The sequence below is a fragment of the Esox lucius genome, chromosome 6, assembly GCF_011004845.1.
Source record: "Esox lucius isolate fEsoLuc1 chromosome 6, fEsoLuc1.pri, whole genome shotgun sequence".
Classification (NCBI taxonomy): Eukaryota; Metazoa; Chordata; class Actinopteri; order Esociformes; family Esocidae; genus Esox; species Esox lucius.
In genome coordinates, this window is record NC_047574.1 from 13,123,969 (window position 1) to 13,268,147 (window position 144,179).

Below are 144,179 nucleotides of genomic sequence, written 5' to 3' on the forward strand. Positions count from 1 at the left end.
TAAACATTTCACACTGGCACGGAAACCTTACTGTCTCCACCAGCACTTCAACGTAGTTCACCAGGAAAACAACATCGTCAGTGTGTAATAGCGTTGCAGGCCAATGGTCTGGCCCAAATCCCAGCGGACGCATGTGTTTCCTTTGCCCAACCAGTTTTAGTTGCTATCGAGAATCGAAAATTGTATTTAACTATTGTTTTAAGTTAATATCAATGACATTCTATTTAAGACAATTGATGTAGTCTCAATAGTCTCAATGAAACGAATGCTTTAGATTTGCCTAGGAAATGTTTTCTAAACATAGTGACCACAACAATGATAAACACCCTCAAAAACAGTAGCTCATTATGATGGGTGGATGAGTGACAGAATACATTAGAAATACGTTTCGTGTTCTCGTAAGCAGAAAGTGGACCAGAGTGTGTAGACTACACAGTAAATGTGCGTAATGAGATTAATTCCAGGGGGCTTGGTGTTTGTCAGGAGGAGGGGCGACTGATCACTCCCCCGTTGAAGCTGCGTAGAATGAGTCGCAGAATGATGGGGACCGCTGTGCACAAAAGGCGCTATAAAAACGTGGAAATTACAATACCTCACGTGAGGGAATTTACTGTAATGAGTGGAAGTGGCAGACGCGATACCGGTAGTCGTGGGCATTAATGTAAGTATTGTTAAACTGTCTAATTTTGTTCGATCATAGTTGCACAGTTACATACTCTGTGACTTGCAGAAACACTTCGAATATAGGCCTACATGTCGTTAAATCACTTAAAAAACGTATTGTGTGGGCCCGGTTGATGTATGTAGCCTGTACTGTAGGCCATTACATACGAGAACATGAGAGGTCAGTTTGTTTAAATTCTGCTCTTAGAATTTAATTTTATGTACACAAGCTGTAAATTTGCAAAACATGTTTTTGTTTGAAGGGGTTCTTAGATGTCATGAATGTACCCCCTTTCTCAGTTTTGTTCCAAAAGTAGGCCGTATAACATCTAAAAAAAAAAGTTGAAAAAGGTACTTTACATACAAAATACAACCTCCTTTGTGGGTGTAGCACACAATGTCTGTATGTAAATCATGTCCCTTCCCTTAAAAGTGTTTTAATGTGAGACAGGCACAAGTCCATTGATGAGGGGGAAGTTATTAGGGATGGTGTTAACGGTCAAATGATTTAAGCCTACTTCTCTGTGGTAAACCTATACCTCAACATGACTTGCAGTTACAGAATATACAGTATATAATGCATTATACTGCAGAACATAATATAAGTTGACCATCATTAAAAGCCTCAAATCTGTTTATTTTTTTAATAACCTTTTTACATTTCCTTCACCTGAGTGGGATAGTTGTTATGCCTCTGAAGACAGAGATGAAGTTGTGTCACCAACATGCATTAAACTGGTTTGATCTGGTCAATCGGGAAACCATCCCAATAGGTTGAAAGGCTTGAAGAGTGGCAGTGTCGTGCCAGCTAACTGCACGGTGACTTTACTGAGTCACATGGAAAAGCTACCAGTATACAAAGGAAGCCAATTGAATGGCAGTAGTTCACTGTTTACAAGACTCCACTCTCCCTCTATGTTTTTTGCTTTAAGGTAATCTATGACATTTCAGTAATTTCAAAGATTACTTGAATTACAGTTCATCACATCGTCTATAGAAAAGTCATGATAATCACCAAACTTAAAACCTCCTAAAAAAAGGAGTGCTGGTAGAGGAAAAACAAGCTACAGGTGAGATCCAACTTGGCCGAAAATCTATCTTCTCCAGCAGGTGATGATACATTTATTTATTCATTTATTGCCAACAAAATCAGTGTATTTTCCATTGTGGTCAATGTTTAATTTGGTCTCCATAAAAGTTAAGTGTTTGTTAGCTACATCAGGCTTTTTTAAGTTTAGTAATGCTTATGTTGTTACACATGCATTGATAAATAGAGCACAAATGGCATTCCGACAGAGATGTACCTGTTGAAATTAGATGTGTATGCATATTTGCAAGGCTAGTCTAAGATCTCACTCCAAGATGGAGGTAACTTTTTATGGTTTTGTTTAAGTTTGTTAATTGAAATGAACAGATCATGTTGACCCTGTTCATTCAGACAAATTTGAATTTAACGAATCTCCATGAAACATGGTTACAATAATAGTTTTGAAAGCATGGTCAATCCTAAGGCTAGAGAAGAGGGAAACGTGAGACTCACTTTTTTTCAAATAGCATGAAGTTGTGTTGTTTGTTTGTCACACTGGAGGACAGCACTCAGGAAAGGAGAATCCTGGCCTTTGTTTGATTTTGCACACTGTGTCTCCGTGCAAGGTTCCGCATCAACAATAAGTCTTTTCACCCTACTGGGATTGGGGTAGCCCATGATGGAACAGTTGTTTTTCAACTGTCTTCTGAAGATGCTGATGAAGCTACAGCTATAAAATAAAGATTTGTATTGTATGTAGAATTCAAGATCAGAAGTGATTTACTCCAAATGTGTTGGTCTTATTCTGTGGTTGTAAATGATACAGTTTATTTTCATGATTGTGTTCTTAAAGTCAAATTAAGCCATTAATGCCATATACAAATCTGGTCATTAAACATGGATCCATTAAAGTACTGTGACCAAGCATCTGTTGGCAGATGTGTATGGTACAAAGTTACTACTAAGATGTGATATCAGACAGTTTTAAAACAATGTAAATGCTCTCTGTTTTTACAGTGTTTTCAAGTGAACAGCCTCTCCCAATCTTTGTGCGGTCATAGAAGAAAAGAAGAAATTGTATGGAGTGAAGCTGTGATTGGTGCTCTTCCTGGAGGACCCGTACAGTATTTACACTACATCAAGGCCCGGGAGGCAGCCCCAAAGGAGAAGATAGTGAATGAGAGTCGAGCGGCACCGAGGTGGCACAGAGGGTATGGCTCTGGTGGGAAAGAGCCCCCGGGGGGCATCAGTAGCCCCTCCTGATGGGGACTGGGGATGGATGATTGTCGCTGGCTGCTTTCTAGCCACCATCTGCACCCGTGCTGTCACTAGGTGAGTCTTTAGAGTTTGTGTGTTTGTCGGGAGGGTCCGGTGGTCCTCCAAGAATACCCTCCTCACGTGGCTTGTCTTTGACGTGATAGGGCTTCTGGATGTCTTTTCCCCTCTCTGGCCGCTTTACAGGGTATTTGCCAGGTATGTGTTTTGCCCTGACAGCTGCTGCAGTAGACAGGCTCCCATGGTGGGGATTGTTTCGTGTGAAGATAGCTTGGGGATATTACAGTGTGTGCTTGTCATTGTTATCCAACCGAAAGTAAATCAGATGTCCTGTCCTGATTGTTGTTATCCCCTTATCGGGTCCATTCATGTCAGGCTGCATCATGTATTCGTTATGATCTAACAATATCTCCTTTTAATAAGTGCTTTGGCAAGTGGCCATGTTGTGATGAGTGAATCACTGGATTAGTTTAGCCTTTTGCCAGCTCGAGTTACAAAAGGCATGCTTTTAAATCAGACACACAGACAGTCAAAACAAGTTTGGTGCCTGTTCAGTGTTTGTTAGATATTGTTGAGTCCTTAGTTTTAGAAAGTATGGTTTGTGCATAAAAACGGCACTTGTCATGTAAGGGCTATTGTGAAGTTACAAGACTGCATGGATTCTGCATCAAAAAAAGTTGTCCAAAAAATATTACCGGCTTGTAAAATGCTATGTTTTATGACGGTGCTACTGAGTAGGTAGGTGATTTCTGCTTTCCTCAGCATTTGACTGTTCCTTATTCTCCAGGTTGCTTAAGAGAGAATTAAAATTCCACTTTCCACGTGCTTTGGTCACATGCTATAAGCTTTCGCTGTGTAAAAAAAGCCATATAAAAACCCAGACGTTATACAATTTAAAACACTCAAGCAAGAACATTTATATAGCCTACTTAGATTATACATTTACTTTAAGTGTTGGGATTTTTTTTATTTTCTAATATGTGATCTCTACATGTGATCACTATACAGTACCCTCTGAATTATTGGTACCCAAAGAAAATATGAAAAAAAAGGCTGTGATTTTTTAAAATTGTAATCACAAATGTATTTATTTTTCTAAAATATGCGTGCCACAATTATTGGCACCCCTAGAAAATCTTATGAACAATATACTGATTAACATATACTTTATGTTTATACAAGTCTTTGGGAATATATATTGTAAAATATGAATATATATTGTATAATCATTTTGTAAAATTTTCACTTAATTTAAGGTTAGATTCATATTCTTTTTTTTGTGTAAAATCAAGCTGATAAACAACAATAATTGTTTTCCAAGCAAACATTTTTTTGCTCATACAGAGTGTGGCAATAATTGTGCTGGGTACATGTTATCTCAGTGTGTACATCTCGTTGTATCTCTGTATCTCTCTAGTGTGTTCTATTATCCCATGTGTGTTTCAGAACAGGACAGATATTGTCTGTTATCAGACTATAATATATGTGACACTCTGGCAGCAGAGCAAAGGCCCACAAAAGGACAGGAAGCTGAGCAGAGACTGTTGCTGAGTTACAATGTGACCTACAAGGTGGCTCTTTAGTTTTCTTCTGAAACAGCAGAATGTTTGAATTGTCTAGGAGGAACCTAATGACCTATCTGTGTTCTTGTTATCTGTACAAGGTATAGCTGCGTGGACTAAATGTGTTTGTGTGTGTGTGTGTGTGTGTGTGACAAGTGTGACTGTGTGAGTGAATGTGGCCATTGAGAGTGTGTAGGTGAATGGGAATTTGTGTATGAGTGAGCAATCAATCAATCAAATTTATTTACAGAGCCCTTTTTACATCAGCAGTTGTTACAAAGTGCTTTTACAAAACACCCGGCCTTACGGGACAAGTCATGGTGCAGAACTATTGGCAAATAGTTTTAAGAGTCCGATGGTCTGCGAGATGAAGCATTCATCTGTCTTTCTGTCTAGCTTGTGATACTCCGTTACCGTCTTTGTCTGCTAGATGGTAGCATTGCAACCAGCACTTGGCTCAGGTGGATGAGTTCCATGATCATTTTTGTTTTGTTGTTTACTCCAGATGCCTCCATAAAAGGTTTACCGTCTGGCTGTTCTGTAGAGTTCTGTAGCATGTGTTCCGATTCCTTAAACCAGCACAGTAAAGTCAGTGATGAAACCTTACATGGTTGTTTCTTCTTTTATTTCTAGATGTGTGTCAATCTTCTTTGTGGAGTTCCAGGTGCATTTTGGTCAAGACTACTCTGGCACAGCCTGGATCCACTCATTGGCTGACTGCACCACTTTCCTCTTTGGTGAGAGAGTCAACGATGTCTAGGAGATTTCTTTATCAACAACAGGGATGCACCAATATATCGGATGATAATTGGTATTGGCCAAATGTTTTAAAATGGCTGATTATTTCAGACCGTTTGTGTTTTCGTCAGAATAAGCGTTTTGTTATTATTTATTCTCTGCAGCAGTTCTGTTGATTGTCTAATACTTTAATTACAAAATGTACTGTTTACCCAAGCATTGTATAATGTAAACTTACAGAAAAAGAATGTGTATTTCTTTTGTCATCTAATTTATAATTATTCTATTCAGTGCATGTTTTTTTTATATATATATTTTTTGAGTTATTGAAATATAACTATTGTTTTATTTGCATTAGTTGAAATTAGAAGTATCATCAGCATCATCAATTGCAATTTATAACATGTACAATCTCATACAAGGATTTGTCTGAAAAATTTTGTTGATACTTTTAAATACTTTTAAAACGATTAAATCGTTTTTTGCTCCCATCAATCTACATACAATACCCCATAAAGTATTCTGAATTTATTTGCTGTGACACTCGTAATTGAGCTCATGTTTATCCTGTTTCCATTTGTCATCCTTAAGATGTTCTTGATTGTAGTCCATCATGGTAAATTCAGTTTATTGGACATGATTTTGAAACACACACCTATTTATAAGGTCCCACAGTTGACAATGCATGTCAGAGCAAAAACCAAGCCATGAGGATGAAGGAAATGTCCATTGAGCTCAGAGACAGGATTGTGTCAAGGCACAGATCTGGGGAAAGGGCACTAAAAAAATATCTGCAGTATTGAAGATCCCCAAGAAGACAGTGGTGTTCATAATTCATCATGTTTGGAACCATCAACACTCTTTTTAGAGCTGGCTGCCTGGCCAAACTGAACAATCGGGATAGAGGGACCTTGGTCAGTGACGTGACCAAAAACCTGATGATCACTCTGACAAAGATCAAGAGTTCCTGTGTGGAGATTGGAGAACCATCCAGGAAGACAACCATCTCTGCAGCACTCCACCAATTAGATGGAATAAAATGCATGTGACAGCCTGCTTGAAGTTTGTCAAAAGGCACTTAAGACCACGAGAAACAAGATTCTCCAGAGTAATGAAACTCTGCACTCTTTGGACAAACAACACACCTGGAGGAAACCAGTCATCGCTCAACACCTGGCCAATACCATCTTTTGGTGAAATATTGGAGTGGCAGCATAATGCTGTGGGGATGTTTTTCAGTGGCAAGGCCTGAGAAAGTAGTCAGGATCAAGGGAAAGAGGAACAGAGCAAAGTCCAGACAGATCCTTGATGAAAACCTGGTATTCATTTCTCTGGGGTGAAGGTTCACCTTCCAACATGACAACAACCATAAGCACACAGCCAAGACCACACTTTGGGACAAGTCTGTTAATTTCCTTTAGTGGCCTAGTGAGTGCGGACTTGAACCCAATCGAACATCTCTGGAGAAACCTAAACATGTCTGGAGCGTTTCACATCCAATCTAGCAGAGCTTGAGAGGATCTGCAGTGAAGAATAGGAGAAACTCCCCAAAAACAGGTTTGCCAAGCTTGTAGCATCATACCCAAGAAGACTTATGGCTGTAATCGCTGCCAAAGGTGCTTCAACAAAGTACTGAATGAAGGGCTGTGAATAAATATGTTATATTTCTGTTTTTCTTTTTAATAATCTAGCAAAAATGTGTAAAAACCTGAAAAAATATATATTTTGGGGGACCTTTCAGTTTTTTGCTCTTTGGTGTTTTAGACTGGATATATGTATAATACATCCACTGCTACAAGTTTTAGAGTGAATTGTGTGCCAACTACAGTACATCCATTGAAAATGATCAGTACCACCTTCTTTGTTGATGTGAGGCCAACTAATTCAAATTGGTTTTTTCAAATATTTTTTCAGCTCCTCTTGGCAGTTTCATTGGGAACCATCTTTCTACCAGGGCCACAGTGATCATTGGGGGTGTCCTGTCCTCTACAGGCCTAATCCTTAGCTCCTTCGCCACCAGCCTGGAATACCTCTACCTCACGCTGGGGGTCCTCACAGGTAAGCCCCTGTATCATTACATTGCTTTAATTATATAAGTTCTCTGTTTAGAATTCACAGTGGGATTCAAGCACCAAATGTATGAATTCCTTATTTACAAATTACAAACGTCAGTTTGAGACAGGAAGACTGGCAGAAGTGTTGCACACTCGAGCTGAGTAAAAGCACCACTCACCCGGATTCTACCAAGTATTACTTTTCTTCTTTGTTGAAGGATAGAACTCTTCATTCTCTTCAACACAACTAGCTGAAACATCGGACTTTGGACCTTTTCTTGTGGTTTCACGAGTACTAGCAAAAACCTTTATTATTTCTTACCCTCTTCCATCTAGTTTCCACCACACGCTATTGGAAGTTGCTGCCCACTAAACATAGAATGTGGCCTCTGCAATGGCCAATACATTCCCCTGACCCAAATCCTGTAGAAAACCAGGGGGGTCCACAAGCTGGAAAGAGCTTTGTCAGGTTGGAAAGAGCTGCTTAATCCCTTATTCCTACATCCCCTCTGTGATGATGAAAGGTGGGACCCAGTGGGGTGGGCTCGGTCTTTGAAAGGTTGGAGGTCCATCATAACACACATTTTTAACTAGATATCAAATCTGTCAACCTTGGTGAACATAAAGCAGCTGAAGTCAAATGAAAAGTTATGGCAGATCCTGCAAGCACCTTTGAATAATTTCCCACAGAACTATTTGAAAAAGAAATGGGTCCTGCAAAGCAAGTGAGGTTCTGACTCTGGCTTTGGTAGAGATCGGAATTTTACACGAGATATGGAAGGAAATCAGGCTGGGTCATGCTTTTTCAATTTCAGTCTTGGGGAGGATTTAAATGACCCTCCCTTGGGGAGGGTCGATACATTTTTTAATTAAATTATTTTATTACATTTATTTTTATAGTAGATTCAGTTTCAGTAGCCTATCTGTCAGACTTTAGAAACTGACGTATTGACTGGCGGAACAAACCTAATTTCTATATCAACTTTATATTGGCTATTTGATCAGTTCCTCTTTGTGCATGGCATATCCAGATCTTAGATATAGCGCAATTCATAGGGGGAAAAAGGCAACAAAAATTGCTAAAAAACAACAACCCTCAATGCATCGCAGAATTACGGTAAGGACTGAAATCGTTAACTTAAGTTCTCTACTCAAGAATTTACAAGTTTCTGTTCACTCTAAATTGTCTTTAGATATTCAATGGACTTTTAGAGTCGAGGGGAGATGTTCCATTGGGGAAAGAAGTAAGCAGAACGAATCATGTGTTGGAGGAGTTGCTGCTACCGAATGTAGAGAACAGTCCTTGTGGATGGTGAGACTATCAATATGTCTACGAGTTTTGCTCCTTTTTCCAACGTTGTGTAGTAATGGAGTGGTTTCAAAATTGCATGTTGAACGCCGATTATGGAATTCAAATACGTTGCTGCCATCAAATTCAAAACGTGCCTGTATTTTTAACATTTCTCAGTTTCAACATTTAAAATATGTTGTCTTTGTACAATTTTCTCTTATATACACAGATAAATGATTTGCACATAATTGCATGCTGTTTTTATTTGAATTTTAGACAGCGTCCCAACTTTTTTGGAAACAGGGTTTTAATATACAGACAATTATTAGGGACACTGCTTGTTCCCAACAATGGCACCATGTCAATGAAAAACATATTGCTTCGCATAGTGGAAAAGGTCGACAAAGAACAGGACAAGAGAACAGAAGAGTCACATCTCCATGCAGAAATTGTACATCAGGTCACTGACTTTACTGTAAATAAATACTGTTGGAAGGTCGCCACAGCCTTGCTCTGCGCAGACAAATCACACTCAGAACAGGTTCAGCTAGGCCTAAATCCTACCCGTGCTGAAAAGGGTTAGGTGATCTGGAAGGCTAGTAGCATGGAGGCCAGCTAAACTGCAGCTGAAGACATTGTGACCCAGAGGTAGGGAGTTCATTCTCAGCCCAAACCCAAACACGACTGGCTTGGGCCTTAAATTCTAATATTGTTGTTGGGCTAGGCTCGGGAATTAAAAAAATTATAATTAACGAAAAAAAAAAAAAAAAAAACTATAATATGGGTTTGAATTTTTAGGCAGGATGAAATCTTCAGCTTTGAATATGTTCTGCGTTTTAAATACATTATATAGCTAATATATAGATAATCTAATATTTACAGTTTTATTGGGTCAGTTGTTTGTACAGTAGGCCTATATGTGAAAATATATTTTGCTTAGGGGATGGTCAACCATTTTCATATTTTCAGGGGGCTTTATCCCCCAGATAACCCATGTCATAAAAGAACGACCAGTCCCTAAGTATAAACCTAATCGTAATGCTGAGGTGATGTTTCACACAGGACACGCTCACTTGGGTGAACCAATCACTAAGTTTCACAAAGATGATGCACATCTGGCGGAATTCCTGTTTCTGCGCTTTCATTATGCTTTTAGATTTTACACCCAAGACCATTTAAGTGACAGCCTGTGATACACCAGGCCGATAGTGCATTTAAAGACAAACTCAGCATTATGTAAAATAATACAATGGACTAAGTGCTAGCGTACATTCAATCTGATCATCATCTTGTTTGTGACATTACATTTTTCACTCTCCTTAAAGACATCTGCTGTGCATCATGATCTAGGCTACTTTTATAATTAGTGTTGAGAAGCAGGGAGTTGCCCATCTCTTTTGCTGTCCTTTCCTCTCCTCCAAACAAAAAGTCAACACATCAAGCAAACACATAAGCAAAAATGCTGTATGAGGAGTTTGGAGGAGAGGCAAGGACAGCAAAAGGGATGGACTTCTCCCTGTTATGAACATTCATATTAACCGTTTAAATGTCTGATGTGCGGTTAGAACATCCATACTAACCACAGATTCTGTGCCATTGCTTACAATATACCACTGCGAAAGTTGAAGGAACATTTAAAAAGAACTCAAGGTAATTAAAATAACCCTGGCTCTGTCCACTTCCCATTTTTTAAACACAAGCGAGTGAACCATGCTTGGTCATTGGTTGAGGGCAGGACATGGTTTATATACATGTTAAGGGTGCACCCCATTCTTCCTGTCTTTCTTCAACAAATGTTTGCCATTCCTTACTTCAGACTTATGTAATTAGGAGCTTGAATCCCACTATGAAAAGTTCATGCATACTGTCAGAGAACAAGGGTTATGTAATAAGGGCAGCTTTTTGATAACATAACTGAATCTGATTGTCGTGACTCTGTCCCATGCTCTCTCCTCCAAGGGTTAGGATTTGCCCTCAGCTACACCCCAGCGGTGGCCATGGTTGGGTCCTATTTCAACGAGAGGAAAGCACTAGCCTATGGGATTGCGATGTCTGGGAGTGGGATTGGGACCTTCATTTTAGCACCTGCTGTGCAGCTCCTGATTGAACACTATTCATGGAGAGGGGCCTTGCTGATTCTGGGAGGGTTTGTGTCCAACCTGTGTGTCTGTGGGGCCCTCATGAGGCCCCTGGTACCTAAGAGGGGAAGTCAGAAGCTGCACAAGCTTGAGAGTGGATATGCTATGAAACCTTTGGATGCCAAGCTAGCAGAGTTGCAGCTAATTAATGGGAAGGTAATGGATGCAACACTTCCAGGATTAAGATCACTGGACCCCAAGACAGATTTGACGCTTAAAACAACTAAACTTACCGAAACGAAAAAAACTGAAGTGAAACTAGCAGAGGCACTCCTTGCAAATGTACAACTGGCTGATTCAAGGCTAGCAGACATGACGATAGTTGAGGGCATGGTTGTGAACGTAAATAACATGCTAACAGAGACAATTCTTGAAGAGATTACACTTACTGATCAAACACTTGCCAACAGGAAACTAAAGGAAATTAAACTATTGGAGAACCTTGTCATCCATAGCCAGCTAGCTGATGTTAAGACTTTGGACACAAAGGTTGCCGATGCCAAACTAGCAGATAAGAAGTTGACAGATGCTAAGATTCTGTCTGGCCGGGTGACTCCTGAGCCAATTGGTTCCCTGGCAATGGAGTTCAGATTCCTTCTGATGCCCGACTTCATGCTGCTGTCTGTGTCTTTCCTGTTCCTGGCATATGGCTGTAGTGTGCCTTTTGTCTACCTGGTGCCCTACGCTCTAAGTGTGGGGGTGGACCACCAGCAGGCTGCCTTCGTCATGTCCATCCTGGGTGTCACCGGAATAGTGGGAAACATCACCTTCGGCTGGCTCACTGACCGGAAGTAAGTCACATATTGAACAGTTTGGCTTTTTTAAATATGCACCACGCTTTCAGCTATATGTTTTATTAGGCTCGTCACGTACCGCGTGGGCCACGTTCTGCGGTGTTTAATACGGTTCAGGCTGAATTCTCATATTCTAGGTGTCTGAAGGAGTACCGGAAAGTGAGCTTCATGTTTGCTGTTGGTATGGAGGGTCTGTCCTGCCTCCTGATTCCTATGCTGCACTCCTTCGCCCTGCTGGTGCCCTTCTCCATGCTGTATGGGTATTTTGACGGCGCCTACTCTGCCCTCATACCAGTGGTGACGTCTGACTTGGTGGGCTCGTCATACCTCTCCTCAGCCCTGGGTGTGGTCAACTTCCTGCACGCTATTCCCTATCTGGTTAGCCCGCCAGTAGGAGGTGAGAAGATGAATTAATACTCACACACAGACACTACATGCACATGTGTCAGTATCGATGGACATAAGCTAAGTATCGCATTGTCTTGATTCTGAACGGGGTATCATGATTTCAACAGGCCCCCGTTTGATCAGCTGACATTTATAATCGTCTATAAGCATCACTGGCCAAAGCACTGGCGTCCGAGTGAATGTACAGTTTCAGTCACCACTGAGTCATCAATATATTGTTAATAATAAAGCTATCTTAGCTAGGTAGTCAGCTACTCAAATGTGTCATGACGTGTACCGAATGAAATAACCTTTCGTAAATAAGGTTAGACATGCAGAAAGGGTGTGTGTGGTCTATTAAATCATGTGAAATCTTCTGTCTGTGAAATCATATTAGTAACTTGCAATTCTGCTTGTAATACCTGCTACTAGGCAGCAGGGGCCCCCCACTCCCCATTGGGCCCTTCCCAATTGTGTGGGTACTGCTGTGGGAATAAAATATGAAATACCGGCCTCACTCTATTTCTTCACTCTCTGCTTTCAGGCTGGTTGGTGGACTGGACTGGTGACTATACTGCTGCATTCTTCCTCAGTGGATTCTCTCTAATGTCCAGCCCATTTATCCTGGCTACGGGTTTACTAATCCGTCGGTGCTGTAGGACACGGGCATACGCCACTAGCGCTGTCAATGCTAAATGTGCCTCCTTGAATAATGGCCAAATGGATCCGCCAACATATAAGGCAGCACATGATGAACCAAAGCCAGCAGGGAGTGTCCCTGCATGTTAAGACATTTATGTAAGCAATTTTATGTAGTGAGTGGACTTTTTTTGTAATACCAAAGTATTGAAGGAAACAAAATAATGAGGGTCCAGGTGAAACAAAATAAAGTTTCTGGAAAGGTGGAAAGATCCTGTAACACCATAAACGTAAAGTTTCCCTCATTGTTTTTTTCCCAAAAAAGGTTTATCAAGAATTTATGGCTCTGAAGAATAACATGTCAGTACTGTTTGTTCGTTATGTTGAAGATGAGCTGTTGTTCCGATGATTATGACTACATTATACATGCAACGTAACACCACAGTTATGCAATAATAAGAGATGTTTACAGACATATTTTTGTATGACATTAGATTGCACTAAAAACCACTGAAGAGAAGCTATTGGTGCTGTGACTGGATGATTGTGATGTTGTGATGTGATGTTGTACACCAGAGGTCTCAAACCGGTTCCCCGGAGGGCCGGGTGTCTGCAGGTTTTCGCTCTCACCATGTACTTAACTGACTAATTAGGTCACTAATTGGATCGTTTCTACCCCCACCTGGTTGTTTAGGTCTGAACTGGGAACCAATTTAAAGGAAAACCCAAAAACCTGCAGACACATGTCCCTCCGTGGAACCGGTTTGAGACCTCTGTTGTACAAAGATCAGTGGGTGCCTTACAAACCTGCACTGTGAAATGCCTACTTGTTGTTTTAAATCTACACAAGGCAACACTAAACATGACCTAGTGTGATCCAGTGGTCTAGATGCTGCTCATCTACTATTGTAGCATGGGTTAAATTATGGCCCTCTTTAGAAGAATCTGTCTCCTCTATCTTCACTCGATCTTTAAAAATAATACATCTTTCCCCACAAAGGATACAGTGCCCCCTTTGGTAAATCAGTGTCAAAGGTGGTGAAACATTAAACCATCATTTTTCTTATCAGGTATAATGGTTTAAAAAAAAATCCTGGCCTTAAGAAGGATGAAGAGAAAACCCTGTCACACGGAGCGACCTTGAACTTATGAATATGAATCCTATTTTAAAGATCGATTAACAGGGGGATTCTATTCACGGACAGGGAAAGGAACACGGTTGGACAGTAATACTCGCAGCAGAGTTTGCTTAATGCAGGTTTGTATTGTGTGGTTTTGCTCTATGCAACTATTGGCCTAATTTAAAATGTATACATTAAAAAGTTTTATTAAATTATTAAAAGTTTAATTAATTGGCAGATTAAAGGGGCACTTGCATTGATTGATGTTTCATGACTGTTATTGTTAACAAGGTCATGACTTGGAAGTCGGATAAAAAAATTGCTTTTAGAAATACACCCCATTATCATAAAATCTAAATTATTTATACAAATATGAAAATAAAGCATAGGAAATACAATGCATTCTTTTAAAATGCCCAATGTATTACATATTTCTACATTATTGTTGAAAATGCAATTATGAAATAGTTTTAGAAATAAAATGTTGATATACCTAGAACTTTTCAAAAGCATGCTATATTTAAATATTTCATTTTTTTCATTCATTTTGAGTTGTTTGAGCCTTCACCTCACACTACCAGTGAACATACCTTTATTATGAAGCTAGTAACAGTACTTACCTTATCTTTATTTTGAAATCTGAAGGAAAACCCGTAGTTGGTGCTTAGCAACTGCTGAAAGCGTCTGCTATAGCAAGGAAGCTAGAATGAACAATGCTGTGGTATAACCTTGTTGGTGCTAGTAAGCTGGTCTTGCTAATTATTCCTTAATCTTTTAATTACAAACAAACAAAAGCAACGCCTAGATGCCACCAAAAAGAAAAGGGCCTTTGCAAACAGTGCAAAGAGAGACGGATGATCTAAAAAAACAAGTGAGAGATGTTCTAGCTAACTAGCTAGCCTGCCAACTTGACTATGTGCATTGCGTGGGCTTTTGAAAATGCTTTCAGCCTCCGGTCTGCTTGGAGAGTTATTGTCTTGGGCGACGGTCCATCATACGTGTGATATTTCTGTTTTTCTAGGTTGACAGTCTGATAAATGCTACACGGCAGCCGAGTGGGTCAGAACGCACGGAGGAGGCATTTCAAAGGTAAAGCTAGCTACTGTACTGAAACATTACGTTTCAATATTAAACGTTTTTTAATATTTTTTTGTTAGATAGCTACTGTAATGTTTCATTTAATTCACATTCTTACAGTACCAGTAATGTAATTAATCATGCCATGCACAGCTATCTAGCAAGTGCCTACGCTTTAGGCTATGTAATTTCGTTATTTTAATTATTTTACTGGGAATTTTCGAGCAGGTCGCTAGTGCAAGTGTCGTTGGATGTAAAACATTTTTTTAGAGTGACCATGGTTCTAACACAGTGCCAAGATTCAAATTCAGACAAAATTCTCAGGTTTAAATCCGCCCCACCTTTTACAGTCGGAGTTGAATAAACTTTGCCGCATACTTAAAGTTGCAATATGGAGTGAACTAGCTAACTCAAAACGCACTTTCCCCTCATCAGATGTATACTGCTACAGAACTCAGTGGAGGAGACAACCAGGAAGCTAAAGACATTAACCAAAGTATATATCATTTTAATACCTACATTATCTTTGTATAAAAAAGTTCAAGATTGTCACAACTTAGTCTTTTGAATACTGCTCCATTCGATTCTTGTAGATAATGCACACATTTTAATTTTGTTCCTCACCAAAGGCAGCTGAGCCAGCCCCTGTGGGGAATTATGACCAGAGGAAGATGGAGGAGGAGAGGCGTCTAATTCGGATTAGGGAACAGCTTCTTGCCCTAGCCCTGGAGCTCTCGCCGCCACAGAAGCAAGAGGGAGGGTGAGGACCACAGTGATATTGTTTTAAATAAAAAAAAACTTTTTTTTTTGTGTGCATATATACAGTGGGTAGAACAAGTATTTGAAACACTGCCGATTTTGCAGGTTTTCCTACTTACAAAGCATGTAGAGGTCTGTAATTTTTATCATGGGTACACTTCAACTGTGAGAGACAGAATCAAAAATCCAGAAAATCACATTATGATTTTTAAATAATTAATTAGCATTTTATTGCATGACATAAGTATTTGATCACCTACCAACCAGTAAGAATTCCTGTTAGTTTTTCTTTAAGAAGCCCTCCTGTGCTCCACTCATTACCTGTATTAACTGCACAATTTTTTAACTAGCAACCTCTCCACAATGTTTGCCAATGATCATCTGGATGATCCAGAGGAGGAATGGGAGAAACTCATGTGGTCTGATGAGACAAACATTTTGCTTTTTTGGTCTAAACTGCACTCGCCATTTTGGGAGGAAGAAGAAGGATGAGTACAACCCCAAGAACACCATCCCAACCATGAAGCATGGAGGTGGAAACATCATTCTCTGGCGATGCTTTTCTGCAAAGGGGACAGGACAACTGCACCGTATTGAGGGGAGTATGGATGGGGCCATGTATCGTGAGATCTTGGCCAACAACCTCCTTGCCTCAGTAATAGCATTGAAGATGGGTCATGGCTGGGTCTTCCAGCATGACAATGACCTGAAACACACAGCCAGGGCAACTAAGGAGTGGCTCCGTAAGAATCATCTCAAGGTCCTGGAGTGGCCTAGCCAGTCTCCAGACCCGAACCCAATAAAAAAATCTTTGGAGGGAGCTGAAAATCTGTATTGCCCAGCGACAGCCCCGAAGACTGAAGGATCTGGAGAAGGTCTGTATGGAGGAGTGGGCCACAATCCCTGCTGCAGTGTGTGCAAACTTGGTCAAGAACTACAGGAAACGTATGATCTCTGTAATTGCAAATAAAGGTTTCTGTACCAAATATTAAGTTCTGCTTTTCTGATGTATCAAATACTTATGTCATGCAATAAAATGCTAATTAATTACTTAAAAATCATACAATGTGATTTTCTGGATTTTTGAACAGTTGAAGAGTACCTATGATTAAAAATTACAGACTTCTAGTGTATCAAATACTTGTATTGTATCCTGATCCATAAAGTGTGAACAGTGTTATAAGTCAGGTACAGCTGCGTCATCGGCAAGGTAATTTAAACCTTGCTGTGGCAACCGTAGACTGTTCTGGCAAAGGGCTGCCTGGTCCACCCTTTGTGCTGCAGAGATCCTAGGTTGTAGGCCCTTGCAAGGTCAATCATGGTTTTTGGCTCAGAAATGAGTTATTCTCCAGTGTGTGTGTGCCCAAAACGTACTGATGGAACAGGCAGTGTTCTATGAAGCAGAACGGCTTGGCGAGATGTGCGTCAGAGAACAAGTATCTTGAAGTTAAACCTTAAACCTGCTGTGGAATTGTTGCAAAGAGACATATTGCCTGTCGTGAAATGAGAGGATAGAATTGATGATAATATGGGTAAAAAATTCTAAACCCATTTGAAGCAGGTACTTTGTGGTGGCAGATCTCTGACAGAACCTGAGTAAGCACTACACTGGATTTCCTTCTGTTGGTACCGTTGTTACCGAAGAACTGTTTATTAGATGCAGACAGGCTTTTCTGTCTTTAACTTGCCCAGTATCTTCTTAGTGTTTATCATGTTTCTTCTAGTATTTAAGCTCACAAGACCATTACATTTGAGAAACACAATAAAGTCTTGTTAATTATAATTGTATTCATGTTGATTTATTTACATGGTGTTTTTACAAGCAGATATATTGCTCAGATGAATAGCTTTAAATATTTGCTCAGATGGTCTAAGACCTGACAGTCTTCAAAGTGGAAAACTACCTGGCCATTTTTCCATAGGTCCTCCTCCACTAAGGAAGACGAAGAGGAAGAAGACAGTGAGGAGATAGAGACAAGTGATGAGGATATTATAGAAGACAATGACGATGAGGAAGATGTTGACGCAAAGTTCACAGAACGGATCCCAGATTCTGGCACTGACACTTTTATGGTTATCAGTACTTTTAAAGGGGAGCAGGAAGGAGATCTTACTATTCAGGTGAAAATACTGCTCAAATTAACGGACTAGTTTCCAATGGTCATATCCTAATTTCTACTGTCAGTGGGGTTTCACAATGATCTTTGTTTCATATTTTAGACGGGTGAAGTCCTGATGATTCTCAGTAAGAATAAGGATGGCTGGTGGCTCGCCCAGGACTCTAAGGGCAATAAGGGACTAGTCCCCAAAACCTACTTGAAGGTAACAATTTGTTTTGATTATTTCATGTTAATTGATGTCCTGTAATTCTAGTAACAACAACAAATCTTTTCAGATATATTCAGAACAAGACAAAGAGGATGATGATGATGAGGAGGAAGAGGAGGAGACAGAAGTGTCAGAGAATGAGAATGAAGAGCTTGATGATTCCAAAAGAAAGTCATGGTAAAGTGGAAATGTTCACAGAGCTGTTGCTTATCAGTCACTCTTGCCAATGATTATGAATCCTGATTGCTAGTCAATCTATTTTAGTTTTTTTAATAAATGATTGACAGAATGCAATGATGACACTTTTTGTGTTTTTTTACACAATGACCTTTACAATGAATATCGCCTGCCACTGACAGTTCAAACTGGGAAAGTGTGAAGAGTGCAATCACAGAGGTAAGAAGTTTGCTGTGGACCAGTTCAACTAGATTCTTTAACATAATCTACAATGTGCGTAGGAGCAGTTTTTCAGTCAGAAGTATATACCATGTTTTATTTTACCTGGTAATGTTTGCAGCAGCATGTTGATGTAGCTAACACATGGATGCACTGTGCACGGCTGTATGTCATTATTTTCAGATGGATGCCACTAATATTCTGTCTGCCATGGGTGCCATTCCTGCCGGTTTCAGGCCATCTACCCTCTCTAAACTACTAGATGAAGGTGAGTCTCAGAATCTAGGCCTGGCTGGTCTCACACAGGCAGGACTTTCTGATGGCACAGGAAGACTCTTCTTATCCACAAAAAGGGACAGTTGTGTGAACATATGACTCTCTTGAAGACTGTGGAGGATTGGAGGTCTTAATTATATGCCTACGTTCTTAACACTCTGGGCTACTCACTTCTAAGATGTCCCAGTCCCATCAGATGTGCATAAAAAGACATTGTCTGTAGTTGGTTTACTAACAGGCTGACAGCGTGTATGTTTTCATAAGGGTGTATGGTGTGTGGATTTTACAGGGATCTCCTACAGAGGAAGTCACTTCATCCAGCCAGAGTTGAGCCAATCCAAACTGTCCTTCAAAGATTTGTTCCTGGACCCAGACACTGGAAAAGTAAGAATTCTCAGTGAAATTCCATTTAATTCCTAAAACTGTTTTTGAATACTCATTCTGGAAAAATATATTTATGAAAAATATTTTAATATGTACATTAAAAAGTATGTGTGAAAAAATCAATTTCAAACTGTGTTTAGTGTTGTGTCTATTGTGGCCAGGAGAGGGCAACATTAGGCCAGACAATGGAAGTTCTGACAAACAATGATAAACACGTTAGTTGTAACATTTTGGCATATATTAGAAAAATAATATGTAAGCCTAAGTGCTTACAATATGGTCAATAGGCTGTAAAGAAAAGTACTGTAAACATAAAATCAAAATGCAATTGTCTAACAAACTTAGAATTCAGTCATTGCCCAACATAGTCTGGCCTCATCTTCTAGTTACCAAATTAACTTTGTGTATTTGTTTTTTTCACCGAAACATATGCTCTTGCTCAGTGCCAAGTGCTGCTTGTTCTGTATTTACAAAATGTCCTGCGGTGGAAAATAGTATTCCGTAAGATGTTTGGCAACGGACTCAATCTGTTTTGATATTGGTGTACAATGTGGTTTTGTCTCCTATGACTCTATCCACTGCCCTGACACCAAATCATTTCGAGGTTCCACGAAAGTCACCAGACTTTCAGATGTAGATGTGTACTGCTGCTGTTTTACCCTGCGTAATTGAAACCAAGCAGCCATTGGCACTGTTTGCACTTCCATAGACACCATCACAGCTGTGTTAATGTAGGCTCACTGACCAAAAACAGGATTTGCGCTTTCAGTCGTATTAACCAATGCCATATTAACTGATGCGAGTAGAATGAACAATGTTAGCCCAACCAGGTTGTCTAATCAACATCGAAAGCCTTAAGAATTGCAATAATAAAGCAGGCTTATTTAGAAGAGGTACACACAAAATCTCACGGTCAGATGCAAGTTCTAATATGTAATTATTGCTTTTTGCATTTGAATAGCCATTTTCTTATAATTATCAAAACAATGTATATTAGAATATAATTTGAATATTAAATATTCATTTCAATATTAGGTCAACTCTGTTATGGTCAACTTGTGAATGACCCACCACACATACATCAGCTTTTTGCATAATTCATTTCGTGGACAGATGAAATGGTGAGGATCGGTCAAGTCTCACAGGATTATGGAGCTGCAGAATTTTACTAATTACCACAAATTTGAAAATCTAAGCACCGCCTTTCCAATTCTGTTTTGTCCAAATAATCAATGTAGAAAACCCAAAAACATGACCTAATGCAGTTTATATAGTGGGGAGAACAAGTATTTGATACACTGCCGATTTGGCAGGTTTTCCCACTTACAAAGCATGTAGAAGTCTGTCATTTTTTTCATAGGTACTCTTCAACAGAATCTAAAACAAAAATCCAGAATATCACATTGTATGATTTTTAAATAATTAATTTGCATTTTATTGCATGACATAAGTATTTGATCACCTACAAACCATTAAGAATTACAGCTCTCTCAGACCTGTTAGATTTTCTTTAAGAAGCTCTCCTGTTCTCCACTCATTACCTGTATAAACTGCACCCGTTTGAACTCGTTACCTGTATCAAAGACACCTGTCCACACACTCAATCACAGACTCCAACCTCTCCACGTCATGGATTAAAATCCTGCAGCGCACGCAAGGTCCCCCTGCTCAAGCCAGCGCATGTCCAGGCACGTCTGAAGCTCTGTTTTTGTCTCATCAGACCTCATGACCTTCTCCCATTCCTCCTCTGGATCATCCAGATGGTCATTGGCAAACTTCAGATTTTAATCCATGACAGCGTAGTGTGTTACTAATGGTTTTCTTTAAGACTGTGGTCCCAGATCTCTTCAGGTCATTGACCAGGTCCTGCCATGTAGTTCTGGGCTGATCCCTCACCTTCCTCATGATCATTGATGCCTCACAAGGTAAGATCTTGCATGGAGCCTCAGACCGAGGGAGATTGACCGTCATCTTGAACTTCTTCCATTTTCTAATAATTGCGCCAACAGTTGTTGCCTTCTCACCAAGCTGCTTGCCTATTGTCCTGTAGCACATCCCAGCCTTTTGCAGGTCTACAATTTTATCCCTGATGTCCTTACACAGCTCTCTGGTCTTGGCCATTGTGGAGAGGTTGGAATCTGTTTGATTGTGTGGACAGGTGTCTTTTATACAGGTAACGAGTTCAAACGGGTGCAGTTAATACAGGTAATGAGTGGAGAACAGGAGGGCTTCTTAAAGAAAAACTAACAGGTCTGTGAGAGATGGAATTCTTACTGGTTGGTAGGTGATCAAATACTCATGTCATGCAATAAAATGCAAATTAATTATTTAAAAATCATACAATGTGATTTTCTGGATTTTTGTTTTAGATTCCATCTCTCACAGTTGAAGAGTACTTATGATAAAAATTACAGACCTCTGCATATTTTGTTAGTAGGAAAACCTGCAAAATCGGCAGTGTATCAAATACTTGTTCTCCTCACTGTATTAACCGCAGTCATGTTTTCTACATTGATTATTTGGACAAAACAGAATTGGGAAGGAAGGGCATAGATTTTCAAATTTGTGCTAATTAGTAAAAAAAAAAAAAATGCCCCTGATAAAGACAGTTGAAGGGAGGGGTTTGGCCAAGGGTTTCCTTTTGTGAGGTAGGAAATGTTGCTTCTTCTTATTAAACAAAGCTAATCACATATGTTAAGGACACACCCCCTAGAAATAAGCAAGAAAAAAGAAAATCGCAAGGAGTTTTACTTTTAGGTAACCAATATTACTTTTAGAACGCTGTCAGTTATTGTGTGTGTTGACTGATTCGATCAGGGCTTTTACATGGTCACGTAGGGTGTGTGTGTGTGTGTGAATAGCATGTGTATGTTGGACGTAACTCACGAGCCTCTCCTCCCATGTAGGTTCGCCAGCGGGCAGTGAGGACATCTCTCACTCTGACCTTGTGGAGCTGCAAGAGTATCCCCACCCCAGGGGTCGGAGTTCAAGTCCTCAGTCGGCACATACGTCTTTGTGCCTTTGATGGAGCTAAGGTACAACACCTACTCTGCCTTGATATACCATAAGGCCTTTTGGATTCAATTTTGTGTTTCTATACTCTCTCCTTTTTGTCCAGCTACTTCCTTCTTTCAATGTACCATGTGCTTTCTGTACTCTACTGTTCTCTACTGCTATCCACTGGAGGACAGTAGCAAATCCTGTTGTCAACATTACTCAGTCACTGAGGGTCAATTGGTTTCTGGTCTCTTTTCAGGTCCTGAGTAACATCCACACAGTCCGAGCCACTTGCAATTCAAACAATGTCAAGACATGGTCCTTTTCTCCACGGGTACTAGATTTATTGTGATGTTGCTTAACTCAGAAACGGTTGACCAGCCAGACATACTGTACATACGTATCTCTAGAAAGCTGAAATGTACGTTTAAATGCTTGTTTGGTTGGTTCTATCTCCAGATGATTGGGATTCTACCCAGCCTTTTGGACGGGAACTGTTTCCTGAGGTGCAGCTCGGATTCCCCTGAACTCGGCATATTATTTGAACTTGGTGTGGCATACATTCGAAATGTAAGTATTTCTTTAACCATAATGGACGAAGAGCTCTTAAGTCGGCTGCAATGTTTTCTCTCATTGAGTGTACAAGCCTTTTTTTTTTTTATGAAACTCTCTTTGGTTTAAAGCATTATCCCCATAATTATTTAAGGATGCTATGTTTACATGTTGACATAATTGAACTATTGATCTCCAGTCTACAGGTGAGAGAGGGGACTTGAGCTGTGGCTGGGCCTTCCTGAAACTGTTTGACGCCAACGGAGCACCTGTCCCATACAAGTACAGTGTTACTCCATTGCTAGCATCGCGCTAAAATGACTCACTGTGCGATGCTCTTATCAGTCAAGGCAAATGTCCTAGAATATTTAATTAACAGGTAGTAATTATAATTTTTCGTGTTTGGCTGTGTTTCTATCTGTAGGACCTACGAATTGCTTGTGCGTGGAGGCACACCATATGAGAATGATGTAGAGTTGGATCCGTCTATAACCAGAGGAGGTATAAACCAAAGTGCATGTTCATTTCCTGTTCATCAAGTTGTATTCAGCTGAAGGTTGTTACTAATGTGGTTTGGAATAGGAATTCCCGAGCTTCTCATCAATCTCTCTTGTCTTAGGCACAGGCACAGGAACAAGTATGATCCAGCAGATGATGTTGTCCAGGAAACTCCCTAAACTTGTCCTCAAATTGAAATCGCCAAAGGCTCGCACAAGGTCACAACTAAGGTAAGTATTAATAGTGCACCTAATGTCGCATTGACGCTCTTAGCTTTTTTTTATTTGGTTGTACTGTAGCTAATCTCCCTCCCTGCTCTGTCAGTGTTCTTCCAGACACTCTAGTGGGCAGCCTCTCCACTATACCCTTGCTGGTTCTGCACAGACAGCTGCTAGCAGATGTTCTGCTTATGGACAGGGCTACCATGCAGAATGCAGGTAAGACACATGGCCAAAATGATTGTTACACTTGATAAAGATGAGCAAAAAAACATTTAACATTATTTATCTAAGTATGCTAATAATTTAGCATGGCTGTAATAATGGTGAATCCTCTTACACTGCAGGTAGACCTGTAAAGTAATGTGAAAAAGTAACTGCATACCCTGGATTATTATATGTGTATATTTTGTAAACATATTTAGACACAAGGATTATTTTTGATAAATTCATAACCCTAATCCTACATTCGTTCATAGGGTTAGGTAAGGTAACCCAATTTGAAGAATTACAAAAGAAAACATTTAACTTTCAACTGAAGAATCAATGGAAATTCTATTTCCTTTGAAACTGTGTCTGGTTTGGTCTTAAACATATGGGTTAGTGGTAACAGGTCATGCCATGATCAGACCAGTGACAATCTACATAGGACTGGTCGTCCCACCAAGTCCAGCCTAAGAGCTGACCAAAAGATGTACATAAAAGTCTCTTAAGAACCGCAGGGTAACATCAAAGGCTCTACAGGCATCTTTTGCCACTATCAAACTGTGTCAACATGAGTCAACTGTCAGAGACTGCTGACACTTGGCCTACATCGGAGTTCATGAAAGAAGAAGCCTCTGTTCAAGACACGGCTAATTTTTGCCAGACACCACCTGGGTCAAGACCAAAGCTACTGTACAACCGCATGGCTTAAAAAAAGTGTAGGGTTATGGCTAACCCAGATTTCAATCCTATTCAAATGCTGTGGGGAGATTGAGGACGGCCGTATATGCAAGAAAGCCATTGTACATGACACAGTTGAAGCTGTGCTGCAAAGAAGAGTGGACAGATGTTTTTCCCAGTCAGTACAAGAAACTGATAGACAGTTCTTCCTCTGTCTAGTGTCTGTGTTCTTTTGCCCATCTCAATCTTTTCTTATTATTGTCCAGTCTGAGATATGGCAAATGGCTTTTTTTTGCTTTGAACTATTTACTATTTTAATATATTTAGACACATGGGTTTTTGCAATAAATTCCAACCACATTCATTGATAAAGTTAAATGAAATTGCATTGAACTATTGTGGGTCAGAGAGAGCGGGTCTGAGAGAGCATTTGAGACGAGCGTATGAGAGGCAGTCATTAAGTAATTCCTGATTTAACCTTGTTTAGGGAAATCAGATGAGCTAGTTCAGGGCTGCAACAACAATTTGGAACATCTGCCGGTCCCTGAGGACAGTTTTGATAACCACTATTGTAATGATTTCCATTTATTGCCACAATGACATACAGATCATTATAATTTTATTCCTGCCAAAACATGTGTTAACCGCTGTGGTTGAAAATGTTTTCAAAATCTGTGTATAAGCCAAGGTTTATAAACGTGAAATTACGGTACTTGCGAAATGTGGTTTGGCATTTTCTTGCTGAAATAAGCAAGGCCTTCCCTGAAAAAGACATTTGGATGGCAGCATGTTGCTCCAAAACATGTGTATATTGTTCAGCATTTATGGTGCCTTCACAGATGTGCACGTCACCCATGCAATGTGCACTAATGCACCCCCATACCATCATGGATGCTGGCTTTTGAACTGTGCACTGATAACAAGCCGGATGGTCCCTCTCCTCTTTAGCCCGGAGGATGCGGCATCCATGATTCCCAAAAATAATATACAATTTTCATTCGTCAGACCACAGGGTGAACCCCTCCCAATCTTTACTTCTGAAAGATTCATTCTCTCTAGAATGCTCTTTTTATACCCAGTAATGTTACTGACCTGTTGCTAATTAACCTAATCATTTGTGAGATGTTTTTTCTTTTAGAAAATTTCCAGTCTTTTGTTGCCTTTGTCCCAGCTTTTTTTAAACATGTTGCTGGCATCAAATTCAGAGTGGGCATATCTTTTTCAAGAAACAATTACAGTTCTCAGTTTCAACATTTGATATGTTGTCTTTGTACCATTTTCTATTGAATATAGGGTTTAAATGATTGGCACATCATTGCATTCTGTTTTTCTTTACATTTTACACAGCGTCCCAACTTTTCTGGAAACCGGGTTGTAAAATAAAAACTGCATATGCTAAAAAAACACCTGAAACTAAGCTATAACGGCAGTACTAATAAAAATATAAATCTAAGTTACTATCATGAATAGTTACTGTTTAGTTCAGTTTGCAAGAACGTTGAGTTATCCTACAGGATGTGACTTGGGAATTAGGCTTACACATCCCAGAGGAAACATTCTTTCAACCCAGACTACTCATTGCTTCCTATTACTTACTGTCGCAAGTATAGGAGTAATATACAGTGGGGAGAACAAGTATTTGATAGACTGCAGATTTTGCACACACTGCAGCAGGGATTTTGGCCCACTCCTCCATACAGACCTTCTCCAGATCCTTCAGGTTTCGGGGCTGTCGCTGGGCAATACGGACTTTCAGCTCCCTCCAAAGACTTTCAGCTCCACTCCAGGACCTTGAGATGCTTCTTACGGAGCCACTCCTTGGTTGCCCTTGCTGTGTGTTTCGGGTCGTTGTCATGCTGGAAGACCCAGCCACAACCCATCTTCAATGCTCTTACTGAGGGAAGGAGGTTGTTGGCCAAGATCTCGCGATACATGGCCCCATCCATCCTCCCCTCAATACGGTGCAGTTGTCCTGTCCCCTTTGCAGAAAAGCATCCCCAAAGAATGATGTTTCCACCTCCATGCTTCACGGTTGGGATGGTGTTCTTGGGGTTGTAATCATCCTTCTTCTTCCTCCAAACACAGCGAGTGGAGTTTAGACCAAAAAGCTCTATTTTTGTCTCATCAGACCACATGACCTTCTCCCATTCCTCCTCTGGATCATCCAGATGGTCATTGGCAAACTTCAGACGTGCCTGGACATGCGCTGGCTTGAGCAGGGGGACCTTGCGTGCGCTGCAGGCTTTTAATCCATGACGGCGTAGTGTGTTACAAATGGTTTCCCAGCTCTCTTCAGGTCATTGACCAAGTCCTGCCGTGTAGTTCTGGGCTGATCCCTCACCTTCTTCGTGATCATTGATGCCCCACAAGGTGAGATCTTGCATGGAGCCCCAGACCGAGGGAGATTGACCATCATCTTGAACTTCTTGCATTATCTAATAATTGCGCCAACAGTTGTTTCCTTCTGACCAAGCTGCTTGCCTATTGTCCTGTAGCCCATTCCAGCCTTGTGCAGGTCTACAATTTTATCCCTGATGTCCTTACACAGCTTTCTGGTCTTGGCCATTGTGGAGAGGTTGGAGTCTGTTTGATTGAGTGTGTGGACAGGTGTCTTTGATACAGGTAGCAAGTTCAAACAGGTGCAGTTAATACAGGTAATGAGTGGAGAACAGGAGGGCTTCTTAAAGAAAATCTAACAGGTCGGTGAGAGACGGAATTCTTACTGGTTGGTAGGTGATCAAATACTTAGGTCATGCAATAAAATGCTAATTAATTATAAAAAAAATCATACAATGTGATTTTCTGGATTTTTGTTTTAGATTCCATCTCTCATAGTTGAAGTGTACCTATGATAAAAATTACAGACCTCTACATGCTTTGTAAGTAGGAAAACCTGCTAAATCGAAAGTGTATCAAATACTTGTTCTCCCCACTGTATGTGAGTCACAGGCATTTCACAACTTCACAAACATGTTGGAACCCAAATTCCCAACACCCAGGACAGCCTGGGTGAATAGGCTTATCCCATCAAAAATGAATCTGGCCAAGATTCTACAAGATGTCAAAGTTGACAGTGTGTGTGGGCAGATGGAGCAATCGAGGCCTGACGGCGTCCTTCCTGGGCATCTCACCCTATTTCTACCACCCTCCATCGGGAAGGGCATGCCATTCCTTGCTAAACCGCTGAAGCTTTTACGCATTACAAATGTTTTTTTTCTTCTAATCATAACCCAAACCTTAATCCAAACCTTTCCTCCAGTGCTGTGTTACCTATCCTTAACCAAACCTTAAAATGCATTTATAACATATTGTAGTGACCTTGGTAAGGACATTACTAATCTCTCCAAATCAGGTAGCCTTGTATGGAGCAGTAAGTAGGACGCCCGTCTGCGGAGCTCAACGTCGCTGGTTTGATGTTTTGTGTAAATTCGTAATAGAGGATAAGTTTTAGTAGCGTTCGTAACATATGAAACGTTTTCGTAGGGTTCATAACATTTGATACGTTTGTCTATCATATGTTACGTTTTACCCAATTCGTAATATATTATAGCTTTTGGTAGTGCATTGTGATGCAACCTAACGTAACATAACATATCATGGGAAATCGGGTGCCATAGATTTTGTATAATAGTTTACGTATTCTAATGAGACCAGGTTGCAGCATACGATGCCAAACAATCAGAGGAGGATGACGTTAAAAATCTTTGTTATGCAATTTAGAATAAGGCTTCTGTTATCTGTCCTGTTTACCATACATGTGGTAGCATAAGTGATTGTGAATCAATGTCACATCTTTTGGTGCAAATGAAAGTGACAACAGGTACACTGGAGAGGCCTAGCAAGACAACCCCCAAAAAGGGAATGGTTTTGCAGGTTGTGGCCACAGACAATTGCTCTCTCCTTATCCTTCCTGACTGATTCTTCTCTAGTTTTGCATTTTGTTAGTAGGCATTAACCCAGCAGCAGTACCAGTATCTGCTCCTTTATGCGAGGAGGAACAGGAGGAGCATTGATAGAACCCTACAAAATGACCTCCAGCGGGCTACTGGTGTGCATGTTTCTGACCAAACTGTCGCTTCTTGTAGTTGTTTGTCAGTCTCTCACATTTCTGCGGAAGTGTGTTAACCTACTCTTCCATGCAGAACTTCAAAAACGTTGAATGTATAGCTTTTCAGCCATTATGATGAAGAGTTGCTTGAACATTTTATATTGTCTTGTTTCAGGACCCAGGTGTGCTTTAGATTCAGTTCATGAGCAAATTGTTTGACATTCATTAAGCAGAATTTCTGGTTCTTTCAAGCAAGCAAGTTTATTTATATAGCAAAATTAATACATACAAGCTATTTAATGTGCTTTACAATGAAAATAAAAATAAAAAAATGCAGGGGGACTGTAAATAATCTTCAACACCCCGGTATCTCAATCCCCACGTTCCAGCATTCATTGATGGGAAGTTTTAACAGTCCTTTAGCAGCAACACATCCTCGTGAAATCCCATTATTAACACCATTGTTGACCTTTGATATGGGGTTTGTGGAATGTAATGCTTGGATTTCGCCAAACATAACAAAGATCAATGTTTGTTTTGTAGCAAGTTGATTACACAGATTAGGCTAAACCCACACCAAGATGGCCATTAAGAGATGGGGTGTGTTCATTCTGCCAAAGAAAGTAGGATAAGTTATGCGACGTTTTGTCAAATTGTTTACTCCAAACACATTTCAAAGTGACGTAAATGATGAGTTCAATTAAATTCTGCAAACAGAAGTTACACTTTTTGTAATCTGAATAGTGCTGTCTATTACAACTGGAGTGTAGATGGCAAGGTTTATTCTTCCAACCCTTTTTTTTTTTGGACCAACTGAATTCACTCCTGAAAAGGGATGGGCTACTTCAAGAGATCTGCTTTTGTGTATTTGTGACACTTAAAATGTAAATTGTAAATGTGTGTATGTTTTTAAATGGCAGATGTTTGTGAGAGGTTTGGGAGGCACTGACGGAGGAGGATAGGGAGTGAAAAGCCTGTATACACAGTATGTGTGTAGTCTGATCAGTAATGTTGGACAGGTTAAAACCCTGTGTCAGTAATGATGGACATGTTAATGCCCTGTGTCAGTAATGATGGACAGGTTAAAGCACTGTGTCAGTAATGATGGACAGGTTAAAGCACTGTGTCAGTAATGATGGACAGGTTAAAGCCCTGTGTCAGCAATGATGGACATGTTAATGCCCTGTGTCAGCAATGATGGACAGGTTAAAGCCCTGTGTCAGTAATGATGGACAGGTTAAAGCCCTGTGTCAGTAATGATGGACAGGTTAAAGCCCTGTGTCAGTAATGATGGACAGTTTAAAGCCCTGTGTCAGTGATGATGGACAGGTTAAAGCCCTGTGTCAGCGATGATGGACAGGTTAAAGCCCTGTGTCAGCGATGATGGACAGGTTAAAGCCCTGTGTCAGTAATGATGGACAGGTTAAAGCCCTGTGTCAGCAATGATGGACATGTTAATGCCCTGTGTCAGCAATAATGGACAGGTTAAAGCCCTGTGTCAGTAATGATGGACAGGTTAAAGCCCTGTGTCAGTAATGATGGACAGGTTAAAGCCCTGTGTCAGTGATGATGGACAGGTTAAAGCCCTGTGTCAGTGATGATGGACAGGTTAAAGCCCTGTGTCAGTGATGATGGACAGGTTAAAGCCCTGTGTCAGTGATGATGGACAGGTTAAAGCCCTGTGTCAGTAATGATGGACAGGTTAAAGCCCTGTGTCAGTAATGATGGACAGGTTAAAGCCCTGTGTTTAATGTTCGCCTACTGAAACATTGCCAGCATTCATTGCTGTGTGACCTTTGTGTTGTAACTGGTAAAAAAAAAAAAAAACAACATCTGAATGTATGTACATTATATCACAAAGTATTACATAATGTTGATTTTGGAAAAAGTTAGATTTTTTTGAATCATCTTTTAGCTGTCTACAAATGTATATTTATATTTTGTATTAACCCCCATTGCTATGAGAAATAAGCTGGGGTTCAGCCAACTGCCTTCAAAAGTCACATCACTAGTTGAATTTAATCCACCTGTGTGAATGTAAAGTGTCACATGATCTCAGATTAAATGCATAAGTATGGCAGAGAGCCTAACCAAATAAGCACACCAAGACAACAAAGCGGATTTCAAAACAGGTTTAAAAAAAGTACAGGATGACAAGTATGGAAAAACACAAGACAGGGTTGGGCTTTTAAAAATATCTCAAACATTGATCATCTGATGGAGCCCACTTCAATCCATTCTGTTCAAAAATAAAAGAGAAAGAATATGGCTCAAACACATCTCTGCCTAAAGCAGGACTTCAAAAACTAAGCGACTGGATGAGTAGGTCTGTAGCCAGTGAAGACTCTGAGGCCAATGTTAACACTCTATGAGCACTATGACCAAGATCAGAAGAAACTGAAACTTTCCCAATGTCAACAATTATCTGGCTGCTCCACAAAACTGGGTTATTTGAAAGAGTGGCATGGAGAAAATAGCTGAAAATAAGTCACATCAAGTCATGTTTGGATTCTGCTATAATGCATATGGAAAACAACAGTTGTACAAAGCCATGTGAACACCATATAGAGGGTTATACATGGTAGTGTGTTATGGGGATGCTTCTCATCGTCAGCGACGGGGAAACGTCTGGATTGAGGGCAAATTGGAAAACCTGCATCAGTTTGGAAAACCTGCACTGTTATGGTTTGAAAACTAAAAACTGAGTGTTCAACCAAGGTCCAGTCAAAGCCCCGACCTCCAATTGAGAATCTTTGTCAAGACGTCTAAGTTGCTGTTAACCAACATTGCCTATCATTGCCTAACATTGAGCAACTTTGTCAAAAATAATAACCAAACATTTCAGGAAGCATATACGAGTAGCTGATAGTTGCCTCTGTAATTGCTGCCAAAGGTGGCTCTGAAAATGTTTGACCTGGGGGTGTGTAGCTGCTTAACCAAGCAACACATTTGTTTTTCTTTCGGCCAATGTGAACATTCCGGGGTTAAACAGAGAGGTTTCTGTTGTTCTCATGATCTAGGAACATCCACTTCTAATGAAACGTACATTCACATTGTAATTGTTAATGCTCAGATTCCACAATGGCATCTCCAGACTCTTTCACGTCTGTCACATGCTCATAACCCTTTTCCCAAACTCAACCTGTAAGCCTACACAAGCATTTTAAAATGTCAGGACTTGCAAACATGTTAGGTTTACTATACTTGTGGCGACACCAAAAACCTAAATTAAACATAACTCCCAACCCTGTGCAAAAAATAAAATGTTCACCATAGATACTAGCAACATGTTCACACACAGCTCCACTTTCATGGAGATTTGGTTCCTTTCTTTTAACCCAATTCTTCAAATTGGACAGGTGCTACCATAAATCAGATGCTATAACCACCAGGCCACCTGCTGTCAATACTTTATGATGTAATCTTCCACATAGAACAGGAAGAAGGTCATCAGATTGGTGTAGGTTGTGTGTCGCCTGTGTGGATAATCAGATACAGAGAACATCAAACAGGCTTTTCTAGAATAGTACAGTGCCATATGCGTTGAAATAGCTGTTCTTCACTAATGAGGAATGCTTTAGTTTGTGTTTTACAGTGTCATTTCTTCATAATAGATTTGATCTGTAGTCCTCTGCTGGCAACCTTTCCAGAGATTGTGGATCAGTCAGACCTGCTGGATGCCCTGAGGGTAAGTCATCATTGTTTCCAGGAAATAGTGTGTCTTTTGAAGACCGATTGGTTAGCTGCTGTATTGTCTAATATGTTGAATCATCACATCATTGATGATTTTGCTGAACTACTCTCTGTTATATCTGTTGAATATAACTTCTTTATTATAACGGGATTTTAACATCCACATAGATAATATGGACAATAATGGCAAGTAACTTTTTGCACTACTTGACACTTTTGATCTCACTCAACATGTGAAAGAGTGTACGCACCCTCGAGGCCGTTTTCTTTTTCATTTCCTCTGACATGGTTAAAAACATGGCCCTGTCTGATCATTTGTGTATCTTTTTTGAATCACTGATCACCCCGGATGTTCAAGTAAACTCTGTTTCTGTTTAGAAAAGGTTCATGAATTAGAATACCAATACTCAGTTTATGGAGGCCATAGCTATCTTTCGTATAATAAGTGCAGAGTCAGTTGATGTACTCCTGGATCATTTTAACACCAAAATATTGAATTTCATGGATCGTGTTACACCGGTAAAAAAAACGAAACTATGAGCAAATAGAAAACAACACGCAGAACCACCATGATGGTAAGCGCCCTGAAAAGAGAATTTAGGAAAGCGAAACATTTAGGAATTTAGGAAAGCGAAAAACTAAACTTTAATTCCACAATGACATCTCTAAACAAAGCCTTTGTTGCTTCAACTTACACAGGGCAAGACAGCAACATTTATCGGGAGTGATCCACAAGAATATCAACAATACCCCGCACAGTATTTGTCAAGGTCGACAAGCTTACAAACCCCCTAAAGCAGATCGCATCAGAACTCATGTCCACTGTGTAATGTAATGGATTTGCATGTTCTTTAGTGAAAAAAAAACAAAATATTAGACGGACCATCAGAACTACACAGTTTAACAAGGACACTGTACCGTCATTATGACCACCAAGACATAACTGTGTTATTATTTCGCAATTAAATACAATTGTGTTGCGTTTATAATTTTGTTCAGTGTAGCTTCATTTTGGTCTCGTCACTCCAAATTACAGTGTGCCAGAAGTTGTGAGGCGTGTCAAGGTGTTGTCGGGCATATTGTAACCAGGCTTTTTACTGGCATTGGCACAGTTTCTGGCAACTCGGCCATGCAGCTCATTTTCGTTCAAGTATAGTCATATTGTGCTCCTTGAAACAACCATACCGTCTTTTTCCAGAGCAGCCTGTATTTCTCCTGAGATTACCTGTGGGTTTTTCTTTGTATCCCAAACAATTCTTCAAGCAGTTTTGGCTGAAATATTTCTTGATACCTTGGCTTGGTATCAAGAGATCCCCAAATTCTCGGTACTGACTGGCATTTGCAAGGCTTTTGATATCTTTCTATATCCTTTCCCATCTTTATGAAGTTCCATCACCTTGTTAGGCAGGTTTTTTCTGCTCCCCATGGCTCAGTATCTAGCCTGCTCAGTGCATTCATGTGAGAGCTAACAAACTCAATGACTATTTATACACAGACTCTATATTTTCAAAAACAATGCCAAAGTTTCACGATTTCTGCCAGGGTATGCAAACTTATGAGCACAACTGTACCAGAAGATCTTAAACGTGCCCTGAACGTATACATTTTTAAATCCATGTTAAAAACACTTCATGCGCCTATGACTGAGCACTTAAACTTAACAACACTGTTTAGCCTTATAGCTTTTATAGCTTCCTCATGGAATATTTCTATTTTTTCATTCAATGTTTTATTATTTTGTTGATATTTTCATTTTGCTATGTTATACCAATCGTTTTTCTGTAATGCAAGTTCTGGTGCTATCAGAGGAATAACCTCTGTGTAAATGTAACAATATTCTATTGCATTTTTATACGTTTCATTGTGAATTGCTTCCATGTATGAATTGTGCTATATAAATAAACCTGCTTGCTTGCTTGCTACCAGAACTGTTGGTTGGAAGCAGAGGGCAATATGAAGAGATCTGAAAAGGTAAGCAAATAAATACACAAATAGTAAGTCAAACATATAATAAATTCAATAGAAATAATATAAAGATTGGTTTTTACATGCCAACACCCCTGGTGAACCCACGCTACTCTGTTAACATGAGCTTCAACAATACAATTTGTCTGTGCCAAACCTTTTGAACATGTAGTGCTGGTTCACCAGACACACATTAGTCTATGCATGTGTTATGGTTGTTTTATGTGTTTGTCAGAGGGATACTGACCTGCTGATGAAGCGTTTTGTGAGCGTGTACATGGAAAACGTGTATCCCCTCCTCTATTCTGCTGACCTGCCCCTTCCATGCTGGGCAGATGAGACAGTGGAGAACCAGCGGGCGCGGGTAATCTTCACCAGCCTAAAGAACACCAGGACCCTGAACCCCTCCCACACAAACTCTGGCCACAGCCCCCCTTGCCAAAAAGCTTTTGACATCTCACAGATCACCTATGACCTCCTCAGCATGGCCCAATAACACCTTTTTTCAGTCTTTTTAAAAAATATATACTTTTATATATATTTCTAATAAACAACTTGAGGTAATACTTTTTCTCATGAAACATTCATTTCTCTGTTTTGATTTCTGCCTCGGGTGTTTTCTGCCTCAGTTGCAGATAGAAATAAGTGTTAGTGTACGGTGTATTACTGCCAAACAGATCCCAAGGAGTGACCGCACTTTATCAACACAGTCATTGCATCATTTCAAATCCAACATGCTGAAACAGAGAGTTTCTTTTGTGTCACTGTCCAACGGTTTTTGGAGTTCACTGTATATACACGCCTTCATTTTTAATGAAGAAGTATAAAACGTATAGACAAGGTGTCAAAGCTTGACAATAGATGTGCTTAGACAAGATGAGAAACTGTAACAAACACTCAAATTGCTATTTTTTTAGAAGTAATTATGCAGTTGTTAGCCAATGTTTTTGAAAACCTTGTGGATTGTGGACTAACTCTTTCCCATGCTGAGGAGCTCTTCACACCAGCTACTGCTGCGACACACCCTTCTGTCCACACGGGTGTATGAAGCTGAATGGTTGTTGTCTAAACGCAACACACTGAGCAGGTGGAATAATCTACTCCTCCAAGGAATAGTGTCCATCGGCTATTGTCATGGAGGAACAGGTTCTCACTGGTGTTGTTCTTTTATGTTCATTTTCATTGTGCCCCTGTTTCTTTTTCTGTAATTCTACATCTCGACTTTCCATAGAAAATTGAAACACGTAGGTACAACCAGGAAAAGCACCCTCCCTCCCTCCCTGCTCTCACCCACCCATGCTCTCACCCTCCCTGCTCTCACCCACCCATGCTCTCACCCTCCCTGCTCTCACCCACCCATGCTCTCACCCTCCCTGCTCTCACCCACCCATGCTCTCACCCTCCCTCCCTGCTCTCACCCACCCATGCTCTCACCCTCCCTCCCTGCTCTCACCCACCCATGCTCTCACCCTCCCTCCCTCCCTCCCTGCTCTCACCCACCCATGCTCTCACGCTCGCACACACCTGAAGGCTCTTAAATATTTGAAGATGACTAATCTTTTTTTCTACATTCCAGTTTGCACCGCAAGAGCCTGATAACTTTAACTACAGGGACTATGATGCTGTCATAACAGTTTCTAGTGTTATTCCCTCCCACGTTACTATTCTGAATCCACAAAATATGTTTCTGGACTAAAGATCTAAAACAACATGTAATATGTAATATGTAAATTGTATTTACGCTATTAGTATGAAAAATCTTAGCAGTCACAAGATTGAAGAATCAAGAGTATGAAATGTATTTTGATATGTTAAACATGTTTTGATTGCTTCATGATTCCATATATGTAATGTCTAAGTTTTGATGTCTTCAATATTATTGTACAATGTGGAAAAAGTTAAGAAATACCCTTGAATTAGTAGTGTGTCCAAACCTTTGACTGGTACTGTATTATCTTTTTGGTTTACTGGTTAGGCTTTCAGCCAGTTTGCAATCTCTTCTCAGGTCTCAGTTTGAACACACCTACTAATTCAAGAAAGATATCTTTTACTATGTAAACTCCATAACAGAATTGCTCTGACTAAAATGTAAGTTATCCTCGCAAGTTCTCTGTTTCTACTATTTACTGAACACGCTGACTTTAGATGAAGAAAACCAGGAGAGTCCAAAGTCAGTCACTTATTGAATGTGTGTCTCTGGCTGAGTGTTATTACAGAAATTTAATTGTGGCAAGTCAAAGGCACCATTGTGGCACCATTGGGTTTATGGGACTGCTCTTTGATCTTTCTCCCCACCTGGCCGTTAGGTATGCATGACACAGGCTATGAAACTTCCTTTCATTCAAGTTTCTTTATCATCAATGTAGTGTGTAGGCCCACTTCATCCTCTGCCTACAGTAGCAACCATCACTTTCTTTATTGCATAAGAGACATTTAACAGTAGGCATTCATACATTACAGAACTGTCACATTACAGAACTCCCACAATGACTTGGCTTGGAGTTAGGACTAACCATAAATTATCCAATATTAACAATAAACATGTTACGACCAAGTTTCAACAGTGGGTTGGGCATTGTTGGGTAAAATTATCTTATAAAGCATTTATAGTCACCTGCACCTACAATTATTGGCAACTTTGAAAAAGTGGATACAAATTCCAAAAGTAAACGACTAAACACAGAAAATGAGCTATATTGTAATGCATTAATAATTAAATGGAATCACCTGAAATGACAAATTCCTCAAATTATAATGTAAATGTATTTTCCCAAAAATGACTGCCAGCCTTGTTTTCAGTACTTTGTGTAGCGTCCCCTTGCAAAAACAACAGCACTGAGCCTATTCTTATGGACTTCTTATAGACTTCAAACTATGTTTTCAGTAGGAAATGGGTTTATTTTCTGCTTGTGCATTCTCATTTTAATGCCAAGGCGATTATGAGTGTCCACAGCTCTATTTTCATGTGGTTCACCTGAAACATTGCCAGTCAATGACCTCAAGCACACATTGTAATCCACAAAGATTATTTCAATGAGCATGAAATCAACAATTTACAATGGCCGTCTCAGTCTCCGGATATAAAACCCATCGAAAACGTGGTTTTAATTGAGGACGGCAGACCAAAGAATCTCAAGGGTCTGGAAACATTTGTACCTGCATATAGGAACGGTCTGAGATTCCTTCACATCTTCTGTAATGTCATTAAAAAAGGATCTGAAAAGGTACAGTGACATTATTCTTGCAAGTGATTCATCCACAAACTACTGAAAACCAGGACACTGATAACTTGGACACCTAATATGTGGGGAAATGTTTAACACTCCTATTATGTTTGGGGTCAGGTTGACCCCATTCAGTGTTAAACATCTCCAAATATTTTTTTTTGCTTCTTATTTAATAACTTCCTAATTTAATGGGGGAAACTGGGTAAACATAAAATGATCATGATGATATGTTTTCAATGTCCTCTCCACATTTTGTAGCGTCATTGTTCTTTGGGGTCAACTTGACCCCAGGCTGTTTTTGCTGTATAAAACATATAAGAGCAATAAACATGTCTCTAAAGACATTCCAGATTTTCTCCCGTGTCATTTACTTTTGCCGGGGCTGACGAGACCGTGACAAACACAGCAATACGGGTTGTATGGGAAAAGTGGGTCCAGAGATTACCCTTCATTTACATTCCAGGCCCCCATGTCACTGTGGATGAACGTCTGGTTGCATTTCGTGGGCGCTGTCCATTCAGACAATACATACCGAGCAAACCGGCCAAATACAGTATCAAAATATGGGCAGCATGTGATGCACAGTCCAGCTGTGCCTGTAATACAGGTGTACACTGTAGAATCCCCTGGAGAAGCACCTGAAAAAAATCAGGGCATGAGGGTGGTACTAGACATGACTGAAGGACTGAATGGCCTTAACACTGCTTTACATGTGATAATTTTTGTACACCCTGTGTGAGGAAACTGCTCAAAACGAAGCTTATCATGCTGGGGACAGTGAGAAAAAAAGTTTATTGCGATGAACAACGGGAAAGTAACATACTCAATGTTTGCCTTCACTGGGAGAGCCACCGTCTCCTATTGGCCCAAATTGACCCCGAAAATAATACATGTTACTATCCTTGATAACAGAAATTGTTCTTCTTTCCAAATGTTATAAATAGCAAAACTCTGTACTTAGAAATAATATAAAGCCATTAAAACAAGGTGAATTGAATATTTTCCATAATTGCACAATAGGTATTCTGGATGAATAAGCTGGGGTGGGTGGGGGGGTTATGTTTATTTTAAAGGACTATTTAGGCAGTCAACAAAGCAACAAAGTGTCAAATATTGACAATATACTCAATGTGTTGGAAAACGATAATATCGAATGCCGCACTTCACTTGTTTTGTTTCTTTTATATAGCCTGTTATCATTCATAAGTATTAAAGTTGGTAATCATTTTAGAGGTGACTATAACTTCTGCTAAATAATCTATCTGGGGGCTAAGTTGTCTTAAATATCTCATGCTGGTGTATTGTTAGTTCGATATCACACTTGACAGTGAGAAATATTGCACTGGTGCAGATTAATCAAGCCCTCCCTATGTTTTTTCTTCTTACTTTATCTTTCCTGAACAGAAGTGGAAAAAATTACTGTTTCTATTGGAGTTTTTAAACTCCAGGTCAACAACCTCTATGTTCAAGTTACCATGTGCCTGCATTTTTCTAGTCCAGTAAACATTTTTTTGGGGGGTTCTTGGTTTGTCTTCTACCCATTGTGACACATTGAACAAACACAGTGTACAGTACGAAAGAAAATTGTATTGAGAAACACTCTTGCCCACAACGGGCCTCTCCTTACACACACACGCAACCAACTTTCTGTGTGTGGAATTGAAACATGTATAGAAACCTCGGGACAGGAGTGGCAGGTGCAAAGAGGAAGCATTTAAAAAGAACATTTGCTTACGGTCACAGCTCTCACTTCACAGCGAACAGTGTCTGGCACACACTTCCAACAGAAACATAGTCAAACACATACAGGCCTGCACACTTCGGGAATATGGCTTCCTCAACTAACCCTCTGCCCAGTGGCTGTAGCGTGCTCATCAGTATTCCAGACTTCTTATTCATCCCTGAGTTTGTGAGTACAACCACAAGGAATTGTTATACAACTGGCATTGAACATTTTTAATATACAATTTACTGTACTGGTCTTTATTCCATAAATATTTTTTTCTTTAATGTTCTTTAATCTACTGGTATTATTACTGCCATTATTTAATGATATTAATGTTATTAGTGTTATTTATGGTTAAATTTTTACTCTACAAATGTGCCCAAAAAATTATGAATTAATTAGCATTAATTGTATCATAGCGATGAGATTTGATAGTGATGTGAAATATTTAGGTAATTTAGTGAGTAAGGAGCCACAGCATACTGTAAATCTACAGAAATTATGTACTTTAGCAAATAATTAAAACCACATCCTGTTGTTTGCCCAGTTTCAACTGTCAGATAGCTTTGGCAGTAGTGTTCATTGTCACATTACTAAGAAGCAAGGTGAAATTACCTTTCTATGCACTGTGAAACTGCATGATATGACCCTGGTAACCTGTTACACCATGATAATGTTCTTTTTAAATCACAAATGTAACAAAAATGTTGTATAGCATTTCCTAGTGTTGGCAGAGGCATGCTTGGTTTACACATTTTTCTGAAAAAAAACCTACCCAAATCAGTTCAATACTGGCTATGCATATTAAAAGAGTGTCTATTTTAAATTAATAGATTATGCATTGATAAAGAAGAATAGGTTAGCTGACCATTTCGGTGGCGTGCATGTCCAAATATTCTCTGAATGAAATCTGATCATTTCAACGCAAAGCAAGGATTAAAAAGATAGAAAAGTCTTTAAAGATAGAAACTAAACCGGAAATACCAGTTGACAGAAGAACAGAACAGACATTTATAAAAAGCATGGCCATATGAGGGTGTCTGCACCATGGTTTAAGCTGAATGGAAACTGCATTCCCCAGCTGGATCATATCATCAGCCTGCTTATTTAACTTCAAAAGCAGACATTTTGTACATTAACCACATTGTCACTTTATCATTTCAAATAATACAGAGCCAGAACAAAACTTGTTTTACCGTTCGAATATTATAAATCGAAATCTTGTTAAGGACCTCCAAGTCATACTTACCCTTCCATCTGCAGTCTGGCCATTGGTTTCTATTGGGCCTTGGGTCCTGTGAGGCTTCACTGGAAGTCTGGAAACGGTTTAATCAGAGCAATCACTTCTATCGCTAAGATTTCTTCTGGATGTTACATTTCAACAAACCTACCCCAGATACCTGTTAAGGCATGCTAGGTTTTGTGTTCGACGGTTCTTTCTACGTGGTTTACACTATTTGCGACAGTGCCTAGACAGCTTTAGAAAACTAATTAGCATTACAGTTCCTATTAAATCCTCTAATGCTAGTGTGAAATCTCATGGTACTAAGGATCATTTACCTTGGAAAAGGTGTTTTGTTTTTTCACAAAGTAACTAGTATATAGTTCACACATACTTGTATATCATATTTATATAAGGTATTATTTAAAGATTTTCCAGCCATCCTCATGCAATATTGAAATTAAGACAATCTAATAATCAAGCACCATCTGGAGCTCTGCCCAAACAAGGCATTTGATTGGGTTGACGTGTTTCGACGCATCATTGACGTCTCACCCCTTTTATACACATTTGTTCAACTGAAGTTCACCAGGTCTGATGTAGGATGGTGGCCTGATTTAAAAGACTAGGAACTACCTAAACTCAAACAACCAAAATCACAGAGCCAAAAAACACACAAAAGGTATCAATGTGTTTATAGCATATAGGTTTGACAAAGGTGAAATAGAAACCGTTACTGTTATACTATTGGCTGTTGAATGCATTTACACAGCCACTACTGGGTGAAATGTTCTATGCAAATTGTTGAACTCCTATGAACCCATGTAGCTTCCTCCCTCCCATGTGCTGTGTGACTACTATGATCTTCCATGTGAGTTGCCACTCTTGTGTGTGTGTGTGTGTGTGTGTGTGTTTGTGTTTGACTTAACAATAATAATCTGGACAAAAACATCCCCAAGCTGTGATTAATTAAGAAAAATGTGACTAATGGAGAAGAAATCTAGTCCCCATTTTTTTGTTGTTGTTAAATATGTGTGTTTCCGTGGTAGGTGTTCGGGGGTCTAGTGTGGACACTGGTGGCCTCGACTAAGGTGTTGGTGAGCAACCCTCTGGGCTGGGTGATGTTTGTGTCTGTGTTCTGTTTCATCTTCACTACACTGTGGTTCTTTATCTTCATCACTGGAGGAAATAAGAGCAGTTCCTGGCCAACATTGGTGAGAGCAATTTATACAGTTATATTTGATAACAGTGTTTTACTGAAAAAGCATATAGTGATGACAATTTTCTTCACATTCTTAATGTCTAATCAAAAAGCATGGTAATGACAGAATAATGTAAATGTTGTCTACTGAAAGACTATAGTATTATAGCCGTTTGTCTCTGTTGGAGAATGACTGTCAATCTGATGTTGCCATCTCTCGCTCTATCTCTCTCTCTCTGTATCTCTCTCTCTCTCTCTCTCTCTGTGTATCTTTCTCTCTGTGTATCTCTCTCTCTCTGTATCTTTCTCTCTTTCTCTGTGTCTCTCTCTGTGTTTATCTCTCTCTCTCTGTATTTCTCTCTTTCTGTGTATCTTTCTCTCTCTGTATATATCTCTCACTCTCTTTTCAGGATGTTGCATATCATGCCCTTGCAGCCTTCTTCTACTTAAGTGCCTCTGTGTTACTAGCCTTCGTTACCATTGGTCTAAAGGATATTTCCGACATATTTCCCAAAGAATACAGATTGGACATTGCTGCAGTGGTATGTTCCATTCAACCCTACAATTTGAACTAAACTTCAGCTGAAGCTTTATAAATGTTCCCCAAGACAACCCAAGTTTAAAACTGTAGTAGCAGGAATATGCTACACTATCATCAATACAGTATGATCTCGCATCAATATTCAATGTTTGTCAGGGGGGAGGGGATAAAAGGCTAAATCTTATGGTTAATAGCAGGTTAAGGTTTGGGATAGTAAATACAGAAAATATCATATGGCTTGTGTTGGAAGCCTTTCCTCTATCCCCATCCAGAATGCTGACACTGTAGAATTCAACGTGACCATGCAGATAGGGCTTTGTAATCCATCCCACTCACCCTTCTGTTTTTGGCCTTTAGGTGATGTCTTTCACGGTGACTCTGTTCTACACCCTCCATGCTGTCCTCTCTGCAATAAGATGGAAAAAATCCTCATAAAGGCCAGCATTCAAAAGACAAGGACACACAATGAGCCAATATACTTTATTCAGCAATAACGTTTTGATATTACATACATTTATGCATATAGATTGTTTAATGGTTATAGGGAAGCAAGGGTTGTAAATTATTATTACTAGAATCTAATGTTGTTTTTGAATACATGGTTTGAAAAGCATACACAATACCAATAAATCTTTTTTTACATTTAACCATGTTTTTTTTGTAGGCGTATTTCAGTTGTTGACATAGAATTGAAGGAATGGTTACATTTAGACCTAGAAGAACTGTCAATATATCCCAGTGGTGGCAGTGTGTGCAACCCAGCCTATAATAAATCTACCCAGTGGTTGTGGGAATATCCAACATTTCCCCTGAAATATAGGAATATTCACTCCCACCCTGGACTTATTGGGATATTAACCACTACCTCAGACATTCAAATATTCACCACTACCTCAGACATACAGGAATATTCACCACTACCTCAGAACATACACAAATATTCACTATCACCTTAGACATATACAAAATTTATGTCAAATTTTCAAAAAATTATTTTAGCATTTTGAAAACGCTTTTTGGGGTCTCCCAGTCTGTAACCCACCCGAACCTTTAGTATGTTTACCTGCTCACCTTCGGGTTGCTTTTCTCATTATATAGCTGCCAATAGCGCTGCTCATGGGGCAGGTGCAGTTGTCTCTCCCAGCTGCCTCTTGGAGGATCCAGATGCCTGCCGTGCACCCTCGAAGAAGCCCCTGACTGCAGTGTGCAGTTTGGGGCTGGGCTCAATGTGGGCGGAGTCAAATGCGTAACAACAAACAACCTAACCTACATGGATAAAATATAAACCTCTTTCCGCAAGCTTTCATGAAGTTTACTAAACACTTAAGTGAGCAGGACCTTGCTGTCTCGCCAGATGTGCTCTCATCGCCACTGGGATGCCCTCCCACCAATGCCTCTCGGGGGCGGAGTCACTGGCTTGTTGTTGTCTCTCTGTTGCGCACTTGTGCAATTGGGCTTTACTCTGCTGGCAATACTCGGCCCTCATTCAGGGTGGTTGTGGTTGGTGGGTGTCTGTTGGTCCCTGTCTGGGGACTCCCCCAGATAGGGCCACAGTTTCGCTGGACCCCTCCTGGTCTCAGTCCCAAGGTCTTACGCTGCTATATTATTGTGCTGGGGGAGTAGGGTCAGTTCTCCTTCTCAACTATAAATCCTTGTTAATATGAGGAATGCATTTTCTTAATTTTCCCAGTTTCCTCCCGTTTTGAACTTAGGGAGGGCATGAGGTCCTGGCCCCCATCTGTGGAGTACCTGGCTTGGGGACCCGTTACTGTCCCTGTCCAGAGTCCTCCTGGTTGTGTGATGCAGATTGAGATGATGCCTGACGATTTCAGCTGCCACTGAGCTGACACCTCCCCATCCCCCCGTTGTCCATCTGGTCATGCTTCCAATCCGGACTAAGTTTAAATAGACTCAGCCCACACGCATTTATTATTACAATTGTAATCTTAATTTGTTCACCTGGCACAGCCAGAAGAGGAATGGTCACCCCTCTGAGCCTGGGTCCTCTCTAGGTTTCTTCCCAAATTCTGGCATTCTTACTGAGTTTTTCCTAGCCATTGAAATTCAACACTACTGTTGTTTGCTCCAGGGGGTTTAAGGCTGGGTGTTTTGTAAAAGCACTTTGTGACAACTGCTGATGTAAAAAGGGCTTTATAGATACATTTGATTGATTGACCGGTGCGTCAATTTTGCAGGTCTTCACAGCTAAATAATAAGTATCTCTGGAGGAAGTGACAGATTGATGCTGAGGAAACGATATGGTCAGGCCAGGCTCCACGAGGGGGCAAAAGGGGCATTGGCCCTCCAGATAGAATCTGTGCCCCCCCCCCCAGTTTTGTTTCCCAATAAACACTGCAAATGGTATATGAATTCCATATGCCCTCTCATTTATAAAAAATAACCCCTCTGTCATTTCATCCTGGAGCCAGCCTGGGTATGGTGGGTTTTACAGTCACATAACTGACATCTCAGCAGGTCTTGTCTTAATAGCTCTTTCTAAAGCAATAGAACACAAGCCATTTCAGAGGAATTTTTTTTTATTAGACACTGACATCTCCATTCAATGATTTTGAAACAATAGTATTAGTAAAATTCTAAATGATAATCCATTGGGAACAATTTTACTGCAAAACTCTAGGGAGTATTTCATAAACTTTGCTGAAATACAATGTCATCATGCTATACCTTTGCATTTGGGTAAATGTCTAGGCTTGTTGATTTATTTCCACTTGACGGACTCTTGACGATGACTTCCATGAGGCTCCGGTTTTAATGAATAAATGATGATGCCTGAGACCCAGGATTCCCTCAGACACACTCACAACTGAACAATCTCAAGCCAACATAGTTACAAGCTAACCCAGTGGATCCGGTCCATGGGGCTGTGTTGGGGTCACCAGATGGTCCGCTTGACCCCAGCCCAGACGGAGCGCTTCATGCCCTGAGCAGCACGGACGTCGGACCAGTGGAGACGCGTGTTGGAAATCTCTTCTTCGGGCTCGGGTTCAGAACGCAGTCCCTTCTGGGGGGTGGCTACGACGACAGGCAGAGGCCCGCGCTCCGGCTGAAACTCTACCACATGGAGCTGCTTCTTTTCAGCCAGGGACTGGTGGGTCTCCTACACAAAGAGAAAGGCAGATGGTGCAAATAGAGCAGTGTGGGTGTGTTTATGTTATAGCTCACAGAGACCCTGGGATTAGGTGAGAGCTAGCAATTCTCTCAAAATTCATAATCCCCATAAAGCCCTGCTTCAAAACCTGAAAAGGCGGTTCTTTGCTTTCTTACACAATATATTTCTTCCATTCGTTTTTTTTTTTTTAATCCTTGTCAAATAAGTTCTGTGTTTCGGATAGGCTTACAGCTGCTCAGTGCTTTGATTAATGTGTATATATCTACAGACCAAGGTGACTTTAATCAATGTGATAAAGACAAGCAAAGATACTTACTTTGTAGAATTAATTGAAGCCAACATTTTGACAAACGCAACCATGTCCTGATGACATTTACAAGGTTATCAAAATGCAGAGACATTGTAAGGCTAAACCAAACGCACACCTTGTCCTGATGACATTTACAAGGTTATCAGAACGCAGAGACATTGTAAGGCTAAACCAAACGCACACCTTATTTGATGCGTTTAAAAAAAATTCCATATGAGATAAATGAATGGTGACATGTGAGAAAAGAAAAGTATCACATTTAACTGTTAGGTGTTATGGGGATTATGACCTGTCGACTATTTCAGTCTATGGTTGACAAGGACCCACCTGATTGGCCAGTCCGGTGAACAGAGCCCTGGTGATGTTGAGCAGGTTGACAGAGCCCTCTACCTTGGCGTACATGTCCTCTATACCGATCAGCTTACAGATGGTGATAACTGCCCGGTGACAGCGCAGGCCATAACCTACAGAGGAGAGAGATCAGACTAGCCAAACTATTAACCAGCCTCCCGGCTCATGACAGCGAGGATTACAATACAAACAATTGTATGGCCTGACCGTACAAATCACACAATGTTAAGTGTGTTTACCTGTGCGAGTGAATAGATTTGTGTACAATGTGAATGCAGAGTCACAGTATCATTTCCAGTTGCCACGGTGGAACACAAGAAGCAGCGGATAAACACACCTTTATGCTGTTTCTTCATGCGTAATGTGGTCCTCTTGAAAGTGGAATTGATATCATGATAAACTGTTAAACACAGAAAACATCCAAGTCAACTCAGCAGAGATTTATCATCTTACCAAGCCAGTCCTTCCCATTCCCTCTGACAAAAATAATAACATGGGGAATACAGGGTCATTTACTCATTTATCCAGTACCAGTCGTATTTCATTTGGATCCCGATTAACCCCTGCCTGGCCATCAGCTACTGTTCCTGGGTGATGAGTCAGGGCCTTGGGTGAATGTGACTATGGGCGGCTGAGTAACAAGAGTCAAAGTGCCAGCCTCTGTTTGCCTGGGCTGAACTGTCACCGACATCACCCGCAGAACAGAACATTTGCAGTAGCTGCAGGAGGCCTGTGTCTGTTTCAAACAGCCTCTTTCCATGGGTTGCGCTTACATTCAAACTTACAGGAAGAGATTTATAAATACAACCTTAGAGGAAAAACATGTATATATATAACCACATTACTGTTAAAATCTTTGCTGTGTATAATATTTCACTTATTTGTGAAGTGTGAATATGCAGACTGATGATTTTCACTGATATTACAGGGGTTTGGTTTAAAGTCTAGCTTGCTGTTCATCGTAATCAAAATGTTCTGCAAAACAGACCCACAGAGAGTGAGGAGAATCAGGATGTGAACACTCAAGCGTTTTGACCTCAGAGCTCCTCCCTCTAGGAACACAGTAACCTACCGGTGTGGTTGTTGTATCTCTCAATGTAGTACAAATAGTGCACCGCCCGATTCTTTGCCTGTTGTGGGAATTAGAGTGTCATTATTTAAACCGCCTCTTCCATACAGTGCCAATACAGATACTATCCAATTAAGAGGCGCATTTCACCTTTCTCAGTGCAGTTTGACGGTCAGTTGCTTTACCCAACGCAAAACCTGTAGGGAAAAAATAAAAATACATTAAAGCATTTTTCTTAAGAATACTTAGGTGGAACGAGGTGGGAAATCTATTTATTTAAGCTGGCAGCATAAACAGATACGAACCACATTACAATCCAAACTGTACTGTAGTATCAAAGATTGTTATGGACAGCAGACAATCAAATACACCTGAGTCACTCAACCGCGTCAGTGAAGCAAAAACAAACACGTTTCAGCCTTCATTTGGACTCACCAGCAGCCCCGTTCCCGTTGCCGACGGCAACCAGGCAGCTGATGGACCGCTTCCTGCCCTCTTTGGCTGTCATGTTGAAAACACTCTTCACCTGGGAAAAACAGAAACATGACATCAACCAGGTAGAGATGGCTTTACAGGACACACAAGGAATAGCTTTAATTGACCTCTTAAAGAGGGCACATTCTGACAGGTAAGAAAACAGCCAGGCATCCAATTAAATAATTAACTTTAGTTTGAACCCTACAAAACCATTTAACACCAAAACCCATGGAGCAAGGTGAAAGGACCATGATATGACCCATTAGTGCACAGCGTGAGCCAGGTTTTCTTTATGAGGCAGAAAGAGGCAGCACATTCATGGACATCCTATTATAAAGCATAGGCATAGCCCCAGGGAGAACTAAAAACTAAAAAGGGGGGTTCATTGCATTAGGGAAATGAACATGTCCCTCACACCCACTCTCTCGCTGTTATTGCTTCCCACCTAAATGTCCCATGTCAAAAATTCAAATGATAAATCATTATCAAATAAAATGCATAGCACTATATTATAATAACTTTTCTTTTCAGAATGAAATGCACTTTCCTTCCCAGCCACAAATGCCAATGCGTCCACTTTATGTCCTTACTAGGTCAAGTTCCCGGCGATGCAGTCTGGGCGTGCGTTTGGCTCTGGTAAGACAGCCCTCATTCATCCTAGACACCCAGAACATTTAATAGGCTCCTATCAATCAGGATAGTGAGACGAGTGCTGCCCTTTCATATGCATTCACTCAATTTCCTTGCCTTTGGGTCAGATTTGAGAGCTGCAGTGTGAGTTGGTGAGCAGCAGGGGGCAGTGTTTGACCAGGCTAGGGCTGAGCATTACATTCAGTACTAGAGGAAAGACAGCAGCTAGTGTAAAGGTTCACACCTGTAACACGCATGAACGCACATGCTTACCCACAGACAAACACAAAGATACACAGGCAGACAATATTCTCCAATATAGCCTATCACTGCCAGAGTTTTAAAGTCAGAGAAATGGAAATACACCCAGATGTGGGTGAACAGCATTGTCATTGGCCATTTCCATCTGAGCAGTCTAACACTAACCATATATTAAGACGAAAAAGCAAATATATGTTTCTGAACTTTTTAGACTCCGACTACATAGCTAACAATGATCAATGTGTGGCATACTGTGATCCCTCAATCTTGAAACTGTGAGGATACAAGACTTTGCCTGCATCACCGTAATTTCTTAAGCAGAAAACCAGGGAGTTGAAGCCGATAAAACACCACGCTTGCAAACAAATGCACCCATAACAAAAGATCTCTCTCTGTCTGCCCAACATCAGTAAGGGACAGATCAGAGTCTGTGTAAGGCAGGGATAATCCCTTCACTCTTTCGTCAGCCAAGTGCAATCATCTTATTATCCTCCTCTCTGGGTGTGTTCAAGCTGGAGGTGAGAACATTCTCATTCTGAAACGGCTTCCTCAGAGGGCAAAATTCAGAGATGCAGCCATACATCGCTAAAGCAACGGAAGCAGTCTGCGGTATGAGTAGAGCCATAACCGGAAGGAACAGGAATAAATTAGTTTAATAATAATAATTGATATGAGACTCTTTAAGAGGCCTGATGCAAGTGGGATAAGAGATGAGACTGAAAGGCATGTAGAAAAGCGAGGAGAGAGCAGGGAAAAAGATGTGTCTAGAGTGGAATAACAGCGCGTGAGAGAGGGGGGCGGAAGGAGACAACCACACTCCCACATGCAGGCTGTTACAGTAACACTAGAATACAGAGCCATCTGTTCAGACCACAGAGGGTCAGAATAATCAGCATCAGATACCTTCCCCACCTCCTCACTCTCAGTTTATTCCCCCGGTCCAGTGCCCTGTAACGTCTGGACTCCTGCAACTCACTGCTGGTCGAGTTCCCTCCCGGTGCCATGTAACCCTGGCAACTAATCCAGATTGTTGCGGCTCACCTGGTCTTCAACCTTCTCAGGTTTGCCCATGTCACCCCTCTCCCCCGCACATTACATTGCCTTCCAGTTAAATCTCACATCCACTACAAGACCATGGTTCTTTGGAGCCGCAAGAGACCAGGCCCTCTCCACCTTAAGGCTCAAACCAAACATACATAACGAGCTCTTTCTCCTGCCACCTTTGGTCTACTGACCATTCCGCAATGATGGAACCAGCTACCCATGATGGTAGGATATCTTTATAATATCAAAAAATACATTACACAAATGTGAAATGAAGCTAACTCTTTAACACTGACCACAGACCAGTCCTGAAGCTTGCTTTGTCTGTCTTTGCAGGTTAGCTCATCCCTACATGAAAGCAAAGTGCCTTGAGGCCTGACAAAGACAAAAAAAAAAATGATTGCATGCGTGCTTGCGAGAGAGAAAGATGAGCTCTTATTATGGAAATACATTAAACTGCCGCTGAAACCGAAACCCAAATTATTATGACTAAGTATCAGGAAAGCATAACAGCCGTTCACAATAAAAATTAATTTCAGTGTCAATTTGTTGAGACCCCACAGGGACTGATACAGAGATGGGAGAAGGAAGAGAAAGAGAGACAAGTATAGCTCCAGTTGCACGCCAACTAAACTGGCAGTGCTGTTAGGCCACTTGGTCATTCGATTATTGTGTACATATGCCAAGTCTCAGTGCTGACGGCATTGCATCCGGAACCCTCAAATTCATTTAAGTTGAGCTAGCAGGTGCCCTAGCAAACAACATCTGCTGAAGGTTGGTTTAAAAGCAGACTTAAGACTAAAGAGGCAAACGCAATTGACAAAATTTAAAAAGTGATATCCAAGTACAGCTGGAGCATAGTGTCATGGTGGATCTACTCATGAACTGACCGGAAGATTGAACTAAGATTCAACTCGACTACTGTCTGTTTAATAACAATGGAGCCCTGGTAGAGCAGACTCACAGAGCTGCAGATTTCCAAAATCATTTCCCTCTATGTGTAATTGAAAATAGTACAAAGACAACATACTGAATGTTGAAACGGAGAATTGTTATTGTTTTTAGAAACATACACACCCATTTTGAATTTGATGCCAGAAACAAGTTTAAAAAACATTGGAAACATGTTGCATCACCTCATCTTTTAACAATACTCTAAGCACATGGGAACTGAGGAGACTGTAGTGCTGTAGTTTTGAAAGTGAAATGTATTCCCATTCTTGCTTGATATAGGATTTTAGCTTCTCAACAGTTTGGGTCTCCTTTGTCGGATTTTTCATTTCATAATGCACCAAATGTTTTCAATGGTTGACAGGTCTGGACTGCAGGCAGGTCAGTTTAGCACCCAGACTCTTTTACTATGGAGCCATGTTGTTGTAATACGTGCAGAATGTGGTTTGGCATTGTCTTGCTGAAATAAGCAAGGCCTTACCTGAAAAAGATGACACCTGGATGACAGCACATGTTGCTCTAAAACCATTATATATTGTTCAGCATTTATGGTGCCTTCACTGATGTGCAAGTCACATGCCATGTGCACTAATGCACCCCCATACCATCACAGATGCTGGCTTTGGTACCGTGTTCTGATAACAAGCCCTCTTCATATCAGAGGACACAGAAAGTCCTATTTTTTTCCATGGACAGGCTGAAAATCAAATATTGATATTTAGTGCTATAAACAAATCCTATGGTTTCCCAAACATAACATTATAAGAAAAAAATTGGGTATTGATAGACATAAGAGCTAGAACTGGGCAGCTATTTCAGTTAGTGGTGTCAAGTTTCCAAGCGTCCCTCAACCTCAAGTCGGTAAATAACATCATTCCACTGTTTGATGTACATCTGTAATGTTTTTAATGCTATTTGTTAAGTATAGAAAAGAAAAAAAAAACTACAATAAAAACAAACATTCTGATCCTATTGACTATACATGGGACCTTCGACCTTGGTTAGTATTGCACAATGAGGTTCCATATAGAGGCTTCCCCTGCCTAGGAAATCTGCATACCAGGCAAATCTTACTGGCTACTAGACTTGTCAAATCAACCCGCTTGAAATGCTTCATGAGTCAACAGTTCACAAAGCCAAGAAAACCCCATTTAGAATGCGAAAATACGCACATACACTCCAGACAATCAATATGTTTTATCAGACATACATGATCGGATAACATATGGCTGGTTAAGGCTGATTAAGGTCCTAAGAACCTAACAACTCATTTGGTACAGAACCTGAAGCTTTATCTCAAGCACAGACCAAACCAGAGCTTATTTAGTAAGCAACAGATTTTCCAATAAAGATGTTGCCTCTCAGATATCTGGATCGATAAAGTAAGCCCCAGGCAGCCAAATATATGTCCTTATGATCGATGGAGTGTCTGTCTCCATTGTGAATCAAACTTTTGACTCTGTTCATCAGAAAGCTCAATTGTTTCAGACTGGCTCTGGGTGCGGCCATCTTGTGATTACAAGGGGGTGAGTGTGTCATAATGCTCTGTGTGCCTATATAAGGTAGTAAGACCTAGACTAGAGATGGTGTACTCTGCCAGAAAGGGGAGATTGACAGCTTTTAGAAACTACTACGCAAAATAAAAGATAGGTGGAACTGTTCTGTAGCTCTAATCAACTGAATCAATTCTTTTGACTTAACTACCTCATATATGGGGTAGTTACATCCAAGTAAATGAGTTCGGGCCCAGAGAAGGCAACGGTGGTTCTGGACCTTGTTTATATATGGTTTCTTCTTCGCATGGTAGAGTTCAAACTTGTATTTGTGGATGCAGCGACATACCGTGTTCACCGACAATGGTTTTCAGAAGTGTTCCTGAGCCCATGCAGTGATGTCCAATACAGAATTGTGTCTGTTTTTAATGCAGTGCCGCCTGAGGGCTTGAAAGATCGCGGCCATCCAATATTGGTTTTTGGCCGTGTCCCTTGCAGACAGAGATTTCTCCAGATTCTTTTAATGATATTATGTACCGCAGATGATGAGATCCCCAAACTCTGCAACTTTACGCTGAGAAATTATATTCTTAAATTTCGGCACTATTTGCCCACGCAGTCTTTGAAGATTGTTTAACTTAACGTAGTTGTACAAGACCTCTGTAATTCATGCACTTGTAACGAAATAGAGAGTTGAACCTACTGTGCAATTGGAGCCAAGCCATCTCAATTTCCTATGCAAGCCCTCGCTCCTGACCAACCTAATTACTGACTAATATTATGGTGCCATTGTCCTTGGGGGACCCCCCCCCACCTTTCCGTAAAGCATTTGATTTAATTAATGCAGGCGGAGATGGAACTCAAACTCCTCCATGATTTACCGGGGAAGCAGAATGTCTGTGGCGGCTCTGTTTTATGTAAAGAGGAGGACATATACAGTATCCCATAAAAGTGAGTAAACCCCTCACTTTTTGCAAATATTTCATGTGAAAGGGAAGTTTGGGGTCCCCTGCTAGAGCTGCTGCCCCCGACCCGATATGGATAAGCGGATGAAGATGAGATGAGACAAGACTGAAGAAATAACACTTTGCTACAATGCGAAGTAGTGAGTGTACAGCTTGTATAACAGTGTAAATTTGCTGTCCCCTCAAAATAACACAACACACAGCCATTAATGTCTAAACCCCTGGCAACAAAAGTGAGTACTCCCCTAAGGGAAAATGGCCAAATTGGGCCCAATTAGCAATTTTCCCTCCCTGGTGTCATGTGACTCGTTAGTGTTACAAGGTCTCAGGTGTGAATGGGGAGCAGGTGTGTTAAATTTGGTGCTCACTCTCTCACTCCCTCATACAGGTCACTGGAAGTTCAACATGGCACCTCATCGTAAAGAACTCTCTGAGGATCTGAAAAAAATTATTGTTGCTCTATATAAAGAGCTGAAACTCAGCTGCAGCAGAGTGGCCAAGACCATACAGCGGTTTAACAGGACAGGTTCCACTTAGAACAGGCCTCACCATGGTCGACCAAAGAAGTTGAGTGCACGTGCTCAGCATCATATCCAGAGGTTGTCTTTGGGAAATAGACATATGAGTGCTGCCAGCTTTGCTGCAGAGCTTGAAGGGGTGGGGGGGTCAGCCTGTCAGTGCTCAGACCATACGCCGCACACTGCATCAAATTGGTCTACATGGCTATCGTCCCAGAAGGAAGCCTCTTCTATAGATAATGCACAAGAAAGACTGCAAACAGTTTGCTGAAGACAAGCACACTAAGGACATGGATTACTGGAACCATGTCCTGTGGTCTGATGAGACCCCAAACACACCTCCAAGATGACCACTGCCTTGCTAAAGAAGCTGAGGGTAAAGGTGATGGACTGGCCAAGCATGTCTCCAGACCTAAACCCTATTGAGCATCTGTGGGGCATCCTCAAACGGAAGGTGGAGGAGCGCAAGGTCTCTAACATCCACCTGCTCTGTGATGTCGTCATGGAGGAGTGGAAGAGGACTCCAGTGGCAACCTGTGAAGCTCTGGTGAAGTCCATGCCCAAGGGTTAAGGCAGTGCTGGAAAATAATGGTGGCCACACAAACTATTGACACTTTGGACCCAATTTGGACTCACTGTGTGTACTCACTTTTGTTGCCAGCGATTTAGTCATTAATGGCTGTGTGTTGTGTTATTTTGCAGGGACAACAAATTTACACTGTTATACAAGCTGTACACTCACTACTTCACATTGTAGCAAAGTGTCATTTCTTTAGTGTATTCACTTTTAAGAGATACTGTAGATCCCGGGGAATATCACCGGCATCTAATTAGCTAAGTGCTATGAACCTGGGTCAGTGTTGGTTACATTAGCATATAAAACAGGTGGGAACAGGGCACAACACAAACCCAACTGAACAAGGCTGACTTAACAGAAGGAAAAACATAGTAGTTGATGAGAGGAGGATTCCAAGGCCATACCAGCTGAATATCTGTCAAAGGAAACACCCATTGCTTTCTTGGACATCCTGACATTGTAGTCAGTTTATCAGACATTTATCCATGGCGTCCTAAAGGGCAAATTAAGGTAAACTCTTCCTCAAGGACCAAACCGCTGTTTTCTAACCTTATTGGCTCTGGAATTCGACCTAGCAAAGGTCAAATTCCGAGCTTCTCAGATGCTCTAACCGCCAGGCAATCTCCCACCTCCACCATTGTTCTCCTCTTCTCACATTAACTTGTATTTTCTACTTTAATCAGCCTGTACTCAGTAAAGTACTACATAAAGATTCAATAGAAACATTACCACCATGTTAAGAACACAAATCCGAGCACTCCGCACAGTTGGACAGACATCGAAATCTGAATGATTTATATGTAAACATAAGCCAGGTCCAGATAGAAGTCATTCAACCACTCAGCAACTCAGTGTTGCTTTACCTATGTATGTTCTGGCTCCGAACCAACCCAACAATCCAGGGGCCAATCACCTGCTTCAGTCATTCCTGCAACTCAATGGATCCTTGGGGAGGAGTTCTGATCCTGACTCCATGGAGAGAACTAACGTCCATGTGATACTGAAAGTAGATCGACATCTCAGGAGAAAGGGAAGGGGAGACAGTACCTTGGGTTCTTTTGGTTTCTAACCTGAACCTAACATCCACAGACATATCAAAGTGTAACTGGACCCTCAATAACAACTCACAGGTTTATTTGCTGAAATTTCCCCACAGCCCTCCTTCAACTTAGAATTCAGGAACAAGTGGGTTTTTTCTCCAATTTGCTGCGGATATGTATTGAAGTTACCGCCAATGCAGGACCTGTGTGACGCATTATGCACCTTAAGTCTGGGATGAAAAAAAGAAATGGCAACCACCTTGCCAACCGTTATGAATCACTGTGGAATTACACAGAAAGAAAGGAAAGCGGTGTGTGCGTGTGTGCACGGCGTACTATAAGCGTCCACGGGTGCAGGTATAAACTGAATTTATTATAGCAGGGTAATGCTTTGGGGTGGATTCCAGTAGCTCGGTCTATCACGTCCCTGCAGATAACCTCTATGGATGGTCCCTGTTGGTTTGTGCCCTCCACTACATCCATTTTGATTCCATTAGCCTAAATGGAAAGCACCATCATTACTGTCAGGGAGCAGTTAAAACTGGTTGGGGAGGCTAAATGTACCCCAGAATCTCTTCTCTCCCTCCTCTCTCCCTCCATCTCCCCCACCCTCTACCTACATTTCTCTCTTTTACTAATATCTACTGTTACTAATATCCATATTTTTATTTTATCATAATAGGAATAATCTCTTAGACAGCCACAAGGCATCAAACTGTTATTGGTTGACAGACAAAATTCCTAAATCCTGTTATTACTGTGGGGTGGAACGTGGTTACAGAACATTCCCTTAAGCCCCCAAACCCCACCAATCCTTAGCCTGATTGGAGTAAAGTATAGAAAGGCGAGAAACGTTTAGGCCATTTGCCTTTTTCACACACTGCACAGCACGGTGACTACAGCAACACGGAGGAAGGGCCTGTGTTTGTGTGTTCGATCCAGGGTCGTGTCCCCCTCTCAGCCTCAGCTCAGAGAGTTCAGATGTGGTTCAGAGGCTTGTCAGCAGTCGACTGCCTAAACTAGATTCTGTACTTCCCCTAGCAAGGACTCACGGCAGGCACTAGGGAACACCGACCGCCTCCATGGATGAAACCCAGCCCGCCCTGGGACCAGGAACATCCACCATTAAAGGAATCACATCCACCATTAAAGGAATCTCACCCACTTCTCTTCAAAGCCACGCAAAAAAAAATAAAAAACTTCTTCACTGCCTTTTCAAACAGCAGACTTTTCTAGACACTCTGACAACTCAAGGTTTGCAAAGGCAGAGTATATTTCTGGAAACTTCAAAGTTTGGTAATTCAGATAAGTACAGGTGTCTAATTATCCCTGTGGCTCGGTGTGGTCTTGTCACATAATGAGAAAGCAGATTTTTTAAATCCAGAAATGTTATGACAAAGCAGTAAACCATTATCATAAATCCATCTACTTAGCTAACACCATTGGGTTTTAAAAAGTGTTTGAGCATGACATTTTCATCAAAATTGTATACATACTGATTTCCATCAGTAATTGTGTATTTGGTAAATAAAAAGTAAAGCCATAGTTGATTTAATTCATTATAACACTATGGTCTCTCCCAGGAATATAAAGGAACATGTGGACACATGAATAATTTTTTTTTTAACATTCAGATATAAACTACCAAAAGTTACAATAAATTTTTGATGAATGATCAAGTCTTAGGTTATAACTGAATTTACTGAAGACTCCAGTAACTGGCAAACTACCCATAGCTAGAGTAAAAAAAAAATGTTAGTATTTAAAGGGCACTGACCTCAATCACTCGGGAATCAAAGTCTTCGTATGTCTCTGTAAAAAAAAAGAATAAGCCAGGTTAGTGCTTCCAATAAAAAACATTTAATAGTAATTGTACATTGACTCTATGACAATAAATGTAAGGACTGACAGAATGTGTCCACAACATGAATGCCTTTGACTACATAATGTTAAACTGTCAGACCCGGAATATAGCAGGTTGGCTTCGTTGTTTGCTGGGAACATTTTTCGAGGCAGCACTTCTAATGCTTAAGTTTATGCGGTAAATTCAATCCAAAGATTACATTTACAATTTTATTGGGAACAGAAGCGACTCTCAGTGTGAATCAAAGTGAATAAGCAGCTGGGTTTCAGGCAAATTTCCCAGTGGGACAAATGTACATGATTAATATTTTAACATCAACACAAGACAGTTTCACTTTTGAGAACATTGCTTATTAGTCCTAAAACAATTGGGGCTAAAGTAATTCCTGTAGTAAGACCACAAGTATAATTTTAGGAAACACAAGGCAGTCAGTACTATCCAGTTTAACGTACTGTTGTGTGGGCTCAGTGTAGTCATTTCAACATTTCATTAGCATTGACGGTATGCAAATGAATCCATTACGCTACACTACGTACTGACAGAGAAGAGAGGCTTTAGGACATTTCCTGAGGAAGAGGGTGAATGTGAAAGGTCAAGCATTTACTGTTCTTACTCAGAGACACTATTCATGCTGCAGTATTGTAATCCATCACCGTGGAAACTAGGAACCAGAGCTGACACCACATTTGGACTAGCAAGAGAACGAGCCACCATAAGGAAAGAACTAACTCAGCACGGCCTGGGGGAAATAAATATATCAAATAAATGTAGAACATAAATCCTGGCCCTACTGTGTAGAGATGTCCTAAATTGAACAGAGATTGCTCTGAATGTGGTGTGTTACATGGGTAAACAGAGGTGGGAGTAGGTGACAAGACAATGTTGGAGCGGCAGAACAAGGCCCGTTTGATTGCAGTCTGACAGGAAGACGAGGCAGAAATAAACTGTCTTCTGTTATGTCTTTACACCATTACAGAAGCACATCCCTAACGTCGCTTAGGCAACATACGCATGATAGTTATTTTATTCTGAAACTTTGCATCTTTTTGACTACTGTAATATCCAAGCCATAAATGAGAAGGGCTGAGTGGGTGGTAGAGGGAGTACTGTCTAAATGTGGAGAACGCCCCATTGTGCCTTCTGTTAGATCTGTCTCCATCAGTCATGGGATGTAAATGGGCCCGCTTGACGATGATCCCCCAGTCCTACAGAACCGGCTCATTCTCTCCCATCTGCTGAACAGTGAGACAGTGGCTGGCGCCAAGCTCAACCTTTAGTCAGAAACAAAGTACACTTTCTTTTATTATTACTTTCTTTAAACCTACATCTGAAATATAATTTCAAATCAATGACATAGAATGTTAACTTTCCATGACTTGATCCAAATAATCCAGGGAGGGCCTTCAAAAAAAAAACTAATAAATATGATTGTGTCTGTCTGACCTATAACCATGTTTCTCTACGTTCTCCGTTTTCTGTTTTGGTTCTCAGGTTTTTGCTAGCTCCAGATACACTGTATTTTCCTGACAGATGTACAGGCTCTACCATCCAGTGGATTTCTCTCTACCAGAAGAGGTGTTTTATTGTCTCCATCATAGCTTTTCAGTCTTACCATAGAGTTGTTCTGGACTTGAAAGAGAAGATTCTACATACCGGTCACGAAGACGCCTGTGTTCTCTGTATTCCTGCTAAACTTTATTGGTTACTACATGATTCCATGTGTCATTTCAGAGCTTGGATGTCTTCACTACTATTCTACTTTGTGGAAAACAACCTTGAATGAGTAGGTCAGGCACAGTGAGTTCCACAAGAAAAATATACACACACACAAAAGAAAATGCTAAGCAGTGTGTGATTTGATAGCAGACATACTCCACATAAAAGGTACCTTTTTCTTAATCAAGATTTTATTTTGAGAATAAACATCTAAAGAATAATGTGTTTCCGACGCATTTCCAACGCTTCTGGTGCCCCCCCCCAAAACACTGTTGTGATAAATAGCAAATGTGCCCACTAGTCTTGGCACGTGTGAGCAGGCCAACAGCTTGCAAATACTGAGTGAGTCAGCTATAGTCCGGCTGACACCAGCTCTGAAGACCTCACAGCCCTTGCTTGCTGCTTCGTCAACAGGGGTCAAGTCAGTAACATTGGTGGAGGGCAAATCTGACCTTGAAAGGCACTGTATGGGTGTTCACAACCTCGCACGCAAGCCCACAGAACATACCTCCGTTGGGTCCCGGGTCCGGTGGCCCCAGACTGATCCCTCCCCAGGAGTTGCCAGTCCAACCTCGCTCCCGCTTAAACTTCAGCTTCCTCCTGCGATCCCATTCCTCGCGCTGCCGAAGAAGATCCGCTCGCAGATCCTGCTGCTCTGACTCCCCGCGGCGAGACATTTCCATGATGGTGCCACTCTTCGTGATGGGCACATTCAACCCCGGCCACAGGAAGCCCCCGCGCCCTTAAAGGCACACAGAGGTTCGTTAGGGGAAGCGGTATTCCACTGTAAGGAGCAACCTCCACTTTTTCATACTGTATACACAGTTTGAAGAGACAGTGAGACGCCCAGACAGAAGAGACCGGGCACTGATGTGAGAAGACAGAAGTCGATTTACCATGATGGGTGCAGGCCACAATTACCAGAACATTGGAAGAGAAGTCAAACCTAGCCTTTTCAATTTGGGCTTTGATTATACAATCGTGTCAAATCAGTGGAGTTGGATGGATTACAAAAGAGCCGAAAGATAGGAAGACTGTCCGGGACAGGTCAGCAATAAAACCTCCTCAATTCATTTTCACTTTTAAAACAGCCCTCCGATTGATAATAGAGGGACTGATCTGTCATTATGACTTTAATAAATCAAATACACTGCTGGCAAGAGAATAATAGTCTCCACAGTGTCGGTCTGCTGCCCATTAGCAGAATAAAATTCAGATCAAACTTCTGCCATCAATAATGAAACTCATATTTTGCTCTAGCATTAAAGGGATACTTTGGATTTTGGATAATTTCGATAATTGGATAGTTGCCTATTACCAAAGTCAGAATAACAAATGGATATTTGCTTGTTTCTGCAAGAAGCTTGAAAAAAGTTGTCGGTAGCATCTGCAAAACCAGGAGAATGGTTTGAACCCCATAAGACCAGTGAAGGTTGTGTGTTGATGTCTCTCACCACTGACTAGGTAGTGATTTGCTAACGTGAGTTAAGCATGAAATTACCTCAAGCAGGGGCAACAATATTTCTTCTCAGCTGCTAGCTAAGCAACGACAGATTTCTTACAATTATCAGTAACAAAACTATTTCTGAGAGATTGATTACCAAGAAAAGGTTTGTGATATTACAGCTGATAAACTGTTACTGCCGTTAAGTAGTAACAATCACCGATTTTCCTTTTTTGAGAAGATCCAGGCAGTATCTACCAAAGACTTCCAGAAATTGTGTGAAACTAATCAAATGCAACCTACAACTTTATTTAAACTGCATGCAGAGACAAACAAATGGGATCCATCCATTTTTTTTGGGAGTTTAGTAAATTGTCCAGAATCCCTCCTGGAAAATGTCAAAGACAGAAAGATGCAAGATAACCAACAATCATTGTTTTGGTTGACTCGAAGCTCTTGGGTTCATACCTTCTCCAATGTTCTGGCCTCGATTCAGATCCTTCTTCATCTTTCTCTTGGTCCTCTTCCCGCGACCCTTCCGAGCACCAGCTCCCGTCTCTGCCAAAACTCCCCTCCAAAGCTCCTCTGCTGTCACTGCAATGATAACACAAAAAAGGGGATATAATTGAGAAATCTGGCAACCTCAACGCAGAATATGTTCTTTCATCCCTTTATGTACAGTAACATTGAAAGCAAGCTGAATATACCAGATGTCTCATTGCCTGTAGGATACTAATGAATAAACCTAAAAAAAGCCAAATAAAAGCCCAGTTCAAAGGGCTGTCAGAGATTAACATATTTCGCTTTGATTTATCCTTTTTCTAGACAGAAAGTAAAAGGAAACTTTTCTCAACTTTGTACAAATGTCACTAAATGAACATATGACTATCCAATTGGGGTCACCAAACAAGAGGACAAAAGGGAGCTGTCACTGGACCAAGCTACAGTTCTGTCTCCTGGCTACACACATTCAATCCTTGCACATGCTGAACTCTCACAGATTATTCACGCATGCCTAAGAACCAAAGACAGCAGTAACAGTGCGCATGATATTAGTTTAATGAATAGGGCCGTGTTAGAGATAAATGTTAACATTTTGGCAGTATGGTAGGGCAGAGGTTAGCATTCCAGGTGGTCCTGAACAGGTATGCTAACTGTAGCGGTGCGTTTGTTGAGAATCTGTAGCAGGTATTTTTGTATGATAGGTGATGGTAACAGCAGAAGAATAAGCGGAAAACATTCCCGGTTCCACCGAAGTAATACCTAAATGGCAAGGCCAGAAATGGAAAGGGTACTTTTAAAACAACAAATGAATAAAGGTATAGATTGGAGTGGGTTTATGGTGCCGGTCAGTCTTGTCACTAAACCGTTACAGTGATGTGAGTGATGAAATGCCTTTAAATCAAGGGAAAACTAGAACATCTCGTCAGTAGCCAACTGCATTCAAAGTCCATAGCACTAAAAGGGCAAAACACTGTTACCTCAGATAGAGAGCTTCAAAATCCACTTTGGTATGGCTAGCCATGCATTTAAATCTGCTATGCCTACCATTACCAACACTGCAGCCCCAGGTCCATATACTGTACAACTTTCCCCCAAAACCGTTCTGGTTTCTCCCTTCATCCAGTACAGGTCCGGAAGGAGCTCCGACCCTTACATCCTAACAAATCTGCTGGGCTGGGTGATCTGGACCCTTTCAGTTTGAAAACTGCCTCCATCATTGCTGTCACCATCACCTCACACTATAACCGTCTGAAATCCCACTTGATTAGAAAACTGCTACTGTCATGTCGCTCTTCAAAGACGGTAACATGCTCAACCTGAACTGTAACAGGCTAGGGCTAATCTAAAGCCTTAGAAATTCTGCACACCAGCACCATTTCTAGTCCCATTAGTTCCTCTCTGCAGTGCAATCTGACTAGAGTCGGCCATGGGTGTAACTCAGTTTAGTGGACAGAGTAAGCAAAGTCCCGGACCAAAAAAACAACATATCAGGCTCAGTGTAGCTTCTTCATTGAAACAGAACATTTAGTCCAGGATTAGGCTTAATCTGTGCCTGAGAAACTGGCCCTCAAGGTCCTGAACTTAATTTCAGAGTATATCAACATAAATAATATTACTAAATAATATAACTAAATGCAAGCTCTTCAGTGGGAAGTAACTTCTGCCTGCCTGCCCGGCAAACATCCTGATCTTAGATGGATGTCAGTTAGAATAGGTCAATAACCATAATTACCATGGCATTTGGTTAGAACGCTTTACAGACACACATTAGCCACCTCCACCTTCAAATCCAGAATTGGATTCTTATTACGCAGGCAGTGTCCTTCACCGTGCCGCTCTACTGGATGACCGTCCTGGCTCTACTGGATTTGGTGATGTTGTTTATAGCCTAGCTGCTAACATTCACCTCAGTAAATTAGATGTAGTTTATCACAACACCATCCGCTTTGTAACTCTCTCACGCTAGGCAAATTCCCCCTATACCTCAGTACATTCCTCAATATCAGCCTAACCAACATATTATATTCACGTATCACTAAGTGTTGCTTTGAAATTGTAATGCCTTTGGCCAGGTAGTCATTGTACATGAAACATTGGTTCTCAATCAATTTACCTGGTTACATATTGGTGAAAACAAATAATGAAATGCTCTTTGGTAACTTAATCCTGTAGGTTCAGCTTGTGACCTGACAAATTAGTTGGTAACCCCAAGTTAGATAACACATTATTGGCCAATACACTGTGGGGGAGGATGTGGTTCCTCTGCAGGCTTAACAATATTTTGTCATGCTCTGTAATCTCATTCAAAAACCTTCGAAAAACACTCACCTTTCAGTGACGCCTTTAATCTATAGCCCATGGTGAGTATGCTCAACACAACCCCGCCCTACTTTGTTCTGTTTTTTTTAATGGATTTTATTATCCTGTGTCCTGAACCTGATTTAATGTAGTGCCCTGGAAGCTGCCTGCCAAACAAAATGTATTATCATTATGTGGTCGGCTCACCGCTCAGACCGGCATCCTGCTGGTCAGGCTCACATTCCACTGGTCATTCTACTGCTGCAGCTGTAAACCCGTCTCACTGCAGTCTGGGACTGACCACAACGAGAAACTCTGAAGTGCAGTCTACGAGGTTACTGGGAAAGACTGCGAGCGAAAGTCTCTTCATTTATTTGGAAAGGGAAAAGACTATGAGTGACACTTTAGCAATCGTAACATCAAAAACTTTAAGGGCCGGTTTCACAGAGTGGTTAAGCCTAGTCATTGACCAAAAAAATGTAGCTCAATGGAGATTTAGATTGAGCTTGATTATTTTTTGTCCAAGCTTAAGTCTGTATTACTGGCCCAAAATATTATTTCTGGTGTTACACTTTGCATCCCATGATAAATTGTTTAAACTCAAGCATATTATTAGCAGGGTGACCTTTAGTGGAGTATAGTAGGCTATATCCACTGAGATTGCCACATCTGAGATGCTAACTGAAATCTGTCTGTATCATAGCACACCAGCTGTCTGCTTGACACTGTGTAGAAAAACACGCAAAAACTGTAATTTATGAAAGATGCTCGATTGCAATCTCAAACTCCTGACAACGTTAGTAGCGTGATAAAGTTATACCTACTTTATCAGACTGATAATTAGACAGAAATCGGAGTGCATTTCAGGACCTACAACAACAACGTAATGTACCAGGAACCTCTTTTTCCTTTTACTTGCAGTTAAGTGCAGCTCCTCAGCCTTGGGTGCTCCATTGGGAAATGAACTAAACATACACCCAGTTATTATTATTCTCAACGGGGAGAACTCGACGATTAGTCTCCAAAATGTACACTTACATATCGGCAGTAGCAAACAAAACTCTATCCCTTAATACCAATTGGTGTAGGGATCCAGCACTACTAGACATCGGCGTTAATTGGGGCCCAGTCTGGTCGAATATTTGACTCTCTTCTCAAAATCTTATCAAGCAAACGATCCATGTCGGTTTCATACGTCAGCTTTATTCCACACCTCAAAACATCCCACATGAAACATATTACCATTTTAAAACGTTTGTGCTGCCCCAAGGTTGGAATGGGAATGCCCTGAGGTTCTCTCACTCTGGAATGAGGCCTGCAAGTTCTTATCCGCTATTTATACCAAATAAATACTTTATCACTGACTGAATTCTGGTTGACGATTCCTCTCTTAATGTAATGGTTTGCGGAAAAAACTTACACGGCTTGACGACGTTATGGCAGCCAGAAAGGCGATAGCACAACTTTGGCAAGAGCCTCATTTGCTGTGAATTTGTAACTGGGCACTTTCTTTCATGGACATCGCTAACATAACATTCTGCATCCTGTATGCATGGCACTAAAGAGGCAAATGTCCACACACAAAAAACAGCCCTGCAAAAGTGGGTTGGTGGCATTTTGTTTGTAGTCTTTTTTTGTAGTCTGATTATAAATGTCACCTGATTGTGCATTTTTATGTTCTTTGTAACAATTTGTAATTTTATTATCTGATTACACAATCTACTGCTACAGTTATGCACTAAGCAAAAAGGATGGAGCGTACTTTCCAACCAACAATCACCCCACCATTACTCGGACTGCTAATAAGTTGGGTTGCTTTTGTGAAATAAATGCTATTTTTAGCCTGTCTGCTTTGCTTGACAAGGATACAGAAGGAGATGCTATTGGCCATTCTGAGATTTCATTAGGAGTTAAAGAAGTGAAAGGATGTAAAAAGGTGCTTGCGCTTTTAATGACTTTTTATTACCGCAAAGCACTAATAAAACACTAATATTGTCCATTAGACAAACCCTGCTTGAGGCTAAAACGGCTGAGGAGTCTTAGACTTACAGTGACTGGTCAACAAAACTAAAGAAAAATGTAGTCCATGCTAGCAGCATTGATCATTTCAATATTCTCTCTGCTTTAAGTTGGTGCAGATGAGCCTTCTTCCTTCCCCTCAATCTCGCCTGTTGATGGCACAACCATGCTACAGATGCCAGTAGACTTACAAAAAAACTACTGAAAGGCCTAGAAAGAGCAACAACCCAGGCTAACATTTTTAAGGATATGGTTGAAAAGGCAAAAAGTAAAAACCTCTCAAGTAGAGTATGTTGCAGTTAGGACGAGGCCATGTTACCATTGAATACGTCTGACAGAGATTGCCGATGGTGACACCTTAGAAACGGCAAAAACTGTTTTATAATCAGTTGAGTAACAAAATCACCATTGGTCCTTGTACACACAGTATAACTGGGTCCCCTAGCCAAAATGTCTACTTGACCCGGTGATCAAGAAGCAGAGCCAAGGGTTCTCAATGTGGAGATGCAGGCAGAATGCAAACAGCAACTGTAGACAAGACTCGTATGCAAACACATGCAGGACCCTGTCTGCAAACGCCTAGGAAGCTGATTTGCCATTCCAGACATCGCCCCAACTCTATTGTGGAATTTCAAATTAATGTGACATGAAAATAAAGTGAGAGGAAGGGTGTGTGTGTGTGCGCGCGTGTGCGCTTCCTTGGATAGGCAGAGAAAGAGCTGGCGGTGACAGATGCAGAATGAGTAATTATCTGCAGAGAAGCTCCAGGAGAGCCTCTGGTGTGCTGACAGACACACCTGGGAGTGGAAGCTCTGTGTTTGACAGGCACACCCACTTTGAATGAAGCAAAATTAGCGAGCTCATCCTTAAGTCCTATTCAAATCCTCAAGTATTTATGTCCATATTACCATGCGGTCTCCGGAAATACTGGGGCTGTATCAAGATGAATTTGTAGACAAGATAATTTTGCGAACATCCGGGGATAATGTGCAAACGCTTCGAACACACTACGCCACATTCTGTTACAGACGCAGTAGCTGTTTGTTCTGTAAATTGGACCTAACCAATACATGCATCAAACTGACACAGAACATGATTTGTTTGATAATATTTTTATTAGTATTCCCATATAGCTAGTCATCCTGGGGTCTGACATTAACAGCTAAAAAATTGCAGACACATTATTTCATTAATCAGATACAGCAGATAGACCCTATGTCAACACATGAGTTGGGAAACATCAGTACTTACACTTGTTGAAGAAGCTGCCATGTCTGGTCTGTATCCAGGTGGCAGGGGCTGCAAGAGATGGTGGGCTAGAGGGCCACTGATAGGCAATGGATCTGACCAGGTGAGAGAGAGGCAGGGCGCCCCCTGCTGTACGAAGTGGTGCTAACCCTGAAACAAACCAAATACCAGACTGTTAAATGACGCAGACAACGAATAGAATAGCTAACGCAAATTACACCTTCTTTATTTTCTTATAAATTGTCAACAACATCTGAGAACTCTATATACAGGCGAACTAGCTCCAAATGATCCACGCATACGTCACAGTTCCTCGGACCGGCATGCGTACAGAGCACAGGTGGCTCTACGGCAACTCGTTGTTGTCGTGGTAAAATGGACCAGAACTAAATATTCAGCACCATGAAAACATGTTGATGAAAATATATGCAGCGTTGTGTATAAGATATCACTTAACATAGAATAGTTGACTTACTTGACTAGCTAGCTAACTGTCTGACAAAAATGATAAGCTAGCTTCTAATAGCTCTAGCAAAGCATGCAGGCTGCTTTGTCCTATAACAGACAAATCCAGAAATAATTTTGTTTAACATGCATCCCGAATAAATATTCTAGGGATACAAAATTTTTAAGACAGGTATAAAAGTACTTTGGGATATACAATCACCTCCTAGTTTAATTCGGAGGGCACAGCATACTCGTACGGACGCCGCCATCTTGATATTCTGAAAGGTCCTACATAGCATAACAAGTAGTCTGAAATATGCCTTTTCAGAAGTATTTTTTTCCACATTGGAGGAAAGTCTTCATTCACGTTCTGGATAACGTACGGGTCAGCAGGATTTCAATCAATTTGAAAGAAGCTAGTTGTAATTCATTGAAAGCTGGAAGACTATGATTAATATAAAGATATTAAAATGCTGTTTGTGTTGAACTTTTTATATGAGGCACTGTAAGGTCAAAAAGGTAACATTTTGGTAAGGTTACAGAGGTATTTTTTGTCTGGGTGTCTGAAATAACCAATCTGAATTTTGGGGTGACAGGTACACACAGTATATCTGTCACTGGGGCCAAGCTCCTTGTTATCCAAGAACTCTCCACAAGAACATTTTCCCAGAAAAGTACTAAATGACTCTATCCACAAGCCACAGACTATTCTTTATGCTACTGAATGGCAGACAGGTCGTGCAATACCAGTGCCTCCAGTCTTAACCCACAGGACCCTACACAGGTTATGGCCCAAGCCAGAAAGCTGTTGCAATGATCATATGGCTGCAGTTGACACCCTTTTTCCACTGTTCTTTTAGTATTGACTATATGTGCATATAGACTCAACCCATGCAAACTCTCACAGATACCTAAAGTCCAGCACACACGCACTATAACATGAACACACTTATGCTAATGCTATACACACATATACATCATTCACTAATTACAGACATTGCAGTTGCATGTACAACTCCTACTTATATGTACATAAACCTAAATTAATTTATATCGCCACACTTGTAAATAGCCAGTTATCATTATTCACACATTTTTGTAGTGATTTATATGTTTTATTTACTTTGCCATTTTTGGAAAGGTATTCGTATTGTTCATATTGTTAGTCTTCAGCTGTTGTTAATGAAGCATTTGAAAAATAAAAATGGATTTGATTTGTAATTTCCTTTCTTCAGGCTACTGGCTGATCCCTCAGCCACAGGAAGCTGTTCTGTGTGCAGCGGGTCACCAGTGATTTCGACCTGAGGGCTCTGCTGTAATTAACGTGTGGCGAAGTGTGAAAAATATCCAGAGTGTGCATTTCAATTGCATGCTATTCGTTGAAATTGTCGCAGCATTAAATTGTGTTTCTGTTGAGCAATCAAAGGAGTGACAATGAAGCCAATAATCTAGCTATTCAGAATGGATGGAGTAACTGCTGAGCTGTAGCAAAATACTGTTATCAAGACAAGTCACACACTCAGTGGACTCCCATATAAAATGTCTGATTATTATTTTTTAAACATTACATTAGCACAAAGATGTGTGCTTGAACAGATGACAAAACAGAAACATACAGTATAACTATACACATTCAAGTCCATATCCCTCCTAACAGTGTCCAGTCCAGGGTCTATCCAGGTCAGGCTCTTCCTGAAGAGATGCTGGACTACAAAGATTGATTGGGAGCAAGCGTCCAACCCTTACACTGATTGATATCACCCTGTAATCTCCAAAGCCACCTGCAGATGTCAGATTTAGTGAGACCACTCTGGGCACAACCTTACAGGGATCAATAAATCCCTGTTGGGACCATGCAGCCTTGAGCCAAGCCTTACTCTGGCAGATTCTGAGGAAAGAAAGAAGGAGGGGAATAAGGTAAAGAGTGCAAGATGAGGGAGAGAGAGAAGGGAGAGAAAGAGAACGTTTTGCTGCCCTTTAACACTGAAGAGAACCTGTCAATAATGAGAACAGTATGATCCAAAAGGATGAAATAATGACAAAAACATTGTGAGACACCAAGTTATAATAAGGGCTTGTATGAGGAACTTTTCCCATTTCCACAGGTAACATTTTGTGAATTTCTTTTCCTGACCAATATTGAAATGAGCAGCTCTTTCAAATTAAAGGTCCTCAACTAATTATGTTCTTTTGAAATTTGGGACCAGCTCTTCAAATCCCAAATGGAGCTCTAGAAACTGTAAATTGTTTTCAACTGCTGACATATCAAAATAACATAATTGAAAAGCAAGATGTACTGTTGCAGAAAGAGACTACAACTAAATCAGATATTTCCCTTTTTGATGAGTTTTCCCTTACTCAGCAGGTCAGACTGCTTGAATTAGAGATAAGTCCTTATAAAAGCAAATTTGGAGTGTCTCTAAATAATCCAAATTCAACCTATTCATTTAAAATGCTGGGGTAATGATGTATACAGCTCAGGAAAAAATTGAGACCACTCCTAACTTTTCTTAAATCAGCATCTCTACATGTATGGCAGCCATTCCATTCCAGTATCTGTTACATTCCAACACAGGCACACCTCATTTTACTTAATGAGGTACTGATTAGGTGATTACCTGAACCAAATCTAATTTAATGAGGAAAAGTATAAAACCACTAATGTGGTCATCACTATCCTTTTGCAATAGGACAACCTGGATGGCAAAAACAGTGCAAGTAGTACCTCAAAGGTCCGCTGCAATCGACACTGTGGACCATCACATCCTCTTTTCCACGTCATCTCTCTGGATGTTGGCGTACGACCTCAAGCTCAACCACCTCCTGGGGAAAGTCTGTCCACTGCAAGAGCTGTCCATCACTGATGACAACTCAATGTGTTGTCCCACTTAGAATGAAAAGAACCTTGCTGTAAGTTGCTAGCACCCTGTTTTCCTCCGCCAGGCAGTGTGTTGCTCTGGCAGGCTCATGCTCCATGACATCAGTGGGGCACAACATTCATTTAGACAGGAAGTGAAGCATGTTCTAATCCAGGCACCTGTCATCTCAAGTCTGGAATACTGCACCTTACTGTAATTAGGGCTCTATGTTTGTGCCATCAAAGCCCTGCCACTAATCCAGTGCACCGCACTGCACCTGGTGTTCAACCATCCCACGTTCTCCCATGTCACCCCTCTTCTCCGTGAACTCCACTGGGTTTCAGTTGAAACCCCACTGCAAGACCATAGTACATACTGTATCTACCGAGCTGCACCCTCCGTAGTGCTTATCTAACATCCCTTCCCTGTGTTCACACCCTACATCTCTAGGCAGGTTCTTCATTCTGCCGTCTCTGATCACTTGACCATTCCCCCCTTTCACCCTTGTTGTCTCACAATTGACCTTGTACGTTTGAACATTACAAATGTTTATTAAATAGAAACAAGTTGATTCCGTTTCTTCAGGAGAAAAAAAGCAACAGCAATCATGAGGGCTTAAGGGAATGTCACATCCTAGTGACCTCTTGCTTGTACAAATAATTGAAAAAATATATATGAACATCTAATTACCCTTTCTACTGGCTATTAAATGTTGCTGTTATAGATCTGTGGCAAACTGCGCAGTTAATTACCACAAAGTGCTTAACTATAAATGCTTTATGAATGGGAGAATAGATCTGAATGTACTTTCACAGCATGCATATCATAGATCATTCGTGTGTGCATTGTGCATTGAGGGCTGTTAATGAGTAACGACAGTTATAATGTCCTCAACTACACGACTTGACAAGTAAAATCTACGTTGTGTGGATTGTCATGCAGTATTATGAGAAGAATGGGAAGTCACAGGCCTATACTGTCCATGTGGGAAATCGGAATGGAACAGGGCAGGCTGGACATCTGGATATTTTTAAAACAGCCATAAGGATGCTGCTACACTAACACTGATATATTGATCTATTAACATACCTAAATATGAACATTTACCAAAGCACGGCATGAATGCACTGTAAATTATGGATGTACGGATATATTTAATTGACCATTAACAATGGTCAGAATGTTCAGAAAATGTTTATAGATGTGATTTGTTAGCAGGTAATTTAGCTACTGTATATGACTATTGGCAATGTTAATGTAGTCGGCAAGCTAACATTAGTAATATTAACAAATTCATGAAGATGGTTAAAATTTTATTGTTTGAAGAAACTTGAACACAATTTATCAAGTTTGCATTTACCACTTTCTACTTTCCGCGACAAACACATGAAGCCGGCCATACTAGGGAGGAAGAAGGCAGGAGAGGCGCCATAAGAAAAGGTGATGGAGAGGAAATGAGAAAAACAGACCAGCAGAGGGAATTAAGCATTTAAATGTGTGAGTGTGAATGAGAGATGTGTGTAGTACACATAGACATGAAGGAATGGGAGTAGACTGTTAGGAGGAGGACAAGCAGAGATGGGAAACAGAGACAGGAAGAACATCAGGAGGATCAGAAATGACAGCAGACTAACTAGAGATGAATAGAACAGGACCAGATATAGGACCAGATATAGGACAGAGGAGGATTAGACCCATAAAAAGGCATACAGAGCTCATACAGACATATATGGAAACCCAAAGAGAACAATCAGGGAGACACAGGCACACTCATGGAGTGGCATGGCCAACAGGGAATACAGAGAAGCCCAGAAATCATTTAGGATGGCACGATAGAGAAAAAAAAAAGAGGACAAACACAGACCTACTCCTTTAGACAGCAGACAAAAATGACACCCGACATACAATCAGACATCTGTAAGCACGGTAGATAAACTGTACATATATTTTTCTAAGCATATTAAGAAAAGGCGAGACATATGAATACAGAGGAACAGGGAAGATAACAGATACAAAGGGCAGACATTTTTCCATAGACAAGTGAAAGCCACATTCAGGGTTGCATGGTTTTATTGGTAAAAGTATGTCTCTTTTCAAATGGCTCAAGTGAAGGGACATAGCTCCATTGGGTTGTATGAATTTAAGGACTGAGTGCGTAATGAAATGGAACAGTTCTCCTGGGGCCTAATTTATAAACGGTGTACAATATTTAGCACTAACATTGGTCTGCACCAGTTTTTACGCGAGTGTATTGAACTGGATGTCTGCATGTGCTCCTATTCCTGCAGACGTATGACCACCATATACAACACTTTCTAGTGGTTGAACTGTTACATAGCAAGCATGCAAGCAGCCTAGTGTTTTGGGCGAATTGGATGTGTCAGACATGTTTAATCATTACAATAAAACAGATTAGCAATAACGTAAAGTAAAAAATTGTTACTGAAAATAAATGAAATGTACTCATCTTTGCACGCTCTAAAATAATACATTTCCCAGGAAATTAGTTAGTAACATTTCTGTGTAGTACATTATAAATTATTTCTAGCTATATACTGCTGTCTGACAATGTTAGTTGGCTTGCTATTGTATGTAGTACTATTGGGCATGAATTAAGCATGCACTATTACACAGTTTGGTGTGCTAGCTATGCTTTCAGGGAAAGGTAACGTACTGCTGGTGAAGCTGACCTCTTCACAGGTTTGTTTTCTAGTAACCCTGTCCAGGAATGTCAGCAAACTAGGCGTGTGCGCATCATCTCAGTGAAACTTTGTGATTGGTTCAACCAGGTGAGCATTGTGCGCCCAGACCTGAACTGTCACAGTGCTTATGTATTGCATAAAAGCATATGAAGCATATAAGATAATGGGATGTGAGCTGTAAACATACGCTATAAGTGTTTGAGTCCCACAGGAGGTGAAGACAAATGTACTCCATGGTAACTGCAAGCTAAAAGCAGTCCTGATTTTCTCCTTGACTGTTGAATAATTCATTCCATTATAACCCTGAGAAAACATACAGTTCATCTTCATCAACTGTTTTTGTTCAAGCTATATAAACAGTGACAATATTAGAGAGGGGAGGCGAGAAGAAACTTTCTTATGTTTCATTAAAGTGCTCATGTGGTTATCTACCGATGCCTGTGGGATTTTGATGGGAGCAAACGATTATAAATGTTTCCAGGGTGTAAATCAGGGCCTGTGGTGAGATTGACCTTGCCGCACACTCGACCCATCACTTTGTCTCTAAAATGTCAGCTTCTATTTATACACTGCTATGCAGAAGCTATTGTTCATTAGAAAATATGTGTTTAAATTATAATCACTCCATAATTCATGTGCATTCAGGACTTACAGTATTACGCCTTTTGAATAATTCAAGCAGGTTAATCATTCAAAATTAGATTAAAATGGCTGGGTTAACTCTGTTAGAAATTAGCCTGTGATAATTAGAGGGTTGTTAACGGATAGTGAACCATCACTGAACGTGAATAACGTAATTAATTTAAAAAATTGTGAGGATGATGTTGCATGGTCTGTAATTGTTAAGCTGTGATGTAGAACACACTGATAGACACTGCCTTGCACTGTGTTTTTTCATATGGTAAGAAAAATACTGTGTTCTCCAGTACCAACCGTATATCTCAAGAATGACGTTCCCTGGGAACTTTTGTAAAAACTGCGACTACGTTCTCTGCCAACATATCTAGTGCCATTACGTCTGTCAAGAACATTATATATCCATCCACATTTTGAATGGTCACACACCGCGCTCTCCATACAGGTTTTCATATTGTATCAATCTTTTAACAACAACTGATTTGGCTTAAGTGGAGATGTTGAGTGGGGATGGTCTACATAAATAGTCTTATCTGCATAGGTAAAATCCTACACAAATATAGGATTATTGCAATACACATCGATTTATTTTTCAACATACATAACGTTCTTGACCGACGTAATGGCAACTGGATATGTGGGCATAGAACGTAATCGCGGTTTTTACAGTAGTTCTCAGGGAACGTCATTCTTGAGATATACGGTTACCAGTACAGGGGCCTCATTTGTAAACCAATCGAGCATTTTGAGAAAGATCCCCCCTGACATTGTCAATAAGAAAGACCAGTTAAGATTTCTTGCGACTTTTCCAACCCCCCTTTCCTCTTGGTCAATAAGGTGTGCGGGGTTTCTGCGAGCTCTATCATGGTGGTTGGCTGGGGAATGTGTTCTCCTTCAGCATGTGTGCCTGAATACAACCAGAAAGGCTTGGCAGTATGTGCTTCAGAGGCAAGTCTCCCATACCTGCTGTGGAATTCTTGTTAAGGATGCAAGGATCAGTAGACATTACTAAATTGGAAGGGAGAAAAAGTTGGGTAAAAAATATAAAAGGTTATATTCTCCCACCCAGCCATCCTTGTGCAAACTGAAAAAAAAGATGATAAAAAAATGACAATGCATCGCTCTACGGTACAGTTTGTGAGTATGTTAGGGATCAGCCCCTGTGCTCTTCTTTGGGGGCACAACATGCATTTTCCTGCCCGGCAAAAAAAATCGCTGCAGCTACACATTTTCATTTTCTGAAGAGATGCAAATCTTTTCCACCTGGATAAAGGCTAATGGGAAAGCACTTACATTTGAGTCATTTAACAGACACTCTTCTCCTGAACAACATACAGGAGCAATTAGAGTTAACTGTCGTTTTATCTTGCCCAATGGGGGATTTGATTCAGTGATGTTGTGGAGACATCGTTAGAACTGTAAAAACTGTCTGAGATAACTAAAACCAACAAATCTCTTAATAATGCAAAAGACGTTGATCTCATTCAACACTTTTTGCATAGCAGAACGTTTTAGAAGAAAAATTTAGAGAGACTTGTCTCTAATGGGGCTGTCCTGAAGGCCTCTGGGGCTAGATGCATATCCCAAGCAGGGACATGAATCTAGCCCTGCAGTTGTAGCCCTGTTGTAGCCCTACATGTAGCCCTGCAGTTATGACATTTGTTATTCACCATTTCATAAGAAGCTGAAATCGATTCCATATACACTTGGATGGACTGATCATTGGCCACACCCACAGCTGTAGGGTGCAAAACCAACTGTTCACTTGGCACAGGGGCCTGACCTAGTGTGAAGGGGCTAGAGGGACCCCCAGACTAGAGGTCTTGGATATATTACCTGGTCAGCCGACATCTGATCCAGCTGGCTGGGGTGTGACATCCGTACAGGTAGTTGACCCTTAGTTGACTCATGGATCTTGTTATGCTCTGCGAGCATTGATTCCCATCGTTACGATAGTGTATGAACTGCTGACTGAATCAAAAAGTATATTTAAAGAAGGAAATATTCTGATAAAATCATAATACCTGTTGAAATCACATTTGTTACACTGTTCTTTCAGAATGAATCTCCTTCCTCCTGCCTGTCTTCCTCTCATTGCTTAGTTATTGTTGTTGTTGTAAACTTGTATAGGCCTATTGCAGCATTGTTTAAACTGTCCGTTGTCAGTGGGATTGGGCATGGAACAGCTATTTGTTCAAGGGAGAAGTGGTTTAAGGAGCCTAATGTATGCCGTTTCCACAGGATGTATGCAATCAGAAGCGTTTTATACAGTAAGTGTACCAGTTAGGCCATGTTGTAAAGGCACTGCAAATACATAGCAGAACATTGTTCCTTGCAGTTACGTTGGATATAGAACACTGTGATATGCATATATATCACTTTCTGTGATGTGAAAAATAAATTCAACTCTCAACCTTGAAGGTGAGTCAAGATAATTACTTGCTTACTATCAGACATCCCCAAATGTGTTTTTATACACCAACATTTGCGAGAAGGCTGGATACTTCAATGCACGCTTTAGCAATACGTTACGTAATGCAATTCAATTTTCAGAGAGATGTGTTTTCACCACAGACACCACTTCCCTTCTGGCCACAACATTTCTAATTAGAGATGTAATTATGAAAATGTCTGTTGCGTTAGCTCCGGCTGTCTGTTCACCAAGCCTGAAGAGTCCTCCCATTTCTCTGTATATTCAACACTGCATTGCAAGGGTTATTGTATTCAAGCATGAAGTGAGCTGTAGCAACTTGTGTGGGTGTTGGAATAAAAAACACATGTCATCTGACCTTGCTTGATTGGTATATTGAGATGAGGTAATAGAGTACGAAATTACAGTCTGGAGACCTGTGTAGGTCTGATTGTTAATTGAGAACAGGTAATCGAGAACAGGTAAAAGAGAGATACTATTTATATGGTTTTGAGGATGAGAACCGTGAGATTTTTTAACAAGCCCATCTGTTTTTGTGGCGATAATCGAAGGGACAAGTTTATTAATTCTCTTTCGGTTTTAGCAACAAAATGTTTGGCTGGTTATTAGGTAGAATATGTTGAAAACATCATTAATGGGCTCCCGCCATACACTGTTGATATACTGCGATGATAGTGATCATGGCATGGTGCAATCTAAACTGTAGGAAAGACATATGTATTATTTATCCACATAGAGCAATAGTTCATATAACAAGTTGCTTTGTTTCTCTCCATAACTACCGGCATAAATCAAGCAGCAACCAGTCATATTTTAGTAGGAGCGGACATTAACAGATGGAGCATCTTTCTCATGAATGCAGTTATAGTCAATAAGAGAGCTCTGAAGTCTATCAGCTATTTGTAATATAAAATGCATGCATTGATATTACAAAAATGCTTTCAGGCAAAAAAAAAAAGAAAAAAGAAAAATTATGGTTATCAAATATGTCACCCAGAAGATGGGCATTGGTGTGGTTTAATGATTTGTGCAGAGTCTTTTAAAAACAAAGAAAAAGGGTTTGGTTCTACAGAAGCCTCTCTAATTCAAGGCAATGTCTGCCATTATGGTAATGAGAGGATCAAATGCTGCCTCTGTGTCCAACCTGGATAAAAGCAGCTCAATGGCAAAACTAAGAGAGATAAATGAATGACTAAAGGTGCTAAGGTCTTCTGGGTGGAATTATAAGCAAAACACATCAATCAATCAATCAATCAAAATTTATTTATAAAGCGCTTTTTACAACAGCAGTTGTCACAAAGTGCTTTACAGAGACACCCGGCCTTAAACCCCAAGGAGCAAACAACAGTAGTGTTGAATTTCAGTGGCTAGGAAAAACTCCCTAAGAAGGTCGAATTTTAGGAAGAAACCTAGAGAGGACCCAGGCTCAGAGGGGTGACCAGTCCTCTTCTGGCTGTGCCGGGTGAGATATTAAGAGTCCAATTGGAATAATAAATACATTTCTCTTGGCTAAATCCAGAGTATATTTGATTTTAGACTAGGTCAGAAGTATGACCAGGTGGACAAGGACAGGAACAGCAACGGTCCCCCCAAACCAGGTAATCCGCAGGTGTGGACCAGGACCTCATCTCCTTCTAAAATTTAAAATTGGAGGAAACTGAGAAAAGTTAGTAGTACATCCCTCATGTCCCCCAGCACAATAATATAGCAGCGTAACACCTTGGAAACTGAGACGGGGGGGTCCGGTGACACTGTGGCCCTACCCGGGGGAGGCCCCGGACAGGGCCCAACAGGCAGGAAATCAATCCAACCACATTGCCAGGCATCAACCAAAGGGACACCCACCAACCGCAACCCCCCTGAATGAGGGCCGAGTATTGCTAGTAGCGTACAGCCCAACTGCACAAGTGCGCAATAGAGAGTCAACAACAAGCCATTGACTCTTCCCCCGAAGGGCATTGGAGGGAGGGCATCCCAGTGGCGACGAGAGCCCACCTGGCAAGACAGCAAGGGTGGACAGTATCAAGCCTACTGGTCACCTTCACGCCCCCGGGCCAGGCTACACCTAATTATAAACCGTGCTGTAGAGATGAGTTTTTAGTAGACACTTGAAAGTTTGCACTGAGTTTGCATTTCTAACCTTAATTGGCAGATCATTCCACAGGAGTGGAGCTCTATGAGAAAAGGCCCTGCCGCCAATTGTTTGTTTAGAAATTCTAGGTACAATTAAAAGGCCTGCGTCTTGCGATCTAAGGTTACGTGTAGGTATATATGGCTGGATCATTTCAGCAAGGTAAGTAGGAGCAAGTCCATGTATTGATTTATAGGTTAAGAGTAAAACCTTAAAATCAGCCCTAACCCTAACAGGCAGCCAATGTAAGGATGCCAGGACAGGAGTAATGTGTTCAAATTTTTTTGTTATAGTTAGGATTCTAGCAGCTGTGTGCAGCACTAATTGAAGTTTATTTATTAATTTGTCTGGATAACCAGAGATAAGAGCATTGCAGTAATCTAATCTAGAAGTAACGAAAGCATGGATTAATTTTTCTGCATCAGTTTTTGATAGGAAGTTTCTAATTTTTGCGATGTTTCGAAGATGAAAATAAGCAACTCTTGAGACATATTTTATATGTTCTTCAAAGGAGAGGTCAGGGTCAAGGGTAACGCCAAGGTTTTTTACAGTTTTTTGGGATACGACCATGCAGCCGTCGAGGTTCACAGTGAGATCTGCTAACAACGCTCTTTGTTTTTTGGGTCCTAAAAGGAGCATTTCTGTTTTATTTGAGTTTAAGAGCAAGAAATTCTCTGTCATCCACTTCCTAATATCTGAAACGCATGCTTCCAAAATAGCTAATTTAGGGGCTTCTCCATGCTTCATTGAAATATATAACTGTGTGTCATCAGCATAACAGTGAAAGTTAATATTGTGATTTCGGATTACATCGCCCAGAGGGAGCATGTACAGTGAGAAAAGTAATGGGCCCAGAACCGAGCCTTGAGGAACTCCAAAGCATACCTTTGACTTGTCAGAGGATATGCCATCCACACTAACGAACTGATATCTTTCAGATAAATAAGATTTAAACCAGGCTAGAACATGTCCACGTAGCCCAATATTGGTTTCCAGTCTCTCTAAGAGAAGGGAGTGATCAATAGTGTCAAAAGCAGCACTAAGATCAAGAAGCAACAGGACGGATGCGGAACCTTTGTCTGAGGCCATTAGAAGGTCATTTGTTACCTTCACGAGTGCAGTCTCAGTACTATGATGGGATCTAAAACCAGACTGGAATATTTCATAAATGTTTTTTGTCTTTAGGAAGGCATTCAGTTGTTGGGAAACACATTTTTCTAAGATTTTTGAGAGGAACGGGAGGTTCGATATTGGCCTATAATTGTTTAATATGTCGGGATCTAGATTAGATTTTTTTAGAAGAGGCTTAATTTCCGCAATTTTTAGTGAGTTTGGTACGCATCCGGAGGAAAGGGAGCAATTTATTATGTTCAGCATTGGCTGACCTAGCACAGGAAATAACTCCTTAAGTAATTTTGTAGGAATCGGGTCTAGCTGAGAGTTTGTGGGTTTAGAACTCATTACAAATTTTGTAAATGTGTCGAGCGATACGGTATCAAAAAACTCAAGTGTCCCCATTGACACCTGATCAGGGAGGCTCCGGAAATTTTCCGGACAACCGAGATTTTTAGGACCACAACTATTTAGGGATTCAGTTATTTGTTTTCTAATGGTGACGATCTTTTCATCAAAGTAGTTCATGTATTCATTACAACTAAAGTGAAGACCCACTTCACATGCTAAGCTTTGCTTTTTTGTTAACTTTGCAACTGTATCAAAGAGAAATTTTGGATTGTTTTTGTTCGCCTCAATCAGGTTGGAGAAATAAGCTGATCGAGCAGACGTCAGTGATTTTCGGTATTGTACTGTACTGTCTATCCAGGCTAGTCTAAATACTTCCAACTTGGTGGAGCGCCACTTTCGCTCCAATTTTCTGGAGGCTTGCTTAAGTGCTCTAGTATTGTCGGTGTACCAAGGAGCAAGTTTCTTGTTGCGTATTTCTTTAGTTTTTAGTGGTGCAACTATGTCTAATGTATTTCGCAGTATTGAGTTTAGATCCTCGATTTGATCGTTTACAGATTTATTTACTCTGTCATTTAAGAGCGAACTAGTAAGAATATCAAGGAATTTATTTGTAATCCGAGAATTTATAGTACGGCTTTTGAAACTCAATGTTTGGGGGGCAAGTGAATTTCTTGTTTTAACGGTAAATGTAATAAGACAGTGATCCGATAATCCAGGATTTTGGGGGTAAATTATTAGATCTACAATATCAACAATAGGATTACAATGGGTTCTGTCATCCATTAATCTGGTATTTCAATTGACAAAATATGGTCCTGTTAAGATCAGTTGGTAAGTGCCTGTAACACCAGGATTGGGGGTTAAATTCCCACACGGGCCACTATAAATATGTGCAGATTGACTACTGAAAATACCTTTGGTATTTCAACGTTTGAACACGTAAACAATAGGGTTCTGGGAATGTTTACATTATGCTGGATGATCCGAAGCGAAGAAGACTTGAGACACTAGATTATCTTGCTATGTAAACCTGCAGATATCGATAGCTTGTCATGCCACCTCCCAAGGTAGTCTTCTCAACATTATTGATTGAGCCCCCCCCTTTGGAGGTTTGCAAGTGTGAATACAATTGTGTCGGAACTGTGTCAATCAATCAATCAAATGTATTTAATAAAGCCCTCTTTATGTCAGCAGTTGTCACAAAGTGCTTTTAGAGATACCTAGCCTGAAACCCCAAAGATCAAGCAACAACTGAGTTGGTACAAGCACAGGTCAAAGTTGACGCACAAGGTAAACATTTGGAGGAAACCAAAAAGGATTATATAGTTTCTGTCCTAACTAATACATCTCTTTAGCATTTTATTCTCTCTCTAAAGGCTTGTTTGCATTACGAGAGAGAAAATATAGACTTATCTTTGTTTGCATAATTATTTCCATAGTGTTTGAATTTATACCAGCATTTTCTAGACTTACCAAGCAGGACTGTGGTTGTCAATCACAGGGGAAAAAAACATAATATTTTATTTACGTGTTGAGCAAACTGAAATGTCTTCCTAATATCTTTTGGTAATGTGAAAAGGCCTACAGCCACAGTCTCACAGAGTCACACACAGTCACACAGTCACACACCATCACACACAGTCACACACATTCACATACACACAGTCACACACACACACACACACACATTTCTTGTGTCTTTGGACTGGCGGTCAGCAGGAAGGATAGTTTGTTTGCTCTGTAGTGGACAGAGTGTATATGACTCCCTGACTCCTGGCATCAGAGGTTGAGGATGAATCAATGGTTCAGTCCATAAAACTGACTCACACACACACACAAAGAACTGGTTGCCGCCACGTCAGTCTGCTGGTATTTTTACACAACCATTGAATCCTCGGGACAAGAATGTTCACCCTTTTTACGATAAGTAATCTTCTTAATTAGAGTTTACAATATTTGGTTTACAAGATGCTGTGGAATCATAACATTTAAAAATAGTAACCTAGCCATTCTTTTATATTTACATTTGCATTAATGTAAATGTGTATACAGTATAGGGATCTCTATATTCGATATGATACAGGTGTTTTATTTGTTTCAAGTTCATGATCATGTGTGAGGTGGAGACGTTTACTGCACGTTAGGCTTTTTGAGAAAACTGAAAATCTCACTGTGACTAATTCAGCCCACTTCATTTAAAGGGTTAACATGTCTTTGTTTAATTTATTAAATAATTTGTTTTCATCAAGAATGTCTGGTCCTTTCTCCTTTGTTTGTATTTTTATTTTCAGGAAACAAAACCAAAAAACACACCCACTCTGTTCTTTGCACAGTATAATTGTATTGTTCTTGACATAATATGATCAGTAAAACGATTTGAAACACAAGAAATGTTCTTCTTCACTTTGTTTTTTAAACAATGCTTAATTCAATTTGATTCATCCGTCACTTCGTCACTCTTGGAATTGACAAACTGAATTTGAAAGCTGTATCCCTCTCATGTCACTCCCTCCAACATGCGACTGAAAGGGATTACATGACTAAGTGACTAAATTACATATATTTGCCATCAAGACAGTAGACGGCAGCACTCAAGTTTAAAAAATATAGACATTTCTAACACTTCTAGACTACAAAACTCTGCCCCAACCAACCTATATTGTCTTTCATTGTCTTCCACTCCACCTTTTTCTTTCCTTTCCCAAAAAAGTCGAAAAGGAATGTTTTGAGAGAGGGACAAAAGGGTGCAAATTAAGAGACCACTGCAAATTGAACGCTTCTGTTCCTCACTCAAAACCTTAATTTTCGACTTTTTCTGGAAAGGAAAGAAAAAGGTGCAGTGGTCTCTTAATTATTTCCAGAGCTGTATGTTCTTGATGGTACTGATGGTACTCCCAACAGTGTGACCATCTCTGGGATTCAGTGAGGCTAAATAAGTGCACTAGAAAATAGGTCTCTCCCTGTCTTTCCTAGTCTCTCCTTTGTTTAAGTCGTTTCTACATGATGGCCTTACTCACTTGGGCTTAAACTTTTTCTTGGTTCTACATGACATGGTCGTTGAGACTCGATAATAGACAACATGTCAATCTATGCATAGAATGCATTGATAATGCATGCACATATGTTGTCCTTTCATAGAGTTAGAGAGCAATGGATCTTCCCTATCTGTTAGTCTCATCACGAAGAATGAAGTCATAAAGACTGGCGGCTCAGTTGCTTGCTTGCTCACACACAGGAGATTCCATTAGTGTTAGTACAGCCTGGCACTAAAACATTTTTTTTTTCCTGTTGAAGAAAGTAACACAAATATATTTTAATGTCAGCAACCCATTTAGTATGCACCTCCAGTAACATGTATAACCTTGACTACACGTCTTTAGTCACCTTGCTGTTCTCCTCCATCAGAATTGTGATTTCTGACAAACAGCCACATTACCTTCTATACTGATACATTTCACTTGCTATGAAATCAAGCAATTTGTTTAAAACCTTCCATTAGTGGGATACAAAATCCGTCATTAGTGGGATACAAAATCCTCCATGAGTGGGATACTTTGGGGGGTGGACATTTAGACACACAATTCAAACAGGAACACAAACGAACACACACGAACACATCCGATAACAGACACAATCATCTAACACCTAACGGTGTCTTTGGAATGCTCACATTAGTAACCCATAGCTTTCTGGTTACTGTTCTGCTATCTGAATGTTGTCATGCCCAGATTGGACCCAAGATACCCCCAGATGTACATAATTTTGACCAGTAATTGTCTCATTAGCCTTCTCACTGTAGATACCTTAGGGCAGGGGTGTCAAACCGGTTCCACGGAGGGCCGAGTGTCTGCAGGTCTTTGGGTTTTCCTTTAAATTGGTTCCCAGGTCAGACCTGAACAACCAGGTGGGGGTAGAAATTAACCAATTAGTGAACTAATTAATCAATCAGGTACAAGGTGAGAGCGAAAACCTGCAGACACTCGGCCCTCCGTGGAACCGGTTTGACACCTGTGCCTTAGGGGGTCCATGTAACCCTGTTTGGGAACCACTGACCTACAATATAAGCACATTTAGAAAATATTCCCACCTTAGAGCAGTGCAAGTATGATCACATTTAAAATGGTGTCAGGACATATCTGAGTAAGTGAGAGGAAACAAGCCCTGAAAACCAGCAGTCATCACTTTGATAAAGCTCCCCACTCTCAACAAAGGGAGCACCCTGCAGTTTCTGAGCAGTGTCAGATGTAGGAGGAAGAGAAACAGCATTTCTTATTAGACCTGTCACACAGATTCCCCAAAAGACAGAATCTTGTCCACTCCAAACTATCCCATTGAAGATAGTAGTTCTTATTTTTTAGAATTGCTGGAAGATACAATATGATTTACGATGATTTTAACACGACATACTAATCTGCTGTAACAAGTTGCAACAAGTTGCCGATCAAGATATTGCCGATCTTGTTTTAGGGTCGATCCACCATGCCCAAATTTCTAATATATCCCTAATTTTGCCTGGGAACTTTGAAAAACACCATTTAACATGAAACTTCACACTGAAATCCCTAAAGAAAAATGTGCCCCCCTCCGGCCAAAATGGCTCATTGCATCTTCTTGAAAATAAATCCCTAAGAAAGGGAACATGATGATGTGGCTTCGTTGAACTGTTTGTTTGCAGAACCGTGATATCACCATTGCTGGGACACCGATAGTGTAATTTGGCCCTGCCTACCAAGTGCCGCCATCCCAATTTACTATGTTGCTTTACAATGTTCAATTAGCATTACTGCTAGGGAAGTAGCCAGCTAACACTTCCCTCGTTGGGGTGCTGTCAGAGCTGACAGAGTGCTATGCATTATAATTAGCCACTAGTTACCCTATAGTGACAGCCCAGAGTACCGTAGCCTTAAGAATAGTTAGTAGGCAATTTGATAGCTACACCATTGTTTTCATGACAAGCATCAAGGTCTTTAGTCACTGTTCAAGTGATCATTAGCATCTTTGAGTCTTTGGGTCCCAGAAAAGCGATATATAAGTTCACTGGGTTGTTATAATAATTATTTAAAAGTTTGTGAAACTCTGTGTTACGGTGCCAGGCATGCCTTCCACTGTCTCAGAAATGACTGACCTGCTGGGCTTTTCACAACAAACATAATCCACCCAATCAACAGCAATACTGTGGGTGACAGCGTGTTGAGGAGGCAAGTCAAAACAGAATGTCAGGAAGTTAGCAAGGTAACCAGACCCAAAGTGATGTGCATAACAGCATCTCAGAACTCAATGGTCCTTGTCATGAATGGACTATAGAGCAGACGGCCACACAGGGTTGGCCCGCACATTACCCAGACCTGAAGTCCAATTAAGCATATTTGGGATGAGATTAAACTGTGCAATGTCATTGCCTTTGCTTGTAACCACATTACAATGGATTGTTTTCCAACACCTAGAATCCCTGTCTGATGAATTCAGACTATTTGAGGAAAAGGGTTCTGAACCAGTACTAGTATATCTAATGTCAACAGATTTGTAATCACCTGGAGAGGTAGTCTCCAATTGAATTGTTTAACAACACCTGCCCTGAAAAAGCTCAGTAGGTTAAGCAATCTTGTTAGGAAAACTCCCATTGTCAGATAGGATCCCATCATTATATATAGATCTGCCATGTCAGGAATCCAATGAGCTAGTGAAGGGTTTGCAAATTTGAAAATAATGTACATGACACGATACAGAAAATAGTTTCAGGAAGGGTTCATATTGAATTACTTGCACAAAATACAGATATTCTACTTGACTCAAAGTTTTATTAAATCGATCGTACTACACCATATGCAGCCTCAGGATGTCATCATAAATCACACCATGCTCCAGTTAAAAAAAATAGTTAATGAGACATGCACAGCTCCTAGTATTTCAGACACATCGAACGTCTAGCAAAAACTCCCCAGCACTCCTATACATGTCTTTTCCCATACATTTAGGAGTTACAGTACCGTCCACGTTACCGTGAGTGAACAGTTTATTATCTGTAATATCTATCGGGTCTTCCACTACATATGTTGCCTATTATGTTAAAGTACTTCAGTGATCAAGTCATAGAGATGTTGGATGAATCTACAGATGACGGAAACAATGGGAATAGCAGGAATGAGCCGATGGCCGAAGGAAAACGTGGGGAGTGTTGGTACGGGAAAGAACGGTCATAACCATACACCGTTGTTCATTGGCCTTCTTAAAGAAGTGTAGGAAACAGACATCCAAGCAGAGTGGCTAATTTACAGTAATCGGTAAATACCCATAATGTCCATTACCCAGGCCTGATCCCCAGATCATTACAGCCAGCACACACACTGCACTTAATCTAAGTTACAACTGTGATGGTGCATTAAAAACTGGATTTCTGTTCTCATGCTATGCTGACAGATGTACTGTAGGGCTCTGACTATAGCTGGCTTACAAGTTTTACATCATATTTCCTCCTGGAGCTATCATGAAGGGGAAATATTCCCATTAACAACCTTTTCCTTAAATCACTTGAATGGAATAATTTGACCTCGGAGCAATGCTACAGTCGCATGTTCACTGTAGCTTGAAAACGGCACAATGTCATATACAAGGAAAAGTACTCCTTGATCCTTCAGTTATCTAATAGAGCATTTTAAAATGCCTCTCAGTTATTTCATGGCCCCTCACCCTCTATGTATTTTCCTAGCTGAAGAGCTGAAGAACATGGCAACTGAAACCGGATAGTAGTTCATGGTAGTTTAGATTACACCAACCACAGTCTCAATCGCAGGCTCCCATTGCGTAAGCTTGGTTCACTCAGTGACCCCTCATGTTATAAAGGAATTGGATAAGAGGTTGAGTCAGTTTGTGTGTGTGTGTGTGTGTGTGTGTATCATTAAATGTTATGACCTACGCACCTAAAATTTTCCATAAAATAAAGTAGAAGCAGCTGAAACGAACTCAGAATGAAAAACAATGTCAACCTGCAAAAACACTATTTTCCAATGATGATGGAGAAACACGTCTTTAGACACTAGCAGTCCTGTTATCCCAGGGCACTGACACCAAAAGTCGGTTAGATGCTCCATCATCAGTCGTCTCCCACAACAAACAGACGATCAAAGAGTAATGGCACACCCAGCCACTGAAGATAGCGATAGAACTGCCAAGAGAGGGAGAACTTGCAGATGCAATTTCTGTTCATAGTGATGTTCTGTAAGGCTGTCTGTGGTTATAGTGTTAATGTTTGTATAAAACATGGTGAATACTTTGTTAGTAATATCTGTCTATGCTTTTTATTTTCTCTGTTTCTTCAAACCATATGATTTCCACAGGAACAAATTTCCATCCAATATGTTTTGTGTTCTAATGTCACCTACAATATAACAATTATATGTCATAATTAGTCATTTTGGCAGACATTCTTATTCAGAGTGACTCACAATACTACAATCTATTGCAACATAGGGTTACGAAATCCGCAAATTGACCTGCTCTAATTCAACTCTCCTGATGTTTAATGTATCATTTAAAGGAATAGTACACCTAATTAACAAAATTACACATTCATGTCCCCTTACCCAGTAATCACCCTAAGGAGAAGGTATGACAGCAATCTATACTTTAGGTTTTCCAAATGCCTTTCCAAGTTCTGGAACCGATACTAGCATTTTTTGATTATCAAATTAATGTTGATTATAAAGCAAAAAAAAAGTTTTGATAATTTAAACACAAGCAATCACTTAAAAATGAGAACTTTTACCTATTCATTATTTCAGCTAATAAATATGCAGCTAGCATGTTAATGAATCATTCTAGATTTCTGTTAAATCTATGAAGACTAGAAAAACAGCGAGAACACTAATCACCCACCAGATTTCTTCTGACTTCTTTCAGGTATCTACTAATAATACTGAGTAATCTTAACTGAGTAGAGAAAAACATTGTTATTTTCTATTTGAAAGTTTAGAAATGTACTGAGTAAATGGATTTTATATTTGTTTTAATTTTGTCTGTTGGATACAGGAGATGATAATCTGTGGGCCTGGTTTTTGCATCGCTTACCATTGATATTTAATGCTGCTTTTCGGGAAATGCTCTACCACATTATTGTACAGAAGAGTGGTAATGATTCAATCAGTAGAGGGCAGAAGACTGCTACGGTATGCTACTCATCTGCAGGTAGCCTATACCTTCATCTGAGCAGACGACATGTGAAGCATGCTAAATATCTAAAAGCATTGTGCTTGATTGATATGATCAAACAGAGGATGGTTATTTCACAGTTTAATGAACTTGCACTAATCCCCTACACTCTTTAACTGGGACAATATGTCATTTTCGTTTTTTATTCTGTAAAGGTCAAGAAATATGAAAAAAACATGAGGATAGGTATCAGGTATCCAGCAATGCATGTTGTGTATTTTTTGCCTGCCTGTTTGTTTTGATTGCACTCTGTCACTACAACAAGGTAATTTGAATACTACTGAGGACGGGGATTACGTGCTACCAGGAGAAGAGCATTCGATAGAATTGAGGCCATTACAGTCCCATTTACATGATGAAGGATGAGGAAGTCCTACAATCACATTTTCCCTTCAAACTCAACTTTATGGAATCTGCACTGCTTGTGTATTTGACTCCAAAATTAGGTATTGATTCCCCCCTTCCTTTCTCCCCCCCTTAACTACCTCACTCTCTCGGCTTGAGGCGGAGGGTTTTATTCCATTCAAAGCGATATTTTAAGTGAACCGTTTTTATACCATTTCCCTCATCTATAAATTCATGAAGCGCTCGGTTGTGTCAGTGAAAAATCAGAGCAAGAGAGAGAGAGACTGTGGCTCTGTGGTAACTCACTGTCAGGACTCCCTAAGACCATGTGGACATCAAATTACAATCTGACAGACGCGGAACGGAGGGGCAGTGTAGGGGCTATATTAGGAGTTTAATACACATATGTATAAATAATATTTTAATCTCTCAATCTGTGTCACCGCATCATTTCCTGAAGGCAGGATGATCAACACCAGTCGAGAACACGCCACAGGATCCCAGCCTTTCAGTCATCATAACACCTCATCAGAGTTCTCCCATAAATGTTCATACAAAACACGGAATAAAGCATTAGGCATTTACATGCCCGTGAAGAGAAAGCAATGTGATTCAGAATCCCAGTGAGCAGCATGATTTAGTCAGTGTGGACAGCGTCTCAGTGGATGGACATGTGCTTACATTAACAGAGTCCTCGTCTGTCTTATTTTCTGCTCAGCCTTGGTTTGTCATCAATCAGTGCAATTCATTTGAAATGCCACTGGTGTGCTTTCAGACATCCTTAAAGCAAGTAGTGAAGCAAAACGCCAATGCATGAACAAGCTCTCGGTTATCTCTTGGGTACCACCCTGCAGGCTTTCTCCGGGTAGAGGCAGAGTAAGGTGAGACTCAGGGAAATCAAACTGCTAAGCCCTTACTGGTTTGCTGGACTAAATCTGCTGTCAAAATCAGACTTCATTCGTGATATGGCCTTGTTGTCAACTACACACATTTCAATTTCACTGAATTGCCTACGTGGCAGGCAAGATGTTTTGTAAACAGCATGGGTGCATTTAACTGAAAACACGTCATATAATAACATCAAATTGTGCTGTATGTTCAAACTCCCTCAACATTGCAGTACAATATCAATAACAACATGTTTTATAAAAAAAATTATAAATTAAATAGAAGGTACAGTAGTCTTCATTGCAATACATGTACAGTGGGGAGAACAAGTATTTGATACACTCCCGATTTTGCAGATTTTCCTACTTACAAAGCATGTAGAGGTCTGTCATTTTTATCATAGGTACACTTCAACTGTGAGAGACAGCATCTAAAACAAAAATCCAGAAAATCACATTGTATGATTTTTAAATAATTAATTTGCATTTTATTGCATGACATAAGTATTTGATCACCTATCAACCAGTAAGAATTCCGGCTCTCACAGACCTGTTAGTTTTTCTTACAGGTAATGTTCTCCACTCATTACCTGTATTAACTGCAACTGTTTGAACTCGTTACCTGTATAAAAAACACCTGTCCATACAATCAATCAAACAAACTCCAACCTCTCCACAATGGCCAAGACCAGAGAGCTGTATAAGGACATCAGGGATAGAATTGTAGACCTGCAAAAGGCTGGTATGGGCTAAAGGACAATAGGCAAGCAGCTTGGTGAGAAGGCAACAACTGTTGGCGCAATTATTAGAAAATGTAAGAAGTTCAAGATGACGGTCAATCTCCCTCGGTCTGGGGCTCCATGCAAGATCATGAGGAAGGTGAGGGACCAGCCCAGAACTACACGGCAGGACCTGGTCAATGACCTGAAGAGAGCTGGGACCACAGTCTCAAAGAAAACAATTAGTAACACACTACGCCGTCATGGATTAAAATCCTGCAGCGCACGCAAGGTCCCCCTGCTCAAGCCAGCGCATGTCCAGGCACGTCTGAAGTTGGCCAATGATCATCTGGATGATCCAGAGGAGGAATGTGAGAAGGTCATGTGGTGTGATGAGACAAAAATAGAGCTTTTTGGCTCTATTTTTGTGTGCAAACCTGGTCAAGAACTACAGGAAACGTATGATCTCTGTAATTGCAAACAAAGGTTTCTGTACCAAATATTAAGTTCTGCTTTTCTGATGTATCAAATACTTATGTCATGCAATAAAATGCTAATTTATTACTTCAAAATCATACAATGTGATTTTCTGGATTTTTGTTTTAGAGTACCTATGATAAAAATTACAGACTTCTACATGCTTTGTAAGTGGGAAAACCTGCAAAATCGGCCGTGTATCAAATACTTGTTCTCCCCACTGTATGTACACAAAAGGATGCATACATTATAAAGTGCTGTGTGCCCTGGCACCTGACACTTGATTCTACTTACAAAATGTTTGAAGCTAGTTAGCAGAATGCAGTGTGTGAGGCAAGCGCAAAAACAAAAAATGTGTACCCATTGGGTCCCAAGAACCAGTATTAAGAACCTTCTCTAATGTGCAGCTAGGTTCGAAAGGTGAAAATAGTCTCCACAGTACAGCTCTGGTAGGTAGGCAGTGTCTGCACTACCCTTCATAGAGCCTGGTGGTTGAGGGCAGTGTGTTTTTTCATCATAGCTGTTGATACATCCAGTTAAGATGGTCTCAGTGGTACAGCTGTAGATTGTTGGTCATGTCAGAGTTGGAGGCTGTTGTCCTGGCATCGCTCCTTCACCCTGTCTCTGTAGTCTCATCGCTGTTAGCACTCAGGTCCAGCACTGAGTTTTGGATGATTTGGAGCTGATGGAGTTCTATTTCCAGGGTGCTGTAAAGGTCTTGTGATTAAAAGATCTCCACGATGACGGAAGAATGTGCTACAGCAGGATGATAATCATTCCTTGAGTCCAGGAGCAATGGTGGACTTCGTGAAATTGACAATTACAAATTGTTTTAGGCCGGAGCAAGAGAGTGCTGAAGCTCGGCCAAGAATAAACCCAGCTCCTCCGATAGCAACCCCAAAGAAGAAAATGAATAATGTCCTCAATTTTCTGTATACTATATAATGATATGAGTCAACATATTTTTCCTTTTAAAAACATCCAGTTCTCATTGCTCAGCAAGTCAGCACAGCCTTGACTACATACTGTAGGACTTGTCTCTTCAGTGAGATCATGCTCTGGCACCTGGATTGGTGTGTTGGCAAACATGCCTTTTATAGAATTTACAACCCATCTTTAAATAACTTCTCAGCCAGGTCATAAAGGACAAAAAGAAAAGGTAAGAAAAATATATATATATTATATTATATATAATATAAGTGACTAAGAACAGACTATCATTGAACATTTCAACCCGGGATCAATTATAGTTAACCGTCTTACTCAGCCACAGAACGATAGACCTCTCTACCAGCTCAGTCATTCAGTCTTAGTTGTTAGATGCTTTAACTGATAGGCTACATTCCACCCCATTAATGTTTGCTATACTGTAGCTAAAGTTTTGAAGTTCAATGTGTTTTGCTGTGCTTTTTCATACCGCATGCCCATGCCCAAGTCTTTTTCACTTTGGGACACTCACTGCACCAGCTTTCAGTTTACCAAACATTTATTTTTGCTAATTTTGCATTGTTCTACCAGAATCTTGTCTGGTACAGTAGTTTAAGATAAGAATTAGTCTATAACATTTCACGGCCCAGCAGATACGCCAGTTAATTAGAAAAGAGCGACATGTGCACAGACCAATTAGCACACTCATGGAGTAGAATTCAACATGTGGCCATTTGGTTAACATTCTCACAGTGGATCAGTGTTGCCTAACAGTGGGAGGTTATATACAGCATGTCCAGCTGTTTTGTTAGCATTAAAATATTTAGAAGTCTTGTGTTGGTCCCAGAAATCTAGACCACAGTCCTTTTAAGGATTGAGGGCTTTTTGAGGCAAAATGTGATGTTCATAAGCCCTCGCTTAACTGGAATGGAATATTTGTTGCTTGTACACTTGACTGATATGTGGGTTTCCTCACTTCAGAATAATGCCCTTAGCAGACTATATCAAAAAGGTATGTTCTTTTTTCCCTTGAAGAAGAACCTCAAATGTAATTACTTTTCTAAATCAATCCTAAATGTCAAATGTTTTTATTTTACATACACATTTCTCATATTGAAAATGTTTAAACATTATGTAAATATTTACATCATACATTTGTAATTGATCTGTATTTATCACATTTACTGTGACCTATTTCTCTGAGATGTACATTATATATAGTGTTTTGCAAAAACGTTTAATTCATTCTAATTAATAAATTGATTAATTACTAGGTAGCTATCTAACTATCTAGTTAACGTTACCTACAGTAGCTAGCTTAGGTTAACTTGCTTATCTAAACTCCTGCAGCTGGCTGTGATCTACTAGGCATTCTTGAGCACATGTGATACCGCTTTTGTTTGCATTTCTGGAAGTGAAATACCTTAATTTATTAAAAGCCATGAAATATTCTACAACCATAACATTTTAAAACTAGATTCTTCAGTACATCATAGAGGCCTATTAAAGGTATTCTGAAGTGCATGTACATATACATTTTGCTATAATATAGATCCATGCTTGAGTCTCAAGGTGTTAAATGACATTTGAATTTTACCAAAGGCCCGCCCAGTTGTGTTCCCATTACTAGTTATGAACAGAAAGCTACTCATGTGTAACCTTAGAGGTGGTGTGTATAGGAAAACATTTGATTCATGCTGTCAGCATTTGGGTTCCTTGATAAGGATAAAGAAATGCTTACCTTACTCTCTCATTTGTTTTACTTTATATTGGAAAAGTCTTCATGTGAAGTTCTTTCCACATGACTCAGGACCTAAATTCTTGTATCACCTTTCAGACAGCAGGACGGCACGGGAGGGGAACATAGTCCTCTGTCAGCTCTTTCCGTGGCCCCTATGTGGTTGATCAGTTTTTTTTTTTTTTTTTCGACCATGTGACAGACAATACACTGTGACAATGGTTAACACTATCTAATGGTTAACACTCAATTACGAACCTAAGTTACTGTAACACATACAACAGTGGCTGTGTTTTCCAATTAAGAAGGCTAAATGTTGTAGTTAAAAAGCTCATATGGGGGTTGAACAAACCAAGAACCAGTGCCCCTGAGTATTTCTTCACAGACACAATGTCTCCTTAATGCATGACCTGTGCCCTTAGAGCCTGTCCACAACCTGGTGCCCCATGTGCTCTTTTCCCACATGCCCTCACTTACCCTGCCCACCGCTACAAAGCCTCAAATAGATCGCATTTCCCAGGCCTTCCCTCGTAACCACACTAAACACACCCCCTATCTAAATAATTCAAACATGGCCACTTAGCCTACTCCTGTAGCTGTAGTTACACTGGAGTAAAGGGGCTTGAGTTTCCACGGAGTGTAAAGAAGCCCACGTATGTTAAGAGGTCTCCACAATGCAGAATTCAACACTGAATCGGTCACTGAATACAAATGAAAATGATTACAACAGAAATCCCACGTGGGAGACTGGAAAACATTCATTAAAAGTCTCAGAAAATAATCAGTAAATGACCTTCTGCTTGTTCATCGTGGTCAACCTACACTACTTCTGTGTATAAGCATTTGTTGTGGAAATATAGGTTATTTTTAGATCTGAAAACATGTTTAGTTTCCAAATCTCAAAAAGCCCTTGTAAACTGGTGTCTATTGCCTTTCTGTGTACAGTGTAAGTGATATTGACTCTGCTTGGTTTACAGCACTAAGATGGACTCCAGTGAGGCCAGTGAGTGTCCCTGTGTAGGGCTGCAACAACTAATCAATAAAAATCGATAACGTTGATAATCAAAATTGTTGGCAACGATTGTCATTATGGATTGTTTGGGTCTACACGTGATGCAGCAAAATATATATATTTGAAAGATGGAGACCACATCGGAGGGATGTCGCACGATCAAAAACTTCAAAAGTATGGGACCACTTTACATTTAAGAATGAAACGAAAACAGTTTGTTGCAAACGCAGAACAAATTTCCAACGCTGAACTCTCATTGCACGGGAGCATGATTGTAAAGCAAGCATTTAAAGAGAAAATGTGTTGTAGCTGTGATGGCAGAAGATATAATGCAAATGTGTCATTCATTATAATTTGTATTCATGGAGTTACATTTCTGTCGGACTGCCTAAGCGGAGCCGGCCAAGAAAAGCGAATGTTACTGACTGACTGACCGACCGACCGACCCGTGTGAAATAGCATAATGGTTAGTGATGTGGACCTTCAGACAATATGTCCCGCGTTCAATAGGTCCTTGAGCTTGTGTTTTGTTGAGCAGCTCCGACTAGAAACCATTTACGATGTTGAATTAACCCATTAGTGTTAAGTTGCAAATTTGGTGAGTTCAATATTTCTCCACAACAGAAACGCTGAGGCATTTAAATGCATTACCATTTCCATTAACATTTACAGTATCAATCAAATCTCTCAACCAGCTTCATGACACTTTACAATGCTCTTCCAACAGTCTTGAAAATTATTTTATGATAACCCTTTAGTTGTTGTACGTTTTTGTTTTATAACTACTGCCTAAGTAGTAACCGACAGATTAATTGATTATCAAAATTTGCAGCCATATACCTGTGGTTTAACAACGGCTCTATGAGAGGCCAAGTTTCATCACTGCAGTCCAGGGGAGCTGCCATTGATTGCCACATGCTCTGGTGCTCATGAGAGACATTTTGCGTCTGTCGATGAGGTTATGGGGTGGAATGGGGTGTAACCTATCCTGGCAACAGTTCCTCCTCTCTCCTTTCAAGTTCTTTCCTCTGACTCACCAGTTGAGAAGGAGATTTACACACAATCCAAAATGTAGTTGAAGGTCATAACAATAATAACCAAAATCATGTACTGTAAATCTGATTAGGAATACAATGGACTAAGGAAGAAAGAGAAACACAACCACCATCTCACTCCTCACTGCCTTCAGCCATCCGGCACTCCCCATCATTCAAACAGATAAGGCAGACGAGGGACACCGCGGTGCGGAGAGGCGAGGCACTGGTGAGTAGAGGTACGAAGCCGAGGAGCAGATGGCGTGGAGCCCCCTTGCCTTGATTAGCAGGAAGGGCACGTCGTCCAGACGTTAGAGTTATTACCTTAATGACCTTACTCTATGCAGTCTCTCACCAGTGAGCTAAATCCTGACAGCCAGCACTGTTCTCCTGCTCAGAGGTCTCACAAACACATTTCACTCAAACACGCTTATTCCGTATGCATAGCACATGCGCAAACACACACACACACACACACACACACACAGACGCACACAATTGATCAGACTTATTTCTACACACTTTTCTATTCACACCAACTGACAATTTTACACGCGTACAGTCACCCACATGCTCAGACACATACAGGTGCATCTCAAAAAATTCTAATCAAAAAGTGACACCTCATTCTAGATTCATTACATATAAAGGAGATCTAAAATTCGGTGTCTCAAGAAATAAAAAAATATAATACAGAAATATTAACTAATTAACTCAAAACACCTGCAAAGATTTCCTAAGTATTTTAATTTATGCATTCAATACTTGGTCAGGGCTCCTTTTGCATGAATTACTGCATCAGTGTGGCATGGCATGGAGGCTATTAGCCTGTGGCACTGCCGAGGTGTTACGGAAGACCAGGTTGCTTTGATAGCGGCCTTCAGCTCGTCTGTGGTGTATCTCATTTTCCTCTTGACAATATTCCATACATTCTATGTGGGGTTCAGGTCAGGTGAGTTGGCTGGCCAATCAACAGTAATATCATGGGCAGCAAGCCAGTTAACAGTTGTTTTGGCACAGTGGACAGGAGCCAAGTCCTGCTGGAAAAGGAAATCAGCATCTCCATAAAGATGGCTGCATTGACTCTGGACTTGATAAAACACAGTGGACTAAAACACCAGCAGATGACATGGCACCCCCCAATTGTCTCTGGTTCAGGAGTGGCTTGACACTAGGAATGCAACACTTGTAGCACATTTCCTGAATACGTCTGTGCATGGTGGCTCCAGTCTCAGTCCACTTCTTGTGAAGCTCCCACAAGTTCTTGAATTGGCTTTGCTTGCCAATCCTTTCAAGACTACGGTCTGTTGCCAATCCTGTTGCTAGTGCACCTTTTCCTACCATACTTTTCCCATCCAGTCGACTTTCCATTAATATTCTTTGGTACAGCACTCTGGGAACAGGCCGCCCTTTCAGCAATGACCTTTTGTGGCTTACCCTCCTGGTGGAGGGTGTCAATGAGTGTCTTCTGGACAACTGTCAAGTCAGCAGTCTTCCCCATGATTGTGGTTGTGTGTACTAAAGGCTCAGGGAGTTAATTAGCTGAATAGAGCTCATGTCAGGTCGGCACATTTTTATTCTAGTATTTTTGTAAGTCATAATCATCAAGATGGAAACAAAAAAGGCTTGAAATGTTTCACTTCATGTGTAATAATCTAGAATATATGAAGGTATCACTTTTAGATTTTCATGGAAAAATCTAAAAAAAAATCCTTGATTTTCACATTTTCTGAGATGTACCTGTAGTCAGGTTAACATGCTTACACATTCTCACAGTCAATCAGCTATCATATATATTAATCCTTTTCCTCACTTCAGACTGTCATCAGCAACTGAATGGCCATTGTTGGGCCTATTTCTTACTAATTAATAATTTTACGACTGAAAGAAGAACATTAGCATAATGTGATCTTGCCATGCATGTTGACACGGTCATTGCCACCCGATGTTGTTGAGAGAAATGCAAATATTAAGTGGACTGCGAAGAAAAAAACACTATTACGTAAACGAGACAGAGGAAAAAAACATGATTGCATAATGTTTCTCCATGGTAGAGCAGGAAGTTGACATTTCGGTTGAGTGGACGCAGCAGGGTGTTTGTCCTGCTGTGAGTTCGTGAGGAGCTTCAGTGTTTGACATTCAGAAATGGACTAGGAAATGCGCCGTAATCGCTCATATGGTCAATTATCCCCAGGATCCAACACAGCTGGCTGATTTCAGAACGACAGTGATCAGAGGATATGTGGGAGATGCAGCGAGGCCAACCCCCATTTACAGCTGTCAGATCTTCAGGAAAGCAGGATGCCCAGGTTCAAGGACATTCTGGAACATGTGTACAAAGAGAGTTATGTAGATTCTATTATAATATGACAGAACATGCTGGAACATGTCACACACCCACCACGCCCATCAACCACAAAGGCCTGCCGTGCCAGGACTGCCGTGTCAGGACTGCCGTGCCAGGACAGCGGTGTCAGGACTGCCGTGCCAGGACTGCCATGCCAGGACGTGACTTTGAATAATTTCTAATTATTATTCAGATGTCTCCATCAGAACAGCAAATAAAACGGTATATATTTGAATTTACATCTAGATTTGAATAAGTTAGAGCCTACACCTGTCAGAGTTTATGCAGACCATGCCCAAAGCAGACAGAAATCCCTTTCCATAGCCTGTGGTGGCACTGTAATACACCAGCCTTTGCAAATGACAAGGGATTAATGTTGTTTTGATAGAGATTTACCTCAGAAACATTCAACCTCTTTCTAGTGGGGTGGTGCTAGCAATAATTAGAATATTTCATTAAATTAATTCATCTTCTACGGTCCTTTACATAAAGTCTCACAGCACTTCAAGGGTAAAGAAGAAATCTGTATATCGCAAGGGGCAACCATGTCATGGGGAAGCCAACAGAGGAGGAGAATGATTTAGAGGGCTACTGTTAGGAAGTGACACTGGAAAGTCTCTGTCTTTAACAGCTCAATTTGCCTTGCATTTCATCGAATCAACAAATGAAAATGCATTTCCAGGGATGCAGAATAATGCCACAATCATGATGGATGCAAGCAAGGGCTTAGTGCTTGGAAGCACTGACCCATTAACTAAAAGTTTGCTGGTTTTATGCCATTAGAGGACAAGATAAAAAACTCTTGTTGTGCCCTTAAGCAAGGCACTCAACCCTAATTGCCCCTGTAAATCGTTCTGGATAAGACCATCTGCTAAATGACCCAAATGTAAATGAGCTCGTTAGAATCTATAGTTAGACTTGTAATTGACATTTGAGCTAACAAGATACAGGGGATGAAAAGCAAGATACAAGATCAGTCGAATTGTGAGGGGAACTCCTGTTTGCAGTCTTCCTTATGTCAGTCCCCAGACTTTCTTTAGGGTTGAGGTCTGGCCTTTTGACATTGATATTGATCTGCTTTTCTGTAAGCCATTCCTTGGTTGGTTTGGCTATGTGCTTCAGATCGTAATTGTGTGGAAAGGTGGAATTCTTTAGATTCAGTTTCTGGCAGAGGGCAAGAAGGTTTGTGCCAACATATCTTGTTATTTGGAGCTATTCGTATCCTCTTAAAAGAGTAACATGATGCAGCAGCCACCATGCTCTGCAGTAGGTTCTTCACTTGATCATAATGAGCAGTGTTGGCTCTGTGCCAAACAGACATTTTGGAATTGAAGCCAAAACATTCTACCTTTGTTTCGTCAAACCGTGACATATTTTCAGATTTGGGTTTAGGGGATTTAGAGTGTCTTCTTGAAAAATGTACGCAGGCTTGGATATAATTTTTTGTAGGAAATGGCTTCCGTCTTTTATTAGCTCTTTGTGAACCATGGAACTCTTGAGTATGCAACCAAGAAACCTTCAAGGAAAAAGGGTATGCACACTAATGAAACCAAGGTTTTGACACATTTTCAGAGCAATTATCCATTTTGTTTTCCCACTTAAATATTTTAATTTTGGAAGAGCTAATGTAGGCATTCCCTTTTTTGTTTGGATGTACATAGATAGATGTGGATTTCCAGAATAAGAACTAAGCTCTAAGACTGTCATGATTATTTATCTACAAGTTCAAAGCTCAAGTTGAAATGAGCCAGTTCATCTTAGTCGATAGAGCATGGCGCTTACAAGGCTAAGTTCTGGGTTTGAGTCCCACAGACTAAATTAAGAATCTGGATGCACTCATTCCAGTGAGCTTCTATGGATAAGAGTGTCTGCTGAAATACCTAAACATTGCATTTATAAATGGGTATCTACTCTGGTAACGCCCTCCCAGGCCAGTTGCTAGGGCAGTATGTTTGGGGTTATTGATGTCCAATGACAAACTTACTGCTAAGATGAATGGCTTTAATTAGAATTTTGCACAGTATTGTATAGAAAAGGAATATAACATAACTTTTCTTTGGCAACAGCATAGATTAAAAAGATCCCATGCACATATACATTCTCACATCATGTACATCATATTTAAAACAGCCACTCCATCATACAGCATGCACTTAAAACAGGAAATTGATACATTCACTCAGAAAGGACTGCTGAACCACAGGACTGTAAACAAAGATAAATAGCATGTGCCAATACTGTTCAAGTTGTTTTTAATAGTCCAACAGCACAAGGAATGAATGAATGTTTAAACAGGTTCTTCTTGGCCACATGCATTCTGACGCATCAACCAGTCGAAGCATCCAGCTGAGGGTATGCAGATTCCTTCCTGTTTTGGTAGCATTCTGGAAAAGGCAGCTCAACTGGTTACCCATCAGTTAGTGTCCAGGCTGTATTTAATATTTTGGTCTTTTTGGTTTTGTCCCTCAAACTCAAAATGACATACACCAAATTTGATATTAACATGAAGATGATGTTCAGCAGACTGCTACGTAACCTTTTTCAGGACATCCTGGCTGACCCCAAACCCCTTATATTTCATACTGGCTGGTTTCTCTTTTTTTTCTGCATTCTCTTCAAACCTTAGACATCAAACCTTCTGACCTTTTGCCTGTTTGTATCGATGTGGAGGGCACTTGACTGACTCCATTCTTGAAGGTTACTGGCCTGTTTATAATATATATCTCCATCCGCACCGTTTTTGCTTATTACAGCATTTAGGATGGACAGAATCAAATATCCCTACACAATCCAATAACACGCTTACAACAGATATCAATCTGGACAAAACCGAAATGGAACAATTAACTCCAAACAAACACATAATTCATGCAGTGTCAGTAATTGTAAGTGTTGATATTGTCTTGAAAATCAAAACATTGATTTTCTTCTCACGACAACAGGTCAGCCCCACCCATCACTGAGTAAGTAGTACAGGTGGAGCTATGGAAATGTTTAGTGAGGCGTTGCAGATGCCTAACTGCAAACCCTGGCCGAAGTTGGTCCAGGAGGTGGAGAAGGTGAGAGGGGATGGGGGTAAATGTGTCAAAGCAGGAACAGTGAGACAGAATCAGGCCTGCGGAGTTATCTCCAAGACCAATCCTGTTTGGGGGAGGAAGGGATAAATGGAGCACTGTGTTCCTTCAGGCCACAGAGATGGAGACATGATTAGAGACACCACACATACATACATCCGCAATTAACAAACACTTGTGAAACTCATGCATTTATAATTTACACAAAGGAAAAACACACATCCATATTAAGATGCAAAAATTCAAATGACTGAATTTAATAAATATCTCTCTCTGATTCTAGCCACCCGTGATCTCTGGTGGATTTGATTGAACAATATCAAAATGACATGGATGCATGTGAAATCGGATCCTATCACAGTGATATTTTTATTCCAATTTGTTTGCTTGACGTTACTGTATGACATTCAGAGGCTGAGCTATGGCTTCCTAAAGTCTAGTGGTATAAACTGGACTTTGCTTGGGATGTAATCTCATTAAATGATTGATTTATGACTGTATTTATCAAGTGATCTAATCCCATTCTGTATATGAGAATATGTAGTCAATTCAGGTTTTATATACTGTACATTATCATAATAAAACCTTTAGGCATTGGATTTTTTTTTTTAAATGTATCCATACTTCTCTAAATTTTGTGATATCCAATCCCTGTGTCCAACTTCCAGAAGGCTCAATGTCGAGATATGTGACCTCCGACGCACCTCCAACGCACCTCCGACGCACCTCCGACGCACCTCCGACGCACCTCCGACGCACCTCCGACGCACCTTCGAAGCCCTTCTAGTTCTTATTGCACTGTTTGGTTAACCAAGATGGTCAGAGGGTTGTGTATTTAACAGTATGTAGCAATCAGCCCTAGTCAGTCAGATAGCAGACCGCCAGGGCTCACTCCACTACTGTTTTCTATCGACCTGCTGCCACTAGGAAACGTCTCAAGAAAACATAGTTTAGGCTTTTACCCTTGTGCTGATGACACTCTGCTATATGTCCCTACAAACACTCTTGACGCCGCGAACAGTTTGCATGTCAACCAGGTGTAAATGGAAGACCGTTTCTTACAGTTCCACTGCAAACAAGGACGTGGTTCTCCTGAATGGCGCCATCGTTTACAACATCAGCAGATACAGCTGTAATATGAACAGTGTCAACGTCTTCCCCTCCAGTGAGGATTGGATCCTGGGTGGATATTTGACTGTCAGCTCTTCTTTGAATTCTACATCAAAGTGTGACAAGGTCAAAAGTTTCCAACGTTGCGAGAGTTTGTAGGATAGCCTGATGAGATACAATAGCAAAAACTGCTCGGAACGAAAACTGCTAACTACTATGTTAAGTTGATCTAATCATATCCAGGTGATTAGAGCATGGCACTCATCCACCAATCAGATTCTATTCCATCACCATGGCCTGTCCCTTTGCAGCTAATTGACATCGGAATCCTTTAGATCATTCAGAATAATTTTTATTTGAACAGTAGAATTTATCTCTTCAACTCTCTCCAGTGTAACCAAACCCGATATTCACTTTGACTCTGTGTATTGCTTCATGATATTTCCCAAATAATAATTTACATATTTGTATGATGTTCTTATAGTAAATTTGTATCCACTGCCTGGAGGATTTTGCTCACATGGAATCACAACTAAAAATAGTGTATGCGTTGTCATGAAAAGCACTTCATGAATTGAATAAAACACTACTCCAACATTGACTATGCAATGGGCTTACCACTGCATTTATGCCATACTGTAGACTTTTGCCATTTATGTTATAGGCTTGATAATTAATGTCTTTACCATTGCAATGAAAGTTCTCTATACTATTAGTATTAATAATCACCCATGTGTGTAGGGCCTATTTGATAATCAGGCCAATTGACTTATGAAATGATTTGGTTAGATATTTTGTGATAGCCTTCTAATTTGGCATTTGTAGCAGTAAATATGTTACTGCTTTTTGAGAAAACATCCACATGATAACTGTAGGCAGTGGAATAATGTTTTTCCAAACTACTAAGACATTGTACTCTATCTTTTGACTCCATGATGTCTATTTCACATTTTCTATCATAGTCCTTATGACCTTTTTAAATGTTGTGTAATTTGTCAGATCAACCAATCAACTCTTCACTTCACCTAATGATATCCATACAGTATTAATACATTTAAAAATATAACACACCGTGATTTATTAGATTTAAAATGCAGGGAAACACCATCAGGTAAAAAACTATTACAATGAATGCCTAATCAAGAAGAATACACTGTATTTCATCTGGAAGCTAGGTGAATTGCAGCAATAGTTTGCTTTGAAACGGTTTCTCCCTAATCTTTTCTTCCTAGTATTACTGCCGGTAGTAGTTTACAAATATAATTTTCACCAGTCAAAATCAGAAATTAGCTACATAACTAGTAAGCAGCGTGGTGTTTCTGGGCAGCAGTAGGTGAAATGTATTGTTGAGTCAAAATCGAATTCTTGAATTATCAGCGCATACTGATAAAATGTGCATTAAGATCTCAGGCTGGAGGGGTGTTTGAGATATTTGAAAGTGTGAAAAGGTTAACACACCAAAAATGTTTTTTCCATGTTTACTGCAAATTATGGAAATGTTATGATATTACAATTTCTACATATTGCTTTCTTGAAACCATTACTTTGACTTTCACCATTAGACATTTATCTCAGAATGTCTAATGGTGACCCCTAGCACCCCCCCAAAAAGTAATCAGGGCTGACTCACGGTGGGTTGGTGACGCCGCCTCCGTTGACGTCTCCTCCAGGGTCGGCGCTGGGCTGGCCAGATGAGCAGCGGGGGATGGTAGGGGTTCTCCTCCTCCTCGGTATCGCTGACGGGCCAACCAAGAAGTTCCCCTACCGTCCATCTCTGCTGTGTCTCCAGTAGGTGGTTCATTCTGTCACGGTTGTGTTGGTGGTAGGACATAGGCGCAGAGACGTGAGTGCGGTAATAATCCAAACAAACAGAAACAAAACAATAGTAGCTACCAGTGACGTAGGGCATCAAGTACGGAACCACACCGGGTGTGTCCACACATAGAACTTAAATAAGGTCCCCAAATGGAGGCAGGTGTACATCGTTGCCTCCAATTGGGGACATATTCATGGATTATTACCGCACTCACGTCTCTGCGCCTGTGTCCTAACACCAACATAACTGTGAAATGTTTCTGATATTTTCCCAATATCATAGTTTTACATATTTTTCAAACAGCTATTGCATAGAAAATTGGACTCCAGTAACTGTTCCACAACCTAAAAAAAAAAAGAGAAATTGCTAACAGAATGTCAGAAGTGAAGTTTGTCGCGGGGTGAACCACTCCCAACATGGCACAGGAGCAAACAGATGGGGACGTTCAAGACTTTGGTCACATGCTCCCACGTTCTAGTCATTGGTATTCCGCTCACTAACCACTGCACCACTCAGCCCAGGGATGGAAGGGGATGAACATGGCCCACTCCTGACTCCTGTTCTGGGCCAACCAGTGTGAAGCTGAATGAGGTGATTCCTCTCCTGTCACTGGCATCCATTAAGGCCTGGGCTTTGTGTCGGCCCATGTTAAATCACATTACAGAGGGGCTGTGTTGCCGGCTGTGTGTTGTCTTACAGTCCTACGGGCCGTCCAAGGAATTACAATTATCTTTATTTGCCAAATACATTTCCATGTACAGGAAGTGAACATGCACCACTGTAGAGATAGAGACAAACAATAAACAGAAAATAAGGACAATATATATATATATATATATATATATATATATATATATATATATATATATATATATACACACACACATGTGCAGTAGATGCAGGACTTAGACAATCCACATACTGTGAAGTACTGGATTTACACCTTTGAGCACTGAAGAAGAATAAACAACATACACATGTGGTTTTGCTCCCTCTGACCGCTCCCTCCACCTAGCAAATATTTCTCCACTTCATCTGTGTTGAACAAAATACATTTTACAGAGCAAAAAAGCATGATGCATTCACAGCCATTGTACTCAATCTGAAGTGTTTAATTATAGACATCTCACCTCACCTGTCAACCATCAGGATCTGTGTGGTAACTTATTACCCATGAAAGTGTCTTCTCAATGAATATCCTGCCCTGTTCCTGTTGGTGCCTTTTTCTTCTGGTACTCATCACACTTCTATTCTTTCGGGGGCCAGAAAAATGTCACTCCATCTTTCCTTTGTTTAAACCTTATTCAAACCTGAACGGTATATGCCCATAGAATCAGTGCAACAGCTCATTGAGTCTCCAATGTAATGAGCCCGAATCACTTAATAAACCCGTGGCCTCTAGGAAAATCAATTGAAAATTAGATTCCCTTTTCACAGAGGAAAATAAGTCGTTTTGGTAACACTAATCCATTGATAATGTCTGTCTACATTTTGTTTCTAATATTTGTATGTATAGTTCTCGTATTTACTAATAATTATGCCTGTCAAAAGTTCAACTAATTCAAAAGATTCAGGATTTAGGATCTTCAATGCATCACTTACATAGATGACCTGAACGCAGCTTCCTTGCAACCTAACAAGCACCAGCTGTTACCTATTACTAATCAGAGAACACTTCTATGTGCAACACCTTGACTAGTTGCCTGGAACACAGCTCCTCAAGCACCAGCTGCTAGTCATTGTCAATTAGCCTCCACACCTGTCCTAGCTCTCCTTAAAACGTTATGTCTAAGTCCATGGTTAAGCATTTGGAATTGTTTTAAGATCAAGACTATATGAATACTATAACATTTTCAGACCCATGAGGTATTTCTGAATAAAGTAACTTAGAGTGAAATTATACTTCACTGCTATTTAGCATAAATTGTAAAATATAAACATAACTGCAAAAAGTAACAATCTAGTCAGTACATTTTGGGCCGGTTACACAGACTTAGCTTAATCCGTGTCTGTGAAACCGGCCCAAAATGTACTGACTAGATTGTTAACTAACTGCCTTATATATTTCAAAGATGGCTTTTATTTTGAAAAAAAAAATCAGAGTTATCGCTGCTAGCATAATATCCTGCTGCTAGAACAACGGTAATGAAGCCTTGAATGGCCATCACTAGTTAAAACCTGCTTACTGCTTCATGCATCTTCCAGCCAGATGTATCTGCTCCTTGATGGACATCTGAGACTTTTATCTGAGTCCTGGCTTTTAATCCATCACTGGCCCAGTAATTCATTTTCATGCAGTTCCATTTCCAAATCATATGTGTGCCAACTCTATAGTCATTATTATTTAACAGTCTGGCTTACTGACCATGAAGACACTAGGCTAGCCTGTGCCCATTAGGGCAGGCATGTAATCAGTTTAAAGCATATCCCCACATTCCAGTTTAATTTCCATCAGTGTTATGAGTAAATTAAGCTTAAGCGTAAGCATTGTCCAGGCTCTCTGTTTGTGATTACAGACCATATTACTTCAACCACATACTACCATCCTGGAGAGTGGCACTCTCACTCCGGAGATGCCGATTTCATGGTGTTCCGTCCAGCTAAACTCTGTTGTTAACCGACTGTGGTTATTTGCTCTCTGCCTGTCCCTGCTGCCAGGGCCACATATACCATGTTATAGATGTGGGTATACATGTGGGTTATAGGTGGTATACAGGCCACCTACACCATGTTATAGATGTGGGTATACATGTGGGTTATAGGTGGTATACAGGCCACCTATACCATGTTATAGATGTGGGTATACATGTGGGTTATAGGTGGTATACAGGCCACCTACACCATGTTATAGATGTGGGTATACATGTGGGTTATAGGTGGTACACAGGCCACCTTTATCATGTTATAGATGTGGGTATACATGTGGGTTATAGGTGGTATACAGGCCACCTATACCATGTTATAGATGTGGGTATACATGTGGGTTATAGGTGGTATACAGGCCACCTACACCATGTTGCTCTACATGTGATGACACCAGGCACCGACTGCCAGGATGACTACATACCCTGCCACCATCACTGCCATTCATTAATTCATTGCACCAGCTCGGCCACAGCTCCAGACCTGGCGTCCTTCCCAGCCTCCGCACATTCAAACCAGGCATTGGACACATCCTTTAAGCCCCTGCAGCTATAGCTTCCCGTTGTGTGGTTCACCACACCAGCAGGCTGTCTGTCTCTCTCTCCCTCTCTCTCTCTCCCTCTCTGGCACCCATAGCTACTCTGGCTCTGGCTCCATTGCCTCTCGCTACTCTCCAAGTTACACTTGTCTCCGACCCCACAGGCCTGTGACTGTGGCTTCAGCAATGGTTCACCCTCTCTCTCTGCCAGTGACGGCCTGTCTCTCAGCACACTGCTTCCCTAGCCCCCCCGCCCCCAGGCCTCCCTGGCCCCATGAACACAGCTCTGGCAGTTGCCCACTCAATCCCTGCCAGCGGAAGAACATCAGCATATTTCTTGTCAGTAGTTGGGGAAGTGGGAGTTGGAGGGTTGAAGTTACAATAAAACATTCCAAACAGTGTACTGTGTGAACTTGCAATTAAATGAATTGAAAGAGACATGTATGTTTAATAAAACAACAACATTTGTAGCTTGAGTTGCTGTAAGGGTTTATCTGTCTTGGCCACAATGTCTGTGGCTACATTTAAGAGTTTCGGCTGAAACAAACAACATTTGGAGAGTATAGCCTGCTCCATGTTTTAGAAAATTGTTCATGCAGCTGACCTGCAGTAATGTAAAACATTGGTGTAATTGCCTACAGTTTTCTATTGTATTTATATGTTGTGAAGGCCTATTTCAGTTCCATTTAGTGAGTCCTCAAATCAACAGTCTGTTTCATATTTATAGCATGAGCTTATGATCTGAAGTTGGGTATTTTACTTAAATTAAAACATTAATTGGAGGCAGATCTTAGAGGTTTAGGGGATTGACTCAATGGAGTGGACAAAGCTGGCCCAGCACTGAAGTCACTCAAGTGTATATCCAAAACAGTTAAGGTTAGGTAAGGGTTAAGGTCAGGTAAGGGTTAAGGTCAGGTTAGGTAAGGGTTAAGGTTAGGTAAGGGTAAGGTTAGGTAAGGGTTAAGGTCAGGTAAGGGTTAAGGTTAGGTTAAGGGAAGGGAGTTGGATTGGAATTCAGAGCAGATCGGCCTCTGAGACATGTTTTAGTAAGTAAAACTGTTGCATGTTAATTTTAACTCCAATATCTATAGGGACGTTTATTGAAATTATTTTACAACTATGTCACATGCTGAGATTGACTTTGGTATCATTTTGTGTCATTTCTAGTTCCCTGGCCACACTGTCCAGACTGATTATTGCATTTAGAGTTTTGTAGTTCACTTGAGTATCATCTTATTTCCAGAACATGTTGTTTGGTAATGTATTATTACTATGAAATGCAAAAGAAATCACAACACATGTTGTTCTTTTAACAAGGTAATTCATGGAATTGCCCCTACAAGGATCTGTTTTGGGTGGATCACCACTTTGAAGGTGCTACAAGTTTTTTTTTAATAAAACTTGCATTTTAATGTATTTGAAATAATAGTGAAATGGTTGCGTCATACAGTAGGAATATATATTAATTCAGTGACCACAGTGTCAGCTGTGATTCATCCCTCTCTGATAGTGACAGCCACTCTTTCTCTTAGTCATCCTGCTTCCCTACATGTCATCCATATCCCACCCTACAGCCTCCATCTCCTCTCTCTCTACATTGTCTGTTAGCACAGACCTCCCTCTCTACCTGGCAATACAGACCTCCCTCTCTATCTGTTAGCACAGACCACCCTCTCTATCTGTTAGCACAGACCCCCCTCTCTATCTGCTAGCACAGACCTCCCTCTCTACCTGGCAATACAGACCTCCCTCTCTATCTGTTAGCACAGACCACCCTCTCTATCTGTTAGCACAGACCTCCCTCTCTATCTGTTAGCACAGACCTCCGTCTCTATCTGCTAGCACAGACCTCCCTCTCTACCTGGCAATACAGACCTCCCTCTCTATCTGTTAGCACAGACCACCCTCTCTATCTGTTAGCACAGACCTCCCTCTCTATCTGTCAGCACAGACCACCCTCTCTATCTGTCAGCACAGACCCCCCTCTCTATCTGCTAGCACAGACCTCCCTCTCTACCTGGCAATACAGACCTCCCTCTCTATCTGCTAGCACAGACCTCCGTCTCTATCTGCTAGCACAGACCTCCCTCTCTATCTGTCAGCACAGACCACCCTCTCTATCTGTCAGTACAGACCCCCCTCTCTATCTGTCAGCACAGACCACCCTCTCTATCTGTTAGCACAGACCCCCCTCTCTATCTGTCAGCACATACCACCCTCTCTATCTGGCAGCACAGACCTCCCTCTCTATCTGGCAGTACAGACCCCCCTCTCTATCTGCTAGCACAGACCTCCCTCTCTACCTGGCAGTACAGACCTCCCTCTCTATCTGCTAGCACAGACCCCCCTCTCTACCTGTCAGCACAGACCCCCCTCTCTACCTGTCAGCACAGATCCCCCTCTCTATCTGTCAGTACAGACCACCCTCTCTATCTGTCAGTACAGACCACCCTCTCTATCTGTCAGCACAGACCACCCTCTCTATCTGTCAGCACAGACCCCCCTCTCTATCTGCTAGCACAGACCTCCCTCTCTACCTGGCAATACAGACCTCCCTCTCTATCTGCTAGCACAGACCTCCGTCTCTATCTGCTAGCACAGACCTCCCTCTCTATCTGTCAGCACAGACCACCCTCTCTATCTGTCAGTACAGACCCCCCTCTCTATCTGTCAGCACAGACCACCCTCTCTACCTGTCAGCACAGATCCCCCTCTCTATCTGTCAGTACAGACCACCCTCTCTATCTGTCAGTACAGACCACCCTCTCTATCTGTCAGCACAGACCACCCTCTCTATCTGTCAGCACAGACCCCCCTCTCTATCTGCTAGCACAGACCTCCCTCTCTACCTGGCAATACAGACCTCCCTCTCTATCTGCTAGCACAGACCTCCGTCTCTATCTGCTAGCACAGACCTCCCTCTCTATCTGTCAGCACAGACCACCCTCTCTATCTGTCAGTACAGACCCCCCTCTCTATCTGTCAGCACAGACCACCCTCTCTATCTGTTAGCACAGACCCCCCTCTCTATCTGTCAGCACATACCACCCTCTCTATCTGGCAGCACAGACCTCCCTCTCTATCTGGCAGTACAGACCCCCCTCTCTATCTGCTAGCACAGACCTCCCTCTCTACCTGGCAGTACAGACCTCCCTCTCTATCTGCTAGCACAGACCCCCCTCTCTACCTGTCAGCACAGACCCCCCTCTCTACCTGTCAGCACAGACCCCCCTCTCTACCTGTCAGCACAGATCCCCCTCTCTATCTGTCAGTACAGACCACCCTCTCTATCTGTCAGTACAGACCACCCTCTCTATCTGTCAGCACAGACCACCCTCTCTATCTGTCAGCACATACCACCCTCTCTATCTGTCAGCACAGACCACCCTCTCTATCTGTTAGCACAGACCCCCCTCTCTATCTGTCAGCACATACCTCCCTCTCTGTCTGCTAGCACAGACCTCCCTCTCTACCTGGCAGTACAGACCTCCCTCTCTATCTGCTAGCACAGACCTCCCTCTCTACCTGGCAGTAAAGACCTCCTTCTCTATCTGCTAGAACAGACCTCTGCCTCCCACTCTTGGTCTTGCCGCCAAAACACAGCAGCAGGTCACTCGCCACCTTTGCTGGCAATGACCTACCCAGACAGCCCTACGCAGACAGCCCTACCCAGACAGCCCTATGCAGACCGCCCTACCCAGACAGCCCTACCCAGACAGCCCTACGCAGACAGCCCTACCCAGACAGCCCTACCCAGACAGCCCTATGCAGACCGACCTACCCAGACAGCCCTACCCAGACAGCCCTACGCAGACAGCCCTACCCAGACAGCCCTACGCAGACAGCCCTACGCAGACAGCCCTACCCAGACAGCCCTATGCAGACAGCCCTATACAGACAGCCCTACCCAGAAAGCCCCAGGACCTCCCAGCTGCCTACAAAATCCCAGCTCAGCTCCAATCTTGTCTTCTCAGTTGGTCACGGCACATTTATCCACTTGTGTGCTGCCTGCACAGGGCCTCTTGCCTTGGCCCTTTCATCCAATCAGCTTTCAAACCAAGTACCCTGTCCACTCACTGGATGGCCTGGGGATGCTTTCAGAGTTTCCATTCTGTCACCTGCCCTACTCCTTCCTATCACCTGCCTGTTTCCCTCCAACAACACTTTTCATCTACCTTTCTAACTCATGCCTGTAGGTCCATCTAAAGACACTACATCCCTGAAAAACAGATGGTGACAGGAAGACCAGTTAACCCGAGGGATTGCTTACGCATTGTCAATACAATGTCAACATTCTAACACACTCTAATGGGTCCCCAACAAGTGGAGGTTCCTGTTTTCAGGGACAATGGAAAGTATCTTGTTTGGACATTAACAAGGCAACCCTCCTTCTTAACGTTGATTTGCTTAACAGTGGAGAATACTTTTTTGTATGAAACACCAGTCAGACATTTAATTGAACACTAGGTTAATATTTGGTTAGTTCAGGGGTATACAAAAATAAGCATTTACCACTGAAACAAGATATCAGATTAAACTGTAAATTCCTCCTGGTGGAATGCGATCACTCCCTGCCACAGGGGCACAGTGTCATGAATTGCAGGGGCCCACCAATCAATTCATTCTTGATTTTAAGCTTTCTGAGCAGACTAAGGCAGTCTGTGTTTTGGTTCTAAAATATGAGTCCATTGATAATTATCAATAATCAATCAATTGCAGTTATCCATTCCAAGCATTTTCTTCTCCATCCTGCAGTGTGATAATTTTGCCTTCTTGTGCATCAGTTGATAGTTGGAAGTTGTCTCAAAAGGCGTAAAACCAGATAAGCAGAATGCATATTTACCCTCCAGCCTATTCGCTGGGGCCAGCTGGTCAAAAAAATTACTAGAATGTACGAGTCTATTGAAAAAGAAATCATGACTATTGAGTCAGAAGAAAACTTTTTTTGAAAACAATGAATTGTTCACATGCCATACATCAATACAACTGGCACACTCGGCATTCCTTGTAGGTTTAATATTATTATTTTTCTAAATGCCCTATTTTGTTGCATACATAAATTAACTGTTTTTGGGGTAGCCATGACATTCAAAGGGCGTACAATATGCTGTCTTGTTTTAACAAGAGTGAAATGGCTAGCTAATTAGCATTGTGGGATTGTAGCATTTCAGTCATTGATGTCACATGCTCTGAGAGCTTAATAAGGTGGTGGTTTTCCTCAATTTGCACTGTTGACCGTGTGTTGAGGGGATCTCTGGTTTGAGCCATGTTTTGGTCAGACAGTTGAGGAAGAACAGCTGATCCACTGGTGCTGTTGACCTGGAACACTTAGTGGGCTCTCAGCTGCTGGAGTTGCTACCGCTGAAGGCAGAGGTCAAAGGGTGAGTGAGTGCAACAGGTGTGAAATCACTAGCCAGTCAGCAGTACCCGCTGGTAGCATTCCAGTGACGTAACTTGCCCTGAGACCCTGGTGTCGAACACTTTATGGATGACAGTTTTATTTTCAACAGGCCACTTTCCATCCCACGTGGGGCAGTTGAACCGAGCGATACTGATTGATGTGTAAGAGTCTGCAGAATGACCTATGAATTTTGAGCACATTCTGAGAACAGAGGAAAAGGAGAGAGGGAGGAAAAAGGTAGATTGAAGAGAAGCAGGAAAGGAGGCTGAAAGTAACGACAGGGACAACAGACTGGGATGGTTATGAGTGGGATTGGGGACTGCAGATCTGAAACATTGGATGAAATGGTGGTGTATTGATCCAAAGTGTACTTAACTCCCACAATGAAAGCTCCCAACAGTGTGGATCTTCATTTGTGCCAAGTGTCTTCCATTCCGTCAACCCACTCAAGACATTTAAACTGTCCAGCACTACTGGTTATATATACTCACAGATATTGTAGAGCTCAGCTGAAAAGCCCACAGCCTCCACCTAAGGAGCGCAGCATTGCTCAGCACAAGACTCGATGAGCAGCGTTGATATATGAGATGAAATACAATGATCTTTAAATAATTAATAGCTTCTTCTTTTCCTACCAGTCTTCATAAACACAATAGAAGAAGAAAACAAAGACAGGAGAATTTGAGTAGAATATCACTTTGAAGTAGAACAAATTTTATAGCAGAGACCAATAAACCCTGGTTTTATTTTGTCTAAAGTTGGTTTTCGCATTAAATGTAAACCTGCCTAAGCTTGACCAATAAAACATGAATCACAGTACAAGCGACTCACAATTGAATGGTCGGCATAGTTTATTGTATTACAGGCTAGCAGTAATACAATCCCTTAAGACCCATCATTTAGGCTCCATTACATAAATTCTTCTTTTAATGTATTTAGCACAAATGTTCTTATGCCAAAGCTAATTATAAAACACCCACTGACCCTTCCAGGATGTTTTACAAGCCCAGTGTTAAGCCTAAAGGCCTGACCTGTGTATACTTTACATTAGGTATACTGTAGGCTATTAATTAGACATGCCCTGGTGTTTCAGTTGTTGTCAGGGTCGTAATACAACAGCAGACTCTGCCACGCCCACTCTGCAACCCCCCACTTCCCGTTCTCCCTGGGCTCTGTCGCCAAGGTCTCTCTTCTTTTCTCTGTCATCTCCCCTCTTCCCTCTCTCCCTCGCTTCAAGGCTGTTTGCGTCAGCCCCTACTAAAAGCCCTGCCACTGGGCAGCAAGGCACTGTCACTGAAATTTACTGTGATGAATGGGATCACATGGAGAAGTAAGCTGCTGAAAAATGGGAGGAGAGACTGTGGACAAAAGGGAAGATGAGAGAAAACAGAATAGGTGAAAGAGTTAGAGGGAATAGAAAGGATAAGAGAATGGTAATGTCTTACAGTGATGGTTAGAGGAAACAAATGGAAGGGTCATATCATGAGTGAGCGTGAGGAAGGGTTTGAAATGGCCACAGTTCACACTGTAAAACCTTGTGATGCATTCAGAACCAAAACGTCAGTGTCGCTTTGTTTTGCCAGTTTAGAGATCAGGATAGTTCTACGTGACAGTATTCAATTGTCAGTCAATACTTTTTCTATTAGTCACGAGACTACATCATTTTTAATCACCAAAAGCATTATTTAAAGATAAACTTCTTGCAAAGTAAAATAATAAAATATGGTTTCCATCATGCTCTAAAGATTCCTTGTGAGCACATTTGAGGTGAAATCTCAGAGAGTGTTCCTTCTGGCGCATAAGGATTCCGGTTTAGACTTCCTGGTTGAGCAAGAAACATAAAGTCATTGCATGTACTTTGGAAGAAATTTGTTGACATTGACAGGATCATCTAATTTGAATATTTGAATATTAAGTTACTAATTCCATTAGTATTAGAGTCTATCATCATGAGGCGTGATTGAAGTTGGTCATGCTATTCTGAGTCACCTAAATCATTTTTCTTTTACTGTGTTCAACAGAATATTGTGAACTGGGCAAATAAAGCCAGTGCGGTAATTGTATTACCAGAATGTGTAATTTCCTGTGTTTTTGCAGAGTTGTGGTGTCCTGACGAGACAGGCGTCACTTAAGTCAATATTTAACCATTTGTGTGACACAAATGCGTGGTATACATCAATAGAATGGGGAGAGCCAGGAGAACGCAATGGTCACACAGAAACTTAGATATAGCCGAATCCGTCCAGAATCACCAGTGGTGGTTGCCTTGTAACATAGACAGTCGCCTTGATGAAGAGCTGTGAGGTGGAAACTCATAACAAATCAGGAGAGTCTCTGGCACACGTAGATGTCTATAGTTTGCTCTAAGATGCTTACATGCCTTGCAATTAACCCAAAGCTAAGCTAAGCAACCAAAATCACCCTCATCAGCTGTACTTACAAAGAAATCCTTAAAATGTACCAAACAATTATAAAAATATACTCTATATTCAGAAGAGACTCTGGAACAAGGAAGTGGTTTTGGTTTTGCTCTAGGTAACCTCTGGCTGAGCTACACTGGTAAGGATAAGCAGAGTACGTTATGGGAAAAAGTCAATAATAACATAATATATATTCCACATTTTATGGAAAACTTCGGTAGATTTTCTGGGAAAGCTACATAGATCTAACAACTCCATATCAAAATACAATATGATCAAATCAGAATTCATCTTAGAACACTTGTTTATGTTACCTTTGCACTCATAGAGAGCCTTGGACATATATGTGTTAATAACATGGTTTTCACCCCACTCATATGAGTACGCAGTCATGAGAAAATGTAAATATTGGATGTCTAATTTTCTCTGCAACATTATTGACTGATAAAGGGAACCTAATTTAACAAAGTACACTGAAAGTTTATACTTTGCAAATATTTATTCACCAGAACAGAAATAAAAATTTGAATGTTGGAAAAAGTATACACCTAGCTTCAATCGCAGGTGTTGTACACGTTGGATGAAATAACTTAATGTATCCTTTTGTTGTAACATTTCTATCAGTCTCTTACAGGGATGTTTGTGTCTTGTTGGGGTGTTTTTTTGCATGGAAGACCCCTGTCATTTATTGTTTTACCTGCATTTGTGATAGTCCTAAAAGAAAAACAACTACACAAATTGTGATAAAATGTGATAATCCTAAAAGGAAAACAACTACACAAATGTTATGACTTTATTTCAAACTAGAACTCACCTCTATATTTTACAGAATGGAGATGTAAGATTGACATCTAATTGGGTCTATGTCCCCTGTAACTTAGTTAAATTACTGGTAGCTTTGCAACCCCACTAATAGCACAGAAGCCTCAAGAGGGCTTTCAACTGTTTTGCAACCCTTATAAATGGGGTAAGGCACACCAAACACAAAAGCAGAAAGACAGTTAGAAAAAGTATTGCTATATTTCATGGTCCTTATAAAGGTATATCTATAAATTATATTAATCTGACCTCCCTGTGTGTACTTTGAGAAAATGTACTTCACAGTCTCACTAGCCTAGAACTGAAGCAAGGAGAAGCAATGTTATATAGAGCTATGACAACCAGAAATTGTTTTTTAACCTTAAAGCGCTCAGAGTCAATTACTGGTATACAACTACAAGTTACCTATTTGTTGTTTGGTGCAGAAACCTGAAAAATGTATTTTCCGATACACTCAATAATTAATGGAAGCATGATTCTTTTCTTTCTTTTTGCTCTATACGGTTCGAATTGGAAGTAAAATTATTACTATGAAGTTAAATAGAGATTCTCAGGTTTTATTTGAGGGTATTTATGTGCATATTGATTTTGCTATATGGAATTACAACCGTTTTTATTTACACTATGGTGAATGAAATCAACATGTTGTGGACAGAATAATATAATGTCCAAATTAAGGCATGTTCAATTGGATTCAAATTTGTGTTTTTGGCCATGCAATACTCCCTAGTTATGGCAGTATGTTTAAGGTCATTTGCTGTATGAGGAAGCACCATCAAGTTAAGTCTAATGTGGATGATAGTAGCTGACACATCCACACCTTCCTCCAGGAGAGTGTTCTTCATCTGTCTGACACATCCACACCTTCCTCCTGGAGAGTGTTCTTCATCTGTCTGATACATCCACACCTTCCTCCAGGAGAGTGTTCTTCATCTGTCTGACACATCCACACCTTCCTCCAGGAGAGTGTTCTTCATCTGTCTGACACATCCACACTTACATCCTGGAGAGTGTTCTTCATCTGTCTGACACATCCACACCTCCCTCCTGGAGAGTGTTCTTCATCTGTCTGATATTTATTTTATTTTATTTGTTCCATTATGATGAGCATTCATAGAATATACTTCTTTGGCCTTATCAGACCTTTTGGAATTGCTGAGCTGACCAGTCTTTCCTTATAATGATGTTTCAAACCTCAATAATAGTATTCAATACAAGCACACAAGCCAGTGTACACACTTCAGCCTGGTTGCAAGCACGTCCTTGATTTTCCAAGGTTGTTAGTTTAACAACTTTCAAGGTTTCTAGAGTAATCTATAAAGATAATTGTAATCGACCGGCTTCAGGGGTTTCTTGGGAATCATACTGAGGTCAGAAACCTCATAACTTAAAGAACAATGTCTTCTGTGAAAAATGTAATATATATGTTGTTTAGAGAGGCCGGAACCTATGAATCAATGCACTGTCCACGGCTGCTGTCTGGATACGGTACAGCCAGACAGCCAGACAAATTAATAGCCTTCCCGCCTCATCCAAGGTGTTCGTATGGTTTTATAACCTGTTACCACTAAACTACATGATTTTCTAGGCTTTATTCCTGACAAAAAGATAAAAAAAATTTGAACTATTATTTCTGGTCGGGAAAAAATCAACTGTCTTTTAATTGCCTGGGAACCACATTTGGGTGTTTAAAGAACGCCACCCCCTGGTATTGTACAATACATATAGCCCTTGTAGCAGAGGGATTCAGTGATCTGAGGCACTTCAGGTGGGTCAACAAAATAAGATAAAAATTCAGCCCGGAAAATGTAGTCAGAGGAAATTTGCGTATAAAAGTTGGTGTACCCACTAAAAGAGTTGGCATCCATAATTCTATATATCTACAATAAATCTACAATAAATCTACAATAAATCTACAATAAATCTACAATAAATCTACAATAAATCTACGGAGGACATAAAGACAGGAAATAGGACATTGCTGCAAAGCAGAGGGAGCGAGAGGGTGAGGGATATGGTAAAGAGAGTAAAGGAAATGGGAGGGAGCTTTATTGTAAACCCTGTCTCCTGGATGTAGATTCTATTTTCCGCCCCTCTGTGTAAATTGCTTTTCTTAAGATGCGCTGCTATTTCTCGTCTCTCTCTTTGGTCTTGTGCATGCACAGTAAATCGAGGGCCTGTCACACATCACACAGGCTCCCTGAGATTTGATAGCTCCAATAAATCACCCAGTCAGCTGCAATCAAACGTCCAGGAAAGGCAACCTCTCAGTGGGGGACAAAATAGAGACAGCCTGTCTGAATTTCTTGTTCCCTCCTGGTGGCCAGGATTATGACACAGATTTAGTACGATGGCAGGACATGGACCTGACCTCATTCTTTACATTTCCAACTTCATTTCACACCTCATTTATTGTTTAACCTATTTGTCCCAAGGATGCACTGGTGCGTCCTGGGCTCTACAACCCCTTTAAATTATCGCTGAATTCTTTGGCGTATTTTGCCTTTCATTTGTGGTAGATTAAATAAATAATTTTATGAGACATTATGAGGAATCCTGCAACAAAAAACAGGGCTGAACAATTTGAACTACACAAAACACAGACTAGATTGGTAAAAAAAACTAATATACGAGTCTGACAAACGAGTTGCAGAGGACTAATTAAAAAAGTGTCCAAATAAGTCCAAACCATCTATTCAGGAATCCAATACAAAAAACACAGACCAATGTTGAAATAGTGTCCAGGGTATAATCACTGCCCTACATGAAAAGGCAAACAGTAAACCTTTGTACATTCACAAATCAGGAGCTCACTGCGGGCTAATGATGGGGATCTACAGGTGGAGGGAGGTGTGACAGGGGACTTGAACATGCACCATCATTAATCATTTATTAAATACAACACAGAGTCTTCTTCTCATGGCCTGTACTGTGCAAGGGAGGTGTGATTGCACCTTCGTATCACTGCAGTTTAGCCTGTCAGTCAACGAGTTCCTTCACATACTGAGAAGGGGAATCTATTTCATGGGGGAGGCATGGAGACAAACAATTAACCACACAGGTGCCAACAGTTGTGTCTGATTTCGTGCAGCTGTTGGGTCCTAAGTTCTGTGGGATTGTGGAACTGCCACAATACACTGATGAGCCAAAACATTATGACCATCTGCCCAGTATGCTGTTGATCCTCCGTGTGCCCCCAAAAGTGCATCAACCTGTCAAGGGATGGACTCTGCAAAACCCCTGAAGGTGTTTTATGGTATCTGGCATCAAAATATTAGCAGCAGATCCTTCAAGTCCTTTAAGATGTGAGGTACTGGATTGGACTTGTTTGTCTAAAACAGTGTGAGTGCCTGGGCAAAAACAAAAACGTGCACCCCTTTGGGTCCCGAGGACCAGGATTAAGAAACACCTGTCTAGAACATCCCACGGATACTCAATCAGATTAAAATCTAGGGAATTTGGAGGCCAGGTCAACACCTTGAACTCTTCATTGTGTTCCTCAAACCATTCCCAAACAATGTGTGCTATGTGGCAGGGCGCATTATCCTGCTGAAAGAAAACCGTCCACAACAATGTTTAGGTAGGTGGCACGTGTCAGGAACATCGTCCACAGCAATGTTTAGGTAGGTGGCACGTGTCAGGAACATCGTCCACAACAATGTTTAGGTAGGTGGCACATGTCAGGAACATCGTCCACAGCAATGTTTAGGTAGGTGTCAGGGACATCATCCACAACAATGTTTAGGTAGGTGGCACGTGTCAGGGACATCGTCCACAACAATGTTTAGGTAGTTGGCACGTGTCAGGGACATCGTCCACAACAATGTTTAGGAAGTTGGCATGTGTCAGGGACATCGTCCACAACAATGTTTAGGAAGTTGGCATGTGTCAGGGACATAGTCCACAATAATGTTTAGGTAGGTGGCACGTGTCAAACTGACATTCACATGAAGGCCCGGGTCCATGGTCTCCCAGCAGAACATCACCCAGAGCGTCACACCCCCTCCACTGGTTGGTCGTCTTCCCACAGTGCATCCTGGTGCCATCACTTCCCCAGGTAAACATTGCACACGTACACGGCCGTTCACGTGATGGAAAAGAAAACGAGGCACATCAGACCAGATGATCTTCTTCCACTGCTCCAAGGTCATGTTCCGACACTTACGTGCCGATTGTAAGCGCTTTTGACAGTGGACCAGGGTCATCGTGGGCTCTCTGACTGGTCTGCGGCTACGCAGCCCTATTTGCAGCAGGGTACTAGTCCAGACGGGATAGCCTTTGTTGCCCTTACGCATCGATGAACCTTGGGCGCCCACTGTGTTGCCGGTTTGTGGTTTGTCAATGCTGACTGGGAGCCCCCTACAAGCACCCCACAAGCCAGTTGTCTGGCCATAGCAATTTGGCCCTTGTCAAAGCCACTCAGGCCTTTACTCCTGTCCATATCTCTTGCATCCAGCACGTTGGCTAGGAGCACTGATAGCTTGCTTACCACATAATCTACCCAGACCGTGACATGTGCCCTTGTACATGAAAATGTATTTGTTTTCATATTTTAGTTTCAATAAACTGACACTCAGGGTGTCCCAGGGACCACAAGGTGATAGCAAATAAAGCGTGAGACAGAAGTTGAAGGGGGGGGGGGAATCAATGTGATTTCGAATGAGTACATGGGGGGGGGGGGGGGAGACGACATCAGACACTCATCACTGATGATTGAGTTGAGAATGAAACAATATTTGGTGGGTCTGTTTGAATCATTTGGGTGGTCACTTACACAATTATATGAAAAAAATTATATAACAGCTATTAGAAGGAATCCCAATTCACAAACCTAACATTGTTTATTGTAAGCTAGACACACAGATACCTCTTATCCACTCCTCTGAGAAATCTGTCTTGCGACCCCACTTTGCCAGATTTGGTCCCTTACAATCAATGACTTTACCTGCAGTTCATGCAATGAGACATTTCTAGTAAACCAAGGCTCACCAACTCCCCAGAGAGATGCGTGGTGAGGAGGCTTATTTCTGGTCATATTCTCAGTTTTCAGTGACTTGTTTGACCTCAACATTCCCTTCAAAGGCTCAAACTAAATCTACTCCACAGATTAAAATGGAAGAATAATCTTTATTTGCAGACTTTGCCAGCCAAACAGGCTTTTTTACAGATCAATCCTCTCAAGAAGATGAACATTTATATATAAGGCTGTCAGAAAAAACTAGATTGTCTGAGAAGCCATATTTAGTCTGGAATAAACATACAGAAGAATGTTGTTATTCTTTATCAAATTAAAGTTAGTTTACACATACCAACCCAAAACAACATGAGATTTGTGATTTCTTTCTAATTTCAATTTAAATAAAACAGCCTTGAGCGAAAGGCGATCTGTCAGAAGAATATTCAAATACAAAAGCACATTTTAAAGTACACAGATAAGTCTATGTTTTATGCCTATGTACGAACGTACCCAAATAACACTGTTTCCGTATAATAAAGCCTTGCCAGGTCCGGGCTATGAGGATGCCTCTAGCCATTTCTACACTGGCCGGGGGCCATAGTCAGGATCTGGCAGGATATGGATGCCTCTAGGCATCTCTGTGTTTTGTTTCATTGGTGTCGAAGGCAGCACTAAGGTCAAGAATCATAAGGATAGAGCATTGGTCTGACGCCATTAAAAGGTCATTTTCACCTTTAGAAATGCGATTTCAGTACTATTATTATATTATTATGCACAGACAGACTGGAGCATTATGCAAATACTGTCTTCAGGAATTGTTGAGTCGTTTGGAAACAACTTTTCTGAAATTAGATTAAATATAGTTTGCCCTGGTCAAGGTTCGGCTTTTAAGAGAGGCTTTAGCTGACAAGAGGCTGGGAAGCCTCATGGGTGATGAAAGACATCACCAGCATGGTTTTCTTGTCTGATTGCACATTGGCAACTTCCTGGAAAAGCTAACTGAGCTAATCAGGTTAGTGGGCGGGGCATAATAGCAGTGTGGTAAAAATAACTTAATGGCTTCGTGTGCATGCCTAGGAGGAGTGGTAGGTTTTCAACAATCTTCAATTTCCCTCAATCATAAACATTTTGGGTTTTAAAATCCCTGTGGTGACTCCAAAATTGTTTATATTCATAATACAATTTAACCTAACCACAAACATTCACATTTAATCAATTAAGCAGATGCTCTGGAGTGTGTGTTCATTTTCATAGTGGCCCTCGTGGGAATGGAACCCACAACCCTGGCATAGCAAGTGCAACATCCTACAAAACTGAGCTACAAATGACCTAAACTTAACTAACCATCACTAAACATAACATTACTGTTAAACATAACACCTATCCCTGATTTAAATACTATATTCAAATGTTACCTTTACCCCCCAACCTCACACTTAATACAAGGATTGTTCCCTATAAGGGCCACCAAGATGTAAAATATGTATTTCCTTCCTTGAACAAGAAAGTTAAAGTAAAATAAGAAATTGTGGCTGCACCTCTACAGCGTGGTTGGAATGAAGGTTGGACTGAAGCATGAAGTAAAGTTTTGGTTGGACCATGTGTGTAAAATGTATGTAATCCTTTCATTTTTAATAGTAAAACATGCACGTCCACACACACATACACACGCGCAAACAGCCACGATTTCATTACTCTCACACACACAGACTAATCCTGTCCATAATTACATTTCTCTGAACCAGCAGTCGAAAAAAGAAAAATATGGAAAAAAGAAAAGAAAAACAGTACAGTGTTGCTAATGCCAAAAACTAATTAAGACCAGTCTAATGAGTCCTCTTGTTCTTGATTGGGGCTTATTTTTGAAAAATTAAGTGGTGTAGGAAATGACAGCAGTATGGGATTGATGGAGCAGGTAAAATAGTGAGCTTAACCCTTGTCTCGTTGGTGTAATCTTTTTTCATTTTAATGATTTAAATTTGCCGTACTGTACTGCTAAAGTCCATGATGGATCGGCTCCTCTATGTTCTTTGCCATTATTTAAAAAGAACTACGATATGACTTCAGCGCAGTTACACATTACACAGAAAAAGAGGGCTTCAGAGAACCATTAAGCCCATTTTGTTAAGTACATTTACTTCAAACTGACTGCCCTGACCAAAACGGTCCAGACCAATGGAGTTGACCGATATCGTTTGGTTCCCGCCACGGGCATCATTTGACCCCATTACAGAAAATACCTATTCCATTTTTATTTACTCAACACTTTCTCATTTCACACTACAGCAACAGTGTTTAATGTTCCGTGTGATTTTGAATAGGTGTGGGTGCTGGATGGCAGGTTGGTTGGTACTTGGTGGAACTGAGTATTCTGATGAAGACAGTTCTCTACATTTCTACTGAGACAGGTTGCTGCAGCCAGCCACAGGCTCTGACCAAAAGAAGTGTACCATATTCAGTTTATATCAAACCCACTGGCCACACGTGAAGAGCACCACACTGAGGGGACATAGGGTGCTAGTCATTTAAGAATCAGTGTCAGGCTTGCCATGTCCCTAAAGTACTAAAGCTATAATGATTTGCTCTAAGCCGCGAACAGGAAGAGGCTGGGGATGAATCCCTTCCCCAAAGCACGGTGACATGGCTTTGCCGGATGACGCATGGTCCCTTGGCCTACCGGAGATCAGGAACCTGGATGCACATTTCACCCAATTAAAGTTGTAATCTTGTTGAGGTATGGTAGATGGAAGGTGCAAACGACCAATCAAATGACCCTCTAGTGGAAAATAAGCAATCTCATTATGGACTTGGGGCTCTGAGGGACCATTAGGACTTGTTTTGTGGTTTGTATCGGTTTGGTTAATTTACTTCCCTTGTTTTCTAATCAGTGTGTAAGAGTAGGTCTCTGTGTCAAACATTTCCAGCCCTTGCTGTCTAACACAGAGAGAGAATAGAGGCCGTCTAGGGCCCCACTTGTGGCCAGGGGTAGCCAAACAGTAGGCCTATTTAATGTCTATGGATTGTTTGATTGAAACCACACCTCCAGATTAGTACTCTTGGCTTCACCTCCACCGTTTGAGGTCACTGTTAAATGGAATCACTTTGTACATTTTTGTTACATTTTAGACACTCTGATTCAGAGCAGGTTACTTACCTGAAGATATCAGGCTTTTGTGTGTTTGCTTTATACTGTTGCAGGACGCTGTATGCGTGTATGCACATGTGTATGTTTCTTTTCAAGGCTATTGTACGTTGCTCATATGAGCCTTCCATTCAAAGCTGGTCTGGTGGGGGAAACTTTAGTAATTCATGTTTTTGTTCATTTCATTTTAGAGAATAACAATACTCTGTATGAACACATCTGTTCATGGGTTGCATATTGCACTTTAAAGCTGTTCAACACAGCATTCTACCTGTATCCTTAATTAATGCTGATCATTTGGTGTGAAGTGCATTATGAGGCTTGAAAACACGATTCTATCTCTATATAACTTATTTCCATACCCTAGGGTAGTTTAGATAAGAAAACTATAATTAGCCCTGTTTCAAGGTATCAGTACACGCGAGTTACAAAGGTGCAGTCTATTGAGCGATCGATACATGACGCTTTTCTTATACGCAACTGTAGTGTTTTAGTGCTGTATCCTTGCAAGCAAAAAAAATCTAGTTCTGGGTTTTGGGAAAAGGAAAGCACATTGTCAGAACACAACTAGGCAGAATGTCAAGAGGTGCGATTCCAATTGAACTCCAAACCAAATGTGAGAATATCTGGAACTCCTTTATTGTAAGCATGTGCAAAGTATAGTGAAGATAAACATTACAGCTACGAATCCCGCGACTGAAACAAAGGTCCACCAGACCTTTTCAGTGTCTGTACACAAAGTTAGCTTCACCAAAGTGAAGTGTCATTGTGTAAATAATAAATGTGAACATATAAATTACTGTTCATCTTAGCAGTTGTTTTGTTTAGTTATCTGTAAGTACTTTTTTTATTGCATAAGTATTTGATCGCCTACCAACCAGTAAGAATTCCAGCTCTCACAGACCTGTTAGTTTTTCTTTAAGAAGCCCTCCTGTTCTCCACTCATTACCTGTATTAACTGCACCTGTTTGACACCTGTCCACACACTCAATCAAACAGACTCCTACCTCTCCACAATGGCCAAGACCAGAGAGCTGTGTAAGGACATCAGGGATAAAATTGTAGACCTGCACAAGGCTACAGGACAATAGGCAAGTAGCTTGGTGAGAAGGCAACAACTGTTGCGCAATTATTAGATATTGGAAGAAGTTCAAGATGACGGTCAATCTCCCATGGTCTGGGGCTCCATGCAAGATATCACCTTGTGGGGCATCAATGATCATGAGGAAGGTGAGGGATCAGCCCAGAACTACACGGCAGGACCTGGTCAATGACCTGAAGAGAGCTGGGACCACAGTCTCAAAGAAAACCATTAGTAACACACTACGCTGTCATGGATTAAAATCCTGCAGCGCACGCAAGGTCCCCCTGCTCAAAGCGCATGTCCAGGCCTGTCTGAAGTTTGCCAATGACCATCTGGATGATCCAGAGGAGGAATGGGAGAAGGTCATGTGGTCTGATGAGACAAAAATAGAACTTTTTGGTCTAAACTCCACTCGCCGTGTTTGGAGGAAGAAGAAGGATGAGTACAACCCCAAGATCACCATCCCAACCATGAAGCATGGAGGTGGAAACATCTTTCTTTGGGGACGCTTTTCTGCAAAGGGGACAGGACGACTGCACCGTATTGAGGGGAGGATGGATGGGGCCATGTATCGTGAGATCTTGGCCAACAACCTCCTTCCCTCAGTAAGAGCATTGAAGATGGGTCGTGGCTGGGTCTTCTAGCATGACAACGACCTGAAACACACAGCCAGGGCAACTAAGGAGTGGCTCCGTAAGAAGCATCTCAAGGTCCTGGAGTGGCCTAGCCTCAGACCTGAACCCAATAGAAAATCTTCGGAGGGAGCTGAAAGTCTGTATTGCCCAGCGACTGCCCCGAAACCTGAAGGATCTGGAGAAGATCTGTATGGAGGAGTGGGCCAAAATCCCTGCTGCAGTGTGTGCAAACCTGGTCAAAAACTACATGAAACGTATTATCTCTGTAATTGCAAAGAAAGGTTTCAGTACCAAATTTTAAGTTCTGCTTTTCTGATGTATCAGATACTTATGTCATGCAATACAATGCAAATGAATTACTTAAAAATCATACAATGTGATTTTCTGGATTTTTGTTTTAGATTCCATCACTCACAGTTGAAGAGTACCCATGATAGAAATTGCAGACTTCTGCATGCTTTGTAAGTGGGAAAACCTGCAAAATTGGCAGTGTATCAAATACTTGTTCTCCCCACTGTATGTATATATTTTTTGATATATATACTTCAGTTTTTGCTATCCTTTTCATGTTAAAAAAGTGGCTACAAAAATGCAGTTTTTTTATTGTGTGCCAATGGCAGTGTCCTTCTGTTGTCCACGTTTTGTGTTCCATGGACCTCTTTACCACATTTGAATTTACCACCCATTCATTTAGGCTGGTAGATTAGCTAGCAACAGAGACATCACAATAGTACTAAACAGTGTTTCTGACTGAATGAAAAGGATTGGTGAGGATGATGTGAAGGTATATTATGTCTGACTTCCGTACCCGCATAAAACCTTAACAGCCTACATTGTCGGGTTATTTTGCTGGGGGGTAATCAGTACATTCACCTGCTCTACATCTTTCCTATACTGCACTCCTAAACTGAGATTTTGGACAGTGTTCCATTAACTTCTTTAACACATTTCTGCAATCCCATCTCTAGAGTCTCAAGGTTCTCAAAAAGCCATACATTTTTTTCTGGAATTTATTCACAACAGCACAAGACAAACACCAGCCATTTGCCTTCGTCTGGACAACTCAAAAACCAAATCCTGATGAATGCAATTTTTTGCGTTTTAATAGTTCATTCATCTTGATGGAATATTTCTACAGTTTGAACACAAATAACATATTCTGTATCTTCACACTACATCACAGTAGTGAACAGGTTTAAAGAATAGAGGTGATAAAGCCATGAAATCTCCTTAATTTCAGCTAGTTTTTATCGTGGACTTCCCAGACGTCATGTGTGTTTCTGTGTGTGTGTGTGCGCAGGATCTGTCCGTGTTTGTGTATGCGTGCATTTTAACACGGAGGACTGCAACAGAATGGGCACTCTACAGAATTCAAACTGTCTTCTCAGACAGGGTGTCGTGTCATCTAGACCAGCCTATCGGTACAGTAGCACTCCTATTTCAGAAATGTAATCATTGGGCAGCACTTAACGGGATTGCTGGCATTATCTCACCGGGGGGGATCAACACCCCCCGTTTGGTACCCAGCCCCTTTCTCTCCTTACTTTTCCTCCCTCCACCACTGCCCTTGTCTGAGATGCTTCCATTTCTGCTGACTCACTCCTTTGACTTGGACTGTTGCTCTCCAGCTCTCCTCCCGTACTCCCGTCTTCCTTGTTTTTCTCTCCTGTCTTTTCTTCCCTCTTTCTCACGTCTTTGTGTCTTCAGGGGGTTGAGTCGCAGGTAATGCCGTCTCCCCTGAGGTAAACAGGGATGCATGGCGTGTGTTTAGGCTGGTGCCTGCAGCTGTCACTCACTGATCATTAGACACGTCCCTCTGCAGTTATGGCTTTCATCTGCTAAAGCTTTTACGACACAAAGGTTTCTCAGATATGTTCAATATGATTTCCTTCCAGAAGAGATATTTAGATTTCCTTTTAGTGATTATAGCCCACGGGCTTTGAATGCATCCACCACACCATTGTGTAAAAGCTACAGATTAAGACCATGCAATAATCTCTCAGCAAAAATGAACAATATGATGGCATCTCTGGTGTTCTAAGAATATACAGCTGAGTGTATCGATTTCTTATCCCCATGTTCCCGACCAAATATGAGATGATGTTGGTATGGATTACATAGAGGATAACTGAGCCCTGTAGGGCTGTCACTGTGAAGGGAAGAATAAGACATAAAGACCAAATTGCTCAGTAGAAAACCTTGTATTTAACACTTTGAAAGCCCCCAGCTTCTTCTCTGTCATCCCAATTAAACTGACTAACTCCTCCAGAATAGTGGACAACACTTAAAATGAAAAGCAGAATGAACCAATCCTCCAGAATGAAAGAAATAAAAATAATTCATAAATATCAGGATAGAATTGTCTCTGGAAGACAAAGTAACATTTTGTCAGGCCGTTTCAAAACAAATGCTCTTTTCAACTTTTCAGTTTTTAGCAGAATGTTTGTTTGTTAACTAGACATCCTGTAATCTGCATATGATAATGTAGTGTACTGAGTATTGAAACGGTTTCCATGAGTTAAGCATGCATATTTGTATAATACTCTGTAAATTTTTTAATTCCATTTAGGCTTTAGTCTTTACAGCATGATGTTTTGTTGACCGTGAAAATTATATGTTTTCATTTGGTGGGCTCTTGGATGTGGTTCCACTGACAACTCCTGTTGGCCTCTGTGGGTTGAGGCTGGCAACTGCTTCTCTCTCTCCTCTTCATTAAAACCAGCCAGATGCTGAGACAGCTGTGAATGTGTTTGATTCTACACCTCACTGCCTCCAAAAGGCAGTCTCACAATGTTATGGTGTTCACTGATTCCCATTCATCATGTTCTACCTGGCCAATAACCTCCCCCAGCGCCCAGAGAGGCTGCCCTGTCTGTGCCTGACATAAAATAAACACTATCTTATTAAATTAATCAGTCAAATGTATTTATACAAAGGTTATTGGAAAGAGTTACACATAATGAACCTCTGTGTATTCCGAGATGGTTTTGGTGTTCAAAAGCATGCGAAATTGACACACTCTAAATTCTATGACTTTGTAGTCCAGTGATAGCCCTGTCAATATTTGACAGGATGTGTTGATTTTTCTTTGTACTAGATAACTCATGTTGGTTTTTGCAGTTTGGTTGAAAATAATCAGTGACATGGCATAGATAACTCATGTTGGTTTTTGCAGTTTGGTTGAAGATAGTCAGTGACATGGCATTTAACCCTTATGACATTTCTCACACTGCAATGTTTGAAAAAGGAGTATTTTATTGTTGATGTTTACAGAGTTTTTTTTATTACCCAATGAATGATATCAGGCAGTGCTATGCATTCTACAGTTCTAGACTGGCATACCACACAACAAAATTGAGTGGCCTGAAATAATTTACCAGTGAGATTCGATTGTACAATAGAATGCATGAGTGATTTACATGGTCTGGACCAGTGAAAGACAAGCCTGTTCTAAAAGAACCACAATTGATTTGTTCAGCAATGGATACAATTCCACACACCTAGTGTTTAAGGTATTCCATTTCTAGTAAGCTAACTTATGGAATTATTTTAAGATAGACATACCATGGATTACCTAGACAATGTGATTTAGATTTTGGACCTTTCTAGGTATACAAAAAAAGTTATTGAAAATTATATTAAATTAGCCTTTACTGCTTATCTAGAACAGCATTGTACAGAGGTAACATAGATAAACAGAATTTTTCGGAAAAAAGATGGGGTGTTTTATTTCCTATAACCTGATGAATATGAGAAAACTCAAGAATTTAACTTTTTTAAAGTAGCAAAACCAATATTTTTTTTTAACATAGTTAGATACATTTGTGAATACACATCAGTTATGATCGTACACTCGTTATTCTGTCTTTTCAAGAATATACTAGTCATACATAGTATCATGAAAATGGGTAAACCAGGTTATAAACATTATCGTCTAACAGCTTGTTACTTGACTTGTCTCCATATAATATGTATGTATACAGACAGAATTTCTGTTAAATGTAGCCCTTCCCAAAATCGAAACCATAGAATGTGTGAATTCATCTAAAAACGTGCCAATAACCAGATTTTCTTTTTCAGTGATGTTTCATTCGTTTCTTTCATTGTCCAGCAAACAAAGGAACAATTCCAGTCATATTAGCAACACACAGTATTGGTTTGTATCAATAGAACACTATTCAAACAATTCATAATGAAAATGTTCTCAAATGGCTTGTCAATATGAGTGCCAGTCAAGACACTGTTTGTCTGTCAAGAAACCCATAGTGTCTGTCGGTCACCATCTGCTGTCTGTCACCATGTCTCTCCGGATTGTCTGTGTGTTTTATAGACCAATTCCTAGGCTATGGGGCGGCAGACTCAGAATACACCTCTTCCACTTATTATTCATAGTAGTAAAATCAATTTGACTGGATGAAACTGGAGGAGCTCTCCTTTGTAACAGAGTAAGTATAATGTCACTCCTAAATATTGGTGTCTCAGCATGTCAAAGGAATAGCTTGGCACCATCAGTGATGCTTGTTTTCAGTTTGGAATTAAAAGAAAACTACTTTTCTTTTTAATCTGCTCCCTTCCAGATGGCAGTTATCAGTGGTGAAGGACGGACCTATCAGTGTTGATATTTAGCCTTTTCATGGCCATTTCATGGCTGGGTCAGTGTGTCCAAAGATGATTAGTTCAAAATCATTGGATATGTTTGGATATGTGTCTGTAAATGTTACAGTACAAGCACTCCATAAATGTTTCTATAAAAAGCTGACTCTTAAAAGTACTGAATGAAGTCTTGGAGGGGATAATCTTTTAATGGAATGCAATCAAAAAAGTGCACAGCAGGATAATAACTTGCAGCAGGATAATATGAATAGGATAATTGCTTCTACCCAGTCTGTCATTATATATTTACAGTAAGTAAAGTAATTTGTTGATTACTAGAAACAGAGGCTGTGTTCCCATATCCTCACTCAGGGTTTTATCTGCTAACTAACTGTAAGTCGCTGTGGATAGGGGTGTCTGCTAAATTCCTAAAAATTTTAAATATTAATTTTGCTGCACACTGCTATAGATGATCATTGAGTTTCCACACTAACGAATCTACACTACAATTGGAGGAAATGCTTGAAATCGATTAAAGCGGCTAATTCACTTTCCAGGGCCCTGAATTATTCCCTCTGCTAATATGGTGTAGCGAACTGAATATGCTGATAAGCACATAATTGTCAATTGTGGGACACCGAAATACAGAAATTAACATAGAACTTGTCAATATAGAATTACATTTACCAATATATAATTACATACACCCCCCCCCCCCCCCCCGCATTTGTGAGGTCAAGCACTAATGTTGAATGAGAACGCTTGGCTCGCAATCACAGTTCCAAAGTGCTGCTGCACGAATTTCGAAGTGGGGGGGGGGGGTGGGGGGGGGGGGGTGATTGGGGGTGGTCCAACAAGCTCATATATGTGTGATGGTCGGGTGTCCACATACTTTTGGGCATTTAGTGTATAAAAACAGACACAGTGGCCTATTCTCTTCATGTGTCCTCTCTCCTTGCCCACTTCTGACATTCCAGTGAATGTGAAAGCCAGGGGTCACTCTCAGTGTGTTTTCAGGAGGGGATGAGAAAAGAAAGAGAGAAGATGCAAGGGGTATGAAATTGAGAAAACATCAGTGAATGTGAACAAATTGCCAGGAGTGAGGAGACATACCTACAGTAGCGTCTCTTCGCCACAAACGCCTTGTGGGTTATTTTTCTCTTCATTGGCCTAAAACATAGTTAGCAACAGATGATCAACAGCTTATGTTATTTTTAAATGATGTTGTGGGTTTTTATCACATCACATTTAGAACTAGCTCTGCCTGGCAATAAAAGGGCAGTACATGTGGTAAATAACAAGCTGTACAAAAATTAATTCATGCTGTATGATTAATACACCGTACACAAATTAAGCAAGCAGGGGTTTTTGCATTTCACATTTGGCCATTGACATCTGGGCATATAAAATAATCTATTCTTGATTTTTGATATTTCAAAAGTTGATATTTTTTTTTCACACACTCAAATGGCCCATGACGTGTGTAGAGGCATTCCAGACAGGCCAAGTTGTTGCTTCACTGTGAGGACATTTTTAAATATAATCATCACAATAAAGTCAAGGATTCATGAGAAAAGCTGGTATGATTAATTAGTAAGAAATCAGGAATTAAAATTAAAACATACATTTTCTTCCACTTTACAGAACATTGTTCGAATGTTACAGTTGAGATTCAATTTTCTCTTAAATTGTAGACATCTTATCATTGGATAGCAATTGCTTTTACAGTGAGAAAACATTATTTTACAAACCAACTTGGCTTTCCTAGGTCTACAGAGCAAAGGCATTGTTTCTGAACACAATCACAAGCAGCAATGGTTTCAGCTCTCCTTTATAAAGCTTCTGACTGGGCAAGCATCCATTGTGAGGCTGACAGCTTTTTATCTTTTATTTTCTACTGTGCACAAAGTGGCTCATATATTTTGCTAATGTTCCTGTTGGCTGTGAATTGAACCAGAATCTGAGTAGAAAAAAAACAAACATGATGTGCTCACTTAACTAGTCTGGACAAGAGCATCAGCTCAATCATGTAAATGTCAAAAATGTTTGATTAGTCACAAAATATTTAGTTAGGTAAAATATATTATTGAATGCAATTATGTCCAGGATGTCCTCACAAAAACATTCTAAATAAATAGAACCAAAGGAGGGAAAAAAACAATCCTAAATGGGAGACTCTCTTTGGCCACTTATCCAGTCATTGATCCAGCCAAACAATAAGCCACAATGAAAAGGTAAATTTTATTTCTGCAATGAATCTGACCATCATTCAAAAGAACAGATTCAAATATATATTTTTTTTAATAAAGCATCTGATTGGACCAAGAAATTGATGTGTTGGCCAAAGCCAGGTTATAGCTGGTTAAGTCAGCATCAAAGAAATGTGTGATTGGCTTTGATGCTCGTATTATCAAAGATGATTCAAGCTCTTAATTCTTTGCTTTGTACAACTCCTTCTGACGTCACAATAAACCAATGCAATGGAAAGTGTCTTAAACAGAAATTAATGGCAGTGGAAGGTTTCAGTTTGAGTCATTTGACATCCGTAATCTGGTTCACATTTGAATGAGGGTCTAGTTAGCTACTTTAAAATTGACAACACCAAATCTTAATTATTTCTCCCCAATATAAAACAAATGCTACTCCTGGCTAGCTGTTCCATACCAACAGAGAGATAGACAAAATGTGTAATGTTCATGCAAATTAAAAGTCTAAGGGGTCATTTTCACATTTATATTTTAGTAATTTAGCAGACATTATTATCCAGAGCAACTTGCAGCAAGAGCATACATTTTAAAAGAGCTAGGTGAAACAACCAGTTAAGTAAAAAGTGCATTCTAGTATATTAATTTGTTATCGGAAAAGGTCGGTCCTGGAGAGAAGACCATACCATTAATATAGAAATAAACTCTGAAAGGGTGAGTTTTCAGATGTTTTTTGAAAAGTGGTAGAGTCTGTGCTATCCTTGCCTCCAAAGGATGCTGGTTCCTCCATTGAGGTTCAAGGACAAAGAAGAGTTTTGGCTGCTCGGATCAGGAGCTGCCCCAAAGAGATTGGACAGCCAAGAGCTCAAACAACACTTGATCAGGACCTGGACCCGGTCCATTCAAGTAATGCACAAGTATGAGGCCAGCTGCTATAACCATGTTAGTTAGCTTTGTGGCAATAACAGAGCAATAATGCTAGCTTGTTTAGTTTGTTATCATTTGTGTCTGTTGGGTTTTAATAGAGCCACTTAATATAGTCACATGAATCAAAATCATCAACATATTTGCTAAGAAAATCAATAAGGACTGCAGTTTCTAGTCATTGTTTTCATGATAGATCAAATAGTGTTTTTAACATTGTAATTTTGAGATGCAAACGTATTCCATAAACAGATCAACCAAGCTCCAATGCAGCGCAAGGTAATGCCACAACGCCAAGACCTCCATGATTCATGGTTGGTGTGACATTCTTCTATTTAAAGGCAGTGTTTTGTTGTAATCAAATATGGCATCTGGAATTGATGTCTAACAACTCCACCATTCAATCTTCTGTCCAGAGCACATTGCTACAGTTGTTTTGGTCTTTACCCAGGTGTTGTCTGGCAAATGGCAGTGTGTCCTTAAACAGACATCAGAAACTTCTGCTAAATTCAGCCACTGTTAGCTAAAAATGAAAGTAACCCGGGAGTGTTAGCAGGACTGTCTAATGGCCAAATCACCCAAGTCACATGTGGAGTAGATTTTAGGTGATTAGGAGATTATTTTTTCACACATGTCACACATGTTTGTATGTGGGCATGTGATCTGTGTGTGTTGTGAGTCAGAGTGTGTTGAGTGTGTATGTGTGTGGGTGTGTGTGTGCGTGCTCTGGCTGCATGTTCATGATGCTGTATGGTGTCATGTCCAGCTGCGTTAACTCAAGCAGGCTCCAGAAGTGGAAGCCCTAGGGGGCCATGGGCAAGCGAAGCGGCACAGTCAGCAGCACACTGCCTGGGGGAACAGCTGGGAAAGAGGAGGCTGTCTGGAGGAGGGTGGCTGGAGATCTGCTTCACCTTGGTCTCATATTGCAATGACAGCCTTCTCTCAGGCTCCACATAAACACCCTCGGCACTGAACCCCACCGAAGAGACAATGTCAAACCAGGGCAATCTTACTGACTCAGTTTCTTTCCTTCTTGCTATCATTCTCTTTCTCTCTCACTCTCTATCCTCTTGTCTTTTCTCTGTTATCTCTCTACTGTCATTGTGCCCTCGAATTCATGTCCTTGACATTTATTACGTAATCCAACTCAAACCGTTTCTTTCTATGGTCTCTTTCACTGCTGCTGTGGGCGTGTCCAGCCCAGCTGCCATATTGGGAGCAGGTTGGTTGTGGGTAGAAGTGGGGGGGATTACACTGAAATTGGCCTCTATCGGAGAGTGTCATGTTAATGTGAGGAAAGAAACTATCCCACTACGAAACTAGAGAATTCCCAATCTGACCAGACATGGCTTTAAGCATGTAGAGGAGCTACAGAGACAGGAAGTGCTACCATCACAACACGCACTGTTAATCTGCTTGTTCTCACTATCGTCCCTTGTAGGGGTCCTTGGTAGACTTGGGCTAAGCTAGGCTAACTGCTTATGTGCGAAAGTGCTATAAAGACAGAGGCAAAGGCATACGGTACAGTGTGGGCCTCTGGTCCATTAAATTGTCATATGGCCAAGGTATCTCTTTAATCTGGCAGTTGAGAAGTGGACGGTGTGAGTCACAGCACCGCCAGGAAAGCAGCTCAAAAGAGCCATGATTTTCAACTGCAGAGTGTCATAAAGATATTATGAGTAGTATTTCTTGTTTTACGGCGTGCATTTTCTCATGCAATGTCAAGAAATTGCAAGGCGATTCAGAGAGATGGCAAAGCGACACTCAAATGGTGGAATAACTACTTCTGTTTTAGGAACAGTACACTATCATTCACTGACTGTGGTACCACACAGCAAGCCACTAATCCGTCAGGTTTGTTTGCAGGTTTTTAGGGAACGACAATAACCCTTTTCCCTTGTGGTGTGGTCTGTCTTCAGTGATATTGCAGCTAATTCAAATAGCATATGTTTATTCATTCTAGTGGGTTTCATAGCTCAGGGCACACCATCAAAGTCACATATGTGTTTTGCGCCCTGCTGTTCTTTGTAAGCGTGTGTTTTTGTGTGGCAGGGAACATGATAAAAGGATAGTGCAAGCACGTTTTCTATACATCTGTGTGTGTGTGTGTGTGTGTGTGTGTTTGTGTGTATTTTGATCACGGCCAAACTGTGCCCCCTCCTCCCCACCCACCCCCTCTGCTCCTCTGCTGCCTTTCCTTTCTATTATTCTCTTCTCTTCTTTCTTCTCTTCCATCCCAACCTGCTGGGGCTTAGCATCAATTTCACTTCAAATCACTGTTGTTAAGAGCACTGAATTCCACATAAACAAAATACCCAATGGTGATATGTCTAGTTGCACATTTTTGTTCTGCAGATTTTTGTATTCCCGGAAATGAAATTGGCACACAATACTAAATGAAAAGAAAAGTGCAAAATGACAAGGAGAATCAGTGTCTCACAATGAACTGTAACTGTGTCCATATCGCTATACTTCGATTCACCCTGCTGAATGTCATTTGACCCCAAGGTGAACTGCAAAATGTGTTAAATCAACTGTGTAAAACACCTCCTTCACTGTGACTTTTGTCCTCTTCGTTCCGACGTGGAACGTGCTACCATGAGAACCATCCGATTTCTGCTAATCCTCTGCCGTTTCAGGATGTTTTTTCATAATAGGCAACAGTTGTTAATCTCCCACACTGATGGTAAAACGCAGCGACAGCTTCATCTGTGTCCACATCATCACAGCGACAGCCACCTCTGTGGTTCACAGACTCATACACATTTGTGAAGTGCACACGTCAGCGACCTCTCGAGATGCTGGAAGGTTTTCGTCTTTGGCCCCCAGATCTTCCAGGCTCTACCGCTGTTAAGAGCGTCCTTACTGGTGTCATCTCTATCGGGTGTGGCAACTGCAAACGACCAGTACATCGACTGGTTGAGCTCCTTGCCGTCCAGAATCTCTATACAAGGCAATGTTGTAGAAGGTCCCTGATCATTATCAGCCACCCAAGCCACAGACTGTTCTTTTTGCTGCCACACAAAAAGTGATCAAACCGAACAGGACCCTGAACAGTACTGCTGAATGGCTAATCTGGTGACTGTCCAAACTGTCTGCATCTGCACTGACTGTACACACTCCATAAATCACTCACACCTGCACTGGCACTTGTGTGTGTGTATCACCTACTTCTCACAAGTGTAGAAAAATAAGCCTCTTTGTGTATGTGTGTGGTGGGAAACACGGGGGGGGTTGACGAAAGCTATGGGGAATCCATTAGCGATGGTCTGTGAGGTTCTTCCAGCTGTTAATAGCATTGACTGTCTCGTATACTTAGCAATTGCTTTAAAGAAACTAAGATTGGGTGTAAAATGGAATCTTGCGTCTTCATTGAACAGTGTATCCTATATCTCAAGAGCTACGTTCCCTGGGAACTTTTGTAAAAACTGCAATTATGTTATCTAGTTGCCATTATGTCGGTCAAGAATGTTATATATTTAGAAAAATAAATCGATGTGTATGGTAATAATCCAATCGTTTTGTAGGATTTAACCTATCCAAATAAGGCTATTTATGTAGACCCTCCCCACTCAACATCCCCACTCAAGCAATATCAACAATACGAAAACCTGTATGGAGAGCGCCGCGTGTAGCCATTCAAAATGTGGATAAATGACATTCTTGACCGACGTAATGGCAACTAGATATGTTGGCATAGAACGTAATCATGGTTTTTACAATAGTTCTCAGGGAACGTAATTCTTGAGATATAGGGTAGCAAACAGTACACAACTCTTGGTTTTGTCCCATCCTATATAATGTATAATTAATGACATGTCAGTTGGTGATCAATGTATTGCCAAAAAATGTATTACTTCTCTTTAAATTCATCCCTCTTGATCCCTATGCAGTTCTTGGAACAAGGTGGCTTCACTCTCAGCTAACAGGAAGACAGATCCTCAGTCTCAAAGGGGAACCTGTAGCGGAAGCAGGCTGAGGTGTGATTACCATCTTAAGTGTTAAGACCTTGTTTCAGCTTCATGTGGCTGAAAGGAGGAAGAGTCTTAAAGGCCAGACAGAGCAGAGAGAGCGAAAGGGAGAGAGGGCTAGAGAAAGGGGAGAGACAATAACATTGCCTTAACTTTAGCCGAAAATAGAGTTATATCGATCAGACTTGTGTTCAGAAATGACTCGAAGTAAGCCCATCAGGGAAAGAAATTGATCAAGGACAACTCACTTAAATCAACAGATTACCGTTTAAGTTGATCATTCAGTTGAAAGAGCGACTCAGTGATGAGGAAAGCAGCAGGGCTTCAGCAATTAACTCCACTCTCATTAGAGGAGTAAAACCTCACAACTTAGCTTCTGTATTGTTTATCCAATGAACACCTAGGCCCTATGTTAATGAACCAAACACTGTGGGAAATGCTATGGCATGTTCTAGCGCTATAAGTTCCAGGGTGTCAGAAGTAGTTTTACTATATTCACGACCAAAAATGGGCATTGAGCCATCATTGGTGAAAAAAAGCAGGGTTTTGATGAATAAATAACTTAAGGACATGCTCAATGCCTAAATTATGCGGTTGTTTTAAGTATTCAGTCTTTTGTAATTCCTTGGAATCAACACCAATGTTAGTCAGAGTCATTGCCAGAGTTTTACATTGAAAATGGGAGTTGCATGGTTAACATTATGCATGGCTTACATTACCTTGATACTGTAAACAGCATGATTAACGTAATGCAGCAACAATGTTGTTGAAATGCATGCCATAACCAAGTGCCACACCCCACCCTAAGAAAAACTATTTTGTCAATCTTAAATATTAAATATTGTTGCAAATGCAAAGCGGATTGTTGACGTGCTGAATTGTGGGATTGCGGAGTGTTGACGTGCTGTATGCTGCCTGCTGTTACCAACTGGCTACCTGCCAAACTTTTTTCAAATTTACTCTGTTTAAACTAATTGGTCAAAATTCTATTTTAAGAGTTTTACCAACGCAACATTTTTAACTGTTGACCTCTTACCCAACTTTACCACACCGGGACTCTTTCTGGACATAATTAACGGAACTACTCCCCCCTGAACACCCGAAGCGGACTATCATTAAAATGCCTTATCACTGTAATTGTTGTAGCAACAACACAGAGTATAACTATCGTCTTCAGTTAAAGATAGCAGAGTTAGAGGCTCTGCTTCTGACGCAAATGTCAGGCAAGGATTATGCTAGTGTAGAAATAGAAAAAACTGCGTCAGTGTCACCAGGAAGAAACTATAGTCTTATTAGCCCCCCGGCACAGCTCCTGCAGCCGGGCAAGAACTTTCTCTTGGTCACTGGGAAGAAATGACGTCGACCAGTTAAATCTGAATCGTTGCTAAATCCAACTGAGACTTTCAACAGGTTTTCCCCACTGGAGTCGGAGTCAACGCCCGAGCTGTCTTCGGAGGGGAATGATCGGCAGGCATTTTCTATCAGTGGCCTTGAAAAACTGAAAACTTTAGTCATTGGCGATTCCATTACCCGCAGTATTAGACTAAAGAATCAGCCGGCGATTGTACACTGTTTAACGGGGGGCAGAGCCACCGACGTAGCCGCAAATCTGGGATTGGTGCTAGCGAAGTCTAAAACTGGCAAGTATAGAGAGTACAGAGATATTGTTGTTCACATTGGCACCAACAACGTTTGGATGAAACAGTCAGAGGTTACGAAACAGAACACAGCATCAGCATGTAAACTAGCTAGAAAGATGTGTCGGCATCGAGTAATTGTCTCTGGCCCCCTCCCAGCTAGGGGTGGTGACGAGCTCTACAGCAGACTTGCGCAACTCAATCGCTGGCTGAAAACGGAATTCTGCCCGTAGCTGGAGGTACAGTTTGTAGATAAATGGCTTTCTTTTTGGGACTCTCCCAGAAATGGGGCCAGGCCTGATCTGTTGAGGAGCGACGGACTCCATCCCAGCTGGAGTGGTGCTCTTCTTTTATCTAGGAACATTGACAGGAGTCTCACTCCTATAGCCTTAACATGAGATAGGGTGCAGGTCAGGCCGCAGGCTGTTAGCCAGCCTGCTAGCATAGTGGAGTCTGTTGATAGCATAGCCAGAGTAGTTAGTACAGCTTTACCTATTGCTACCACTGTGACTCGTTCCAGGCTGAGAAAAGTTAAACAAGGTAGTGCTAACAAAACAAACTTATTAAGATAAAGCCTTCCTCCACCTTGGTCACAAATAAAAATTAAAATGACTATCACCTCACATCTCAAAATGGGACTCCTAAATGTTAGATCCCTTGCTCCAAAGGCAGTTGCCGTAAATGAATTAATCTCTGATCATAAACTAGATGTTATTGGTTTATGTGAAACGTGGCTAAAGCCTAATGAATTCACTGCATTAAATGAGGCCTCCTCCTGGTTATACTAGTGATCATATCCCTCGTGCATCCCGAAAAGGAGGGGGTGTTGCTAATATTTATGATAGTAAATATACATTTACTCTCAAACATATCACTGATTTTAATTATTTTGAAGTTTTACTAATGAAAATTAACCAGGCCAATAAATCGTTTTACATAGCTACTATTTATAGGCCCCCCGGGCCATACACAATGTTCCTCAATGAGTTTCCAGAATTCTTGTCTAACCTTGTAGTCATGGCAGATAGTATTAAAATTTTTGGCAATTTCAATATTCATATGGATAAGTCCAATGATCCTCTTCAAAATACCTTTGAAGCCATAATTGACTCAATGGGTTTTATCCAACATGTCTCAGGTCCAACACATTGCCACAATCACACCTTAGATTTAGTCCTGTCACGGGAAATAGATATTGTAGATCTAATAATTTCCCCCCAAAATCCTTGATTATCGGATCACTGTTTAATTACATTTACCGTTAAAACAAGAAATCCACTTGCTCCGCAAACAATGAGTTTCAAAAGCTGTACTATAAATTCTCTACAAATACATTTCTTGATATTCTTACAAGTTCTGGCAAGGCACCGGGGTTGGATGAGATCCGCCCTGAGTACCTCAAGTCTCTGGATGTTGTGGGGCGTGGCGGGCGGGGGACAGTGCCTCTGGGATGGCAGACCGGGGTGGTGGTCCCTCTTTTTTAAGAAGGGGGACCGGAGGGTGTGTTCCAACTATAGTGGGATCACACTTCTCAGCCTCCCCGGGAAAGTCTATGCCAGGGTTCTGGAGCGGAGAATATGGCCGATAGTAGAACCTCGGATTCAGGAGGAACAGTGTGGTTTTCGTCCGGGCCGTGGAACACTGGACCAGCTCTATACCCTCTATGGGGTGTTGGAGGGTTCATAGGAGTTTGCCCAACAAATCCACATGAGTTTTGTGGATTTGGAGAAGGCATTCGACTGTGTCCCTCGTGGCATCTTGTGCAGAGTGCTTCGGGAATATGGGGTCCTGGGTCCTTTGCAAAGGGCTGTCAGACCCCTGTACGACCGAAGCAGGAGCTTGGTTCGCATTGCCGGCAGTAAGTCAGACTTGTTCCCAGTGCATGTTGGACTCCGGCATGGCTGCCCTTTGTCGCCGGTTCTTTTCATAATTTTTATGGACAGAATTTCTAGGCACAGCCAGGGGCCGGAGGGTGTCAGGTTTGGGGACCACACGATTTCGTCTCTGCTTTTTGCGGATGATGTTGTCGTGTTGGCCCCTTCAAACCAGGACCTTCAGCATGCACTGGGACGGTTTGCAGCCGAGTGTGAAGCGGTGGGGATGAGAATCAGTACCTCCAAATCCGAGGCCATGGTCCTTAGTTGGAAAAGGATGGCTTGCCCACTTCAGGTTGGTGGAGAGTGCCTGCCTCAAGTGGAGGAGTTTAAGTATCTAGGGGTCTTGTTCACGAGTGAGGGACGGATGTAACGGGAGATTGACAGATGGATCGGTGCAGTTTCTGCAGGACTGCGGTCGATGTATCGGTCTGTCGTGGTGAAGAAAGAGCTGAGCCGCAAGGCGAAGCTCTCGATTTACCGGTCAATCTACGTTCCTACTCTCACCTAGGGTCATGTGCTTTGGGTCATGACCGAAAGGACAAGATGCCGGTTACAAACTTGCTCCCTGGTACACAGACAATTCTAGAGCACTTAAGCAAGCCTCCAGAAAATGTAAGCGAAAGTGGCGCTCCACCAAGTTGGAAGTATTTAGACTAGCCTGGATAGACAGTACACTACAATACTGAAAATCACTCACGTCTGCTCTATCAGCTTATTTTTCCAACCTGATTGAGGTGAACAAAAACAATCTAAAATTTCTCTTTGATACAGTTGCAAAGTTAACAAAAATGCAAAGCTTAGCAAGTGAAGTGGGTCTTCACTTTAGTTGTAATGAATACATGAACTACTTCGATGAAAAGATTATCACCATTAGAAAACAAATAACTGACTATTTATGGTCCTCAAAATCTCAGTTGTCCTAAAAATGTCCTGAACCTCCCTGACCAGGTTTCAATGGTGACACTTGAATTCTTTGATATCGTATCGCTCGACACATTTACAAAATTTGTAATGAGTTCTAAACCCAACTCTCAGCTAGACCCAATTCCAACAAAATTACTTAAGGAGCTATTTCCTGTGCTAGGTCAGCCAATGCTGAACATAATAAATTGCTCCCTTTCCTCCAGATGTGTACCAAACTCACAAAAAAACTGCGGAAATTAAGCCTCTTCTAAAAAAATCTAATCTGGATCCCGACATATTAAACAATTATAGGCCAATATCGAACCTCCCATTCCTCTCAAAAATCTTAGATTTTTTTTCCCCCAACAACTGAATGTCTTCCTAAAGACAAAACATTTATGAAATACTCCAGTCCGGTTTCAGATCCCATCATAGTACTGAGACTGCACTCGTGAAGGTAACAAATTACCTTCTAATGGCCTCAGACAAAGGTTCCGCATCCGTCCTGTTGCTTCTTGATCTTAGTGCTGCTTTTGACACTATTGATCACTCCCTTCTCTTAAAGAGACTGGAAACCCATATTGGGCTACGTGGACATGTTCTAGCCTGGTTTAAATCTTATTTCTCTGAAAGATATCAGTTTGTTAGTGTGGATGGCATATCCTCTGACAAGTCAAAGGTATGCTTTGGTGTTCCTCAAGGCTCGGTTCTGGGCCCATTATTGTTCTCACTATATATGCTCCCTCTGGGCAATGTAATCCGAAATCACAATGTAAACTTTCACTGTTACGCTGATGACACACAGCTATATATTTCAATTAAGCATGGAGAAGCCCCTAAATTAGCTACTTTGGAAGCATGCGTTTCAGATATTAGGAAGTGGTGACAGAGAATTTCTTGCTCCTAAACTCAAGGAAAACAGAAATGCTTGTTTTAGGACCCAAGAAACAAAGAGCGTTGTTAGCAGATCTCACTGTGAACCTCGACGGCTGCATGGTCGTATCCCAAAAAACTTTATTTCTAGGCTAGATTACTGCAATGCTCTTCTCTCTGGTTATCCAGACAAATTAATAAATAAACTTCAATTTGTGCTGCACATGGCTGCTAGAATCCTAACTAGAATTTTTTTTTATCACATTACTCCTGTCCTTGCGACCTTACACTGGCTGCCTGTTAGGGATGATTTTAAGGTTTTACTCTTAACCTATAAATCAATACATGGACTTGCTCCTACTTACCTTGCTTAAATGATCCAACCATACATACCTACACGTAACCTACGATCGCAAGATGCAGGCCTTTTAATTGTACCTAGAATTTCTAAACAAACAGCTCGTGGCAGGGCCTTTTCTCATAGAGCTCCACTACTGTGGAATGATTTGCCAATTAAGGTTAGAAATGCAAACTCAGTGAAAACTTTCAAGTGTCTACTAAAAACTAATCTCTACAGCCCGGTTTATAATTAGGTGTAGCCTGGCCCGGGGGCGTGAAGGTGACCAGTAGGCTTGATGCCCTCCCTCCAATGCTTTTCGGGGGAAGAGTCACTGGCTTGTTGTTGTCTCTCTGTTGTGCACTTGTGCAATTGGGTTGTACGCTGCTGGCAATACTCGGCCCTCATTCAGGGTGGTTGCGGTTGGTGGGTGTCCCTTTGGTTGATGCCTGGCAATGTGGGTGGATTGACTTCCTGCCTGTTGGGCCCTGCCCGGGGCCTCCCCCGGGTAGGGCCACAGTGTCGCCGGACCCCCCCGTCTGAGTTTCAAAGTGTTAAGCTGCTATATTATTGTGCTGGGCGGTATGAGGAATGCACTTTCTAACTTTTCTCAGTCTCCTCCAGTTTAACATTTTAGGAGGAGATGAGGTCCTGGTCCACACCTGCGGAGTACTTGGTTTGGGGGGCCCGTAGCTGTCCCTGTCCTTGTCCACCTGGTCATACTTCTGGCCTTGTCTAAAATCAAATAGACTCTGGATTTAGCCCAGAGAAATTCATAAATTATTTTAATTTGACTCTTAATATCTCACCCGGCACAGCCAGAAGAGGACTGTTTTTTTTCCCTAGCCACTGAAATCCAACACTACTGTTGTTTGCTCCTTGGGGTTTAAGGCTGGGTGTCTCTGTAAAGCACTTTGTGACAACTGCTGTTGTAAAAAGGGCTTTATAAATACATTTGATTGATTGATTGATATAGGACAGTTACATCGTTGTCCTTTGGGAACAGCTGTGCTAGATTTATGGGTACATTTCCCTGCTGCTGTATTTATGTCATTGGTTTAACTTTCCCAGCACAAAATTGCTAAATTGCTGGTTGTGCATATATTTTTGAAAACATGTCCAATCATTAGGTACGGAAATATGCCAAATAGTGTTTAATCATGTATTTTTCCTTTGTAGTAAATTGCCTACAAACCTCAGCAATGCCAGCGGAAAATATAATGTATATGGTATTGCAGGTAATTAAATACACATAGTTGAGAATTTAAGTATTTCTAAATACAATTGGAAGTATTGGCTTGGTTTTCAATCCAAATCTGTTAGATTCTAGCATTAAATGAAATAGGCCCAATGTCTTTGGTAATAATTTCAAAAGACATTATTTGGAAATGCTTTGAAATACTCACCAAGCACATTATAAGTAAATATTAATTAATACTAAGACACACAGAAAGTCAGCCTTTAAAATACAAAATATTTAAACATGCATATATTTCAAGCAAAAGGCTACAACTAACCAGTATGACAGCAAAAGGCTTACAACTAACCAGAATGACAGCAAAAGGCTTACAACTAACCAGTATGACAGCAAAAGGCTTACAACTAACCAGTATGACTGTAAGGGCTTACAACTAACCAGTATGACAGCAAAATGCTTACAACTAACCAGTATGACAGCAAAAGGCTTACAACTAACTAGTATGACTGTAAGGGCTTACAACTAACCAGTATGACTGCAAGGTCTTACAACTAACCAGTATGACAGCAAAAGGCTTACAACTAACCAGTATGACTGCAAGGTCTTACAACTAACCAGTATGACAGCAAAAGGCTTACAACTAACCAGTATGACAGCAAAAGGCTTACAACTAACCAGTATGACTGTAAGGGCTTACAACTAACCAGTATGACAGCAAAAGGCTTACAACTAACCAGTATGACTGCAAGGTCTTACAACTAACCAATGTGACAGCAAAGTCTTACAACTAACCAGTATGACTAACCAGTACAACTAACCAGTATGACCGCAAGGTCTTACAACTTACCAGTATGACCGCAAGGTCTTACAACTAACCAATATGACCGCAAGGTCTTACAACTTACCAGTATGACCGCAAGGTCTTACAACTAACCAGTATGACTGCAAGGTCTTACAACTTACCAGTATGACCGCAAGGTCTTACAACTAACCAATATGACTAACCAGTACAACTAACCAGTATGACCGCAAGTCTTACAACTAACCAGTATGACCGCAAGGTCTTACAACTAACCAATATGACCGCAAGGTCTTACAACTAACCAATATGACTGCAAGGTCTTACAACTAACCAATATGACAGCAAGGTCTTACAACTAACCAATATGACCGCAAGGTCTTACAACTAACCAGTATGACTGTAAGGTCTTACAACTAACCAGTATGTGTAAGTATTTGATTATCGTAAGTGGTGGAAATGAAAAGGGAAACCATGCTCTGTGAATCAATGTATTGTCTGACCGTTTCCATTTCATGCCCTTTTTCCTCTGTGTCATTCGTGTATGACACAAAGGATGCAAATAAGTACATGGACACGCAGAACATGTGCACAAAAAACACAGATAACCCAGCTAGAGTACTGTCCAAGCGTGAGTAGACAAGACCAGCACGTTGCAACCAGGTTGTCCTTGCCCCTACACAAAGACAAACACTCACCCACAAAGATATGGACACACACAATGGCACGCCTGCCCTCACGCACACACACACACCCATACACCCACACACCCATACACCCACACACCAGCTTCCTTCATAAAGAGCTGAGCATGATGGGAGTGATCTGCCATACTCTCCCCCCCTTTTAACCCCTTTAGGGATGTTAATGGAATGACGGAGGTCAAAGTGTCAAAGTAGGCAATTCAGACACGGCTACAGAGAGCACACATAACTACGCACACACCATTTTAATGTCTCCCATAAACATCTAATATGGCAATGCACTGTTACACAACCGTAAAAAAAGCCTATCTAAATGATATACAGTTACATAAAGACACTCTCCTCTTCCATGTCACATAAGGACTGTCTTCCTCCCACACACTGGGTGGAGAGGTGTGCAGATGAAAGGAGAGACGGCAGTATGAAGATGGTAAGACGGAGGGGAGAGAGGCCTTCAGATTGCCTCAGTATAAAGTAATAGAGGCTTCAGGATAATTGGAAGGTTCAGACTCATTCCCTGGGCAGATCCACAGCTCACTATATTTTATTTGGTTTTTATTACACTGAGC

The 144,179-nt window shown here is 40.9% G+C and overlaps 4 protein-coding genes across 7 annotated transcripts; 3 read left to right on the forward strand and 1 right to left on the reverse strand.

Annotated features, from left to right (window-relative positions):
- The first annotated feature begins 497 nt into the window (after window positions 1-497).
- Window positions 498-13,975, forward strand: LOC105021446 (monocarboxylate transporter 12-B). 3 transcript variants are annotated; one of them, XM_020047110.2, is made up of 8 exons: window positions 498-661; window positions 2,708-3,022; window positions 5,161-5,264; window positions 7,180-7,323; window positions 10,570-11,539; window positions 11,680-11,939; window positions 12,474-12,727; window positions 13,774-13,975. In XM_020047110.2, exons 2-7 carry the CDS (start codon window positions 2,868-2,870, stop codon window positions 12,716-12,718), a joined length of 1,878 nt encoding a protein of 625 aa, XP_019902669.2. In that variant the 5' UTR covers window positions 498-661; window positions 2,708-2,867; the 3' UTR covers window positions 12,719-12,727; window positions 13,774-13,975. The 3 variants fall into 3 exon arrangements, with proteins under 3 accessions (XP_019902669.2, XP_019902670.2, XP_019902668.2); XM_020047111.2 differs by lacking the exon at window positions 13,774-13,975 and adding an exon at window positions 13,639-13,665; XM_020047109.2 differs by lacking the exon at window positions 13,774-13,975 and having other exon boundaries at window positions 12,474-13,198.
- Window positions 13,976-14,335: 360 nt separating this feature from the next.
- nphp1 (nephronophthisis 1) lies at window positions 14,336-35,084 on the forward strand. 2 transcript variants are annotated; one of them, XM_010889112.4, is made up of 20 exons: window positions 14,336-14,560; window positions 14,711-14,778; window positions 15,202-15,262; window positions 15,396-15,526; window positions 17,448-17,646; window positions 17,746-17,847; window positions 17,921-18,030; window positions 18,213-18,249; window positions 18,433-18,517; window positions 18,815-18,909; window positions 21,816-21,944; window positions 22,166-22,240; window positions 22,366-22,476; window positions 22,658-22,740; window positions 22,883-22,959; window positions 23,078-23,186; window positions 23,281-23,393; window positions 31,722-31,795; window positions 33,727-33,771; window positions 34,001-35,084. In XM_010889112.4, exons 1-20 carry the CDS (start codon window positions 14,495-14,497, stop codon window positions 34,259-34,261), a joined length of 2,031 nt encoding a protein of 676 aa, XP_010887414.2. In that variant the 5' UTR covers window positions 14,336-14,494; the 3' UTR covers window positions 34,262-35,084. The 2 variants fall into 2 exon arrangements, with proteins under 2 accessions (XP_010887414.2, XP_010887415.2); XM_010889113.4 differs by having other exon boundaries at window positions 34,101-34,218.
- Window positions 35,085-38,673: 3,589 nt separating this feature from the next.
- Window positions 38,674-42,320, forward strand: mall (mal, T-cell differentiation protein like). The gene is given in 4 exon segments (NM_001304261.1): window positions 38,674-38,901; window positions 40,990-41,154; window positions 41,552-41,683; window positions 42,040-42,320. Coding segments are annotated over 4 exon segments (456 nt in total). The 5' UTR covers window positions 38,674-38,820; the 3' UTR covers window positions 42,118-42,320.
- A 1,881-nt stretch (window positions 42,321-44,201) lies between these two features.
- Window positions 44,202-66,351, reverse strand: mrps5 (mitochondrial ribosomal protein S5). Its single transcript, XM_010889116.5, has 11 exons — window positions 66,259-66,351; window positions 65,595-65,741; window positions 59,991-60,116; window positions 58,587-58,820; window positions 56,276-56,310; window positions 46,978-47,068; window positions 46,693-46,739; window positions 46,546-46,603; window positions 45,811-45,873; window positions 45,450-45,586; window positions 44,202-44,800 (listed from the first exon to the last, which is right to left on the reverse strand). The coding sequence occupies exons 1-11, from the start codon at window positions 66,335-66,337 to the stop codon at window positions 44,576-44,578; spliced, it is 1,242 nt and encodes a 413-aa protein (XP_010887418.2). The 5' UTR covers window positions 66,338-66,351; the 3' UTR covers window positions 44,202-44,575.
- Between the last annotated feature and the right edge of the window lie 77,828 nt (window positions 66,352-144,179).

Coding starts and splice junctions, on each gene's coding strand:
- LOC105021446 (XM_020047110.2), top strand. CDS start 2,868: ATGAGAGTCGAGCGGCACCGAGGTGGCACAGAGGGTATGGCTCTGGTG. Junction 5,265..7,179: donor CTGCACCACTTTCCTCTTTG/GTGAGAGAGTCA, acceptor ATATTTTTTCAG/CTCCTCTTGGCAGTTTCATT. Junction 11,540..11,679: donor GGCTGGCTCACTGACCGGAA/GTAAGTCACATA, acceptor CTCATATTCTAG/GTGTCTGAAGGAGTACCGGA.
- nphp1 (XM_010889112.4), top strand. CDS start 14,495: ATGCCACCAAAAAGAAAAGGGCCTTTGCAAACAGTGCAAAGAGAGACG. Junction 22,241..22,365: donor CATGGTCCTTTTCTCCACGG/GTACTAGATTTA, acceptor TTCTATCTCCAG/ATGATTGGGATTCTACCCAG. Junction 22,960..23,077: donor TCCGTCTATAACCAGAGGAG/GTATAAACCAAA, acceptor CTCTTGTCTTAG/GCACAGGCACAGGAACAAGT.
- mrps5 (XM_010889116.5), bottom strand. CDS start 66,337: ATGCTATGTAGGACCTTTCAGAATATCAAGATGGCGGCGTCCGTACGA. Junction 65,742..66,258: donor CCTCCGAATTAAACTAGGAG/GTGATTGTATAT, acceptor GGTTTGTTTCAG/GGTTAGCACCACTTCGTACA. Junction 46,604..46,692: donor GTCAAACTGCACTGAGAAAG/GTGAAATGCGCC, acceptor TTCCCACAACAG/GCAAAGAATCGGGCGGTGCA.